The 144179-nt window shown below is 44.1% G+C and overlaps 2 protein-coding genes across 4 annotated transcripts; both read left to right on the forward strand.

The window, feature by feature from the left end:
• The first annotated feature begins 15126 nt into the window (after window positions 1-15126).
• STYK1 (serine/threonine/tyrosine kinase 1) lies at window positions 15127-92513 on the forward strand. 3 transcript variants are annotated; one of them, XM_073548318.1, is made up of 10 exons: window positions 15127-15371; window positions 53122-53220; window positions 59713-59841; window positions 65949-66188; window positions 68624-68805; window positions 70523-70606; window positions 72662-72870; window positions 78020-78060; window positions 78659-78755; window positions 88426-92513. In XM_073548318.1, the coding sequence occupies exons 2-10, from the start codon at window positions 53151-53153 to the stop codon at window positions 88628-88630; spliced, it is 1257 nt and encodes a 418-aa protein (XP_073404419.1). In that variant the 5' UTR covers window positions 15127-15371; window positions 53122-53150; the 3' UTR covers window positions 88631-92513. The 3 variants fall into 3 exon arrangements, with proteins under 3 accessions (XP_073404419.1, XP_073404420.1, XP_073404418.1); XM_073548317.1 differs by having other exon boundaries at window positions 15128-15371; window positions 65946-66188; XM_073548319.1 differs by lacking the exon at window positions 59713-59841 and having other exon boundaries at window positions 65946-66188.
• A 22630-nt stretch (window positions 92514-115143) lies between these two features.
• LOC141051378 (claudin-10-like) lies at window positions 115144-134705 on the forward strand. The gene is made up of 5 exons (XM_073548320.1): window positions 115144-115363; window positions 129799-129960; window positions 131571-131652; window positions 131732-131839; window positions 134404-134705. Exons 1-5 carry the CDS (start codon window positions 115144-115146, stop codon window positions 134528-134530), a joined length of 699 nt encoding a protein of 232 aa, XP_073404421.1. The 3' UTR covers window positions 134531-134705.
• Window positions 134706-144179: the final 9474 nt, after the last annotated feature.

Raw genomic sequence — 144179 nt, forward strand, 5'->3', positions numbered from 1 at the left:
TCCACGGAATACCGTCTGACATAGTATCTGATAGGGGTACGCAATTTGTGGCGAGGTTTTGGAAAGCTTTTTGCTCAAGGTTGGGGATCAAGTTGTCACATTCATCGGCGTTTCATCCACAGTCTAATGGACAAACTGAGCGCATGAACCAAAATCTTGAACAGTATTTACGATGCTTTGTGTCCGACAACCAGGAGGAGTGGTCTACTTTCCTTCCTCTGGCCGAATTCGCATTAAATAATCACCGCCAAGAGTCATCAGGAGAGTCTCCATTCTTTTGTGTGTACGGTCAACATCCTCAGTTTTGTACCTTACGTCAGGGTGACTCCGGGGGTGTCCCGGAGGAGGATCAGCTAGGAGCCCAATTGTCATCAGTCTGGAGGCGGGTGAAACAGCGTTTGTTGAGCATGAGTGCCAGGTACAAACGGGTGGCTGACAGTAGACGCGTGCCAGGTCCGGACCTGTGTGTGGGTGAATGGGTGTGGTTAGCTACGAAGAACATAAAACTCAAAATCCCTTCTTTAAAACTGGGTCCAAGGTTTATTGGGCCTTTTAGGATTTCTGCCATCATTAACCCAGTGGCTTATCGGTTGGAACTTCCCGCAGTGTACAAGATACACAACGTGTTTCACAGGGCTTTATTGAAAAAGGTGGTAGGCTCTGTGGACACAACGCCGATGCCACCTCCAGTCATGGTGGATGGCGAGTTAGAGTTCGAGGTCGCCAAGGTAGTGGACTCTCGAGTAGTACGCCGTACTCTTCAGTATTTGGTGCACTGGCGGGGGTATGGTCCAGAGGAGAGGTCTTGGGTTCCAGCCTCAGACATACATGCGGATCGGCTGGTCAGTTCTTTTCACCGTCGTCATCCGGACAAGCCGGGTCCTATGAGTCTTGAGGGCCCTGGGGTCCCTCGTAGAAGACGGGGTACTGTCATGTCGGACGCTGTTCACACCACAGCATCCGGCAGGCAGAGGTAGTTCCACCTCCAGCCACTATAGCCTCAGTGGCGCCGGCCTGATCTTCAGGCTCTCGGGGGTTAATCCTGCTGGAGACCAGGTTGGATGGTTAGTCACGCCCACGGTCTTTAAATAGTCATGCTGGCCTATGGGCGTCGCCGATTATAGCTTGTGTTTCATACCAAGTGGTTCCGGTCTGGAGTGGAGGTGTTCAAGAGAGAGAGATTCATATCTGGTGTCGTATGATCCGTCGTCATCCTTTCTCCTTCCCATATTTGTGTTTAGTTGTGCCCTGTTCACATTACTGTTTATTCCTGTGTGTGTGCGGCGCAGTGCAGTTTAAGTTCTCCCTGTCTGTCATTATTTGTGTGGGAGCTTTGGTGGTGACTTCTCACTGGGTGGAGGGTGGAGGGTTAAGTGCAGGGCTGAGCAGGAGATAAGGAAAGGTCGGAGGCTCAGGCATTTGCACCTTCAGCAAAAACCCTGGGTTGAGGGTCAGACAGGGTTTCCCCTAGTAAAGGGACACCACAGGGGCCCCGGGTCTTTCAGCCTTAGTTGAACTAAGCCCCCGTGACAAGGACAATGAGGGATGTGGGGGAGAGGACAATGATGGGTTGTGGGGAAGAGAACAATGATGGGATTTGAGGGAGAGGACAATGATGGAATGTCGAGGAGGTGACAATGGTGGGATGTGGAGGAGAGGACAATGATAATATGTGTGGGAAAGGACAATGATGGATGTGTGAGAGTGGACAATGATAGGATGTGGGGAAGAGGACAGTGATGGGATGTGAGGGAGAGGACAATGGTGGAATGTGGAGGAGAGGACAATGATGGGATGTGGAGAAGAGGACAATGATGGCATGTGGGGGAGAGAACAATGGTGGGATGTGTGGGAAAGGACAATGATGGATGTGTGAGAGTGGACAATCATGGGATTTGGGAGAGAGGACAATGAAGAATGTGGAGGGGACAATGAGGGGGTGGGGGAGAGGCAAATGAGGGATGTGGAGAGGAGGACAATGAAGGTGGTGGAGCCAACAATGGGGAAGTGGAGGAGAGGACAATGAAGGGAGTGTGGATTGGGATAGGAGTAAAGGGGACTTGTAATGAACTTATGAATGGAGGAGGACATTAGATATGGATGTAAAATTAATTGGAGGAGGGTGTTAAGTTCCTGATAGTGTTCTCCCATTTTGATTCTATCAAGGACTTAAACGGACTTATAATTTATTGGAGAGTGGAAATAGAGGGGGTAAGGTACATAGGACAATTTGTAATGAATTGAAAGGTGGGAGAAGACGCTATCAGAGACTTGTAGTGAATTGGGAAGAGGCAAAGAATATTCAGCACCTGATAATGTCTTCTCCCACCCCCCCAAATTCATTATGATGCTATCAAGTACTTATAATGAATGGGGGGGGCACAGGACAGGGACTAAGGCTATGTGTACATGTTCAGGATTTGCAGCAGAAAGTTCTGCTGCATATACTAAGGTTTTGGCAGAGAGAACACTGTGTAAGTAATTTTGCCACGTTTTTTACATCCTTTCGCTGTGTATTTTCCACACCTATTAGTATGGGTGGAATACGCTGCAAGAATTGACATTATGCAGATTTAAATCTGCAATGAAACGATAAGCAACATGTACATGAGACTTCAGGGATCTCACCAATTTTGCTTGTACTGTAAAACCGTGCATTTTTTCTGCAACAAAAACAGCTTATGCACATAGCCTTACAGTTTATTGGGCGGCGGAGATTATAGTTAATGGCACAATGCTGCTTATCACTTTATATTTTGATAGATGCGAAACTGTAAATTAATGTGCATGCAAAATGTAATTGCATATGAACACATGACCTTTACACAGAGAAAACCAAAAACAAAACACAAAACAAATATCCTGGAATAAAAAAGGAAAAAAAAAAATATATTGCAAAAATTGCATGAAGGTAGTAATAATAGTAATAATAAGGGTATTTAGTTAACATAATTTTGATCAAAATAATGTAGAAGCCATCCCGCCACGTCACGGCAACCCTTGTGGGACAGTCCTAACTCTTGTATTTAAAACCTTTCCACTTGTCAAGTGATGTAAATGTGAACAAGGACAGAGGGACTGAACCACCAGTAATAGTGTAGGCCAGACAGGATGGATTTTCCAACTCAGAAACAGGGCGGTCACACCCTTATATGCATTTTGCATGCACATTAATTTACTTTTTCTGCTCAGACCCAGTTTCTCATTTGTTTCATTGTGCATTCTGTGCATAAAAGGGTGTGATCGCCCTGTTTCTGAGTTGGAAAATCCATCCTGTCTGGCCTATACTATTACTGGTGGTTCAGTCCCTCTGTCCTTGTTCACATTTACGTCACTTGACAAGTGGAAAGGTTTTAAATACAAGAGTTAGGACTGTCCCACAAGGGTTGCCGTGACGTGGCGGGATGGCTTCTACATTATTTTGATCAAAATTATGTTAACTAAATACCCTTATTATTACTATTATTACTACCTTCATGCAATTTTTGCAATATATATTTTTTTTTCCTTTTTTATTCCAGGATATTTGTTTTGTGTTTTGTTTTTGGTTTTCTCTGTGTAAAGGTCATGTGTTCATATGCAATTACATTTTGCATGCACATTAATTTACTTTTTCTGCTCAGACCCAGTGTCTCATTTGTTGCATTGTGCATTCTGTGCATATAAGGGTGTGACCGCCCTGTTTCTGAGTTGGAAAATCCATCCTGTCTGGCCTACACTATAAGGCTGGAGTCAAACTAACCTGCGCAAAATACGGTCCGTAGTTTACTTGCGTAATACAGATGAATGACCGCTAAATAGTGCTCCGTAGGTCATCCGTAAGCAGGGTGAGGTCGCGTATTTTGCGCATGTGTGCATCCGTATGTAATCCGTGGGGCATCCGTATGCAATCCGTATGGCGAGATTTTCTCGCAGCCTTGCAAAATGGACATTTAACGTTTTTCAGGCCTGCAAACAATTTAAATCATTAGCCTGCACCCTATTTAGACACTCAGAAACAGGTGGATGCCTACATTCTGTAAATTTGTCACCTTGCTTTCACGAGGTGTGTTGGTGTTCTTTGTGCAGCATGGCAGAGGGTCTGCGATTCAATACAACTGAGCAGGTTCTCTTTACCTGGCTTTTGTCACGGCGCTTTGGGCAACCATATCCTGTGATAGTGGATCCGCGGAGGAGGAGACGCATGTGGGTCCATCCACTTTTGAGGCAACAACTCACAAGAGGGCATTTTCACCACCTCTATTCTTCTCTGCGGGAGCATCCAGAGAAATTTTACCAGTACTGTCGCATGAGCATTGCCACATTTGATCGACTCTTGGAGACAGTGCGCCCTGGGATAACCTTTCAGTTTACAAGGATGCGCAAAGCCATATCTGCAGAGGAGCGACTTCTACTCACAATACGGTATGTACTACACAACTACATTCTCTATATTCCTAATGTGTGTGCTAAATTATGTTTTTTGCCCTTCTTGGACAAAGTTGAATACCATCATCTTACTCCAAATATGAAGCACCTGACACAGCAGAATGTTACATCTAATATGTCCAGCATATCACTTAGTCATTGTGCCACTAAATATGTGTGTGTTCTTCTCTATCATTTCCTAACAAGTTTGGTCGGCATGTAAATGATTTTTTTTTACTTTAGCCATTCTAAACTTTACTATTTCTGTTGTTCTACAGCTTCCTGTCCACTGGCCTGTCTTATGCCGCCCTCCACCATGAGTTTCTCATAGGAAAATCAACCATTTCAGGCATAGTGAGGTCTACATGTGCACAAATCTGGACAAGACTCCATCAAGTGGTCATGCCCGAGCCCAGGATGGAAGACTGGTTAAGGATATCAAGGGACTTTGAGGAGGACTGCCAGTTTCCAAATTGTATTGGGGCCCTGGATGGCAAACATATCAGGGTGCGTAAGCCGCCGAACTGAGGCTCCCAATTCTTCAATTATAAACAATACTTTTCTGTTGTATTGTTGGCTCTGGTAGACCCTCAATACAAGTTTATAATTGTTGACATTGGGGCCTATGGAAGGACGGGAGACTCTAGAGTCTTCAATACTTCCATAATGGGTCGGCGGCTACACACCAACCAGTTGGATCTACCACCACCACGCCAGCTACCAGGCTCCCCCGAACAATCAGTCCCTTATGTCCTTGTGGCAGATGAGGCCTTTCAGTTATCGCGCAATGTCATGAGGTCATATCCCCGACGCAACCTTGACCACAGGCGCAGAATTTTTAACTTGCGCCTATCACGTGCTAGGCGACTGGTGGAGTGTTCCTTTGGGATTCTTTCTGCCAAATGGCGAGTATTCCAGTCTGCCATTCAGTTGAGTGAGCAAAATGTGAATGAAGTTGTGAAAGCCTGTGTTGTTCTGCATAACGTCACCAGGATACATGATTGCTCCTCCTCTGATGGTGTTGTGCATAGGCCGGACAATGTGCGCAGGGTGAGACCACCTATGAACCCTCAACGTAGACCGCTCTCTGGCCTCAAAGTGCGTGATATTTTCACTAATTACTTTATCTCACATGAGGGGGCAACTTCTTGGCAAGAGCATGCTGTGTCTATGTTATAATTTGTTGCTTTAAGTCTGTCAAAATATATATTACTCAAGCCTTTATGATTCTATGAGTGTTTCAGTACATTGGTTGGTGTCTGTTAGTATGTTGTGAGGGATTGTGAAAAATCACACAGAGACGTTAAGTAGAGTAGACAAATATTTAGTTTTGCCTTTTTTTTTTTTTTCGCTTAAAGGCAAACATAATTTTGCCATAACACAAATTTGGCAATGGCCAAAATGACCCTTTGTGCCTTCTTTAACTTGTTGTAAAATGAACATAACAGAACAAAACAGCCACAAACATTAGGCCAAAAAAACATTGCTGCATCACTAGATTAACCTAGATTTGCCAACAAAAGGTGAGCTCCATCACCAAAATAAAGGCAACGAGATAACACTCACATTTCCACATAATGTTAGCCAAACATAGAAAGATTCCACCTTGACAGGCAAGGCTACCTCACAGCTTTCACACAGATATTACCTGTCTGTACACCAGACAATATTTAAGCATGCTATACCGGAAAGGATGAAAATACAAAACTCACTTGTTAATACATAGAGAAAGCGGGTTATTCTGAATGCTTGTCGCCTAGAAATTTTGTCCTAGAGATTGGTAACAAAAAAGGTGACTACTTAACTAAGGCGAGCACGCCTTTCCTATGCGTTTGCAAGTGAGTAGTGTATTTTCATCCTTTCAGTTTACAGCATAGCGCATTTAAAGATTCTCTTTTCTACACACATGTAATATCTGTCTGAAAGGCGTGAGGTAGCGTTGCCTGTCATGATGGATTGTTTCATATGTTTGGAAAACATTGTTTAAAAATGTGAATGTTACATTATGTTATAAATGTTGGTGAAGGAGAACACCTGTTTTAACATTTAGATTAGGAGCACCAGTTACATCTGACTGGACATCTCCAACCATCAGAATCATAAATCCTCATATGTTGGGGAAGGGGAACGTGGATCAACAGCCTGTGGGTGCTGCTGGACATTATGGCCAACATCGCCCTGTGTGGGGCCATACTGGTGCCCATGATGCTGGAATTGTCCAGCCTCCTGGGACTGTTGGGGATACTGGCCAGAGTACTGATGATGGTGAGGGGCTTCTTGTTGGCTCTGGTAGGCCCGTGGCTCATACCCACCAAGATAGCCAGATTGTACCCAAACAGGTTGGGACCAGCCTCCAACACTGGGTGGGTACAAGTGGCCATATTGGTGGGGTTGGCTTGAGGAAGACATTTGGTGCTGCGGTATAGATGGTTGGGTAGGGGGAGGAAGGGTTTGAGGTGTTGGCCCACGTATTAGGGGCTGTTCAGACCCTGCTTGAGCAAGCATCTGTGTAGATGGTCTCATGCGCATTAAATTTCGTGGTGAGAGCTGCCACCTCTCCAGAAATTCAAAAACCTCATATGGGGTATTGGGGGGGGGTGCTTGCATCAAGCAGGATCTGAATACATCCCCTAATACGGAGCCTGACCTCACGGGTAAGGGCACGGAGATAAAGGGTGAGGCTACGTGCATAGGCCTCCTCACCATCATCTGTTGTTACTCTGGACAAATAATTTAGCACCCCTGTGTCCACATTGGTCCTACTCTCTTGAAGAGTGACCTGGCGCCTTCTTCTTGTTCGCCGTGATACTACAGCAGCCTGTGGGGAGGACCTGCTCTGGGCAGTTGGGCTGCTGCTCAAGTTGCCCGGCTCTTCCAGGATGGGTGAGGTGGCAGCAGCAGACCATCCTGGTGGTGTGTAGGGCAGCCATTGTGTGGTCTTGTGATGCCTCATCTTCAGCCATCCTTCTTGTAGGGGGAGAAGATGGGCCAGCCACCTCATCCCCTACAGGATCTATAATGGGCTCTGCCTCTGAGGCCGTTCCTCGATCCGTAAGGTTGGATTGAGTTCTGTTATGAAATAGAACAGAGGCAAAAATACATCAATATTTTTGTCCCTGTAAAGTATTTGTGTAATGTATTTGTGTAATGTGGTGTGAGCTATGTACTTACGGTCTTAGATCCAGAATTGGGGCGAGGAAGTTCAGCCGGTTATAGTAGATATATTTTCTCTTCACATGCCCAGCATCCCCACTCCTGGACCGCTGCTGGCGTTCCTGGCGGAACTGGTCCCGGATGCTTCGCCAGCGTTTCATCACATCTTCCACTGCAATGTGACAGGAAAGATTGTCAAAATCACATATTTGAGAGGTCACATTTTCTAACAGTAGTCTAGGCATGGGGCCTTCTGGGGTGTGCTTTCTACCCATGGTAGCATATGTAATTGGGCCGATACACAGGGTCTCATTAGCTAAACTGAAAATAATTTTATTGGCTAGGAGGATGAGGAGCTTGTGGCCTAACCCCTAGTTATGGCTGTGTGAAGCCACGTGTCACATCCAAATGTAACGGCCTCATGAGGCTAATAAAATTACATGCCCAGGAAGGGGGGTGCTGATTGTAGAATCATTTTGAAGCGTGCGCTAAGCTTAATGATGTTTTTATGGTTGCACTTACGAATTTTATGCTGCTCATCACGTGGTCTGTCACCAAAGTCATGGTACATCTGGCGACAGATGCGCCTCTATGACGCCTCCTTTCTTGTCCGGTTCGCATAATTTGCATCGCGTGGGTCCCATATTTCGGGACGCTCCTGCACCAGCACAATGAGCATCTCGACATTAATATATGTGGACGCCATGCTGCTGCTGTTCTCCGTGGAGGCGTACTTCCTGGATGTCTGGAGCGGTTTTTGAGCTCATTTGCATGTCTAGGCTTCCTGATGATGGATTGGCCCATTTCCTGTCACCAGCCAAAAGACCTGCGTATTGCTCGCAGGTCACACGTGTGTTCCGTGTGTAATCCGTATTTTTTGCGCACCCATTGACTTGCATTGGCATACTACGGGCGTAGTACGCTGACAATCGCAGCATGCTACGATTGGCACGGAGCGCAGGATACGGAAGAGAAAAATACGCCTGTTGCGAGTGACCCCGTTGAAAATCATTTGTCCGTGTGTAATGCGTGTTTTTTGCGCCTCTCACGCGCCCGTATTCCTTGCCAGTGTAACTCCGGCCTTACTGGTGGTTCAGTCCCTCCGTCCTTGTTCACATTTACGTCACTTGACAAGTGGAAAGGTTTTAAATACAAGAGTTAGGACTGTCCCACAAGGGTTGCCGTGACGTGGCGGGATGGCTTCTACATTATTTTGATCAAAATTATGTTAACTAAATACCCTTATTATTACTATTATTACTACCTTCATGCAATTTTTGCAATATATTTTTTTTTTTCTTTTTTTTTTTTTTTTACTTTTTTATTCCAGGATATTTGTTTTGTGTTTTTGTGTTTTGTTTTTGTTTTTTCATTTTGATAGATGCGTGGTTAATAGCATAATAAAAGTGGGGTACATATCTGTATTAGGGGGTGCAGTGTGAGTGAGACACATGTATGTATACAGTATATGTGCTTTGTTATTTTCAGGGCTGTGGTGATCATCATGATAAGACGATTCATGGCTGGGAGATGTCAATATGAAGGTCTGACCAGATGGAAAAGAAACAGCAGAAAACGACTCTAATCAGATGAGACATCAGCTGTAAGTTTCTGGATGTAAATATTATTCTGTATCTGCACTGTGTGACTTGGAGTGATAATGTTATTTGTAAAATCCCTTGGGCTGCATTCTCACATTTGTGTGATAAGTCCGTGCACTGCCAGATGGCTTTTATCAGACATCGCATGGACTTGTAGAGTTTTATAGATCCATTCACACATCCGTGAAAATCATGGCTCTGAGAATGAGATCCGTGAGGGTTAGAGAATGTTCTGTTTTGATCTGATTTTGAGGATCAGAATAGGACATGCTGAATGCATCTGTAAAAGCGGGAAGCACACTGACACTGCACATGGATACAGGAATTTAGCATTATTTTGTATAGCACAGTTCCTTAGTATATTGTGTGCTCACTTATTATGTATAGCACAGTCCCTTGGTATATTGTGTGCTCACTTACAGTATTATGTATAGCACATTCCCTTAGTATATTGTATGCTCACTTATTATGTATAGCACAGTCTCTTAGTATATAGTGTACTCACTTATTATGTATAATGCCATCCTTAGTTACATAGTTTCCTCTTTTATTATGTAAAACACTGTGCCTTATTACATATCCTCTTCTCTAGTTTTGTATTTGGCTGGCCTTTATTATAAAAAATCCGCTTATGTTATGAACAGTGCTGTCCCTTACATATTGTATTTTTGTTAACCCCTTCCTGACATGTGACGTACTATCCCGTCCACAGGGCCCGGGCCCCTATGACCGGGGATGGGATAGTACGTCATCGCGATCAGCGGCGCTCACGGGGGGAGCGCCGCTGATCGCAGCCGGGTGTCAGCTGATTATCACAGCTGACACCTGGCACTATGTGTCAGGGGCGGTCACGGACTGCCCCCGGCACGTTAACCTCTGGCACACTGTGATCAAACACGATCACAGTGTACCGGGGGTTTAGGGAAGCATCGACAGGGAGGGGGCTCCCTCCGTGCTTCCCTGAGACCCCCGCAGCAGCGGGATGTGCAGCGCTGCTGCGGGTGCCTCCTTCCCTGCAGGTCCCCGGATCCAATATGGCGGCGGGGACCTTCGGGGGCCTGCAGGGAGGCGTCTTTCTCAGTGCCTGCTGAGAGCTGTGCAACCTGTCAGATCAGCGATCTGACATATTACAGTGATGTCCCCCCCTGGGACAATGTAATAAAGTTAATAAAAAAAATTTAAAAAGTGTAAAAATAATTTATAAAAAATGGCTAAATAAATAAAAAAAAAAATATTCCCTAATAAATTCATTTTTTGGAAATAAAAAAAAAACAATAAAAGTAAACATATTTAGTATTGCTGCATCCGTAACGACCCGCCCTATAAAACTGTCCCATTAGTTAACCCCTTTAGCGAACCCCTTAAAAAATAAAAATAAAAAACAAAGCTTTATTATCATACCGCCGAACAATAAAAAAAGTGCAGTAATGCGCTATCAAAAAGACGGATATAAATAACCATGGTACCGATGAAAACGTCATCTTGTCCCACAAAAAACGAGCTACAATACAGTGTCATCAGTGAAAAAATAAAAAAGTTATAGCTCGCAGAATAAAGTGATGCAAAAATAATTATTTTTTACATAAAATTATTTTTATTGTAAAAAAGCGCCAAAACATATTAAAAAAAGACATAAATGAGGTATCGCTGTAATCGTACTGACCCGAAGAATAAAACCGCTTTATCAATTTTACCACACGTGGAATGGTGTAAATGCACCCCCCTAAAAGAAATTCATGAAATGCTGGTTTTTGTTCATTCTGCGTCCCAAAAATCGGAATAAAAAGTGAACAAGAAATGTCACGTACCCGAAAATGGTACCAATAAAAACAACAACTCGTCCCGCAAAAAATAAGACCTCACATGACTCGGTGGGTCAAAATATGGAAAAATGATAGCTCTCAAAATGTGGTGATGCAAAAACTATTTTTACAATAAAAAGCGTCTTTTAGCGTATGACAGCTGACAAACATAAAAACCCGCCATATATAGTAAATCAAACCCTCCGTTATCACCCCCTTAGTTAGAGAGAAAAAATAAAATAATAAAAAAAATGTATTTATTTCCATTTTCCCATTAGGGTTAGGGTTAGGTTTAAGGCTAGGGTTAGGGCTGAGATTAGGGTTAGGGGTGTGTTGGGTTTAGGGTTGGAGTTAGAATTGGGGAGTTTCCACTGTTTAGGCACATAAGGTGCTCTCCAAACGCAACATGGCGTCTGATCTCAATTCCAGCCAATTCTGCGTTGAAAAAGTCAAACAGTGCTCCTTCCCTTCCAAGCTCTGCCATGCGCCCAAACAGTATTTCACCCCCACATATGGGGTATCAGCGTACTCAGGGCAAATTGCAAAACAACTTTTGGGGTCCAATTTCTCCTGTTAACCTTAGGAAAATAAAAAATTGGGGGCAAAAATATCAAATATAATTTTTTTATTTTCACACCCGGGCGTTATAAACTTCTGTAAAGCACTTGGGGGTTCAAAGTGCTCAAAACACATCTAGGTAAGTTCCGAGGGGGGTCTAGTTTCCAAAATGGGGTCACTTGTGGGGAGTTTCAACAGTTTAGGTTTGGCTCTCCAAACGCGACATGACACCCGCAGACCATTCCATCAAAGTCTGAATTCCAAAACGTCACTACTTCCCTTCCAAGCCCACATATGGGGTATCAGTGTACTCTGGACAAATTGGACAACAACTTTTGTGGTCCAATTTCTCCTGTTACCTTTGGGAAAATAAAAAAATTGGGGACTAAAACATTTTATTTTTTTATTTTCACGCCGGGGCGTTATAAACTTCTGTGAAGCTCTTGGGGATTCCTAGTGCTCACCACACATCAATATAAGTTCCTTTGGGGGTCTAGTTTCCAAAATGGGGTCATTTGTGGGGAGTTTCCACTGTTTTGGTACATCAGGGGCTTTTCAAACGCCACATGGCTTCCAATCTCAATTCCAGCTATAAAAGTCAAATGGCGCTGCTTCCCTTCCGAGCTCTGCCATACGCCCAAATAGTGGTTCACCCCCACATATGGGGTATCAGCGTACTCAGGACAAGTTGCACAATAACTTTTGGGGTCATGTTACCCTTGGAAAAATAAAAATTGAGGATGAAAAGATCATTTTTGTGGAAAAAATATGATTTTTTAATTGTACGGCTGTACGTTATAAACCTGTGAAGCCCTTGGGGGTTCAAAGTTCTCACCACACATCTAGATAAGTTCCTTGGGGGGTCTAGTTTCCAAAATGGTGTCATTTCTGGGGGGTTTCCACTGTTTTGGCACATCAGGGGCTTTCCAAAAGCGACATGGCGTCCAATCTCAATTCCAGGCAAAAAAGTCAAATGGCGCTGCTTCCCTTTCGAGCACTGGAAAAAATATGATTTTTTAATTGTACGGCTGTACGTTATAAACTTCTGTGTAGCCCTTGTGGGTTCAAAGTGCTCACCACATATCTAGATAAGTTCCTTGGGGGGGTCTAGTTTCCAAAATGGGGTCACTAGTTGGGGGTTTCCACTGTTTAGGCACATCAGGGGCTCTCCAAATGTGACATGGCGTCCGATCTGAATTCCAGCCAATTTTGCATTGAAAAAGTCAAATGGCGCTCCTTCCCTTCTGAGCTCTGCCATGCGTCGAAACAGTGGTTCCCCCCACATATCAGGTATCAGCATACTCAGGACAAATTGCACAATAACTTTTGCAGTCCAATTTCTCCTGTTACCCTTGGTAAAATAAAAAAAATTGGACCTGAAGTAATTTTTTTGTGAAAAAAAGTTAAATGTTCATTTTTGTTAAACATTCAAAAAATTCCTGTGAAGCACCTGAAGGGTTAATAAACTTCTTGAATATTGTTTTGAGCTCCTTGAGGGGTGCAGTTTTTATAATGGTGTCTCTTTTGGGTATTTTCTATCATATAGACCACTGAAAGTGACTTCAAATGTGATGTAGTCCGTAAAAATAAAATGGTGTTGCAAAAATGAGAAATCGCTGGTCAACTTTTAACCCTTATAATTTTCTAACAAAAAAAAATTTTGGTTCCAAAATTGTGCTGATGTAAAGTAAACATATGTGAAATGTTACTTAAGTTTTTTGTGTGCCATATCTCTGTGATTTAAGGGCATAAAAATTCAAATTTGGAAAATTGCGAAATTTTCAAAATTTTCGCCAAATTTCCATTTTTTTCACAAATAAACGCAAGTTATATGAATGAAATTTTACCACTAACATGAAGTACAATATGTCACGAGAAAACAATGTCAGAATCACCGAGTTATCTCATAAAGGGACAGTGGTCAAAATTGTAAAAATTGGCCCGGTCATGAATGTGCAAAGCACCCTTGGGGGTAAAGGGGTTAATCACAGCGCCCTCTTTTATTACATAGTCCTCTCTTGTTAGATATAAAATGACTGCTGATGCAGCAGCCAGTGACCAGAAAACCAGTCCATCAGCTCCTCCATTAGAAAAGAAGCTTTCCCATGATCCATCATAAGATATAAATGTGTGTGGCTAAATCTATATATATACCTGTATCTTTGTCGCCATAAAAGGAGGGAGGCCTAGACACATTCTTTTCACAAGGGCCCCAGGTTGTCAGGGTCCACTGTCAGCTGTCCTGTTCAGGTCAGGAGAGCCACTGGCCAGTGCTCTGCGATGCTATCTGACTGCACCCTTAGAAAGGTACAGTATCTGTTCTCTGTACTGAAAGCACGGCTCATGAGAGAAAATTAATTTTATTCTTCCCATTACCTTTCAGTCATACAGGTTTGCCAGCACGGCTCTGCAGTGCATCAGTGCAGAGCCACCTGTCAGTCAAAGTGCTGGGGAGTGCTTACAGGCGCTGCACTGAGTGGTGTGCGCCATGACTGTAGCTGCGCTGGCATACCTGTATGACTGAAAGTCGGCAGCTCTCGGGACGAATAAAGTTCATTTTTTCCAGGGAGCCAGGCTTTCAATACGTTATCCGGGCATCTTTCTAACACTATTTACCTGCAGAATAAACCTGCTGGTAAATAGCGCTCTTTCGATGTGACAGGTTCCCTTTAACCTCTCTCGCGCATCACCCCTACTCTGGAACTCTCTACCACAACATATCAGACTCTCACCTACCATCGAAACCTTCAAAAAGAGCCTGAAGACCCACCTCTTCCGACAAGCCTATAACCTGCAGTAACCACTGATCGACCAAACCGCTGCATGACCAGCTCTGCCCTCGCCTACTGTATTCTCACCCATCCCTTGTAGATTGTGAGCCTTCGCGGGCAGGGTCCTCTCTCCTCCTGTACCAGTTATGACTTGTATTGTTTAACATTATTGTACTTGTGTTTATTATGTACACCCCTCCTTACATGTAAAGCGCCATGGAATAAATGGTGCTATAACAATAAATAATAATAATAAATAATAATAATAACCTTGACGTGAGTTCGTGTCTTATTCTCATCTGTTTTTGCGGATAATTCTCGACCATCTAATTCTATGGAGATTCAGATGAACTAACGATATCTGTTTTTTTTCCATCTGTTTTTATGTCATACATTTCTAGGAGTTAATGGAAAATAAAAGTTTACACCAATTATCTTCTCAGTTTTTAAAAATGGATGAGATAAAAATTAATTTCAAAACAGATGCAAAACAGAGGAAAATGGATGACATATATGTAAAAACAGAAAAGGATGGGTGAATGCCGCCTTACTCATCTGAATTCATAAATTTCTAAAAATAACAGTATTTGTAAACCTTTGGATATGCTACAATTGCTTTATATACATAGATTATTTTCAGACAACCTTGTTACATTCCATAACGTCACATGTATGGACAGCAGAGCGGAATATGGCGCTATGTGTTGTCCTATTTGTCAGTCATCCCGCTTTAGGTCGCTGGCAGGTGCTATGTGTTTCTTGTGCGTCCATCATACATGTTGCTACACTGCAGCTGCACCCTGTGTGCTCAGGAGATTGCCTGCCCTACTACACACTGAGCAGGGGTGGGGATTCATTCAGTACACATCAGAGCCAGAAAGACCCGTCAGACAGGTGTGAAGTCAGTGGAAATCTGATCACAGACGTGTATCCTGAGACCTTCCTGTCTGTCTGAAGAGTTCTACCAGTTGAGAGAGTCACAGAAGAAGACACACAGAAATCGTTTATGGGCAATCGCTCAGATGTAGGGGATATCCAGCTAAACATGTACACAAGGAAACGACAAAGGCTACAAAAAAGTAAGTGACTGGTCTGTATCGAGAAATATTATGTAGCTCAAAGAAGGTATAGCGTAGCTTAGAAACGAGCAGATACTGTACCCGCCATAGGTTTTATGGATCACAACAGTGAAACCTTCACAATACAGTTTATAAGTGGCCGCGACAATCTAAAAACTTTATTGTATAACTTATAGTCTGCTTTTATTGTATCAGCATTTGTCCTGATTTATAGTTTTTCTTATATTTTGAAACTCGTCGTTTTTAACTTTTTGTACCTTTTTGTAATTGTAGTTACTATTCTGTTTTCATCAGATATTTTGTATCAAATGATCGGAGAGAAGTGTAATTCTTGGGCTCGTTTTCAAAGATCAAGGAGTTGTCATAGGGTTGATAACTTGAAACCATTAGACAAAATAGTGAAATGTTCAAAGGAGCTTTAGAAGTTTTGTGTTATATAATCCATTATTTATGAAGGAAGTCAGATCAGTCTTTCATCTAGGGAGCAAGACACACAAGATAGAATAAAGAAAAATAAAATAAAAAAAATGATCTAGTCAATTGTAAAAAGTCTATAGAAACAGTTTTCATTCTGATTTTGTCCATAATGATAATTATAAATTTATTTATACCAGACCTAAAAAGAGAATCACGTGGCTCTGGCACCTTGTGTAATATGGATATCTATGCTAGTAAGAGATTTATTCATGTGCATCACCTTGAATGAATGTTTTATATGTGTCTAACCAACTCCTGTAAATACATGTGCGAAAAAATATATTTGATATGTAACGATGTAAGAACTTTAATTGTTATGATAATGCAGCTAATAATAGATGAGGTTTGTGTATAACTTTACATATTTAGCCCTATATTACAATATCTCAGCATGACGGTACATAATAACAGAATGATACAGAATCTGGTTATTTTTGGTTTAGTTCCTAGGTTTCATTATTATGTTTTAGCGGACTCTCATGAACTTGTAGATGGCGATGTTCATGCGATAATGAAGTGTATAATGAGCTGCTTCTTCTGTATCCCCTGTATATTGTAACCTGTGCGCCGTTGGCTTTATTAAATGGAATCTGTCAGGTCATTTTAGCCCTATCAGCTGCTGGCACCGCCAAAAGGGGCTTATCTACAGCATTCTGTAATGCTGTAGATAAGCACCCGATGTAACATGAAAGATAAGAAAAACAAGTTAGATTATACTCACCGGGGGCATTGGGTGTCGCGGTCCTGTCCGTCGCAGGCGTACTTTCTCTGCCCTGCAGGCGCCAGGAAAGGTCAGAGAGCTCCTGCTCCTGCGCAGTGCTGTACATTACTCTGCCCTCAACAGGGCAGATAAAGTACGCCTGCGCCAGAGCCGCGGCAGAAGTAAGAAGGAGGATGGCATCGTATGAAGATGGGAGGCGCCGGACCAGACTGCGACACCCATCGGACCGGACGCCAGGGTAAGTATAATCTAACTTGTTTTTCTTATCATTCAGGCTTCATCAGTGGCTTATTTACAGCATTACACAATGCTGTAGATAAGCCCCTGATGGCGGTGCCGGCAGCTGATAGGGCTAAAATGGGGTGACAGACTCCCTTTAAGCCACATTTAGTCTTTTGCGTCAAAGGCAATGTTTAATTTTCAAGGTGTTGTCTAGAATATAGAGCTTCTTTGCCTCATTGCAGGGATAAAACAGTTCATAAGGTGCTATGCAGGACTTGAGCTCATGGTTCTGAAAATATAAACATTTGTTGAATAGACGTAAGTCTGAAAACATAGGCAAATACAGGGTGGCCATGCAGGGTCATACTGAGCTAACCCGGGACCCACTACCAATTTGGACTTTAATGGTCCCTATAATGGGCTCCAAATCAGCTTTAAATGAAGTTGTGTTCTGCTGACTCTTTGACCCTGACTTCTCGAGATACTAGCATTATCTGTAGAGAAAAAAAGACATAGACCAAGCATCCAAAACTCATAGTGTACATTGATCTATTGTGGCTAAGTTATGTATGAAGACCACTTCCACATCAGGGCAAACCTCTTAGTGGGCCCCAAACCTTAAAAGTGTGGTGTCCAGCTCTGTGAGATGGAAGGGAGGTTGGAAGGGACGAAGAAGGCCTACAGCACTAGAGATGAGCAAATTTGTTTAGACTCGGTTCCGAATATGATCAAACTCGAATAGAGTCAATGGGAGTAGAAATTAACGAAATGCTGAATGTCATTAGAGTCAATGGAAATAGAAATTACCGGATATGTTCGGAACCGATCAAAAGACATACATTCTGCACAAATATTGTTTGAATATGGCTCGAATATGTCAAAATCAAATTCGGGACAAAATCCGAACAAATTCGCTCATCTCTACACAACACCCATGCTATAAGGCAAAACATCCATGGTCCTGGGTCATACTGGGTCACAATGGCCACTACATTGCACCAACACCTAGCGAAAGGAGCTTAAAAAAAACACGTTCTACATTGTCTCAGACTGAAAACTGAGAGTAAAATAGGTGGTATCTCCACACCCCTTGAAGTTTCTTGTTCTTTCCAGAACATTTGAGTCAAGTGAAAAATTAGTGTTGAGACCTAACAAGATCTGGAGAGCACAGTATTGAAGTATATAGCGCAAGCGATAAAATGTTTGCAGTTTCAAATTTTCTTGGCAGGACTAAAAAATAAAGTGAAAGTTGAAAAATATTTTACAAAAATATTAAATAAGAAAATCTTAATGTTTCAATGACCCTTCTTTTCACATTTAAAAAAAGTCAAATTAGGTATTGTCATGTCCATAAAAGCCCCATCTATCACAAAATAAAATTATTTGTATCATATTAATGATGAAAAAAATAAAAAATACCAGGCTGCTAGAATTGTTGTTTTTCAGTAACAGCACCTCCCCCCCAAAATAGCCAAAAAAAAAAAAAAGAATACAAACTGATAAAAATGTATGTACCCTAAAATGGTAGCAATTCAAAACTACAGGTACATGTAGCTCCATTGATGAAAAAATAAAAAGTGTGGATGTTGGAACATGGTGACAATTTGAGTCAGCCACTAATATAATAAGGAAACAGTATGTTTGGTATTGACGTAATTGTATGCTTCTGGAGAATCATGTTGGCAGATTATTTTTATTGGAAAATGAGCGTAAAACAAAAAAAAAAGCAATGTCAGACTTGTGTTTTTTTTCTTTATTTCATCCAACATGGAATTTTGTTTCCATTTTTTCAGTACATTAAATTGTAAAGCGAGAAATGTCATTAAAACTACACCTTGTTCTGAAAAAAAAAACAAGTCCTCACGTGGCTATGTCGACAGAAATGTTAAAAAATATGGCTCTTGAAAGAAATGTAGGCAAGAACAAATATGAACATTGACTGGGTTCTTCAGGGTATGTGCACACGTTGCGGATTTGCCGCTGCGGATCCGCTGCAGATTTCTTAGTGATTTACAGTACAATGTAAATCTATGGGAAATAAAAACCGCTGTGCACATGCTGCGGAAACGAAGCAGTTTATTTTCCGCAGTTTGTCAGTTCTTTGTGCGGATTCCGCAGCGTTTTTACACCCATTCCATTAAAGGAATCTACAGCTGTAAAAATACAGGCCAAATCCGCACAAAATCCGCAGGAAACCCGCAGATAAAGCGCGTGGATTTGGACCTGCGGATTCTGCCAAAAATAGCAGATTCCGCGCAGAAAATTCCGCACACGAATCCGCAACGTGTGCACATATCCTCAGAGGTTATACAGAATTCAAATTGTTGGCAGCACATCCCCTGTCTATGTGGGGCAATGTGCTACTGACAACAATGGATTGTTCAGGCCGGCATGGAGATCAAGCAGCCGATGAAAGAAAACTCGTTGGTTGGTCGGCCACATGTTTACAAGAGCTAATGATCGGGAAAGTGCTCTCATGAATACTCATTTGCCGCATATCTGCCCATGTAAATGGACCTTTGGCTTAGTTTCTATAAGGCTATGTGCACACGTATGCAGAAAATTTCTGCATGAAAACAGGACTTCTTCCCAAAAAATGCACGTTTTTTGCGCAAAAGACGCGTGTTTTTTATGCGCTTTTTTTCCGCACATCCCCAGACTCATAGAAAATAGCAAGAAATGATGAATTTACTGCAAAATTAATGAGCATGCTGCGTTTTTTTTCCACAATGCTGTATTTTCACGGAAAAAAAGGCATCAATATGCACAGAAATTGTGTAATTCATTCAAATGAATGGGAAGCTTCTTTTAAGCGTTTTTTAAGCATTTGGTAAAAAAGTGAAAAAAACGCAACGTGTGAACACAGCCTTAGAGTGCGGTCAGGGAGCGAGAGCCCCCTCCAATTATCCAATTATACACCTGCCATAAGGCTCACCTAAAACTGTGAAGTTATAATTACCTCCCCTCCCCGAAGTCTTGAACAAAAAGTGTTGTAAGCATTTAAGCCCATTCAGACCAATTTTCATCAGTGTTTTGGATCAGATTTTAATTAGCGCATTGGATCATATTTTCATCAGCTTCGGTCAGTGTGCCAAATTTTATTAGTGTTTCCTCAGTGGCATCAGTAATTTTATCATATGCAAAAAAAAAATTACAGAGCTTCTTCTGCCTATAGCAACATTAAGGCTGAGTTCACACGTGGCGTTTTTTTCACGGCGGTTTTAACCGCGCGATTTTGCCGCGAAAAATAAGCATCCCATGCATTCCTATGGGATTCCGCAATGCTGTACTAATGCTGCGGTTTTTACCGTGGCGGAATCGCTTCGCGGTAAAAACCGCAGCATGCTCATTAATTTGCGGAATCGCGGCGATCCCGCACCCATAGGAATGCATTGTTCCGCTTACTTTCCACATGTGGCTGTGCCCACCATGCGGAAAGTAAGCAGAACATTTGCGGATGGTACCCACGGTCCGGAGGAGAGGAGACTGTCCTCCGGGCTTTGGGTACCATATCCCTGCAAAAAATAGAATTTAAAAATAAAAAATATTGTTATTCTCACCCTCCGACGTCCCGCGCAGTCTTCCTGCTTCTCTTCACGCTCTCGTTCCCAGTAGTCCTTTGCGAAAATGCCCGCGATGGCGTCCGTTCTCGCGGGATCGCGAATTACCGCGAGACGTCGCGATCCCGCGAGAACTGACGTCATCGCGGGCATTTTCGCAAAGGATTACTGGGAACAGATGCGCGGGACGCCGGAGGGTGAGAATAACACTATTTTTTTTTTTTTTTTTTTTACATTCTATCTTTTACTATTGATGCCGCTTAGGCAGCCTCAGTAGTAAAAAGTTGGTCACACTTGTCAAACACTATGTTTGACGAGTGTGACCAACCTGTCAATCATTTCTCCAAGCGATGCTACAGATCGCTTGGAGAACGCTAGCATTTTGCAAGCTAAATACGCTTGCAAAATGCTAGTTTTTCCGCGGGAAAATCGCGGGAATTTAAAATGCGATTTTCCCGCGGACTGGAATTCCGGAATTCTCGCGGTAATTTCCGCGAGAGTTCCGGTACTTGTGCACTTAGCCTAAAACTTCACATGCAGCTTGCAGGTGGATGGCCTCCGTGTGATGTCCATGATATTCGTGGACACTCAGGACCTTATTCATCTTTTGCGATTTATTGCAATCACTTTAAGGTCTTGTGATATTTCCTGACATATTTTGATGCAAATTCTTCAAAATTTTGTATGCAGTTCATGAATTTTGTGAAACATCTAAAAATGCTATGTTTGTTCTTTTGCCAGTGTTTATGACTTTTTAGCACAAAAAGTCACAAATCTTTAAAAATTTACAAAAATAGTGCAAAATTGAAAACTCTTCCAGGTACTTTACACCAGGGAAAGACTGGAGTGAAAGAGACCTAAAAAAATGCAAAATTGAGTAAAAGTTGTGTTTCATGAATCTGTCTAAAAAATCGGGATAAGACTGCCCATACCTTAACAACCTGCCACCTTTTTCCCTCTGGCGCAAAAAAAAGCACTAAATTCAAACAAAAAACACAACTTTTATTGGAGAGTAACCAAATACAACAACTCTCTACTTTTATCATACCCATAGTTGGAGGGGTAAGGTCGCATCTCTCCATGTACACCATCGGAAAAGGTGGGGATATGTCACCAGACTTCCAGCACATGTTACCCAGTCTTGCTCTTTTTTCCGCCAACCGCTGCGACTTGCATCAATCATTGAAAACAAACAATAATAACATCAACTTCTTTAACTGTAACAACCACAAAAAAGGGAGGGAGGATTGGAAGCTCTCGCTCCCAGTGGTCCAAAGAGGTCGGGCAGCTTACCCCACCCCTTTTTTATATCCTCTGAAAGGGAAACCCTGGATCCGGAAGCGACCCCACCCGCTGACCCCACCCGCTGACATCTACCCTGAAGGTAAGGGGAAACACTATTAACCCCTCAGTTGTGCACCAAGGAAAAAAGGACGGGCAAATCATTCCAACAGCAACATTAGATGGCCAGTCAGGGGCCCCCCGCTAATAAAGCCGGGCTCCCACATTAAAGTTGTCGAGGAAAAAGAAGAAAAGACTTAGGCTATGTGCACACGATGGGGATTTGTTGCGTTTCTGCAGCGTTTTTTTCTACGTGGAAATGCACAAAAATGCAAAGGATTACTAAAGCAATGTTAATCAATGAGAATACAGAATTGTGCACATGATGCGGAAAATTCCATCCTTAATTGTAGCGTTTTATTTTCTGCAGCATGCCAATTCTTTTTGCAGATCCGCAGTGTTTTTCACCCTTCGACTTCCATTGAGGCAGTCAAAAGCGCAGATGTAAAAAGGTTTGTGGATTTGCTGCGGATTTAATGCAGATTTAATGCAGATCTGATGCAGATTTGGAGCCAAAAATGCAGCAGTTTTGTTAAAGGACATGATGTCAGAAGAAGGAGATGTTTGTGGGTGGAGAATCTAGAATAGTGCCCATCTTGGTTGAAGCATATCAACAATTAGGTTGGACTTGAAAATGACATCATTTTTTAAAAATAATGTATCTTTATATAGCTAACAAATCCGCAAACAAGTTCACATACAAATCCACATGTAAATCCGCACAAAAAAACGCATGAAATCCGCACAAAAAAACCCACAGAGAGATGCAGAAACCGCGCAGAAATTTCCACAAGTAAATCCGCAACGTGCGCACATAGCCTTAAGCTACTAAAAAAGGAGGACATATCTCCAGAAACGGGAAGAGATAATAATGATGAATCCGAGCCATAGACTTGTTTGGTAGATTTCTATCTGTGACTCAGATAAAAAATGGACATTTCTCTATATTTTGTTGTCTTCTTTATAAATGAATCAATTAATCATCAGAGGACCCTAAAATATTGACAAGGGGCATCAAAGGTGAATATATTTAGACCATCTATAAAACTGTGTATATGTGTGTGTGTGTATATATATATATATATATATATATATATATTATACTATGTTATTATTTACGTATAAATATATACATATATACATTTATGCGTAAATATACATTTTCTCATACAAGTATTTTTAATGATTGCTTCCTCCTCCAGAATGGCTATGTAGGTATTTTTTTTTACCAAATATAATCTGAGTCTTTGGCATGTGCACTAAATTCCTGCCGAAGAATCTTGCTAGTCCTGTCCTCAAATATTTGTCATGTGTTAATACGAACCAGCCATGTACCGTCATTGTCATTTACAGCTTTTACATGCATTATGAAATATATGCATGTGAAATATTTTTGTATTGAGGCATATGGATGTCATACAAGAGGGTCACCAAGATCAGAGAGCAGTCCCCTGAATCAGTGGACTCAGCTTTTTCATTTAATTGCTTGCTGTTTAAGGCAATGTTCCCACAATGAGTTTCTAGTGAGTTTTTTTACGCTATGCATTTTAGAAAAAAGGCAAGGGGGTAGAAATGGTGCCGAAACTCTGCAACATAAAAAAGTCACGAAAAGCTCATTGTGGGATTGTAGCCTAAGGCCGGGGTCACACTGGCGAGGAATACGGCCGAGTGAGAGGCGCTAAAAGCACGCATTAGACACGGACCAATGATTCTCTATGGGGTCCCTCGCACCAGCCGTATATTTTTCATCCGTCTTCTACGGTCCGTGCCACTTGCAGCATGCTGCGATTGTCAGTGTACTACGCCCGTAGTACGCCAATGCAAGTCTATGGGTGCGCAAAAAATACGGATTACACACGGACCACACATGTGACTTGCGAGAAATACGCACCAGGTGTCTTTTAGCAAAGCCGGCAATTCAGTGCGCTATACAGTAAACTCACACTGTCAGGTTTAATAAAGAAACGAATGAATAGATATATACACATAGAATACATACATATATATATTATATATATATATATGCATTCTATGTGTCTATATCTATTCTTTGGTTTCTGTTATAAACCCTGTCATAGGGCTCCATTATATGTCCATTTTGCAAGCCTGCGAGAAAATCTCGCCATACGGATGCCATACGGATTACATACGGATGCTGACATGCGCAAAATATGCGACCACACCTTGATTACGGATGACATACGGAGCACTGTTTAGAGGTCATTCATCCGTATTACGCATGTTAAATACTGACCGTATTTTGCGTCGGTTAGTGTGACCCCGGCCTAACAATACCTTTTCCCAGATGAAATGTTCAGACATATGTAGCTTTCTCCAAATTTTCTATGTCAACTAGACACTAATGTACTGTATAATAGAAACTCTTCTAGGCCATGTTCACATTTTCAATATTTGGTCAGTATTTTACATCAGTATTTGTAAACCAAAATCAGGAGTGGAACAATCAAAGGAAAAGTATAATAGAAACCTGTCACCACTTCTGTATTTGTCACCCTCTCCTGGTTTTGGCTTACAAATAGTGAGGTAAAATACTGACCAAATAGTGAATGTGGAACCAGTCAGCAAATTTTTACATACTGAAGTGATATAGCTGTATAGGTGCTTGTACCCTAACAAAAATTACACATTGTTTTTAGAAATTTTGCAAACAAGCCATATGCAAATCAAGATGGAAGTGCATTGCGGGCGTGTCAATAAACTCGGAAGAAGCTGTGCAAGATTCATGACACGCCCCCAGTGCACATTCAGCCTTATTTGCACCTCCCCCACAACTATGGGCACCTCACAGCCTCAGAGTTTTCACTGTTAGCGAAGTACGGTGACTTTTTTTTAATAAAATCATGGTATCATGTCTGAAATGCATCATGATGAAGAACATTTAAAAAGATGTCTGTATTATTGCTTTAAAAACAAAACTATAAATTACTCTTGAAGCAAAAAATAATAGTAAATAACCATATACACATATATATATATATAAAATGTATTAAGCACTAAGTGAATAACACACAATTACTAAAAAAATGTAAAAAAAAACATACTAATAAAAACCCAAAAAGGGAGTGTCATCAATGGTAAATCCCACTATGGCAGAATATAGTATATTATGAAAGTATAACCTATATCAATAAAGCAGTAAGGGTACAATAAAGAGGGACAATTTAAACAGACTTGATACAAAAATTTAACAATCCATGATTATAATTGATCTCAATAAACATGATAGAACAATTTTTTTAGTAAAGTTTCATGATTATAATATAAACAAATTAATTTATAATAACTACCCCAAAAGTGGTCAAACACATTAGTAGCAAACTTACAATAGACACGCCAAATAAAGAAGACCATTATAATACCCACCGCTCATAAGTGAAACATGTGATTCACATTGCCCAGTACCCCGATGCGCGTTTCACGTATATCTTCATCAGGGTAACATTTTCAAAATGCTCACTTTTCATATGTAGGTATATTCAGTAATATGTCAGTGAGTCTTTAAATATTTGCCACCTTAATTATTGGTCTCCAGCACGTGTTTAAGTAAATTATATATGTCAATCATGAATGAATATCTATATGTACTAATAGTCAAGTTGTAAAGTTTTCCAAAGAGAAGCAGGGTACGAGATGGAGCAGAAGTGGCAGACAACGTGACTTGACTTTGCAGTACACAACTTTTGCTATATAATTTATGCATTATCGATCTCTTCATAGAAGGGCAAATAGCTTCAACATTACATACAGTAACTGGTTCATCAGGTTTCTCAGTTAGAGTTAGCCATGTTGGATACACTACTTATGAAATAGCAGAACATTAACACCTAATTAAAATGTTCCATTAAATTTCTTTAAGTTGTCTTAAATACCAACTAGAATTTCTTCCTTCGTGATTTTGTCCATGAAAAAGCTTCAATTGTTTCACTGAAGTCGACAGATCTTGTTAAAGCTGATTCAACACACAGTTTACATTGAGTGTGCGAGAAACAGATAGCAAATGCTATTTCCCTGTGACCAAGCAAGACAGCGCAAACTGTAAAGATGGACAATGCAAATGTACTGCTCAATTTATTTTATTAATGTGAATTATTTATGTAAAATTAAAAAATGGCATTCTATATGGCCTTTTCAAAATAACACTGAAAAATTAGCAAATTTTGGTTGTTATTTCTTCTGTATATACGCCCCCTAGCTGCTCCTCCCTCGGCCATGGTCTAAGTGGCCTTATGGGAAATCCGATTCCACTGCAGGCTGATCATGACCATCCCTCCTGCGTCAATTTATCCACAGTATTTCTGGTGAGGAAACTCTGGTCCATCAGCCCTGCTAACCATCATGAGTAAATCTAGATTATGTCCAAAAATGACAATACTGGCACTTCAGAAAGGTAAGTTACAAAACTGAATTAGTAAAAATAGCTGGTTGGAAGAAGAGAACCAAAAGTTACTTAAAGTCAAAAGGATTTTATTACAATATACACAAAATTATTAAAAGTGGCTAATGGCATTAGAATACAGAAAGTACCCTGTAGAGGGAACCCCAGCACTATTCAAAGAATTAGTTTGCAATAGTATATACATAACCTACAGTGCTGTGCAAATTAATTGGGACAAAGCATTTTTTTAAGTAAAATCGTAAGTTGGTTACCAGTCAGTGATTCAAACAAGTTTTAACTGCTTTGAACAGGCACTCACACCTGTTCAAAGCAGTTAAAACTGGTTTGAATCACTGACTGGTAACCAACTTACGATTTTACTTAAAAAAATGCTTTGTCCCAATTAATTTGCACAGCACTGTATACCTAGGTACCTTGTAAAAGATCACCCACTATACATAATAATGCATAATAATGATAATAAATATAGCCCCCGGAAGAAGCTCAGGGCAAAACGCGCGTCGGGGTGAGGGGGAGCACCAGGACTATCCTCTTTTCTTGCGGCCCTACTTTGCACTAGGTAAGGTGACTTTTTACAATGTACTATTACAGTCACTAACACTTTGCTCTACTTTGATAGCCCCTTACCAGGCATAATTATCTTAATCTGCCGCTGCTCTCTACATCTCCTATACTTGGCACTACACAGCACCTTATAATGTGTTATTTATAGCCACTTGCATATAACATTATATTGGTATCTTCTACTATATTTATTATCATAGTGGGTGATCTTTTAAAAGGTACCTAGGTATAGGTTATGTATATACTATACCTAGGTACCTTGATTGTAAAAGGTAAACTAATTCTTTGGATAGTGCTGGGGTTCCCCCTACAGGGTACTTTCTGTGTTCTACTGTCATTAGCTACTTTTAATAATTTTGTGTATAATAAAAACTTTTTGATTTTAAGTAATTTTTGGTTCTCTTCTTCCGACGAGCTATTTTCACTGGTTCGGTTTTGTTGTTTATCTGCTAACCATCATGCTAGGTGAAGAGGCTCCCACTTAGTTTACAAATGTTGGCAAAACATAAGCAGCTCCTCCTGACATATGTGACTTGTCTTTAACACTACACCTCTTTTCCCTGCTAGCAGATAAGGAGACTCTATCTCCCAACTGCAATGCCTTGGTACACCTCTGCTGCTGGTCTTTAGCTCTAGGCTACACTTTAGCCTGCTACCTGGCTAGGAGCGAGCCTTTTACAGCAGGCTGATGCATTTGACCTTTTTGGTGCAGCCTCTGTTCCTCATGGCGCAGCAGCCACCTCTTCAACAAAGTCTAGCCTCAACTCACCCAAGTAGGAGAAGAGTGCAGCACACCATACAACCGGTGCCTGCTAAATGCAAAAATTGGGCCGCCAGCATTTTATTTTTGCTCTTCTCGTTGTCAAATGGTAATGTGCATATCGTGTCACTGCTTGTCATCAAAGGATAGTCCTCTACAGGCGAAATGTCTTCTGAGAGCTTGGAGCAGCAGTGCTACTTGATCCTTTACTTACATGATCATTGCCGCCAACATCATCTTTTCTTCCTCAACCGCAATGGTTCTTGGAGCTCTGTGGGCACTTTGGTCAATACCGGCGTGTTTCTACCCCTTAGAAGGTGCTGGATGTGGCATTTAGATGTATTTCTGGTATTTTCAGTACAGTGATGGGATCTGGATATATTATATACACGTGCAATGCATATTGATGGCCACTTACTCGCTTGTTACAGAGAGAATCAGGAAAATAAGGCATCCCTGTGTTCTCTATGTAATCTATTGTTTCATCTAACATATTTTGCTTTGTCAAAATGTAAAAAAACACCAAATAAAAAGAAAAAATACCATAAAGACATAAGTTAAGGAACTGCAAGGACTGTATCTTACTCTTTTGCTATGTTACAAAAAGGAATAAATAATATAAAGTAAAAGACTAGGAACCAAAAGTAATAGACTAAAAATAGTGGTATGTAGCTTAGAGTAAATGCCAGCTCATCTGTTGCTGTTCAGCATGTTGGACCAGACGTACAGTAGAAACAATCAAAGAAGGTAAAAATATGGTACTAGTGTCATCACCAGTGATATGGAACAGTGTGTCATCCGTGTGTCTGTTTTTACCATCAGAGTCATCAGTGTTTTTCACGGATGGATAAATAAATTACAAAACTTCTGCTATACTTTGCAACGTTAAATACGGACAGCACAAGGATGACAGCCGTGATCTGTACATGGTTTACACGGACCCCTAGACTTGAATTGGCACTTTTCATCCGAGATACCGGAAAAAAAACAGACATATCACCGTGACTTTTACATATACAAGTGGTCCGTAAAAAAAAATGGTCATGTGAATTGCACCATAGATTATAAAGGGTATGTGTTGTATCCGTGAAAAAGAAGGATAAAACTCGTACGTGCAACACAGGCGTCTGAATGAGGCTTTAATGGAAGTATTGCTGACAAGTCCAAGCTCCTCAGTCTACCATAATATATAATCTTGTGTATCGTTGGTAAATAGACAAAGCCCATTCAGATCTACTTGTATTATGTTCTCACTACACTTTGTGTGTGATCATGTGCGGAATAATTGAGCTCCGTTCATAGATTGTAATTAAAACTCAAAAAAGTAATGTTATGTTATACAGTACTTATTCACAAAGAGACAATGTGATTGTTGGATATTGCACAATTTATAGAGGATTATGCCAACATTAAGGAAATGATGTGCCTGAATTCCTGTAAAGGAAGATGATACTAGCACTGCTAGGCCCATGGTATTTAGATACAGGGCTAGGGCAGCAAACTGGATCCTTGCCATGGTGGAAAACTTCACACTTGACATGACCATGCTGGACTCTGCCGAAACGTGAAACTGCTGAAACTTTATTTTCTAATATTATCTAATATTGGCCACGATCAGCAAATGCTGCGGGTTTGACGCTGCATATTTAAGCAAGGTCAAACTCACAGAGGCCAGATGTTACAGCAGAGTGGATGGGATTTCAAGAAATCCACTATGCGTCCACAGCCACTCGCAGAGACGGACATGCGGCGCTTCTTTCCAGACCGCAGCATGTCAATTTCTCTTGCAGAGAAGCTAGTCTCCTGGCTTGTATATGCCTTCTTATAGGTCCAATACAACACTGTTTTCTCATAAGTAGAACATCTAGGACAAACATGAGAACTGATTTCTAGCAAGACTTTTTTTATAGACTACATTCCCACCATGAGTATTTTGTGAGTTTTTGATGTTCCACGTTTTCTGCACCTATTAGGTAAATGAGGTCACTTCCATTTTTTTCATTTTTTTTTTTTTTACTTGCATGCTCAATAACTAGCAATTTATTTGCTTTATTTTAACCAGAATATTGGTATCAAGCCTCATTCATTCTCATGTACACAAAAAATAGCCCAAATATCATCAGTGTTTAAGATCCGAGGTTCATCAGTGTTTGGTCAGTGTGTCAGCTTTTACCATCAGTGATTTTAATTTATGAAAAATAAACAAATCGCAAAGCTTCTCCTATCCATTGCAACAGACAGCACACAGGCAGCAAATTGAATGTGTGTTTTTCGAAAACAGAGAAAGTGATCAGCTCTGTAGATTGAAAATCGCGTTTTTTCATTGATGAAAACCAGGGATAGAACATGTACGTTAAAAACAGACTAACCCAAATCCTCAGTATTGAATGAGAAGACCATTGTGACATCACAGCATTTCACTTTACTTATGCCAGACTTATATTGTCACTAGTCCAGGAGACATAGACTATAGATGTGTTTTTCTTCGGTGGGTCAAGAGACATAGGCCATTGTTCACATGAGCCTAAACGTTGACTCTTGAATTGATTATTGTGATGCCAATCTTGGAGGACAGGAGCATAGGGTCATCCCACTGCTGCCACCAAGTGTGGTGACACGAGGGACAGTGGGTGCTGGCGTCCATTGGCCAGACTGTCTTTCTTAAGATGAGAGCACCCACTCACCCTCGTGTCTCTACAACAATGTATTTTAATCTAAGAGGGTCATGAAACAGTGAGAAGTGCTCGTTTTGGACAGCGGACCAGTCACATGTAAATACCAAGAAGATTTTTAATAGCGTTATGTACGATTTTCACAAACGTCATAGAGAGCCCAGCATGAACAACTCTAAGGAGAAGAGTATGGAATAGAAAGAGCAGGGGATTGGAGTTGAGCAGTAATTAAATGTAATAAAGATGGAACATTTAATTACTGTTTATTTAATCTTTAACCATTTTTCATAATGTTGCAGTGCTGAAGTAGAAACAAGTGCTGGATTATTGTTTTGTTTTTCTAGATTATTAATTTAGAGTTTAAAGGAAACCTGTCACCATGAAAATGCAGTCCTATCTACAGGCACTATGTTATAGAGCTGAGCAGATGGATATATACCTTATACACTCGAGTATAAGCTGACTCGAGTATAAGCCGAGACCCCCTAATTTTGCCACAAAAAACTTGGAAAACTTATTTACTCGAGTATAAGCCGAGGGTGGTGCTGCACAAGGGTTAATGACGGTCCAAAAAGATGCTCCATAGATAAATACCCCCCATAAAATGCTGCACTAGGGTTAATGGTGGCCCAAGAAGATGCTCCATAGATAAATATGGCCCATATATTGCTGAGGACGCGGAGGACAGAGCAGCGCACAGCGGTGGAACGGAGACAGGTGAATACTGCACTGCCCCCCCATCATACTTGCCCTCTCCTGGCACACGGTCTGTGCAGCCCCTGCTTCTTCCATGTCTCGGTGCCACAGATCTTCCAGGTTTCAGCCGTCACGTGATACCGCTCATTAAAGTCATGAATATGTGCATATTCATGACTTTAATGAACAGTACCATGTGACCACTGAACGCTGGAAGAGCTGGGGCGCCGAGTCCATGGATGAAGCAGGGTCTGCAGAGACCATGCGCCAGGAGGGGGTAAGTATAATCTCTGACACTCGCCCCAAAAAATGGGCTTAAAATCTCGGCTTATACTCGAGTATATATAGTAGTTTAGTAAGAAAAGAGTCAATATGACCTGTTTTTTAATCATTTAAAGGAGTTTTCCCACAAAGTATATTTTAATTAATAGATCTTGGAACAAAGAAAAGTTCCACAATTGATGTGTTAAAAAATGTTCCTGTGCTGAGATAATCTTATAAATGTGTCGCTGCTGTGTGCTGTGTAATGGCCGTGTATGACCATACAGGGACATGGTCTGATCACACAACACCTCCTGGGCAGGGGAGGACGCAAAAAAGTATACAGACATATCACGGGATCAGAGCTGATTCTTTCTGGGAAGAAAACATTTCACTGCCTGTTTTACCTCAAAGAAAGTATCAGCTGTGGTCCAGTGCTGTAATGTCTGTATGCTCTCCATTGCGTTCTCTGTTGCCCAGGAGCTGTGGAATGATCAGACCATGTTCCTGTATGGTCAGACACAGACATTACACAGTACACAGCAGGGGTACATTTATAAGATTATCTCAGCACAGGGACTTTATTTTTAAACACATCCAATTGGGGAACTTATTATTCAAAGATCTATGGATTAAAATGTTGATTAAAATTAACTTTGTTTGTGGGAAAGCCCCTTTAAACCTCTCTTCTTTTTGAGATTTTTGATCTGGTGGGTGATGCTATCAGTGGATTGTCCAATCAGTGACTGACAATCATCTGGACATACACGCTTACTGTATATATATATATATATATATATATATATATATATACATATATGTATTTAGCTGCCACGCTGGGTGAAGGATAAGTAAGTGCACAACAATGGGAAGAAGGAAGGGGGAGCCCAAACAGTAGGGAAGAGGAGAGTGGAGACCTCTAGGCAGCTTTAAAATCAAATCACTCTGTTAGCCCTAAATGTCCCTATACAGGTTGTACACCTATCGCTGACCAGGAACCTAATCCCTGCCTGACCCTAGCGATAGGCCCTATATAGGGAGGGGATGGGGTGTGCACTAGTCAGTCCCCAATAAAACTAAAGACAGAGAGGGTAGATGGATGGGTGGAAACACTTAACTTGAAAAGACCACCAAGATGTCACACCAGCAATCCTCCAAGGGTCCTCAGGGAAGACACTAACTGACTGTTAGAACTTCCAACAAGACTGAAGCAAGTATCAGCTAACATCCGCACCATGCTGCAGCAATTGAATGTATTTAAACCTTCAGCACAGGAGTGTGATTAGCAGCAGAAGGTGGAGGCAACTATTGGGTCCTAGAGGGAGAACGATATCACTCCATAGCAGAGCTACAAAAATCAACAAGGTGCTTGAGCTAAACCCAAATATTTTCTACAGCCAGATACAAGATGACTGTTTGTCACACCTAACAAACCCGTGACCGTGGCACTAAGCTATCAAACTACAAAGAGAGTTCATATAAAAGGAAAACCTTTCTTTTATACATCCTACAACTGATCAAGGCATATGTAAAACAATATGCTAGAAAACTAGCAGGAACGGTGAGCCGAGACAGTAAATGTCAGTAGTAGTATGAGGCATGAGCAGTATAAGTAGCTATAGGGCCTTTGTGCTGAGAAGGGAATAGCTCTGCACAAGCGCAGACAAAAGAGGTTTAGGCTATGGATGCAGACAAATAGGGCTGAGCTACACTGTGTCTATAACTCCCATTCTTTTCTATGGAGGTTACTTAAACAGAGTAACTCACTCATGCTCTTCTGTTTCTGTAGCTCAACTTCCTGTGGTCTGCAAAGTTTGATAACATGAGCAAAGACATAACTAATAAGTTTAAATAAGTATCCATGGAATCTACTGAGTTATTTGACCAGATCAGAGAAATAAAAGTTATAATTTGTGATAAAATTAATCAGAGCTCATTGACCAAGACACCCGCCAACAGCTTCATTGGGGGTGGTTGGTAGAAGAACTTTTCCTTTATTGGCTTCTATACATTTAAATATGAGAAATGTATCACAGAAGGATAAAATGTAAAACAGCAAATCTAATTTCCATTGGATTAGCATACATAGATAACTATGACATTGCAACTTGTTAGATTGATTGACCTTTATGGTTAATGCTTGTAACATGGTGTAAACTGATCGGCTCCTGGAGACGCTACCTACGTAGTGAATTAAACATAACAAGCGGTGGAAGGAGTTATTAGATTGTCTGTCCTTGTCTACACGGTGACTTCAACACATCCTGAATGGTTGGGACACATGAGCTGTTTATAAAGGTAACACGAGCCCGGCTTGTCATCAGGCCCGAGTCCACACCTATACAGTCTTCTTTATTTATGGCTCCAAATGAGATATCGCTTCATGTGGGCGAGGTCTTCTAACCGTAGTTATAATGTTACCGTACTTGTTACATTTTGTCTACTTTTAAAAAGTAGCTTTAGTTTTTAAGCCCTAAAGACATTGTCCAAAACTAGCAGTGAATTTCAAATATGTGTCTAACTATTTAATTTTGATAACCTAACCACGTTTGTAATGTACGTCAACTAAAAATTTCCTATTGTTCCTTCTCTACTGTAACTTCCTGTCTGTTTTATTCTCTTACTTCCGATGTAAGTTCCTTTGAGTCTCCCAGCGTGCACTGAGGATTGTCAGACAGGATGTCATCAGGGTTTTGGGGCTGCTGTCACTCCCACTACTTTACTTTAATCCTAAAGCGAAGGGTCATCAGGGGGCGGCGCTGCAGTCACTGATCACCGCTTATTTCACCATCACAGCTTCTATAACGTCACCACGCTTCTTCTGTCTCCATCGGCCCGTATCTTCTGTCCAAGTTGCCTCATTCACAGAAATGAGACGTCATCAAAGGGTGGTGATGGAAACAGGGAGAGTGACAGATGCATTGCCCCCTGATGATTATGAGTGGTTTCAATCACCATCGGGGCGGCGCTGTGGGGCGGTGCTGTGGGGCAGCGCAGCTGTCACTCTCCCTGTTTCTATCACCACCCTTTGATGACGTCTCATTTCAGTGAAAGATGCAGTGGACACAGAAAAACATTTAGACATATAATATAAATTTCACTGTTAGTTTCGGACAAACCTTTTAACCCCTCTCATCTGTAGCAAGTTTGTTTTTATACTTACAGTGCTGTGCAAATTAATTGGGACAAAGCATTTTTTTTAAGTAAAATTGTAAGTTGGTTACCGGTCAGTGATTCAAACCAGTTTGTGAGTGCCTGTTCAAAGCAGTTAGAACTGGTTTGAATCACAGACCGGTAACCAACTTACGATTTTACTTAAAAAAATGCTTTGTCCCAATTAATTTGCACAGCACTGTACTATATTGATATTTATTTTTCCCTCCTCTTTTTATAAGAGCTGTAACCTTTTTATTTTTACAACATAACTGTATGATTGTAAAAGTACTAAAGACACTGGAAAAAATCCAAATGGGAGAAAATGCTGAAAAAAATGCAATCTCTATTGTTTTTTTTTTGAGGGGGGGTTATTTTTATGGTGTTCATTATGTGTTAAAAATGGCCTGGAAGCAGGATTCTTTAAGTCAGTACAATGATGATGATCCCAAGCTTGATTATTTTTTTTCTTAGTTTGTTTATTTTTAATGGGGAAAGATGGGCAATTTAGATTTTTATATATATTGTTTTTTAAAAAGTAAAAACTTTTTTTTAAAATTGTTTTCTTTAAAGGGGTTGTCTAATACTCGGACAAGCCCTTCTGTATCCCTGTTTCCCCCCAGTAAAACAACAGGACTTATACTAACCTTCATTGCTGGTGATGTCTAGCAGTGTCGGCACCAGCTCTCCCATTGTAATAAGCCATAGTTTACCCTGAGTCCAGCCTAAATTTGTGGTTAAAGCGGCCTAAGCATGATTATACCCCAAATCTATTATGGTCTATGTCAATTTATACTCCAGGGTATAAATTGGCCTAGGCCATTTCATACCATTCCATGTCAGATTATACCCCCCATTGATATCAACAACGTTGAGTGATATACGTAAGAATTACTTAATTTTTCAGCCTTCTTATTTGGGGTTCAGGTTTGTCATGTATGTTATGTGAGAAGATACTCGTAAAGTTCTAAACACATTGTAAGACATCGCTTACTGCATGTGTTGGGGGACACTCGCTTGGCAACCGGATTAAGGCATACAGTAACGGTTTCTTGCTTAAACAATCTATTCTGGTTTATTTAGACTCCTAAACCACACCACGAACAGTTCATTACATCACATTTTATATGGCTTCCACTCAAAGTTACTAAACACACCGGACCTCTCACTTCGTCCAATTACCGTGGGTGACCATATGCCCACCAGTTAACCAATTTTCACAGAACACAACATGTACCAACAGTTTGTTCCAATGGCAGATGTGTCTGCCGTTCCATAACCCCCTTGTCTGGAGTTACCTTGTAGGGAAGGTGACCTGACGGATGGACGGACTTGTCAGAATAGAGAAAGGAAGGTTTGCACAGTTTAGACAGGTGTCAGTTACTACAGTGGGGAAACAGCTAAGAAAGTGTAGTGGACGTGCAGTACCTTGGGTTGACCATTAGAGGGCAGGGAGGAGTGTGAGCAAACGACTTGACATCAGCTTAGGGCTTAGGAAACCGTTGGTCATGGGGGTGGAGTTACAGGGAACCGGGAATGATATAAATTTGACAGGAGGGTTCCAGAAAGTTCCATTCCCCAGAGGGAGCTCCAATGACAGGAGGACTACGACAGTTTGTGCACTGTGAGGAAAACCGAACCAGGGGGACTGAGGAGAGAGAAAGTCAGGGGGGTGGTCCTGACTCCAGAGTACCGCAGTATAGACGAGGCACTGAGATAAAGCATACCGTATTGAGAGAGAGACGACTGATCAGTATAAGTGCTGTTGGTTTACGGGCCTAAGGCGGCCACAGTGACAGATCTGACAGGAGTGTCGAAGAGTGAAGAGGGGATGGTGCGTAAATGTACATCCCCAGTGTAAAGTACGGTGTGCGGGAAGCGGCCCTGGAAACGGGGGGCCTATAAGTGAAGTGAAGCAAAATGAATTGAAGTGCGGTGTACTTCGGAGGCCGTCAGGTGGATGGCAAGAGAATAAACTTGGACCTGTTGTACCCGAAACTTGCCTCATCGTGTGTCTGTACGTCACTACGCGGTATATCGAGGGACCACCCCCCAGCTCGGCCCACCGACCCTACACTTGGCGTAGTCGGCAGGATCGCCGCCGCTAATACGTCATCTTCTGTGGCAGGCCTGCCCTAAAGAATGGAGAAAGACTTGGACTACACTGCTTGGATTACAAACACCTGTGGATTACAAATTACCCACCTGTGGATTACAAACTGGGAGCGCTGTGGCGTATCTGTGTTACCAGCAGAAGATCCAGGGAGGTACCAGGACTGGTGCAAGATGGCGGTGCAGCTTCAGCGCAGAGGAGAGTTCCATGTTATGAATGAGTCACCGTAGGAGGCAAAAACAGAAATACTAGCTAAGTCCAGAAAACCAGAGAAGTTGGCAGCTATCGGATTACAGACCCCTGAACCTATCAACAACAACTAGCAGTAGCCGTGGGGGGTTCCTACGGTGCCCTAGACCCCTCGATCACAGCCGGAGAACTACATAGCCTAAAGACAGAAAGGGAAATCTAAACTGCCCCAGAGCAGACCCCAAAGCAATAGGCAGCCCCCAACATATAATGACGGTGAAGCAAGATGAAAAAACACACACACACAGATAGAAAGATAGGCTGAGCAAACGATGGGGCCCAAGCTAACTACATAGGACAGGATAGAAAAGCTGCTGTCTGTAATCCGCCAAAACCCTATCAAAACAAGAGCCAACAGCTGATAGGGAAAAAAGCCCTGAAGACGCTAGGCTTCAAAAAGACTATATCAGTACTCAGGTATTTTCTGAAGACAGAGGAAAAGGAATTCAGCACACCCCAGCAGGGAATGGCAGAAATCCAGAAAAACAAGGAAAAACAAAACCAAAACACAAATGCAAAAAGCAGAGCAGAAAACTTATCTTTTGAGGAGCAGGAATCAGACTGGTCTCCTAGAATCCCTCAGAGAGATCACCAGCAAGGCAGAATGGTGTCGGCTGCCTTATATCCAGTCAGCAATTCCCGTCACCCAGTCATCATCATCCTGCCCAGATGCTTGGTAATCAGCCTCACTACCTTCCTTCACCAGAAGAGGGAGTTCATCAGACCTCAATGGTGAAGGGGAAAATGAACTCACAACAGTACCTCCCCCTTGAGGAGGGGTCACCGAACCCTCATCCACGCCACCAGGGCGATCAGGGTGAGCCCGATGAAAGGCACGCACCAATCTTTTGGCATGAATATCAGAGGCAGAGACCCAGGAATTATCCTCCTGACCATAACCCTTCCACTTAACCAAATGCTGGAGTCTCCGTCTAGCCAGACGGGAATCCAGTATCTTCTCTACCTCATATTCCATGTTACCTTCAACCAATACAGGGTCCGGAGGTGCCACCACAGGAACTACTGGTTCAACAAACCTCTTCAACAAGGACTTATGAAACACATTATGGATTTTAAATGTGACAGGAAGAGCCAAACGAAAAGAGACCGGATTAATAATCTCCAAAATCTTGTAAGGTCCAATAAATCTAGGCTTAAACTTAGGAGAAGCCACCTTCATAGCGATATTTTTTGATGATAACCAAACCATATCACCAACCTTAAACTGGGGACCAATGGTCCTATGTCGGTTGGAAAACCGCTGGGCCTTTTCCTGGGAGAGAGATAACTTATCCACCACTTGGTCCCAGATCTGGTGCATTCTCTCCACCACAGTGTCAACACCTGGGCAGGCAGAAGGCTCCACCTGCCCTGAAGAAAATCGAGGATGAAACTCAAAGTTACAAAAAAAAGGTGACATCAAAGTGGCAGAACTAGCTCTATTATTTAAAGCAAATTCGACCAAGGGCAAAAATGAAACCCAATCATCCTGATCAGCGGAAATAAAACATCTCAAATACGACTCCAAGGTCTGGTTTGTTCTCTCCATCTGCCCATTGGTCTGAGGGTGAAAAGCAGAGGAGAAGGACAACTGAATTCCCAGCTTGGAACAGAAAGTCCTCCAAAATCTAGACACAAACTGAACTCCTCTGTCAGATACAATGTTCTCAGGAATCCCGTGCAAGCGAACCACCTGTTGCAAAAACAGGGGCACCAATTCAGAGGAAGATGGCAACTTAGGGAGAGGTACAAGATGAACCATCTTAGAGAACCTATCACAAATCACCCAAATAAGTCATTCTCTGAGAGACAGGCATATCAGAGATGAAATCCATTAAAATATGGGTCCATGGCCTCCTGGGGACCGGCAAAGGCATCAACAACCCACTAGAGCGAGAACAAGGTTTAGACCGGGAGCAAGTCCCACAGGACTGCACAAAATTCCTGACATCACGAGACAAGGCGGGCCACCAAAATGACCGACTCACCAGATCTCTAGTACCAAAAATGCCTGGATGACCAGCCAATGCAGAGCAATGAACTTCAGACATCACTCTCTTCTTCCACTGGTCAGGAACATACAACTTCCCACTGGGACAACGCTCAGGTTTGTCCTCCTGGAACTCTTCCAGAGCACGTCTCAAATCGGGCGAGATGGCAGAAAGAACTACCCCTTCGCCTAAGATGGTAGCAGGCTTGGTCACCACAGAAGAATCAGCAAAGAAGCTCCTAGAGAGAGCGTCAGCCTTGACATTTTTAGTGCCAGGAAGAAAAGAGACCACAAAATCAAAACGTGTAAAAAACAAGGACCACCTAGCCTGTCTAGGGTTCAAGCGTTTGGCCGACTCCAGGTAAATCAAATTCTTGTGGTCAGTGAGGACCACGACTTGATGTTTAGCTCCCTCCAACCAATGTCTCCACTCCTCAAATGCCCATTTCATGGCTAACAGTTCCCGATTCCCCACATCATAGTTACGTTCAGATGGAGAGAACTTTCGGGAAAAGAAAGCACAGGGATTCATTTTAGATGTTACAGGATCCTTTTGGGACAAAACAGCTCCTGCACCAATCTCAGAAGCGTCCACCTCTATCTGGAACAGGAGTGAGACATCAGGTTGCCGCAAAACCGGGGCAGAAGTGAATCTTTGCTTCAGCTCCTGAAAGGAAGAAACAGCCTCCGGAGACCAATTCAACACATCAGCACCCTTCTTAGTCAGATCAGTCAATGGCTTGGCAATACTAGAAAATTTTGCTATAAATTTCCGATAAAAATTAGCAAAACCCAAAAACTTCTGGAGGGCCTTCAAAGAAGTGGGCTGAACCCAATCATAAATGGCCTGTACCTTGGCCGGGTCCATTTCAATAGTTGACGGAGACAAAATAAATCCCAAAAAAGAAATCCTCTGTACCCCAAAAAGGCATTTCGATCCTTTGACATACAGGGAATTCTCCCTCAAGATCCGGAACACAGTCCGAACATGTTCCACATGAGAATCCCAATCCTTGGAGAAGATCAAAATATCATCCAGATAGATAATCAAAAATTTATCCACAAAGTCTCGGAAAATATCGTTCATGAAGCACTGGAAGACAGAAGGGGCATTAGTGAGCCCAAAAGGCATCACCAGGTACTCAAAATGTCCCTCCGGAGTATTAAACGCCGTCTTCCATTCATCCCCATGCTTAATGTGGATAAGATTATACGCCCCCCTGAGGTCAAGCTTGGTAAACCAGCAAGCACCTTTAACTCTGGAGAATAGATCCGAAATCAGGGGTAACGGATACTGATATTTAATAGTAATTTTGTTGAGGGCACGATAATCAATACAAGGCCTTAATGAACCATCCTTTTTGGCCACGAAAAAAAACCCAGCACCTAAGGGTGAAGAGGATGGTCTAACATGACCCTTCTCCTACGCCTCCTTAATATAGAATCGCATAGCCTCGTGCTCGGGTACAGATAAATTGAAGAGCCGACCCTTGGGAAATTTACACCCCGGGCTCAGTTCAATTGCACAGTCATAACTCCTATGAGGAGGCAAAGACGCAGACTCATTCTCACTAATTACATCATAAAAATCCGTCAAATAGTCAGGAACATCATGCGACTGAGGTGAGGTGGAAAAAAACGGAGCCTCACTAAGGGCACACTGACAACCCCAACTCACCACAGACACAGATTTCCAATCCAAAACTGGATTATGAATTTGCAACCAGGGAAACCCCAGAACAATGGTATCATGCAAATTATATGCAACACCAAAAATCTGCAATTTTCTTGATGGTCTGGGGCGACCCGCATTACCACCTGGGTCCAAAACTGAGGTTTATTTTTCGCCAAAGGAGTAGCATCAATCCCCCTCAAAGGGATAGGCGTCCGCAGAGGTGTCATTGGAAATCCATAACGTTTAGCAAAATCCAAGTCCATTAGGTTCAGGGCTGCTCCCGAATCCACAAAAGCCTTGGCAGAAAATGTGGACAGGGAGCAGATCAGAGTAATTGCCAGAAGAAACTTAGGTTGAACACCACCCACAGAAAATGTGTGTGCAAAACGTTTCTCTCGTTTAGGACAGACAGAAATAATATGCGAGGCATCTCTACAAAAAAACACAGCTTATTAAGCCTTCAGAACTACTGACGTTGCTCCCTGGACAAAACTCTATCACATTGCATAAGTTCAGACACTTGTTCAACAGGTGGCAACACCTCTCGTGCAGTCCTGCGTTCACGTAAACGCCGATCAACCTGAATGGCTGACATAGAATTGTCAAGACCAGAGGGAACAGGAAATCCCACCATAGTATCTTTTACGGCTTCTGACAATCCCTTCCGAAAGAGAGCTGACAAGGCATTATCATTCCAGGTAGTAAGGACCACCCACTTTCAGAATTTTTGACAGTACAATTCTGCAGAATCTCGACCCTGGCTCAATGCCAACAGGGTCTTTTCAGCCTGATCAATAGCATTAGGTACGTCATACAACAACCCCAAGGCTTGAAAAAATGCGTTCACATTAGTCAGAATAGGATCATCTGGTTTCAAAGAAAACGCCCAATCCTGGGGATCGCCACGCAGCAAAGAGATGACAATTTTAACCTGCTGCGCGGAGCTCCCTGACGAGTTAGGCTTCAAGGCAAAAAATAATTTACAATTATTTTTGAAATTCAAAAATTTATACCGATCCCCAAAAAACACATCAGGAGTAGGGATCTTTGGTTCAGCAGCATGTGAATGAGCAAGGTAGGCGGAAATTCCCCGCACTTCCGCAGCGAGCTGCTCCACATGATCAGACAATTGCTTTATCTCCATTGAGAGAAAAAAAAATTCCCCCTATGGCCTCAGAGATATAGAGGAAAAAATATACACACTTTTTTTTTTTTTTTTTTTTTACAATTCTTTCCTGCTATTGAGTACCCTAGGATCTGCGGTATGGCTGGTGATTCTGTTATGAATAAGTCACCGCAGGAGGCAAAAACAGAAATACTAGCTAAGTCCAGAAAACCAGAGAAGTTGGCAGCTATCGGATTACAGACCCCTGAACCTATCAACAACAACTAGCAATAGCCGTGGGGGGTTCCTACGGTGCCCTAGACCCCTCGATCACAGCCGGAGAACTACATAGCCTAAAGACAGAAAGGGAAATCTAAACTGCCCCAGAGCAGACCCCAAAGCAATAGGCAGCCCCCAACATATAATGACGGTGAAGCAAGATGAAAAAACACACACACACACAGATAGAAAGATAGGCTGAGCAAACGATGGGGCCCAAGCTAACTACATAGGACAGGATAGAAAAGCTGCTGTCTGTAATCCGCCAAAACCCTATCAAAACAAGAGCCAACAGCTGATAGGGAAAAAAGCCCTGAAGACGCTAGGCTTCAAAAAGACTATATCAGTACTCAGGTATTTTCTGAAGACAGAGCAAAAGGAATTCAGCACACCCCAGCAGGGAATGGCAGAAATCCAGAAAAACAAGGAAAAACAAAACCAAAACACAAATGCAAAAAGCAGAGCAGAAAACTTATCTTTTGAGGAGCAGGAATCAGACTGGTCTCCTAGAATCCCTCAGAGAGATCACCAGCAAGGCAGAAGGGCGTCAGCTGCCTTATATCCAGTCAGCAATTCTCGTCACCCAGTCATCATCATCCTGCCCAGATGCTTGGTAATCAGCCTCACTACCTTCCTTCACCAGAAGAGGGAGTTCATCAGACCTCAATGGTGAAGGGGGAAATGAACTCACAACAGTTCCAGGTGTTTGCTGTTGTTCCCAATGGACTGGGGCCCCCTCCTACGTATCCCTGGGGACAGCAACATGTACCAGGAGGCCGACGCTCCCACATACTGGACCCTGACATGTGGGTGGAAAGGCCTGCAGATGCCCCACCCAGCAGAGAGAGTGGCACAGAGGAAAAGTTTGGCTGCAGCTGTCTGGCGCCATTTGAGTGCTGCTCATCGGACGAGATGCGACGCTGTGGATGTCGGGGCATCGGGTGCCTGGAGTGGCGGTGGCGCCGGGAGGTCGAGTCACGCCAGGAAATGATCCTCTCAGGGCCACGGGCAGGCAGCTGGATGGTGAGTGAAGGAGCAGAGCCTGTGCGGAACCACCGAGAGCAACCACCTAAGTTACCAGCGGAGAGCCTTCCTGCAGAGCCCCTGAGCCTGGAGGCTAGCCCCGCCGGAAGGTGGGATGAAGAGCGGAGACTGTGGGAGGAGCCGTGTGATGAGGAGACGGGGGCCACGGCATCGGGGAAGGTGAGAGTTCCCCCGGCCCCGACAGTATCTCCGCAAGCGGCCTCTACCATTCGGCCGCATTGTGCGGCATCCTGTGTCCCCGAGAGCCTGGCCAAGGAGGGCCCTACCATAAACGCGGAACTGAGTAGGGCCTCCGCTCCTGGTCCTGAACCACTCCACCCGGTGGCACCACACTCGGTGTTGCCGGTGCGGAGTCTCACCGTAGGCGACACTGTTGCATCCCCTATGCCGCTAGCGACCGCATCTTCAAAGACGGCCGCTGCCCCGACTCCGGATGAAATTTCAGGTGCAGCCTACCCTGCGGCCGTGGCTGCTATGCCGGCACTGGCATCGACTGTGGCCTGTGTGACAGGCCCTGTGGCCCAATCTTCTAAGAGCTCGGCCGCTCCCATCTGCCAACCGGCCCCAGTGGCTGCTGGGCCACTAACATCATTGGCTGCCTCTGCCCCGCTCCCTTTTTCGGCGGAGTCCCGCCCACCAGACTCCCGAGCCTGTAGTGTGCCCTCTGTTTGGGTCACAGAGGTTATAAGGAAGAAGGCCTGGGAGCAGGAGATATGGAACCAGCTCCATGCAGGGGGAGAGGCTGGAATGGTGGCTAAGAGGTCTAAGGGACGGCTGGTGTATACCAACATCGCTCAAGGATACGGTTTTATTCGAGATGAGACTGGCCAGAAAGTTTACGTAATTGTGGCTTCCATTCGTCACGGCCGGGCTCTGAAAGAAGGAGACTATGTGTCGTACTACAAAGGGTACTGTCCCCGCGGCTACTACGCGGTAGCTGTGATTGCTGAGCCAGAAGAACACGAGCCCCCGTAAAGAGGACTGTTGCGGACACTCCCTACATCCCGGGAGCTCCACGTCTGTGTGGGCCCTTGCTGCCGGCCACTAGGAAGTGGTTTGAACTTTCGAAATTTCGCTGCACCGTTGTGCAAATCATAAGGACAGTTTGCGTCCGAGTTAAAAAAAAAAAAAAAAGAGAGTTTAATATAGAAGTTTGAGTTTTTCTTTTTGGTATTAAGCCTGGCAAAGCGGGGATGTCAAGAAGAGAGAGTGTCCATGTCCAAAGAAGGGGGGAGAAGAACATGTGATGTTTTTATTGTTGTATGTTGATTTTTGAAGCAATAGAAAAAAAATATAAAAATGGGGTATTTGTGATATTATAAAATTGTTTTGTTGTATAATATGCACAAGAAAAATGCAGCAGGTCCGGGTAAGGGAAGGTCTGTGTGACCAAAGGGAAGTGTGAGATCCGAAAGGGGTCTATGTGTGGAGAAGGTCTGGGAGACCGAGACGCCGACCATGACATGTAACTGAAGGAAAGTTAAAAGAGATGGAAGACGTGAGAAAGACAGCTGTCCTAGGTCAGGTCCCTGACACCACGGACACCCCTGAAGGAGAAAGATGGACGTCGGCAATGATCTGGTAGGTGTGAGGCCTCGATCATGACGTACCGGACAGTGAAAGGTGACAGAAGGGGAGAGTAGGGGAAGGTTCATGCCATAGAGAGAATATGGGTGTACCTAGCCAAATTTGAAAGACGTTGTCATATGGCGTGCGCGCTGGTGAGTAGCAGTAGGCTGCTCAGAGCATGGTGCTCCCAGTATGGTTCGGCCCCCACGGGTAGTGGGTTTGGCCCAACAACTGGTCCGACAACAGAGTGTAGGTGAAGCTTCAGAACGACGAAGGCAGGGATTACGATTGTCGAGGACGACAATAGACAAAGGAAGGAGGAGTGTAGGGAAGGTGACCTGACGGATGGACGGACTTGTCAGAATAGAGAAAGGAAGGTTTGCAGAGTTTAGACATGTGTCAGTTACTACAGTGGGGAGACAGCTAAGAAAGTGTAGTGGACATGCAGTACCTTAGGTTGACCATTAGAGGGCAGGGAGGAGTGTGAGCAAAGGACTTGACATCAGCTTAGGGCTTAGGAAACCGTTGGTCATGGGGGGCGGAGTTACAGGGAACCGGGAATGATATAAATTTGACAGGAGGGTTCCAGAAAGTTCCAGTCCCCAGAGGGAGCTCCAGTGACAGGAGGACTATGACAGTTTGTGCACTGTGAGGAAAACCGAACCAGGGGGACTGAGGAGAGAGAAAGTCAGGGGGGTGGTCCTGACTCCAGAGTACCGCAGTATAGATGAGGCACTGAGGTAAAGCATACCGTATTGAGAGAGAGACGACTGACCAGTTTAAGTACTGTTGGTTTATGGGCCTAAGGCGGCCACAGTGACAGATCTGACAGGAGCGTCGAAGAGTGAAGAGGGGGCGGTGCGTAAATGTACGTCCCCAGTGTAAAGTACGGTGTACGGGAAGCGGCCCTGGAAACGGGGGGGGCCGATAAGTGAAGCAAAGTGAATTGAAGTGTGGTGTACTTCGGAGGCTGTCAGGTGGACGGCAAGAGAATAAACTTGGACCTGTTGTACCCAAAACTTGCCTCATTGTGTGTCTATACGTCACTGTGCGGTATATATCGAGGGACCACCCCCCAGCTCAGCCCACTGACCCTGCAACCTTATGGGAGCTCCTGCTCAACACAGTGACTCTTTGTCAGTAGAGGTGAGCGAAACAGGTCGGCCAGATTCATAAGTCGCCGACTTAAGGTAAAGTCGGGTTTCGCCAACCGAAACCCGACCACAGTGTGAAGTCGGCCATGCGGTCGGCAAAACGAGCGCCAGAGTCGGATTTCCCGGAATGCTTGCACGTGACTTTTTTCAGCCACTGAGCAAGGACGTACAATGTGGGCAACGAGATTACATGTGCAGCATCTGGGGGGAGAGAGAGATTTTGTGCACTTTAAAAAAGCGGTCCGGCATGTAGGTGTGTTTACTGTCCTCCACTCCCTGCCGACTTTACTTCCCCATTGACTTGCATTGGGTTTCGTGTTTCAGTCGAACCTCCAACTTTTCACAATAGTTGGCCGATTTCATTCGACTCGACTTTTGAGAAAGTCGGGCTTCATGAAACCTGACTCGACCCTAAAAAAGGCAAAGTCGCTCATCTCTACTTGTCAGTCCTGGTTCCCTGGGAAGCTGCCAAACTGGGAACACCATCCCGGACAATGCCTTGCTCACCAGGCCACCTGACGGTTCCAGACCCGACCCGCAGACGGATGGTAGCTTCCTCAACGCAGTCTCATCACAGACTCTGCCAGTCCATGGTCTCACCCTGTGCTCTTCAGGAAGTCTGTCCCCTCCTGGGACCTTCCAACACATAGACCTTTCAGGACCTTAGGACAACGAACCTTGTGACCCAAACCCTGGTCACATTATGTACAGTCATGGACAAAAGTTTTGAGAATGACACAAATATTATATTTTCACATGATCTGCTGCCCTCTGTTTTTTATGTGTGTTTGTCAGATGTTTTTATCACATACAGAAATATAATTGCAATCATATTATGAGTAACAAAAGGTTATTTTGACTGTTAGAATGAGTTAATGCAGCAAGTCAATATTTGCAGTGTTGACCCTTCTTCTTCAGGACCTCTGCAATTCTCCCTGGCATGCTCTCAATCAACTTCTGGATCAAATCCTGACTGATAGCAGTCCATTCTTGCAAAATCAATGCTTTTATTTTGTCTGAATTTGAAGGTTTTTGTTTGTCCACCCGTCTCTTGATGATTGACCACAAGTTCTCAATGGGATTAAGATCTGGGGAGTTTCCAGGCTATGGTCCCAAAATCTCTATGTTTTGTTCCCTGAGCCATTTAGTTATCACCTTTGCTTTATGGCAAGGTGCTCCATCATGTTGAAAAAGGCATTGTTGATCGCCAAACTGCTCTTGGACGGTTGGGAGAAGTTGCTCTCGGAGGACATTCTGGTACCATTCTTTATTCATGGCTGTGTTTTTAGACTGAGAGAGAGCCCATTCCCTTGGCTGAGAAGCAACCCCACACATGAATGGTTTCAGGATGCTTGACAGTTGGCATGAGACAAGACTGGTGGTAGCGCTCACCTGGTCTTCTCCGAATAAGCCGTTTTCCAGATGTCCCAAACAATCGAAAAGGGGATTCATCAGAGAAAATGACTTTACTCCAGTCCTCAGCAGTCGACTCCCTGTACCTCTTGCAGAATATCAGTCTGTCCATGATGTTTTTTCTGGAGAGAAGTGGCTTCTTTGCTGCCCTCCTTGAGACCAGGCCTTGCTCCAAGAGACTCCGCCTCACAGTGCGTGCAGATGCACTCACACCTGCCTGCTGCCATTCCTGAGCAAGCTCTGCACTGCTGGTAGCCCGATCCCGCAGCTGAAACACTTTTAAGAGACGGTCCTGGCGCTTGCTGGTCTTTCTTGGGTGCCCTGGAGCCTTTTTGGCAACAAGGGAACCTCTCTCCTTGAAGTTCTTGATGATGCGATAGATTGTTGACTGAGGTGCAATCTTTCTAGCTGCGATACTCTTCCCTGTTAGGCCATTTTTGTTCAGTGCAATGATGACTGCATGTGTTTCTTTAGAGATAACCATGGTTAACAGAAGAGAAACAATGATGCCAAGCACCAGCCTCCTTTTAAAGTGTCCAGTGGTGTCATTCTTACTTAATCATGACAGATTGATCTCCAGCCCTGTCCTCATCAACACCCACACCTGTGTTAATGGAGCAATCACTGAAACGACGTTAGCTGGTCCTTTTAAGGCAGGGCTGCAATGATGTTGAAATGTGTTTTGGGGGATAAAGTTCATTTTCTAGGCAAATATTGACTTTGCAAGTAATTGCTGTTAAGCTGATCACTCTTTATAACATTCTGGAGTATATGCAAATTGCCATTAGAAAAAATGAAGCAGTAGACTTTGTAAAAATTAATATTTGTGTCATTCTCAAAACTTTTGGCCATGACTGTAGCTGTAACGACCCCCATAGGTGGGCGGTGTATGTGTGGTTAGCCAGTCCTGCCCAGCTCTCCGACTAACCCTGCAAGCCCTCCTTATAAACTACACAAACCCTTATGGAACTACAAGTCCCAGAGCAACAACATTTCGGGCTTACAGCACAGACTTCCTCTGTGACACATACCGGCCATTTACAATAATGCTTGTCACTGTCTCAACATCACATTTGCGCCTCCGTGCAGATCCTGAGGAGTCCATACAGCGCCCCCTAGCTGTAACAGGGGTCACTGCCTCACAACATAGACTTTTATTACTTGAACCAGAAAAACTTCAATCAGTAAAAATATTTGACTTCCACAAAGATATAATGAGGTAAAGAATCTGTCGCACTTCTCAGTAGTTTACACATTAAAAGCAGCTGTTTGTGTGAGTATAATAGAAAGAAATCTGCACACTTTGCAACCAATCACAGACAGGGTCAGAAAACCAGTGAAGTGATGAGATTAAGTCACAATTGTATTCTAAGGTAACAGCACTTATCTTACTGGACAACAGTGTAATCTCAGATGTAATGATTGTTGTCAATTACCATTCATATTCTATTGTAAGATCAATCGTCATCAAGTGATTAAAAACACAAATACCTTCCCACTACTGGTAAGTCAGTTTTAAGTTATTAAAAATGGGACATAAAATCTATCTAATTTAGAAGAACTCCTATAATAGAGGGGTGTATTGTAACCTGGAGGGGTACAGTTTGGCCTAGGCTATTTTGCACCCCCGTGTATAGTTTTGTCTAGGACAGTTTAGTCCATGGGGATTAATCTTGGCAGGGATTAATTTGGCCTGTTACACCTGTCATTACATGACATTGTTATATCTCACAATCCCTGCTGCCATTCTGCACTGGTTTCACTCTGTCTCATTTGGACAAATCGACATCTGGAGGAAGTAAGAGAGCAATCGCACCTATCACTTCCTCCAGATGTCAATTATGCTGTAGTAAAGGAGAGTGAAGTGCAAATTGGCCACAGGGATCACGTGGCATAACTATGTCAAGTGAGCTCTGGGAGAGCCAGTCCCGACACCAATAGAATAGCGCCAGCATCGGAGGTGAGTATAAATGTTATTATTTTACTGGGGTGAAACATACGGTTTCAGAAAGGTTTGTCCGAGTAGTGGAAAATCCCTTTAATTTTTAGTCCCCTTAGGAGACTTGAACCTGCTATTGTACTACATACTGTAATACTGCTGTATTGCAGTATATAGGTACAATTGTGGACTCCTGTGAAACTCAGCCTGTGTTTGAGATTTATAGGAGTACCTAAGATGAATGTGATGGAAGCATTCAGCAAACCCCAAGAAACCTTAGTAATCTATTGGTGTACAATGATTGCATTGTGGGGATGGATGGGAACCGATGCACAACCACTCCATTTAAATTTCACTGTCGGAGATTGACAATGGCATTTAAATGATTAACAGCAGTGATCAGAGCTAAGGCCCACCGCTGCTGTTAGACACAGATAATGACTGTTTAATATAGTCTTAAATGGAATCTGTCAGCAGGTGTTTGCTCTGTAATCTGAAGACATCAGGACATAGAGGCTGAAACAAAGAATTCAGCTATGTGTCACTTATTAATGTGCGTGCTGATGTTTACTAACTGTGAAGGATTTATCACTAAGAAATTAATATTGCTGGACTACAATAGTCCAGCAACGCCTCCACCTGTTATAAGCACCTCACTGTCTATGGACTTTGCATATACTGAGCCTGGTGTGGGAGGAGCTAGCTTGCTCAGCACTGCTTCATTCTAAATCTAACAGCTCTGCTTGTGTCAGAACCTCTGCACCGAGTAGTCTAAGTGATACATTGTTGGATTCAGCTTCTCTTTACCTACATTATGCTGCTCTCAGATGACGAAGCAAAAACCTACTGATAGATTTCCTTTAATCAACTGCATGTGTAAAGAGCTCAGCTCCTGAAGCCCAGCACACATGTGAACCCTAGCCCTGGCAAACAAGTAAGTGATTATGTGCTAAGGGGTTAAAGAGTATCTAAGAATATTAGTTTTCATTTTTATTTCATAAATCAATAGTACATAAAATATATTACAAAGTTGCTTATTGCAATATGTGTTTAGTGAAGACTTATTTTCCCATTACTGGCATTGAAGTCCGCGGTCGCTGCTCATAATGTTCAAAGGAGAGGAGAGGGAGGAGGACGATGGAGAAGTCAGAGGCAGACACAGACTTTCTGCTGCAGGTTCACCTAAAAAGACAATTAATACCCTGCAGATCAGTGGGTTTGAGACCCCCACGATGTCTCGAAAAGTCATCTGTTCACCATCTAAACTAGAAGACAAATTGAAAAAGATGTTGGTAGTGTGTGATGGCGTCAGATGGGTGCATAAATGCATGTATTTGTCATACTAAATGCAACCTTTGCTCACACTGTGTTTGCACATGGTGCTGTGTACACAAGGTGCCTGCCTCACTATAGCAGCCATGCTTTGTGTGAGAATTACAGTAGTCGCACAAAACTTGAGAATTTACAATTACAACATCCTGGAAGTATGGAATCTGCCTATATAGCCAGTTATATATCTACTTAGAACAAAGGTTGACTTATAAAATGTTTTGAATAAGTATGTTAACCCTTAAAAAAACTCAAAATAGCTTACTATAGGTAGAAAGAAAAAACCAGTCTCACTTTTAGGTAGAGCTCATATCTTGTTCATTTTAAAAATATTCAAAAATGGCATTACCAAATTCTAATTCCCCAACCGTTTGAATGATTATCACAACCATTTTTGGAGTACTATTTTAAGGCCGGGGTCACACTTGCAACTTCAATGCGAGAAACTCGCGGGAGTCTCTCATCTCAATACCTGTCACTGCCGCCGGCACCCGGGACCGGAGTATGTGGCTGCATGTATTTCTATGTAACTGATCACTCCGGTCCCGAATGTCGGCGGCAGTGCCGGGTATTGATGCGACTTTCTTGCATTGCAGTTGCAAGCGTGACCCTGAGCCTAAGAAGCATAGTCACGCGGTTATTATTCAGCAACCACTAAATTGTCAGAAATTGCATTAGTTAAAAGTTTCATCCAAAATTGTGAAAATAAAAATGTTTGCACTGTAATTTGTAACATTTAAAAATTTTGACAAATGGAAATCTCATAAGGAGTTATGTAAATTACAAATGTCTTGTAGTTAGAATATACGTCAAATTGATCAGTGAGATAGGCTACATCTTAAGCTAGGCACCTTTATCCTACACCAACTCTTATCTGGGATATCCTGTAAATCAAGCAAAGTGCGCAAAAATAGCAGCACAATAGCGATATTAAATGATCTTTAAAGAGTCCAGTCAAATATATCTACATATTTTTCTGCGCTGTATACATTAATAGATAGTATTTTATGTTGATGGCTACAATTTTAGGGGGAACTCAAGCATTTAATTCCCTGCACTGCCTCCACAGGATAAATTAAGTATTACGCAATTACAAATTAAACTAAAGGGAAGTTCGAGTAAAGCCAGCATAGCTATGTTCACTAGAGAAACAGACAGGTGCTCTTTGTAGCCTTTGACTGATCTGGCTAATAAATTAAGGTCTTAGACAACTTTACTCAGTAGGTTCATGCGAAATAGCTTTGTTGCAGAAATTTCTGCAGTGGTCCCTTTCATTGGGGTTATTTACTAGCTGAAAAATCCTGGATTTTCATGAACTTTGAATGGGCATTAAGGTTAGCCTCAAGTGCATGGAAATATAGTACATGGTAACAGATAAACGTAGTGTCACGGGTTTACTGCGACAGAGACCAGAAGACCGCAGTGTCTGAGTTCATGGACTCCTGCACTGATTAGAAGCACGTCTCCTTCATATTAAACTGTGCAGGTTTCTGTTAGTAGTGCAGGAGTAAATCTGTTCAGCTTAGAGTTACTGAAGCTTCCCTGCTTGAAGGATCTTAGCTGTTCAGTATTGACCACTCCCCTCTGCTACATATACTTGCCTCTGGCAATCTGGATTGCCAGTGTTAAGTCTTGTACTGCTGGGTGTGGAGTGAAGGAGTCAGTTGTTGGTAGAGGAATTTGAAGTATTGTTCTGTGACTGTTGCTTGGACTTTTTGGCTGTTTTCAAATCCTCTTCCTCTCCTATTTGGTTTACCTCCCTTTTCTCCCTGGTGTTGCCCTCTGTTGTCTGAGAGAGAATATTTGTATGTTTGGTATTTTTCCTTTATCCCTGTACATCCTTCCTTGTTTGTCTGGTTTGTGTATATTCATACACTATTACTCCTCATTACCTTGGGTAGGGGAGGGAGACAGATATGGGGCTGATTCAGGAGTTTAGCAAGGTGCATGGCCCTGGCATCTTCACCATCAGAATTAATCTGGGAGCAGGTATAGCTAGGGCACCCTTAGTCTTAGGGACAGGGAAGGATAACCTGTCCTGGGGAATCTGACAACATAGCCGTGACATGTAGAAGTCTCATATACTTGAAATAAGTCCTCTTCTAATAATATATATCTATTAAAAGTTATAATTAATCAGAAAATGATCTGTTTGAATCAGACTTTTATAATAAATGTTTTGTTATTAGTTATATAATAATATTTCTTTACATTTTCTTTATCATTATCTAAATTAAAAAATAAATTAGAAATCTTGCAATTTTCACAATGACCACTAGGCCTTTTACAAAATGCCTACTTCCTGTTCTTTACATTAGGCTTTCCAGCAGTCTCTTTATCATCACCTACAGGTTTATAAAAAAAAAAAAGTAGTACCTCTAATACTCTAATACAGTACATAACGCAGGATCCGCCATTCATAAAAGCTAATGTCACAGCTCACCTCCTCCCCCTGTCTTCCAATGACCTTTTTTCCAGATTAAAGCATACTGAGATAATGCTTCTATACGAACAAATAGGGTCTGAATCAATCTCTTGTTACCAATATCCATGTGGCTGACTGAAGTAAAGGTCTAATATTAGACTTAGGGGCCAGTTTGAATATTGCAAGATTTTTAATTTTTTTCTTTCTGTTTTTGTATACAGTAGATAGTGATTTAGAAAATTGAAAAGACATCATCTATTTTGTTTAATACATTGCTGGAATCCAGTGTATTAATTATCCTTCTGTTACTATCAACTTCATACTCCAAGATTATTGTGCATTTATATTTGGAATACACAACGGCATAACTATAGTAGGTGCAGTGGTTGCAGTCGCATCTGGGCCCTAGAGCCTAGAGAAGCCAATATGAGAAGACCAATATTGTTAAGACCCAAGATAGTTGATGGCCCTGTAAGAGATATTGCATTTGGTTCCATGAGCTTTAAGTTATACTACTGTGAATACATAATGAAGTAAATCTAATAACAGTCAAACAATGATGTCTGTATCATAATGATTCTTTAACTGGTGCTAAGTCTATGCATTATGCTTTCCTATACAGACTGTAAGAAGTAACCCAAATATTTAATCATGGACGACCAACGTGTCCGACTGCCTGCACGTACTCTCCTGGACTGCAGCAGCACTGACCGGCTCTGCGGTAAGTATAACCCGGGTCATTTAGCGAATATTGAGCTTACACTGCACTCTATCTGATTTTCATAAAAGCTCAGTATCACATCTATGTAGTGTTGACCATCTTGCCTCTTAGGCCGGGGTCACACTAGCGTCTAGCGATGAATATGGACGAGTGCTATGTGATAAAACGTCGCATAGCTCTCGGACCAGTATTCATGGGGCAGAGCTCCCATCAGCGGTTTTTTTCCAACGTACAAGGGAAATCGCAGCATGTGCGATTGTCACCGACACTCGGCCGAATCTCGGCTCACATGCACCCATATAAACATATGGGTGCGAGTGAGACAACGCACATCACTGGGATATCATACGAATGCTGTGTGATATACGCTGACCCCGGCAATCGAGGAGATGGCGAAATTAGTTTCTCTGCCTCCTCCACAGCTGTGCTCCGATCCTCTCTGTGCGAGAGGCGCAGAGCATAGTCACAAGACTCTCGGCTCCTGCTCGCAGCAGAGCAGGAGCCGAGGGTCATTTGCATATCGCATCTGATGCTCTCACACAAGGGTGACCCCAGCTTTATGGTAAATTTCCTGGCGGTAGAAAGAAGAGCAGAAGCGCAGAAACAGTAGCAGCAATTTTGTGGCTTACTCCCTTAGGCCGGGGTCACAATTGCGAGTTCAATGCGAGAAACTCATGCAAGTCTCTCGCATTGCATTCGCAAGTGTGACCCCAGCCTTATGGAGGTACTCTTACTGCTATAAAGATGTGTTATGGAATTTATCACCACGGAATTTTGGACTTACATATGTTGTATTTACTGCATAAAATGGTAATTAAAGGGAACCTATCATGTCGTCAAATACTGTTAAAGGGAATCTGTCACCTCGTTTTTACGATATGAGATGTGGCCACCGCCATCAGTGGCTTATATACAGCATTCTTTAATGCTGTAGTTAAGCCCCCGATGTAACCTGAAAGATAAGAAAAATGAGTTAGATTATACTCACCCCGAGGTCCGGTCCGATGGGTGTCACGGTCCGGCGCCTCCCATCTTCTAGTGATGACATCCTCCTTACTTCTGCCGTGGCTCCTGCGCAGGCGTGCTTTATCTGCCCTGTGGAGGGCAGAGCAGAGTACTGCAGTGCGCAGGCGCCGGGAAAGGTCAGAGAGGTCCTGCTCCTGCGCACTACAGTACTTTACTCTGCCCTCAACAGGGCAGAGTAAGTACGCCTGTGCAGGAGCCACGGCAGAAGTAAGGAAGAGGACGTCATCGCTAGAAGACATGGTTTACATACAGTAAACTACCTGGGGGATAAACAGTTTACAATCAGGAGATGCGACCGCCCCGGCTGTAAACTACTGCTGAATGAATGAGATGATGCCAGCGCTTGCTTCAGAGACAACCGCTGACGTCACCGAGACTGCTCTCCCTGCTGGCCTGATCCGCGCTGAACTCTGGAGCATGAGAGAATGAACTGGCTCAAGAGTTCTGCGCGGGTCAGGCTGTGAGGCAGCGCAGCATCAGTGACGTCACCGCTAGTCACTGATGCTGCCGCCGGCATCACATGCACTATTCTGCATGTGTTTACTGTATGTAAACCCTGTCTTCTATCCTGCTATCCTGTCAGCTCCTGCAATGATTTTACAGAAGCCAACAAATGAATTACCGACTATTCTTCTATGTATCTCTGTATGAAATATAAAGACATATATATCTAATATATAAAGCTCAAGTGTGTGTATGTATGTATGTATGTGTGTATGTCCGGGATTGGCATCCGCACCGTCGCAGCTACAGCCACAAAATTTGGCACAGTCACACGTCTGGACCCCGAGAGTGTCCTATGCTATGTTGTGAGGCGAAATTTTAACCCCGCGAGTTCCAATTCACCAAACAATTTTGCCCCTATCTACATAATGGGGAAAAAGTGTGTGTATATCAAGCCCCGCCCCTCATTATGATGTCATAATGGTTGACTATGGGATGGAGAATATGTATCATGGGTATATGGTCACTGGACTGTGGAATGGAGGATATGTATGACGGGTATATGGGCATGGGACTATGGGATGGAGGATGTGTGATGGGTATATGGGCACTGGACTATGGGATGGAGGATATGTATGACAGGTATATGGGCACGGGACTATGGGATGGCAGATATGTATGATGGGTATATGGGCATGGGACTATGGGATGGAGGATATGTATGATGGGTATATGGGCATGGTACTATGAGATGAAGGATGTGTGATGGGTATATGGGCACTCGACTATGGGATGGCGAATATGTATGATGGGTATATGGGCATGGGACTATGGGATGGAGGATGTGTGATGGGTATAAGGGCATAGGACTATGGGATGGAGGATGTGTGATTAGTATATGGGCACTCGACTATGGGATGGAGGATATGTATGATGGGTATATGGGCACAGGCCTATGGGATCGTGGATATGTATGATGGGTATATGGGCACGGGACTATAGGATGGAGGATAATTATAATTTGCTATAACTCACCAGTTACTATGCCCGGGCAGCGCCAGGCTCTTCAGCTAGTCTAATATATAAAGCTCAAAGTGTGTATGTATGTATGTATGTATGTATGTATGTATGTCCGGGTGTGTATGTCCGGGTGTGTGTGTATGTCCGGGATAGGCATCCGCACCGTCGCAGCTACAGTCACAAAATTTGGCACAGTCACACGTCTGGACCCCGAGAGCGTCCTAAGCTATGTTGTGAGGTGAAATTTTAACCCCGCGCGTTCCAATTCACCAAACAATTTTGCTCCTATCTACATAATGGGGAAAAAGTGTGTGCGCGTCAAGCCCCTCCCCTCATTATGATGTCATAATGCCCCTATCTACATAATGGGGAAACTGTGTGCGTATCAAGCCCCGCCCCTCATTATGATGTCACAATGGTTACCATGGCGACGCTGATGTCATCATAGGTTGCAAGCCCCGCCGCTCACGATGATGTCATAATGGTTAACTATGGGATGGGGGATGTGTGATGGGTATATGGGCACTGGACTATGGGATGGAGGATATGTATGACAGGTATATGGGCACGGGACGGCGGATATGTATGATGGGTATATGGGCACGGGACTATGGGATGGAGGATATGTATGATGGGTATATGGGCATGGGACTATGAGATGAAGGATGTGTGATAGGTATATGGGCACTCGACTATGGGATGGAGGATATGTATGATGGGTATATGGGCATGGGACTATGGGATGGAGGAAGTGTGATGGGTATATGGGCATGGGACTATGGGATGGAGGATGTGTGATGGGTATATGGGCACGGGCCTATGGGATCGTGGATATGTAACATGGGTATATGGGCACGGGACTATGGGATGGAGGATAATTATAATTTGCTATAACTAACCACAAGTTAGTTGCTATGCCCAGGCAGCGCCGGGCTCTTCAGCTAGTATATATATATATACCCATTCTATGTGTATATATCTATTCTGTTCTAACCTTTTCAATTCTATACTGTATACGGCAGATCATTTGCTGGCTTTTAATATATCTGTCTATCTAATATATATATATTAGCTATGAACCCTTTCTACGCCTGGGTGGCGGGCATTTTTATTGGTATATGGTCTCCCATCCTGGTATGTGCTGCACCCCTCATCCCTATCCTGGTATGTATGGTACCCTCACCCCCCAATCCTGGTATGCATGGTAGCCCCTTATCAATATACTGGTATTCATGGGGACCTCACTCTCCAATCCAGGTATGCATGGCACCACCCTCATCCCTATCGTGGTATGAATGGTACCCCTTCTCATCCCTATCGTGGTATGCACGGTGCCCTCACCCCCCAATCCTGGTATGCATGGTCCTCTCAAGCCCCAATCCTGGTATGCATGGTCCTCTCACCCCCCAATCCTGGTATGCATGGTCCCCTCACCCCCCTATCCTGGTATGCATGGTCCCCTAACCCCCCTATCCTGGTATGCATGGTCCTCTCACCCCCCAATCCTGGTATGCATGGTCTTCTCACCCCCCTATCCTGGTATGCATGGTCCCCTCACCCCCCTATCCTGGTATGCATGGTCCTCTCACCCCCCAATCCTGGTATGCATGGTCTTCTCACCCCCCTATCCTGGTATGCATGGTCCTCTCACCCCCTATCCTGGTATGCATGGTCCTCTCACCATCCAATCCTGGAATGCATGGTCCCCTCAACCCCCTATCCTGGTATGCATGGTCCTCTCACCCCCCAATCCTGGTATGCATGGTCCTCTCACCCCCCTATCCTGGTATACATGGTCCCCTCACCCCCCCTATCCTGGTATGCATGGTCCCCTCACCCCCCCTATCCTGGTATGCATGGTCCCCTCACCTCCCTATCCTGGTATGCATGGTCCACTCACCTCCCAATCCTGGAATGCATGGTCCTCTCACCCCCCAATCCTGGTATGCCTGGTCCTCTCACCCCCCTATCCTGGTATGCATGGTCCTCTCAAAGCGGAAAGTGAGGACTGTGCAGGCGCCCAGTCTGGCGCCACAACATGCCCACTGCAGACATGAATTGGCACCTGCGCAGTCCTCGCTTTCCGCCGACATGTTCTTGAAGACACACTGCAGTGTGTCTTCAAGAAAATTGCAGCAGTAAGCGCGGACTGCGCAGGCGCCGATTCATGTCTGCAGTGTGTCTTCAAGAAAATGGCGGCGGTAAGCGCGGACTGCACAGGCGCCGATTCATGTCTGCAGTGGGCATGTTGTGGTGCCGGACTCGGCGCCTGCGGAGTCCTCGCTTTCACTGCCACAACCCGCCCTCTCCTGACGTCACATGAAGGCGCAAGACCCCACGGCAACAGCAACACCATCTCGGTAAGGTGTTGCAGAGATCGCGGTATGCGTTCAGTGCTTACGCATACCGCGATCTCTTGGTGGTCTGCGTCACTCTGCGGGGGATGTGTCGCCCTGTCTGGAGCAAGACTGCGCAGTGCACAGGCGCGTCGCGCTTGCGCAGTCTATAGAGGCTTCAGACAGAGTGACACTTAGCCAGTTATATTATAGATATGTTTTGAAGAAAAATTTGGCTGTAAAATGATGTGTACAGTTGTGTATTACAATGCGATTTTTACATGAGCTTTTACATACAGAGAACTGCTGTATGTAAAAGCTCATGTTAAAATCTCACTACATACGGATTGTGTACACCTTCATGCGCCTTCATGTGACGTCAGGAAAGGGCGGGTTGTGGCAGTGAGGGCTTGTTTTTTGCGGGACGAGTTATTCTTTGGAATGACATCATTGGTTTTACCATGTTGTGTACTCAAAAATGGGGAAAAACTTTAACTGCGGTGAAATTGCAAATAAAGTGCAATCCCACACTTGTTTTTTGTTTTGGCTTTTTTACTAGGTTCACTAAATGCTAAAGCTGACCTGCCATTATGATTCTCCAGGTCATTGCCAGTTCATAGACACCAAACATGTCTAGGTTCTTTTTTATCTAAGTGTTGAAAAAAAACAAATTGCTCCATATTCTGATACCCGTAACGCCTCCGTTTTTCGTGATCTGGGGTCGGGGAGGGCTTTTTTTTGTGTGCTGAGCTAACGTTTTTAATGATACCATTTTTCTATCTTTTGATCTCCCGTTATTGCATTTTAATGTAATGTTGTAGTGACCCCAAAAAACCGCAATTCTGGCGTTTTGACTTTTTTTCTCACTACGCCATTTAACAATCAGGTTAATCCTTTTTTTATTGATAGATTGGGCAATTCTGAATGCGGTGATACCAAATATGTGCATATTTGATTTTTTTAATGTTTTATTTTGAATAGGGCGAAAGGGGGGTAATTTGAACTTTTATATTTTTCAATTTTTTTATATTTTTAAAAACTTTTTTTTTTTTTTTTACTATTGGCATGCTTCAATAGTCTTCATGGGAGACTAGAAGCTGCCATAACCTGATCAGCTCTGCTACATACAGGCGATGATCAGATCACCTGTATGTAGATGAATACCTCACTTGCTATGAGCGCCGACCATCGGGCGGTGCTCATAGCAATCCGACAATGACAACCATAGAGGTCCCCAGGAGACCTCTGCTTGTCATGCCCACCCATCGGTGACCCGCGATCACGTGACTGGGGTCACCGATGGGTGGATTTCCGGCACTGTTGCTGGAAACACATGTTAAAAGCCGCTGTCAGCGTTTAATGGATTCCACCCGTGGCTGTTACGGACTCATGTCAGCTGTTCAAAACAGCTGACATGTGCAGGGAAAGATGTGGGCTCACCGCCGGAGCCCACATCAAAGGGAGAGAGTCTGACATCAGCGTAAATTTACGCCCGATGTCGGAAAGGGGTTAAAGATGACACACAAGACAAATCTCTTAGGAATTTTTCCAGCAGCCAAGTGGCTAATCATATCTAAACTGTCAGCAAGTACTGATTGATATTAGGTACACGAGAATACACTTGTACAAAATGAATTCCATTTTCTTGTTCTTTTTTCTTTTACAGAGGTTCGGACGTATCAGTATGAGGTGATTGTGATCCCTGTTCTCCTCGTAGGAGTTACTCTAATACTAGTTGCCATTATTCTTTGGCTACGATTTCGAGGATTAAAATCGAGCAATAAAAGAGCAAAAGGTAAATTTAAACGGGTTGTCCGGGCTTTTCACATAATCTCAGTACATATCTGGGCTGCAGAATTATGAGAATAAGTAATTTACTTTCTGTCAATAGTTTGCACAGTTTTCTAGATATTCTGAACAGAACATCCAAGGGGGGGTGTGCTATGGCATTGAAATGAGAACTAGTCGTAACCTTCTACTCTACTCCAAACATGCCCTCTATAGCAACAACCCCACCCTCCATAGCTACAGGCCCTCCCCGTCCACATGAAGCAGCCCTCATCACACAGTAATGAATTCTTCCCCTCCAACAGCCTCACTGCAGAGAGCAGAGAGCTGCTCTTCCCCCAGACACACACTGAACAGTGATCTATGGAAAGTGAAAGTAGTGAGGAGGGAAAATCGTCCTGTATTCTGGGCCACTCCATGATTACAATACATAACTCATTATCAGTAATTCCTTCACTCACTGTCCCAGGCTGCTGGCAGCAGTGAGAACAGACTGTGTGATGGCCAGTGATGGGGGTCTGCAGCTTCTAATCTGCACAGGGGATGGCAGTCACTGATGTAATCTGTTCTGTGACAAAGCCTCTGCTGTGTGAATGAGACAGCTCTGTGTCACTGATGTCTTCACACAGCAGCAGATTTGGTGCATTGTATGTGCGACGCTCCACCAAACTCCCAGCAAGCTCCAGTTACCAGCACCACCCACTGCCCACTCATTGTCTGGCAGTAAACTGCACCAGCACTCATCTTTATCATCATTCCAGCATTGGAAAGAACACAGCAGTGATCCTGTATTTGTGAAAGCAGCACAATACATACATACACCCCCCAACACTTCACACTGTTACAGCTGCTGATTGGACAGGCTGCTCCCATCAGTATTTGTGTCATTAGAGACACAGTGTGCACACATACACTTCACACAACAGATTACATCAGTGACTGCCATCCCCTGTGCAGATTAGAAGCTGCAGACCCCCATCACTGGCCATCATACAGTGTGTTCTCACTGCTGCCAGCAGCCTGGGACAGTGAGGGAAGGAATTAGTGATGATGAGTTATGTATTGTAATCATGGAGTGGCCCAGAATACAGGACGACTTTCCCTCCTCACTACTTTCACTATCCATAGATCACTGTTCAGTGTGTGTCTGGGGGAGGAGCAGCACTCTGCTCTCTGCACTGAGGCTGCTGGAGGGGAAGAATTCATTACTGTGTGATGAGGACTGCTTCATGTGGACGGGGAGGGCCTGTAGCTATGGAGGGTGGGGTTGGACGTTCTGTTCAGAATATCTAGAAAACTGTGCAAACTAGTGACAGAAAGTAAATTATTGTCATAATTCTGCAGCCCAGATATGTACTGAGATTATGTGAAAATCCCGGACAACCCCTTTAAAGCTTAGAAAATAAAATAAATATGTAGCAAAAGAATGTCCAGAGATGTGTCATATCTTATTATCCCTGCAGTCTAATGTTCAAGCGCTGTGCCCCTGTCATTTTTTTTCACCTTCATGAATGAATTTTGATCTCGGAATTTAACTCTTTGGGAACTTGTACCAATAATGACGTTTGTTGGCAGGTAGAATTGACATATTTTGTTGTCTGGCACTTTTTTTGAATGGTGAGCTCCTTTTTTGGCTGATGGTTTGATACACTGGCGGACACAGCCAGCAGAGGGCCCCTGTGCAAAGAATTATATATGGGCCCTTTGTATTCCTAAAGCTCACCATAATGCACAATTCCACCTGCTTTGGAATTGGTAGTGTCCACCTTACCGCTGGGGCCCCTGAGATTGCACTAATACTGTCCGACCCTGGTTGGATATACTATATTACTCTGATCATAACACTATTGACTAAGACTTTATAGGTTCAACAGAACCTGACCATCCAATCTACATCTTCTGAATCATGGATCATTTACTCATTGGAAATCTAATTAGTTTTCTAAGGAAGATTTTTTTAAAGGGCCCTTACTGCTTAAAGAAAGTAAAAGCAGTGATACTCATCCACTCACCCTCATCAATTCCCAACAGTTCCTGTTCCAAAGCTTACCTGTCCCCAGCGTTGGACTGGAGCACTTTGGGTCCACCAGAGAAAATCATTCTTGGGGCCCACTATGTAGCTACATAGAAATAAATACAAGACCAATTGTGTGGTAAAACACGCTAATATCAGGGTACAATATAAGGTAGTACACATCTTAATTATGTAGCAGTGGATGGGGTAGCCCCCCTCATAGAATATAAAGTAGCCCCCTAATAGAATATAAAGTATTCCCCTTATAGGGTACAATGTAGCCCACTCATAGTATATAAAGTAGGCTCCTCATATAGTATAATGCAGCCCCCTCATAGAATATAATGTAGCCCCCTCATAGTATATAATGTAACCCACATCATAGAATAAAATGCAGCCCCCCATAGAATATAATGCAGCAAGCCTTATAGAGTAAAATGCAGCCCCCCCATAGGGTATAATGTAGCCCCCTTAGAGTATAATGCAACCCCCTCATAAGGTATAATGCAGCCCCCCCATAGAATATAATGTAGCCCCCTCATAGGGTATAATGCATTCCCTTTCATATAAGTTAAACCTAGACACAACTAAACACCGGAAAATCAATGGTATGGTATCAAGAAAATTCATAAATATCCAAATAATAAATATCACTGGTGCTCTGTAAGAGAGTGTGGGAACTACACAATAGAAGGAAAACTAAAAGAATTTCCCATGTAATGGAAGAAATTAATAAAAAATTGAATAAATTGATATTTAAACAAAATTTATTAAATCAAAAATTGGCAAAATGGTAGAAACATACCAGAGATTGTGCCCGTATTTGGAAATATATATGATATTAAAATTACATTTGTACAGAAAACATATATAAAAACTTAAATATACATATATTTAGTAATCCAGGTGGTGGACCAAAAAAAAGGGGGGTAGGGGAAGAGAATATCAAAAAAATAAAAAACAAACACATGAGCGACATATAAAACAATGTAAAGGCCATATATAAAAGATAAGAAATCCCACTTAATTTCATTAACCCCACTTAATTTTCACGCCTCCTGACGAAGAAGCGAAACGTGCGTTGGGGCGGCGGGGACGCCGCATACAAACTCTCCATCCATGTAAGTGCTTTCTACAGTTGTCTTATTATGAGCCTTATATTTTGGGAACATTCCATCCCTATATCTTGCACTAGTCACTTTAAGCTCTAAGTACATAATATTATATTAGCACTTTTGGCATTGGACAGTATTAAGTTGGTATGGTCTTCCCTGCTTGGAATGTAGTTTACCTTGGACACTTTTACTGTGAATGTATTTTTAATTCTGTTTAATAGATTGTATTTTATTTTTCACTTTATACTATTGTTTTATGTTGTGATCATTAGTTATTTAGTTTATGTGCCTTTGTTAATTAAATGTGGGTATGTCATAGAATAATAAAATAAATTAAATGTAGACCAAAATGGCAAAATGAAACTGCTTGTGACTAAATAAAGACAAGAAAAATATATACCTCAAATAATGTATATCTCATAAAATATATATTATATATCTCACATCAATCAAATTGGGGTAAATACCACCAGAGGTGATTAAATAAAGTGCAAGAGTGCAAATACAATATAGAAAAAATACATGTAATGCACAGTATATGAAATTATGGCAATAAAGAGGTGAAAATAACATTGCCCATAAAGTGCATGAGGTGCACGTGAAATAATGAATGAAAGAAAGGGGGGTAAAAAATGGGGGCCAATACCTATGAGGTCCACCTGGTCCAAATGCCAAGCACGCCCCGACGCGCGTTTCGGATAGAAAATCCTTTGAAATTGAAGTACAGATATCACCTGTGCGCTGTGTGAATATCGTCCTGTGGAGCATTACGTTTTTTGTGTAGTGCAGCCAATATCATACAATGGAAATGACTTGCGATGCACAGAAAACCTAGGAGTGCAACAAACGCTGGTTGGGATTGCAACCAATTAGTTTTATTAAATTTATATTCACATATTACTCAAGAAGTATTTGTCACCAAACAAACTGTTACGCCACTCTCACCGCGCACCTCCGAAGCAGGTGCACGCCGCCCGACATCATCACTTCCGGCCTCGCTGCTGGCACTGAGGTCTCGTAGGGTGCGTGCGCATGCCGCACGCTCCTGACTCTGCGGCTGTACACCCGGCTCCAGGTCCCATCGGGCGCGCTTGCTCACAAACCAACAGCTCTGACTGCGGCCACACTATATTTGACGTCTGTATGGTCCTGGAGGACCTTACCTGGAAGTCCCGGCGCGCATCCCCTATATCAGGTTGCCTCTTCCTGTAGGCGGCTCCTGATTATCCTTTTGACTTCCTTGCTAGGCCTGCTTGGTCCCTTCATGGTCGTTCTCTGTGCTCAGGTCCACTACTTTGTACTCTGTCGTACTTCCTAGGATGCGCTCTGCTCTACCTTGTACTCTGGCATGCTTGCTAGGATGCGCTCTCTGCTCTACCTTGTACTCTGGCTTGCTTCCTAGTAAGCACTCTGCACTACCTTGTACTCTGGCTTGCTTCCTAGTAAGCACTCTGCACTACCTTGTACTCTGGCTTGCTTCCTAGTAAGCTCTCTGCACTACCTTGTACTCTGGCGTGCTTGCTAGTACGCACTGCTCTACTTGTACTCTGGCATGCTTTCTAGTACGTGCTCTGCTCTAGCTTGTACTCTGGCGTGCTTCCTAGTACGTGCTCTGCTCTAGCTTGTACTCTGGCGTGCTTCTTAGTAAGCACTGTCTAGTACTCTGGTGTACTTCCTGTTACGCACTCTGCATTGCCTTGTACTCTGCGTGCCCCCGTGCACATGCTCTATGCACTCCTATACCCAGCGTGCCCCGTGTGCACGCGCAGCACAAACCTGTACCCTGCGAGCCCCCGTGTACACTCTTTACACACTCCTGTACCCTGTGTACCCCGTCTTCATCCTGCTAGACATGCTCTCTCATGCCTCCTTCGAGCTGGCCACCTGGTTCCAGCAGTCGTGGTACTTTATTCCCCTGGGTCTGCCCCTGACACTCCCTGTATAGGGGGTGGTCCTCACTAGGTCAGCTCGCCTAGGGTGGATTGGTATCACGACCCAGAGGGTCCACTCCAGGAGTTGTTATACAACCCCTTTGACACTAACTTTATGTTAAATGGTTCCCAAAAATAAGTTACTGTAATCAGAGTATCGCACTGATGGGAGCCCTAGTGGTGATTACAGAACCCAGCAAGGAAAATCCGTGGTAATATTAAACTCCTCTACAGTACCACAACAGAGAAAGAAACACATGGCACACTTTGGAATCAATGCGCTGTCTTTGTAATGCAGGGTTGTCTCATGTCTTCCTAAGATTGAGAGAGCTGTTTTTTGTAACCACTCTTTGCACAAGTTAACATATGACTGCCCCAATGAATGATCCCCCTATAAACTCAGAATGCTCTAAAATGGTATTGAGGGTATTGGTAGATGCATTTCTTTTGTTATCCAGAGCTGTTATCTGATTAAATTTAATACTGTAGGAACACAGACATAAATAACAAATTAAAACACCTTTTTAATTTTTAGGAAAATGTGTTAAAAAGGGCCTTTAAAGGGAAACCTGTCAGGTCTTTTTTCTATATGATCTAAGAGCAGTAGGATGTAGGGGCAGAGACACTGATTCCAGTGATGTATCACTTAGCTTATGGAGTGCATCAGTTGTTTTACAATCACTGTTTTCTCTGCTGTACATCTAGCGGAGCTCTGAATGCTGAGCTCTGTCTAACCCCGCCCACACCACTGATTGACATCTCTCTTTGTACACTGTGCATTGCTAGAAAGCTGTTTGGAAGCTGGAGACACCTAGTCCTGTAGTGATAATCTCCTGTTGATAAAACAGGAGATTGATTTTATTGAAACAGCAACATGAAGCCTAGTAAGTGACACATAGCTGGAATCAGGGTTTCAGCTCCTACAAAATGCTGCTCTTGGATTATACAACAAAATCCTGCTGTGACAGTTCCCTATAGTGAGTCACCTCACTTTATATACATGACAATAATTGTATTCTTACAGTCTATGGTGTTATCATGTTGTTTTCAGCAGAGCATTACTTCCAGGAGAGCCACAGGAAAGTGAATTCAGGGATCAATTTAGAAGAGCTATCACTGGACTCTGTCCTGAGAACACGCAATCCCAGCCTTTTAACTCTAGAGATCCCATATGAGCGGATTAGTGAACCCTTCCAGTTGATGGGTGAAGGAAGGTTTGGTCCAATCTATAGAACGGTTTTAAGAGATACTGATGGAAGGAAAGACAGGGATATTGTTGTCAAGCAACTGAAAGGTATGTATTTATACAATGAATGTATACTGTATGTATATATGGCAGGGGGAGAAGGGAGCAGCTGGGTCAGAAGTTGAGGAGGGAATGATAAATGCAGCGACATGAGACGTTCTGTTTCTATATAGAGCAGAAGAAAGGAGAATAATTAATTGGGTAGAAATGCAAAATGAACAATTGTAATTACACAATAGTATATAATATGATGATTGCAATATATTAAGAGGACAAAAACTTTAATGGGAGTGCTACTTTAAGAATGAGATCCAGTAGGTTAGATGCCAGCTACACCATATTACTGATAAATCACACTGAGTCTGGCACGCACCTTTTCTATCTCTCTTCTACCCTTTCAAATGAATCCAGTGTTAGGTTTTCTCTTCCTATCTTTTTTTGGTAAGCATTAAGGTCTGATGTTGTCAATATCTTAAATCACTTTAAAATGGCTGCTTTATTCCCTGCCTCAGCTTTTATACAGGTTATGATCGTCTCGCTTCACTGGCTGCGCTATACCATGTGATAAGATAGCTGCAAGACATTATGAGGAAACCTATGGGGTCATGCCTGAGGTCAATTGAGCCTTTTATGGCTGATGCAATTTTTCTATAATGTGTAAAAAGGTGGCTGGCATTTTTTTAGGGATTTCACACAACACAAATCGTAAATTGTTCAAGTTTGCACAGACCTGCAAATTTCATACAGTTGGACACAAATTCAAAGCCAATCAATTTACTCATTTCTGCTGTCTATACACATGGCTTGCTCCAACTGTTATGATAATATATTAATAAATTCTTCAATAACAGATAATAATTTTTTAAATTAATATTTCTGTCATTTTACAACTATAATGTGACATTTATGTAAAGAAATGAAAGGTAAATAACTTCTTGAAAATAAAAATAATCTCTATTTTCTATAGTACATGCCATATTTTTTTATACTTTAAGACACACCAGATCATAAGTCACACCTAGGTTTTAGAGGAGGAAATTAGGAAAAAAATTGAAGCAAAAAAATGTGGTCAATTCTGTACTTAATATCCCCTATCCTGGTATATGATCCCCTCATCCCCATCCTGATAGACATGGCCCCCTCAACCCTATCCTGGTATGCATGGTCCCCCTTATCCCTACCCTTATATGCATGGCCCCCTCATTCCTTACCTGGTATGCATGGTCCCCATTATCCCTACCCTTATATGCATGGTCCCCCTCATCCCTACCCTGGTATGCATGGCTCCATCCTTATACTGGTATGATTGGCCTCCACTCCCATTCTGGTATGCATGGCCCCATCAGAAAACATAAAAAAACCCATTACACTTACCTTCCCAGCGCTCCCTCGCAGCATCTTTCTCTAATGCCAGCAGCTGCTTTATGCTTGTAAGCAGCGCATGACAGGGGCCGGAAAACTCACAGCTCCTCAAGCCGGGACTGTGTTTATGCAGATCAGTGAGTATTCATTGCTCTTCAGTAGCACGGAGTGTCAGCCGCTGGCTTACTGCAGCTGCTGGCGGTCACGTGTGTCGCTGCTAAAGAGAAATGAATATTCACCGAATTCCACTCCCATGGGCGTGGAATGTGGTGAATATTCATTCCCTTTAGTAGCTGCACATGTGACCACTAGCAGCTGCAGGAAGCCGGCGACTGACACTGCGTGCTACTGAAGAGCAATGAATACTCACTGCTCTGCATGCACACAGTCCCTGCCATGCACTACTTACAAGCATAAAAAAGCTGCTGGCATCGGAACAAGATACTGCGAGTGCTGGGAAGGTAAGTGTAATGGTTTGTTTTTTTAATGTTTTCTGATGGGGTCAGGCATATGGGGATGGGGCCCAATCATACCAGGATTAGGATGGGGCCATGCATATCAGGACTGGAATGGGGCCCAATCATACCAGGATGCTAAAGAGAAATGAATATTCATTGCCCTTCACGCCCATGGGCATGGAATGCAGTGAATATTCATTTCTCTTTAGCAGCGGGCACAGGAGGTAGCCGCAGCAGCCGACTCCTGCCTCGGTGACCTGCTGCTCCGCCAATACCGCTCCCCCACCTCCCCATCACAGCCAGAGCTGGTACATCTGGACTATAAGATGCACCTCCAATTTTCCTCCACATTTTTGGAGTGCATCTTATAGTCCAAAAAAATATGTTATGTATTTTACCCTTTGTGTCATCACCACTTTATCCTTACAGATTGTAAACTTTTGGGTGCAGGACCCTAACTCATCTTGATGAATTGTTAATTAATTATTCTTTAATATCAGATATTATTTGATCATGTACTATCTGAATTGTAAATTGCAGCGGAATATATTTGCACAATATTGATAAGAATTCTAATTATTATATTATTATATGATATTAATATAATATAATGTTTATAATCTAGCTCATAACACTATTTTAACAATTATATATTTTCTGAAGGAACTGCCGAGCCCTGTGATGTCCGCACTTTCCTGCAGAGGGCAGCATTTCAAGCATGGTTGGGAACACACTCTAATTTGGTGGAGATTTTTGGGTGCTGCACTGAAACAAAGCCATTTTGCACGGTGTCAGAGTGCGTAGAGCCGGGGTCACTCTTAAAGTTTCTCTGGGACTGTCGCAGAGTAAGTACAAGCAAAGTTTGCACAGAACTTCCTATTACCAATGGCATTTACATTTAACACATCTCTGTGTGTAGTGCTTCAATATGTATGTTCTGAGCATACTTTTCGAATCTATTTAATGTTCTTCACTGTTGAATTGAAAGCAGATCTCTTGCCAGATTTCACAATACAAAATGCGTACATTATTAAAGGGAATCTGTCACCAGGTTTTTGCTACCTCATCTGAGAGCAGCATAATGTAGGAAAAGAGACCCTGATTCCAGTGATGTATCACATAGTTTACAGGGTGCAGCAGTTGTAACACAATCAGAGTTTTTAGGTGCAGCATGTAGCAGAGCTGAGAAAGTTAGCCCTGCCCAAACCAGGCTCCCTATGTATATTGTCTATTGACACTGAGCTGCTCATCACACAAGTGGTCGATCCAGGGCTCACGTGCTACTGTAGTCCAGCATTGATTATCTTCTAGTGATAAAACCTTCATTGTAAGTAAACAGCACAAAACCTAATAAGTGACACATTGCTGATATCTGTGTTTCAGCCCCTTATCTAATGCTGTCTTCAGATTACATAGCAAAAACCTACTGACTGATTTCAATTAAATAAATCTCTCAGGCCTGATGGTTAACTAACTTTGGAAATGTATTTCAAAAGAATGACTAAATATTCCTTTCTGAAAGTTGCAATCTGTGCCCATCTAGCCTGACATTGACATCTGATTGACATCTCCCCAGTGGCCCTCCTCCCTGCTGCTGCTAACATCTCTCACTGCTCAGCACAAGTTGCAGCTGTCACTCAGTCTAGGTGGGTTAAGACTGAAGACACTAGGAATCAAGTGCTCTCTTTTTATAGCTGGACTTTTAACTTGCTCACTATAACATCAGGATCATACAGTAATTCTTAAATAGATTTACATGATAAGTACACCAGGCTCATCAGTTTTCAGAGATCCATTTAATATTGTATGACCGTTTGTATTGAGAAAACTAGTGATAAATCTGCTTTCATTTAATAGATCTCTAGATGTACAGTAAGTCTGATTTTAAATAACTTTTGTGGAATATAAAATCTGACTGAAATATCTGTGGAGACACCCAAGCCTCCTCTTCTTTTCACGTCTATATTACTCAATTCTGCAATAAAGAAAGTAATCTATTGCTGTTTATTCAGGTGCCACGTTTGCCAACTTGTGTTGGTTTTCTAGGTTTGCTCCATTTTTTATACACCATAAAGACATGTGGCAATGAAGACAAAGTTAATATGGAACCAGCGGAGTCAAAGTAAATATAGTTCTTGTTTTACACAAGAATAAAGCTTTTATTATAATCAAGGATCCTTGCACCGCACCCCATGTCGTGCTGCAAAGCCTGTGTGTTGCGTGTGGTCACTGTATGTGATCAGATATAATACAAGATACCATACGGTTTTTTTTCCATCTTTCACAGCAGGTTTATTACATCAATTTAAAAAAGTCAATTCTATTAGTATTTACCCCCTGATCAGTCAGAGGACAGCATCGGCCCCTATTTCCCCTGCAGCAAATCCCTTGCAGAAGTCTTCAGTGTGCAAAGAAAGATCAACAGAATAACCGGATGCACAAGGAAGCTCGTCACTCGTGGAAAATACCCTTCTATACGCAGATCACTATGTTATACTTGTATACTTCTCTTCTAGTGCGGCGTCTTCTATTAATTACATAAATGTATCATTTAATTACCAGGATTTTGTGCCAATGGATGGAATAATTTACGACATCACCGAGTGCCAAATTTACACAATAGCCCTACAGATCCTGACAGCTCTGGTATGTTTGGGATGTTCTGAAATGTTTTTCATTTAATGTGTCTGTATGACGTATTGTAAATTATCCACCATCAAATGAGGCTTTGTTCACACTGGCATTATGGCTGTCATTTATAGGGTCAATAACTAAGTGTCACCTAACTCTAAACTTGAAGACTTTCATATAAAATTGTATTTCTCTCTATAGCAAATTATTATGAGCTTCCAATTAGCGCTTGGTGCCACCATCTCCATATGGCTAATTTAAATGGCTCTCCAGGACATCAACTATCCACATGCCCGATCCATATGGAGAGTCGCTGGCTCATATTCAGCCTGTATGAGTCTGGGTGGAGAACAAAGAGCATCTTCTACCTTGACAGACCCAACTTATCCATGTATGACATGGTTAAATGTCACATTATTTCTCTATGGTTTCGTAAAGACTCCATATCCATTAACTGAATGTTAGCTGAACCTGCAGATTTCACTTGGAACAATTGAACATCTTATGGTGGTCTCCAGACTTTTTCACGACAAATGGTATTTAGAGAGAAAAGGATCGGGTAGTTAGAATTTAATCGGCCAAGCTTTTTGATTTTCAGGAGAGATTAGACTCATAAGGGCGACTGATTTCTTCTCTTGATTGAAAAAAAGGTTGAGCCGAGTGCTCATTTGTACTAGGGAATTTGGTGAGCTTGTGGCGGTCACAAAGAAAGCCATCTCATGATGCCCAGCTTCAAGCGGCTTTTATACTGTAAGATAATCGTAAACGAGCATTTATCATTATCTTGCCGTGTAATCAGGCTCTCGATCACCCGATGTATGAGCAAATGCTCGCTCAATGGGTGAAATGATCTTTTATGAATCCTAAAAGATCATCTGTTCTCGGTGCTTTGTTCTGTGTAAACAGGACTGGCAATGCCGAGAACAATGGCAAAATGGCAGCTGGTGCACTTAGTGATCTAGTATGGATCGTTCAGTGCACATGTGTTACATGTCACACTAAACGACTTACCAGCGATCCCGACACCGATATCAAGGTGTCAGGGTCGCTAGTAAGACGCTATGTGATCGCTGGTGAGCTGTCACACAGACAGCTTCACCAGCGATCAGCACAGCGATGCCGAGCGCCCGGCATCGCTGGCCATCCCTGTAAAAAATGGAATCAAAATAAAAAATATTGTTATTCTCACCTTCCGACATCCCGTTCAGCCATCCTGCCTCTCTCCACGCTCCGGTCCCCGTGATCCTTTGCGAGAATGGCAGCGAGATGTCACGGTCTCGAGGGATAACAAAGTCTCACGGTCATTTGTGCAAAGGATCACTGGGATCGGAGCGTGGAGAGAGGCAGGATGGCTGAACTGGATGTCGGAAGGTGAGAATAACTATATTTCTATTTTTTTTATTATTTTTTACACCTGATCGCTGGTCTCCCACCTGTCACACACAGCGATTCGTGCTGGCCAGCAGGAGACCAGCGACCAAAGAAATGTCCAGAGGTTTCTTCCAGCGATCAGCGATACCGGCAGGGGGGCCGCTCGCTGATCGCTGTCACACACAGCAATCTCGCTGGTGAGATCGCTGTTACGTCACAAAAGTTGTGACTCAGCAGTGATCTCGCTACCGAGATCGCTTAGTGTGACGGGGCCTTTAGTTTGCCTGTGTAAACAGTCATTCAGACGACGACCACCGATCAGTAAAAGTTTACTGATTAGCGGGCGTGTCGTGCCACCAGCCTGTCTGTGTAAATGGACCCTGAGTGTCTGACTGCATACAAAAGCTTATCTTTCACTATAATTAACATGACACTGAAAATCACAGCACAGACAATATATGTAATAGGAATATTTGCAATTACTGTAAATATGGCTACCAAGGTTATTGGTTATTCAGTCTTCAAAGTGATTCCAAGATTTAATTTATAGTTCCTGGTGACTAGAAGGACCCTAATGATGACCAATCGCAGTGTGATCATTGCTTTATTTAAAAAGGTTTAGTAATTTCCCCTATATGATAGAAGACAAAGTTTATGAACCCTCTGTAGAGATTTAATTGCTGTTGCCTTCTGACACAGGAATTCCTACATGAGCGGAAACTAGTGCATGGAGACATCGCAGCCCGAAATGTTCTCATCCAGCGCGATTTCATCGTAAAGCTGACTGGACTGGGTGGAGCGTGTGATATGTACACAAGAGGGAACTTTCCTGCTCGTCGTCCTGCGCCATTGAAATGGATGTCTCCCGAACGTCTCCTTCACTTGTCTATCACAGAGAAATCTGATGTGTAAGTTCACCTTTAATATCTGTTATGCTATACATGCCATCTAAAGAAAAAAAAAACTTTTAAAAAATGAAGTTGGCCTCTTTATCAACAAATTACTGTAAGTCTAGCTTCCAAAACTCTTTGCGATCATATCGCATTGTCAGGGAAGCTGTAGGCGCCCAAAGAATGACATATCAGTCATTTTAGTTACTACATGACCATGTAATATGTCTGCCATAGCAAGAACTTTATTTTCTCAGTGTGAGGCTGGAAGGACTCCAAGGGTGAACCCACAGGACCGCGACAACGAACCTACCCCCGGGCGAGCGGGCCAGGTGTACCACCCCCTATACAGGGAGCGTTTGGGGCAGGCCCGGAGGAGACTATCGCCGCGGAAGCTGATACCTTGGGGACAACTGGAGGAGTAGACCGTCAGTCACCAGGGTGGAATGCAGACAGGACCGTCCGAAGGACACAGGAAGAACAGCTGCAGGACTAAATGGAGAGGATGACCGGGGCACAGGAGCAGGCAGGGACAGACAGGAGAGGCACACACGGGAGGAGGCAGGAACGGACTGGACCGGCGGGCTCTGGAAGAAAATGCAAAGGCGGTGAGAGTTCAGCTAGTGAAGAAAGGCGGTATGCGAAGGCAAGGCTGGGTGCTAGGCAGGGTTTAGGTGGACCCGAGAGTCTGTCATGGAATACCATAGACGATCAGGCAGCGATCCAGAGGAGAGGCTGCCTTTTATAGGGACATGAGTTCCGGGTCGGACCAGCAGGGTCATGGGGGCGGAGAGAGGACCGGCTAGCCAGTGCTGAGACCCGGGGTGTGAGCTGCGCGTGCGCCCCGGGCAGAGCAGTCAGGCTGACTGCGGCGCAAGAGGCTGGCGTGCCGGCGGGCACGCGCCCGCTGCAGGGGCGCGCCGGAACGGCGGGCGCGGCCAGAGGCCACGGGCAGCGTGGAGCCAGAGGAGGACGCGGCAGGAGCCAAGCGCGCGGTGGAGGCGGCGAGCGTAGGACCAGCGGGAGCGGGAGCGATAAGCATGACAGTACCCCCCTCTTACGCCCCCTCCTCTTAAGGTCGGAAAGAAACTTAGCTAAAATTTGAGGAGCTTGAATGTTCTCCCGGGGCTCCCAAGATCTTTCCTCTGGACCAAAACCCTTCCAGTCAATTAAGAAAAGGGTTTTACCTCTGGACCTTTTCATGGCAAGAATTTCCTTAACCTCAGAAATATCCTGTGCGGAAACGGGCACGGGGGCACGGCCAGCAGAAGCGTGGAACTGATTGAGTACGACCGGTTTCAAGAGGGACACATGGAACGAGTTAGGAATCCGTAGCGAAGCGGGGAGTCTTAACTTATAGGCACATCATTGATACGGGCTAAAATCTCAAAAGGACCGATGTACCGGGGACCCAGTTTATAAGAGGGAATTTTGAGATGGACAAATTTTGAGGATAGCCAAACTTTATCCCCAGGATGGTACAACGGAGAATCTAGGCGTCTTTTGTCAGCATGTCTCTTGAATCTGTCACGTGCTCGTTCAAGTGCGGTTTTGTTCTCCTGCCAGACCCTGGAGAACTCCTCGGTCAGAAGATCGGCCGCCGGCACACCCGAGGCAAGGAGTACCGGCAGAGGTACACCAGGATGTTGCCCGTAGACAATAAAGAAGGGTGATTTGGTGGAGTATTCGCTGGGATGGTTGTTGTAAGCGAACTCAGCCCAAGAGAGCAAGCTGGACCAATCGTTCTGGTGGGTGTTGGAAAAATGTCGGAGATACGTCACGAGAGTTTGGTTCGTATGCTCCGTTTGACCATTAGATTGAGGATGGTAAGCGGAGGAAAAGTCCAGCGTTACTTCCATCATCTTGCATAGGGCCCTCCAGAATCGCGAGGTAAACTGAACCCCTCTGTCCGAGACAATGTGCTTGGGGAAGCCATGGATCCGGAAGATATGAGATATGAAAATTCTCACCAGTTCGAGAGTGGAAGGTTATCCTGGTAGAGGGGTGAAGTGGGCCATCTTGGAGAAGCGGTCCACGACCACAAAAATGACGGTGTGGCCCGAGGACTGAGGCAGATCCGTAATAAAATCCATCGCAATGTGTTGCCACGGGGCCGAGGGAACCGGAAGTGGGTGCAAGAGACCGGAGGGTCGCTGCCGGAGAACCTTGTTCTTGGCACAAGACGGGCAAGAGGCGATGAAACTTCGGACATTTTGAGGCAGGGAGGGCCACCAATAAAAGCGAGAGACGAGGGAGAGAGGCACACACGGGAGGAGGCAGGAACGGACTGGACCGGCGGGCTCTGGAAGAAAATGCAAAGGCGGTGAGAGTTCAGCTAGTGAAGAAAGGCGGTATGCGAAGGCAAGGCTGGGTGCTAGGCAGGGTTTAGGTGGACCCGAGAGTTTGTCATGGAATACCATAGACGATCAGGCAGCGATCCAGAGGAGAGGCTGCCTTTTATAGGGACATGAGTTCCGGGTCGGACCAGCAGGGTCATGGGGGCAGAGAGAGGACCGGCTAGCTAGTGCTGAGACCCGGGGTGTGAGCTGCGCGTGCGCCCCGGGCAGAGCAGTCAGGCTGACTGCGGGGCAAGAGGCTGGAGTGCCGGCGGGCGCGTGCCCGCTGCAGGGGCACGCTGGAACGGCGGGCGCGCCCGGAGGCCATGGGCAGCGTGGAGCCAGAGGAGGATGCGGCAGGAGCCGAGCGCGCGGTGGAGGCGGCGAGCATGGGACCAGCGGGAGCGGAAGCGGTAAGCATGACACTCAGTCACTCTCCAGTCTAGCCAAGACAGTCAGGGTCCTGATTGGGGGTATTCGTTCACTACAACCTTTCTTACAGTGTAAAAGCACCTTTAGAATGCAAGGATACATTTTTATCTTTAAGAAGACTGATGATCAGTAACCAAAACTGGACTTAAAGACATACTAAAAACACAGAAAAATGTAAGCAATTTATTGGAATCCTCAAGCACTAAATTAGACCTTTAAATGACTCACCCAAAAATGTTCTAAAAACCATATACATAAATAAATATAAACTTTATTAATTTCAATTATGTACACAAACATTAGAAAAAATATTTAAAACACCCCATAAACTCAAATGAAAGGAAAAGACAGTGTGGTCAATGATATATAACAACATGGCAAAAAGTATGATAAATAACAAATAAAATAAATTAATCAAAAAAGGAAGGGAGGTTACAGGGCCTGCACAAACATATCATCAAAACCCAGAGCTTCTAAAAAAGTGTATTAGTGCATTAACACCAGTACTCAGCAATACACAGCATCATCAATGCACCAATTGATGGACCACACTGCCCGGTACCCCGACGCGCGTTTTGGGTATAGGTTTACGTGACGAAGGCCTGATTGGTAGATACTCATTCACGAAAATCTTTCTTTCAGTGTAAATGCACCTTTAGAATGCAAGGATACAATTTTACCAGGAAGAAGATTGATGATCTTCTCTGTTGATATTATTGTGTAGAGTTTACAGCATGACTAATATGAATAACAGTTACCTCTTCCTTGTGTGCTCAGCTGCCATAGAAATTATCATAATAAATTAGTAAATCCGTGGCTATCTTCACCACAAACATCCTGGAGGCATTTGGACTGATTTTACCCACAACTATTTTACCCACAACTAAATTGTTCACATATGTTATCAGGTTAGACAAGAAGCAGAACATACTGGTCCTGAACCAGCAGTGCAGGTCCTGTGACACGAGAGGAGCCAGCAAACAATCTAATGAACGTGTTTTGAGTCCTGGACTTGGTGAGGTGCCACTCCACCTCCTGTCAGATCAAATGTGTAGCGACCCTGGTGACCGGGGTCAACCGAAGGTGGGGTGATATGGTTTTATAAGTTTTAAGTGCAGAGGATGGACGCTTAAATCAAAGTATCTGGACTGTTGTCCTTCAGGGTAGATGGATCGGGGGGGAGGGGGTGTAATGATGCACCTTTCCGGAGTGTGGTGGTGGTGCAGAAGAGTAATTGTGTGAGATGTATTCATTGCAAGGCTCTATTCTTAAGGGGAGAAGCAATGCTGGGGCTGCCTGCCTGTAAGACACTTTTTCGGGGGTATGGATGTTAAAATTATCTTGTCGCTTGTCTTTTGGGGAAGAGTGTTATGATGTTACCTCATGGGGGATTTACATGACAGGATCCAGGCTGTTAAACAACAGCCAATTGGCTATATACAAGCTGATCTGCGGTTGTTTAATGTCGATCACTCAACTAGTCACACAGAATCATCAGTAATAACATTTTTCTGTACCCATAAAACATCCCGTTATAGGAAACACATCACCTGTTTACAGAGGATGATGTGCTGCCGAGAGAGAGGATTGTTAAGCAAGCTTGAAAATCATCGCATCCGACAAACAAGTGCTTTGCATGTTTGTTGGGTGTTTGCTGGCCTGCTTAGACGGACCGATAGTTGGCCAATCAAAACAGCTCCAACCACAAATATTGGCTCCTTTCAATAAGCCATACCGCAACATAACATAACTGCAAATTTTCAATGGAGAAATTTGTTGCATCATCATATGTTACATGCGGATCTTTCAGAGATTTGCAGCAGATTTTACGGATAAATTAAAAAGCAAAATCCATGAAGAATATCCATTGGCTCAACTGATATGTGAATTTAAGCTGCACTGCAGACTAATATGCAGATCTTTTTTCCGCAGTGTGTGGATAAGATTTGATAACATTTCATTCACTTTAAGGGAGCAGACAGATGGTCATGTTTCTCGTGCGAGCATGGCATGGCAGGGCATGGACTGGCCCAGCACCTCTCCTGACCTGAGCCTGACAGCGTGATGTATTTCTATGCAGCTGTCACACTCAGGTCAGGAGAGCCATGGTCAGTCCAAGGATGCAATCCTCGCACGAAAAATATGGCCGCCTGTCTGCGCCCTAAAACACTGCAGATTTGCTCACAACAAATCCAGATGGAAAGTCCACCACATACTGTATCTGACACAGGTGAAAATAGCCCAATAGATGTTTGCTCTAGTAATCGGCTAAACAAATAGTTTTTGCCGCCATTCGTGATTATTTTGTTTACTTTCATATTTTTATATTCACGTTTTCATCTAAAACTCCACACAGACTGCCGCGCTCTGCGATAATAATGTCTTTTAATTTCTTTCAGATGGTCCTTTGGAATTCTGCTTTATGAGATGATCACTTTGGGTAAGGATTGCTCTTCTGCTTAGGTCAATTTTACACAGCTGACAATCACGCGCCGAGAACGGACTGCGATATCCTGGACTAGCTGCAAGTCTTCTAATGTGTAACTGTTCGCGGACTGTAAAATTTAGGCTTGTGAGACTGGTCCTACTCCATTTCCTACAAGTTCTTAAAAAATCTGATATCACACATCTGTTTTATTCTTAGTATACAAAAAAAATAAAAAATTTCATCAGTGTGATCTGATTTTCATCTGTTTTTAATTGGTTTGCCCATTTTTACCGAACTCCCCCAATTAGGCAGCGTTGAGCCAGCTGTCAATCAGCATGGCAGCAATTGTCCTGCCCTGTCAGCAGGAAGAGAAACTGCTGCTCTGTTTACAGGTAGAAGCTGAATCTCTGGCAGGAGCGGTCAATGACCGGCGCTCGGTACAGGCAGGTAGTTGCCTTGGTTAATAACTACAAGCCTTTTTTTAAAAAAATTCAGATATTCCCTTGAAATACAGACATGTGAATGAGGTCTAAGTCTAAACCGTATTTTTTAATTATTTATGTATAAAATCTATATTGCTTAGTCTAAACAGTCATTTTCTCTGTTCTAGGTGCTCCTCCTTACCCCGAAGTTCCTCCCTCTAGTATCCTGCAGCACCTACAACGTGGCAACATAATGAAAAGACCGCCCAACTGCAAGCAGCATTTGTAAGTAACAATATGGTATACTTATCTGTCGCCTTCATCTTCAGGACCCAAATACGGTACAAATGCATTGAGCTAACTTCACACTTGTGTTGATGCTTAATGGAAATTTCCACTACTGTAAAAGTTAAAGCGTACATTTTTTAATATTTTTTGTCCAGCATGGAATTTTTTTTTTTAAATCACTTTATTACGGGATTGGCCTTCATTCCTGTAAAAAAAAAAAAAAATGACCATAAGTGGCTTCCAAAGCCACTACTTTTCCACAGTCTACTGGCCTGCCATTAGCTGATTTGATATCAGTGTATTCTGATTTGGAGTACAGATGCATCCTTGCCAGCCAGTGCACTAGCCAGGGAACATTGAGGAGACAATCAGGGACTAGGCACGTAATGCCCTATGTGAGTCCTTCCCCTTGTCACTGTCAGGTGCGTAGTCCCTAATTGTCTCCTCAATGTATCCTGGTAAGTGCACTGGCCAGCAAGAATGCTAGCCTCACTACTGCAGATGGTAAGACACGGGGAAGGGACAAACATGGGACAGACAAAGAAAAAGGGACAAAATACTCAGATACAAGCTCTGCTGCCAAGCTCTACAGCAGCATAGAAACAGCACCAGGAATCTGAACTCCAACAGCAGCAGAAACACCACCGATACAACAGAGCTCCTCACTCCAGGTTGGTCTGCATGGAATAACTCTATTACTGATGATCAGCTGGTGGGTCATGTGACTGTTTAACGAATGGTGGGAGTAGTCACCCACCAACATCAGCCTACCAACCTAAATCGTGACACATGCCTTAACATACATCCAGTATGGGGGTCATGTGACCCCTACAGCCAACCAGTGGCTACTGTTGGGCTACATCCTTTACACGCCATCTGTTTCCTGTGGTCATGTGCACCTCACTCTGGCTGATACTAAGAGACCGGTGGAGAACAGAACACAGAGGACAGAGGAGCTGCTTCTGTACATTAGGTCACTATCTGTTTTTTGCTATGTTTTACATCACACTAGACTAGACCCATTAGGTCTCCATTTTACAGTAGTGGAAGCCTCCGATGAAGTTGTTTTGATCCATCATAAGGCAGAGCAACAAAACTGAAAGCATGTCGAAGTCATTGCACATCGGACACCTACGGAGCCTGAAAGATTGCAGTGACTTATTGGGAGGGTCACTGGGTTCTGTTGTGCTGTCCATCATTTTGATGGGGTGATAACATCACACGCTGCATCTGACGCAGATGTGAACAGAGTCTTAACTTGTTACATATCCGGATTCATACAACCCTGCATACAGTGGGGGAAAAAGTAGTTAGTCAGCCACCAATTGTGCAAGTTCTCCCACTTAAAAAGATGAGAGAGGCCTGTAATTGACATCATAGGTAGACCACAACTATGAGAGTTGAAATTGTGCAGGGCTACAATTTTGTTTCTGGTCTTGCTCTGTGGTGCACAATCTGCTCTCTGGGACACATCACAGCCAATCTGCACCCTGCTCTGCTAACGTGGAATGCTGCCACCTAGTGGCCTGAACTCCTGCACTTTTTCTATACTAGGAGTAGGCTGCTGTTGTGTAAGTATCATGTGTATGTATTATGGATGGAGTCATTGTAGGAATGGCAGTATTGTGTGTGTATTCCCGTATGTACTGTGATACTGTGCATGTGTTTAAGAAGTGTGCATACTCTATGTGCATGCCTGTAGGTTGTGAATGTGCATTCATGATGTGTCTGTGACTCCTTATAACAAGTGCGCATGTATGTATCGTGTGACTTGTATACATATTTGCAGTAAGTGTGTGATTTTGTGAACATGTATGTATGTACAAGTGCTTCTCAATAAATTAACAGACATAAACACTGGAAATAGATCTCTGTGTCTGTAAAGACTATATAATATATAAGTTTCACTCTTTGTATTGAAGAACTGAAATAAATTAACTTTTTGTTGATATTCTAAGTTTTTAAGAAGCACTTGTATATAGCATCTCATTTGTGTATATGTATTTAGTGTGTGATTTATTGAGCGCATGCATGGAGTGTATCACTTGTGCACATGTATGTACAGTTGTAAAAGTGACGTGCACAAGATGTAGTGTGTGACTTGTGAATGTGTGTACTAAGTGTGTGACTTGTGCACAAGATGTAGTGTGTGACTTGTGCAAATGCATGTAATAAGTGTGTGGCTTGTGCACATGTATGCAGTAAGTTTTCAGTTTGAGCACATGCATGTAGTAAATACTTAGCTTGTGCGCATATGTCTAGTAAGTAGACGGCATGTGCACATACCTGTAGTAAGTGCACGGTGAAAGTATGTGGCTTGTACACATGCACATAGTAAGAGCGTAGCTTGTGCACATGCATGTAGTAAATGCGCGGTTTGTACACATGTATGTTGTAAGTACGTGGCTTTTGCACATACATGTGATAAGTACATAACTTTAGAACATGCATGTAGTAAGTGCGTGGCTTGTGAACATGCATGTGATAAGTGCGCTGTGCGCGATATGTGCACATGAATGTATTAAGTAGGTGGCTTGTGCACATGCATATATACTGCTCAAAAAAATAAAGGGAACACTAAAATACCACATCCTATGTTATAGTGTTCCCTTTATATTTTTTTGAGCAGTATAGTAAGTGTGCAGCTTGTACACATGTGTTGTAAGTAATAATAATAATAGTAAATTTTATTTCTATAGCGCCAACATATTCCGCAGCACTTTACATTTCAGAGGGGATTTGTACAGACAATAGACATTACAGCATAACAATAATCACATAGATCATAACAGATACCAAGAGGAATGAGGGCCCTGCTCGCAAGCTTACAATCTATGAGGGAAAAAGGGAGACACGAAAGGTGGGTGGTAACAATTGCCCTGATTGTTTGGACCAGCCATAATGTTAAGTGTGTAACAGTACAGACACAGAGGGCTAATAGATGCATAAAGCATGTGGGAACATGATACGGGGAACCTGGTTATGGTATAACTTTTGGCTGTGCCACACATGGATAGTGTGGGGGTTAATGTGTTGAGGCGGTAGGCCAGTCTGAATAAATGAGTTTTCAGGGCACGCTTAAAATTGTAGGGATTGGGGACTACTCGTATTGAAGTGCATTCCAAAGAATTGGCGCAGCACGTGTATAGTCTTGGAGACGGGAGTAGGAGGTTCTGATTATCGAGGATGCTAACCTCAGGTCATCAGCAGAATGGAGGGCGCGGGTAGGGTGGTAGACTGAAACAAGGGAGGAGATGTAGGGTGGTGCTGAGCCATGGAGTGCTATGTGGGTGAGGGCAATATGTTTGTACTGGATTCTGGAGTGGATGGGTAGCCAGTGTAAGGACTGGCACAAGGTAGAGGCATCGGTGTAACGATTGGCGAGGAGTATGATACTGGCTGCAGCATTCAAGACAGATTGGAGGGGGGAAAGTTTGGTAAGAGGGAGACTGATTAGAAGAGAGTTACAGTAGTCCAGACGAGAAGGAATGAGAAAAACAGTAAGAATTTTGCAGAGTCAAAGGTAAGACAAGGTCGAATTCTAGAAATGTTTTTGAGATGCAGATAACAAGAGCGAGCCAGTGATTGGATGTGGGGGGTGAATGAAAGCTCGGAGTCAAGTATGACCCCAAGACAGCGGGCATGTTGCTGGGGAGTAATAGTGGAACCACACATGGAAATGGCAGTGTCAGGTATAGGTGCAATAGTTGAGGGAGGAAACACAAGGAGTTCAGTCTTTGACAGGTTCAGTTTCAGATATAGTGAGGACATGATGTTAGACACAGCGTTTAGACAATCGCTGGTGTTTTCTAGAAAGGCTGGCGTGATGTCATGAGAAGAAGCCTATAATTGGGTGTCATCAGCATAGAGATGGTACTGGAAACCAAATCTACTGATTGTTTTACCAATAGGGGCAGTGTACAAGGAGAAGAGGAGGGGGCCTAGAACCGATCCTTGAGGAACCCCAACAGTAAGGGGAAGATGAGAGGAGGAGGAGCCAGCAAAAGATACAGTAAAGGAGTGGTCAGAGAGATAGGAGGAAAACCAGGAGAGAACGGTGTCCTTGATGCCGATGGAGTGGAGCATAGTGAGGAGGAGCTGATGATCCACCATGTCGAATGCTGCAGAGAGATCCAAGAGAATTAGCATGGAGTAGTGACCGTTAGATTTAGCTGTTAGTAGCTCATTAGAGACTTTAGTGAGTGTAGTTTCAGTAGCGTATAGAGAGCGGAAACCGGATTGGAGAGGGTCAAGAAGAGAGTTATCAGAGAGATAGCGGATCAAACGGGAGTGGACCAGGCGTTCCAGGAGTTTAGAGATAAAGGGAAGATTAGAGACAGGTCTATAGTTAGCGGCACAGTTTTGGTCGAGGGATGGTTTTTTAAGTAGTGGATGTATGATGGCATGCTTAAATAAGGAGGGAAAGAGAGGTTAACTATTTTAGTTAGGTGAGGGGTGACAGCAGGGGAAAGGGACTGGAGCAGATGTGACGGAAATGGGTCACTGGTGCAAGTGGTTGGGCGAGAAGATGCAAGGAGCCTGCTTACTCCTTCTTCTGTGACTGGTTCAAACTCAGAGAGTGAGCTAGATGCAGTGGGGGAGGGAGGACAGTGCATGGTATGAGATGATTGGGAGATAAATTCCTGTCGGATATGATCAATTTTTTCTTTGAAGTAATTGGCCAGATCGTCAGCTCGAAGCTCTTTGGTTGGGGCCTGCATTCTTGGGTTGAGTAGAGAATGAAAAGTGTCAAAGAGACATTTCAGGTTATTGGACAGTGAGGTGATGAGGGTGTTGAAATAGGTTTGTTTGGAGAGGAGAAGGGCAGTGTTGTATGTTCTAAGCATGAATTTATAATGGATGAAATCTTCGTGCAGATTGGATTTTCTCCATAGACGTTCAGCACACCTGGAGCACCGCTGCAGGAAATGTGTTTGCAGGGTGTTCCAGGGTTGTCGCTGTCTTTGTCGTGTTGTTCTATGTATAGGAGGTGCAAAATCATCCAGGGCAGTTTGAAGTGTTCCATTGTAATGCTTCAGTGCAGAATCAGGACACGAGAGGGAGGAGATAGGGGCCAATGAAGACTGCAAGTTCATCATAAGTTTCTGGGTGTTTATGGCCTGTATGTTTCTATAAGTATGGACAGTGGGGGTGACCTAAGCAGCCTGGCAGTTCTTGAAAGAGAATGAAAGAAGACTGTGGTCAGAGAGCGGGAGAGGGGAGTTTGTGAAATCATCCACTGCACAAAGCCGAGAGAAGACCAAATCGAGGGAGTTTCCGTCTTCATGCGTTGGAGAATTAGTAAACTGCAAAAGGCCAAACGAGGAGGTTAGAGATAAAAGGAGAGTAGCATATGGGGAGAGGGGAAGAGCAATGGGGATGTTGAAATCACCCATGATGAGGGTAGGGATGTCACAGGAGAGAAAATGTGGAAGCCAAGTGGCAAAATGATCCAGGAACTGATGGGAGGGACCGGGGGGACAATACACTACTGCCACTCACATGGAGAAGGGGGTGTAGAGTCTTACAGCATGGACCTCAAAAGAAAGGAAGACTAGTGAGGATACTTGAGGGATAACCTGAAAGGTACATTTTGGTGATAGAAGCAGACCAACGCCTCCACCTGCTCTTTTGTCTGATCTTGGGGTATGAGAGAAGTGTAATCCCCCATATGAAAGAGCAGCAGCAGCGGTAGTGTTTGACTGCTGGATCCAGGTTTCAGTAAGAGCCAGGAGGTTAAGAGAATTAGAAAGGAAGAAGTCATGGATGAAGGAGAGTTTATTACACACTGAGCGAGAATTCCAAAGGGCACAATTAAGAGAGACAGATGGCATGCAGGGAATATTAATAAGATTAGAGGGGTTTCTGAGTGTAGCAGTTGAGGGGTTTGACTTTCTATAACATGGGGGACCAGGGTTGGGAGCAATGTCTCCTCCGACTAGGAGAAGGAGGATAGAAAGAGTGATTTGTGGGAGCGTCTCTTATGTTGAATGGTGGGACTGAATGGATCTGTGCAATTTAACAATGTGAAAAGAGTGTGAGTGCTATACATAGGAGAGGAAAGGAGTGAGGGGCCGATATGGATGGAGTGTGGAGAGTTAATGCCAGGGTGGTGGATGTGTGTGAATGCAGCGGCCAAGATATAAATTACACAAATGCATATGGTATATTGTTATGAATGAGTCACAGTAGGAGGCAAAAACAGAAATACTAGCTAAGTCCAGAAAACCAGAGAAGTTGGCAGCTATCGGATTGCAGACCCCTGAACCTATCAACAACAACTAGCAGTAGCCGTGGGGGGTTCCTACGGTGCCCTAGACCCCTCGATCACAGCCGGAGAACTAAATACCCTAAAGACAGAAAGGGAAATCTAAACTGCCCCAGAGCAGACCCCAAAGCAATAGGCAGCCCCCCACATATAATGACGGTGAAGCAAGATGAAAAAACACTCACACAGATAGAAAGATTGGCTGAGCAAATGATGGGGCCCAAGCTAACTAAATAGGAAAGGATAGAAAAGCTGCTGTCTGCAATCCGCCAAAAACCTATCAAAACAAGAGCCAACAGACTGATAGGGAAAAAAGCCCTGAAGACGCTAGGCTTCAAAAAGACTATATCAGTATTCAGGTATTTTCTGAAGACAGAGCAAAAAGGAATTCAGCTCACCCCAGCAGGGAATGGCAAAAATCCAGAAAAACAAGTCAAAACAAAACCAAAACACAAATGCAAAAAACAGAGCAGAAAACTTAGCTTTTGAGGAGCAGGAATCAGACTGGTCTCCTAGAATCCCTCAGAGAGATCACCAGCAAGGCAGAAGGGCGTCGACTGCCTTATATCCAGTCAGCAATTCCAGTCACCCAGTCATCATCATCCTGCACAGGTGCTTGGTAATCAGCCTCACTACCTTCCTTCACAAGAAGAGGGAGTTCATCAGACCTCAATGGTGAAGGGGAAAATGAACTCACAACAGTATATATTTGTTGTACTCCAAATGTACAGGGAGTAGATGTATATAAATGTCTTACCTGTCTCCTGCCCTGTCTATCTGCCATGTTATAACTGCCAGTACTTTGATAAACTGTACTTTGATAAACTGTGCATAAATGCCCCCTGCATAAATGCTCCCCCAAGGTAGGTCTGAATATATAGGAATCTAAGGCTTAGATTTTTTTTTTTCGTATGTGGCTTGTGCACATATATTATGTAGTAAGTAGATGGCTTGTGCACTTGTATGTAGCAAGTGTACGGTGTGTACACATGTATGTTGTTAGTATGCGGCTTGAGCACATGCATGTAGTAAGTGCATGGCTTGTGCATATGTCTGTAGTAAGTATGCGGCTTGTGCATATGCATGTACTGTAGTAAGTGCATGGTTTGCAAGTATCTGGCTTGAGCACATGTATGTAGTAAGTTTGCGGCTTGTGCACATGAATGTAGTAATTGTACGGCTTGTACACATGAATGTTGCAAGCATGTGGCTTGTGCACATTAATGTAGTAAGTGCACGGCTTGTACATATGCATGTAATAAGTGTATGGCTTGTGCACATGTCTGTAGTATACAGAGAGGACACCCTGGGCATATGGTCTGAGACTTCCACTACCCAGGGAAATAATAGAGGTCTCACTCTCTACCAAATCACTTACCTTGAGACCCCATGACCAAGTTAAAGAACCACTCCTCCTCTCATCAAAGTTTTTATCCTCTTAATATATTGCAATGATCATATTATATAGCACTGTGTACTTACAATTGCTCATTTTTCCTTTCTACCCAGCTAATTCTTCTCTTTTTACTGCTTTATGGAGAAACAGAAAGTATCTTGTCCCTGCATTTATCATTCCTGTCTTCAACTCCTGACCCAGCTGCTCCCTTCTCCCCCTGTCAGGGACTTTTGCAGCGACTCATGACTTGTGAAGAGAAAATTTCCCTCCTGTTTCTAGATAGAGCTTAGAAGGATTCAGCTCGTCAGTATTAATCATGTGATGTCATAAACCTAATGGAAAAGAAAGAATTTGCTGGGTAGAAAGGCAAAATGAGCAATTGTAAGTGCACAGTGCTATGTAATAGGATGACTGCATTATATATAAGAGGAGAAAATCTGTGATGAGAGGAGGAGGAGGAGGAGGAGTAGTACTTCTTTAATTAAACCCATTAGTAGTTTACAAAGTGACATTTTACTGGGCTGCCACATCAGTTTATGGTTCCTTGTCAACCCCCACTGCTCAAACACTCTGTGACTGAGACACATCTGCATCTAAATTTTATTTTTTCCTTTTATTTCTCTGCGCCTGCACTGAGTGTAATTACCCATAACCCTTTAAATACATCACAGTCCTTTAAAGGCTACTCCCATTTTTCCTTGACACCTTGCTAGGGTATCACCCTGTGGTGGCAGTGGGGCGAACTTTGCAATTCTATAGCACAAATCATTTGTAAGTGAATTTGGCTTTAATAAAGCTTTCTTCATGTCCTGTTCCTTTCTCTATGACTCCTCTGAAGCTGAGCTGGCATCCAGCATAAAGCTGCGTAATGTGAACGGGCCGCTTCCCTTACTGTCGCCCTGCGGGGAGATAGATGTTTTGCATTCGAAATATGTATTACAGCAGAGAAAAGGAAATCCCTGTCACTGGCAGCAGCCGACTGTGATTAATGGGATAAATAATCATTTTACTTTTCAGTAAGTCAGTTCCACATTACAAAGTCGCCAATGAGAACACGTAACGCTGACAGCACAATGTACATAAATAGCTGTCCGCCGAACGCTTTTCACTACGGCATAGCTTCCCTGGGTACAAAACCATCGACTAAATATGTTTATAGCTACATAGCCTGACATCAGAGATCAACAGATCATTGGTGATGGCATTTCTGACGTGGGCACAGAGCTACAGATCCAGATTTACAGGATGTACCCCAATATGGCAGACAGACAGGGAGGCGGGGGTCTGTGGTTACAGCTGATGCGGTCGATGTCCCGTTGAATTTGCAACATATTGAGGATCTATATATCTATCTATCTATCATATATATATCTATGTATCATCTGTCTAATTATCCATCTAGCTATTATCTATATACAGTATCTATACCACAATAAATCCCCACTAAGCAAATTAAAGCAGAAAGGGAAATCAAAAGAGTACAGATTTTATTAGCAAATTACATAAAGATAAAATCACAGCAGAGTATCACCGCTAATGCAGGAAAACACAGGGAACCAAAGAAAAAGTATCACAAAGCATATTAATAGTAAAATGTAATATTATAGAACGCACCACCATTTAAACAAATTAATGACAGCTGGTACCGCACAAGAGCGGTTCAAACCACTATTCAAATTTACCTGGTATAAGGAAATTAGTCTCTAGTGAGAGAATAGAGGACAGGCATACTAAGGTGCAAATGGCTAGTGCTACATAAAGTGCGTGTGGTGCATGAGTAAAGAAATCAATAAGGTGCAATGTTGAGTAATTATTTACATTTTTGGTACAGTGCCAAGATCCCCTGGCCTGCCGCCCCTACTATGCGCATTATGCCGCAGCTTCGTCAGGAGGTCCACTTTTTTCATCTATCTATGTATCTATCTATCTAATTAGAGATGTTGATATTTCATATACTGTATTACTAGGAACAGACAAATACTACAATGAATCTCTCTTTACAGATACAATATTATGAAGGTTTGCTGGACCTGGAAAGCATCAGACCGGATTTCTGTTCCAGAACTGCGAAGAAAACTTCAATCTGGCAAGAAATCTTCTAATGACAGGACAGTGGTGCAAATCCCTGAGCTGGTAGTACCAGATCTGTACGAGGGGGTGGCAGGGACAGAAGTTGTGAAATTGGAGTCTGATTACACTGTCCTCTAAAAGCAAAGCCGTAGAAAATTGATTAGTGACTTTAATATTTATTTATGAAGACCAAGGAAGACGTCTATTTACATGAAGGATTTGTCTCAAAAAAGGTCAAACTGTAAGAGACAAGTATAGAAGAACAGTGATCCGAGCATGGGAATGTTACATTAACATTTTCTTTAACTTGCCAATGGTCCAACTGACAGTGAAGGAGTCAGAAAACACCGTCTTGTGCATCAATACTAGTTGATGGCCACTGTCCGATGGCTTCACTGTCACATTTCTCATTGAATTTCTATGCATAGTTTACATTTTGTGTTTTTTTTTTCTTAATCAAACATTCTGAATTGACTTCCGAAACAAATCATTTATATATACTATATTATACTGCCTGCTAAAAGGTTTTTCTCAAGTTCTCTCTTGAGCAGCTCAGAGCTATCCAGTCTCCTTACATCCTGGTTTCTAGCAGAGCAGGCTCTCCTCCTTGAGTGGCAGTTCTGGTAAGAAGCAGAGCTGTAGCATTAGTAGAACTATAAAGCTCAGCACACGTTCTGCTGTAACACATTCAGCTCTAAGTGGTTTGTTCTGAAGCCTACACTGTTATCACAATATTTAAACATAGAAATAACAGGGCAAGTGAGCAAGCACACAGCCATGACAGCCAAGGGCTGTGATTAGGAGACCTGTTGCCAGGGTTTGATTTTGCAAAAGTTATAACAGCAGCTTGTCAGGAGCTGAGAAGGAGTGGGAGGGAGAGCAGCTAACTGCTGAATATAAACCAATGGGCGGATATTTTAGGAGATAACTTCTCTCCTGGAATGTATCTACTGTGCACTTTTTTTTGGCCAGAGACTGGGCAGGCCCTAGTGGCCAAACTCCATGGAAATGAATTGTATGCTATAATAAATAAAAGCTCTCATTGCGGGAGAATGAAAGCAGATGAAAAGAGCAAGTCAATTGCCAGCATGTTTATGTTCATGTTGTCAAACTAGTTAAAGCAATGTAGCAATTTTAGAATACCCTTTTAATATAATTAAAGAGGTTGTCTATAAAAAAAATAAGGAGTTAAATTTGCAACTTACTAATAATCTTCACATCTAAAAGGTTACGAGATCTTTAGCTCCACTTCCAACAGATCTTTTTCTGGTTTGTCTCAGACACAGGACACAATATCTTGTGTTAGCAAATAGCCTGACCTGTGTAGAAAGGATGCTTGCTGACAGCTCACTTCATTAGATGAGACAGCCCCATTTTTCCATCTCAAGCAATTTATACGCAGAGAAAGGAGCTGGCTTAGGCTGCTTTCATATATCCGTTTTTTTACATCAGTCGCAATCCGGTAATTTTTGAAAAAAAACGGATCCAGCAAAGGGATCCGCTTTTTTCTCATAGACTTGTATTAACGATGGATGGCCTCGCGTTTCATCCATCGTTCGCCGGATCCGTCGGAAATTTTGTGTCCAGCGGCTGGAGACGACAGACAAAGTAACATTTTTTTGCCTCTGTCAAAAAGTCGTACAGCGATGGATCCGGCATCGTCGCGAGCCAACGGATTGTGACTAACGCAAAAAAACAGATATGTGAAGGGGGCCATAGATTGGTCATGTACAGACAGAGGAAATGGTATCCAACTGAGCACAGACCTGCCGGGAACCAGGATTGGAGCCTGTGGTTGATAAATAAGGCCACTTTCACATGTGAAGTATATTAGTAATTTGCGTAACTAACGTTTTAGAAGAAAGAAAATCCCTTTAGGAAGACTGTTTGGGAAAAATATGATAATACCCCTTTTACCTAGAGTGAAGTTACGCAGCCCATGCCCAAATTTATGCAAAACTTTAAAGAGATCCACTGAGTTTTCACACATATGAGCCCCTTCCGGATGGCTGCATGTTCTGCAGGGGCCGTCCTAAGCTACCTCTGCTTGTCATCTGAATGACTAATCAAGCTTCCTGTATGAAGACCTTTGTGCATTTTAGAAGTGGGGTGAGCACTTTTCGTCAGTGCAAAAGCAGCTTTTTTCAGCTCTTTTAGCTTTTTCCCCAGAGGGTCTTTTTAATATTTGCATGTATATCTTATATCTCTTTTTTTGTTTTTTGTTTTTTTTTAACCATGAATACTTTGGTTTCAAAATGTCAAAACTGTAGAATTTATTGTACAATGAATTGTCCCTTTCAATGTTAAATGACCCCTGCACTGCTATTAATGAAGCGTAAGATATTTCTTACCCTCTTTTCTGCATTTGTTTGGTTAAAAGGCTCTACATTATTTATTTAAGGACAGGAATTTACATAATCAAATTAGGTCAGAAATTTGCATCTTCCTCGGAGTTACATTGAGCCTGCAGAGCGTTAGATGGTTACAGTCAGCCCTCCCTTTCTCATTTATTACTGTGAATAAATACTTATAGTCTTGTTCCTAAGAATATCTGGAGTATATCACTAAAATAAAGGTACCTGTTATTTGTAGGTGAGCTAATTTGCTAAATTTGTTCATATCTTAAAATACTATTGAACAGCTTTTTGTAATTTTCCTATAGAATTATTCTTTGTAACTTAAAGTGAACCGATCAGCACATTTGTATGTTTAGAATTACTAGTATAGCTATACAGGTTTTTGTTCCTCAATCTAAATTATATCGTTTTTTTGTAGAGATCTCATGAGAAATCTAGCATGGAAGCCATATGCACATACAGCTCAGAGAGTACTAGGGGTGTGTCAAAGTACTTGCACTGATTCTTCCAAGTGCACTGACACACCCCCTGAGCGCTTCCAGCCTGATTTGCATATGACTCCTAGGAATATATTTTTTTTTTTTATAAGGAGACAACTGCCTATAAAGCCATACTATTTCCATTTGTTAAAACTGTGCCGACAGGTTCTCTTAAAGTAACTTTCAATTCATTCCAAAGCTATCGTATATGAATCCAAAGTTACCACTTGTATGGCTCCTCTACCCCCGACATATGCAGTAAACTTCTATACTCCCCCTAGTGGTGGCTGCAGGCGGCCAACTTTTTTTTATCTGTATAACTTGACGGGAGAGTTGAAACTCTACATTGTAAAAAAACTCTGTTTCAGATAAAAAATTGAATGTATTAAATGAATCAATGTTTTAAGTAGATAAATTCTATAATAAATTTTCAAATGTGGACATGCCCTTTAATTATTCCTGGGTATCCAGTGTCGTTATTTTTACATTTATGGGTGGATTTACAAACAGAATTTTTGGACTTTTTGCAATTTTTTTTATTACCAGATGTTACTTTGTTACTTTACAGTCTAAAGTTTGTTTTGGACATTCTTTGAGTGTTTGTTTTCTTTTTTTTGACTCCCACAAAGCCACATATTCCAGGTATAACATTTTTTTTTCTTTTTCCATCACATTTTACTCATAGGTTTTTCTATAGGAATTAAAGAATGGAAAAAAATGCGTGTTTAAAGTATATTAAAAAAAACCTTTACCACTAAAAATACTTGAAAGAAAATAATAAAACAAAAACGCTGGTAAAAATGGATATAAAAAATGATAAAAATCTATGTGCGAGGAAAGGCTTAGGATCATTTTGCAAAAATAATTTTATGACTTAACATATAATTCTCAGGTTAATGCACATGTTAAATAATCATGTGCAGAAGAAACTTGCACCTTCTTATGTATGAAAATATGTAATATATTTAATAAAATATTTTTGTTTAATAAGGTTTACTGTTGTTAGTTTTTATTTATCATATTTTTATTTTAAGTTTTAATTTGCAATGAAAGTATCATTTGGACAATGTATGGATGAATATTTTCCTTAAAGTCAGCCTTTCAGCAGGATTGTACACAGTAACCTACAGACAGTGTCAGGTTGGCACCATTCTACTGATTAAAATGATACCTTGTTTAATTAAATACGTCTTGTGGTTGTTGTTTAATCTTTATTTCCAGTTTTGAGCTAATGATCTGCTGGTGGGGGGCCTATGGGGGGTGTTCTGATGACAGGTCACTGATCCCTCAGTGACCTGTCGCTTATTTTACAAACTGAATATACGGTAATATGTATTGCAGCATGATCATATCTACTGTATATGCATTCAGTTATTTTATTTAGAGATATACATTTATTCTAAAATAGTGGTGCACATGTTTCTGATATATGATTCCTCTGATTGTTACACTTCCGATTTTGGAATGCAAATAAGTGATATAAAATACTGGAAGTGGCATAAATACCGTATATGTGATAAGATATTGATTGGTAGGAGTTTGACTGCTGGGACACGGTCGATTGGTAGAATGTGGAACTTTTATCCCCATTAGAAGTGAGCGGCATCTACGAATCGGCCACTGATCCATTAATTCCCTCAGTGGCTGCATGCTGCACTTGACTTTTTCTGGAAGGCCCAAAGAGGATGAATGGAGCTGTGGTCAGCAAAAGTGCGCTATCAAGCATAAAAGTTTCCTGTTCTTCTGATTGGTGCGTTTTCCAATGGTCCGACGATCAATAAGTTAACAGCTGCCTATCCTGTGAATAGTTAATAACTTGTTTTCACCAAAAAACACCTTTAAAGGAGAGGCTGGTGCCCAGCAGACCCTCCCCGGTGTGAGCTGAGACAGGCATAGCAGTAGGTTGGAGAGAGGTGGGGGTTATCATCTAGAGAGAGGTGGACCCAGATTGGGGAATTTATAAGGACAGAGAGGGATCCAGAATTATCCTCCTCTCATGGGACATTGACAGCACCCCTGTATCCGACCAGAAATCACCTCAGGTTGGCTCCATTACCCAACTCCTTGAGAACTTGAGGGCTAAGGCTCCAGGTACGTCTGATGTCCCTACACCTGGGAAGGCCCTGGGGTGTACCACAGTCGCAGCGGCTGGCCAGGTCGTGCTAGATCTGGTCTGGGACCGGGATTCCTGTCCCGGCGGGGAAACACCAGAACCCCTGACGGTGATGCCACGATACAAAACCAGTCTGGATCGGTCCCGGGAGGAGCGGGAGGATGATGAGAACTGGGCTAGTTGCCAAGCTACCATCCGGCAAATGGCAGCTTAACACCGGGAGAGGGAGCAGCGCCGGCTAGCGGTACTAGGTCCAGATTTGGACCGGAAGGAACAGGTCAGAGCCGGTCACTTTGGTCCCAGAGAGGCGGCAGGTTGGGGCCACGTCCTGAATGTGAATCATGAGAGGGGTTCGGCTTCATCCATGACCCTAGCCGAATCGCCGATCTGTTTTTCAACCAGAGAGATGTGGAACCTCACTTGAGAAAAGGGCACCCTGCCAGGAACCTGAGCCCGGGAGATCATGTGACCTTCACCAGACACGAAGGTCTGAGAGGCTGGTACGCTATGAACATTAGGCGAGTCCCGGAGTATCTCATATCTCAACTTGGATAGTGAGCCGGGACTCAGGAGTGAGGAGTCCCCGAAGCAGGCTACAGCTGTCTGCCGTACAAGTAGAGTTCTTGGGAACGAAGCCCTAGACACTGCTAAACAAAGGCTCACAGCACTCGCTGCAAAGGTTCGAAAAGGTGTAATCAGTCAGGAGGTACTCCAGTGTAACTCAGTACTGGGAGTACTTCACATTTAAAGGCGCTATAAGAGGACACGTTCAGAAAGGTACATGTTGGCGGAGCGTTGGAAGGGAGCATTCCATCTGACCTGGAGGTTGATTGAGCCTCTGACCCGGAGGACACAGTACGGAGGCAGGCACCTGTGTGTACTACAGACTGTGAGTAAAGCTTTGGAACTACAAGCCCTGGTGTCCTCCATTGATTCTTGCGTCCACACACCCAGCACTGCTACATCTGGGTACCCAGTTCCACACCACTTGTGCCTCTCCTCTAACTCCACATCTACACTGCCCTGGGGCTACAGCTTTACCTGTGGGAAGCTTCTCCATCTTGGCTGCAACATACCACCAGCCCCAGGGGATCTGCAAGCAGCGTCAGCTTAACATCTCACTTGCCGAACACCACAGGTGGCGTCACGAACTATTCTATTAACTACATTCCACCATTCAAACTCCCCCTATTAACTGGGCGCCCAGGGCCACGGACCGGGTCACCGCTGCTGTGACACATCCTGCCGACACCGGCCCGGTACCGAGTACCCGACAGCACTGGGAGGGCGACCCAACTTGGCATCACGAACAGGATGACGAGACCCGATGCCATCGGTTCTGTGTGCCTAAGATTTGTTGGACTTGTAACTTTTGAGAATGTGCAGAAGACCCAATTTAATAGACTGTAAAATGAACATTAAAAATGGCCGCTGGAGTGGAGAAGGGCGTGACGATATGGGAGGTCCTAGGAAAAGACCGCGAACTGTCTTGGGCCTCCCCTGCCTGAATTACTATGTGACAGCAACAAGGCCCTCCCCCCGAGGGGTTCGTATACTGGCTTAGTATGGAGGCGCTGGAAGAAGACGCCGCCGCAAGAAGGAGGGGCAGAAGCCAGTGGTGGGAAAAGAGCCGAGACAGGAAGAAGAACGCCAGAGTGCCATTTTGGAGAGAGACGGGAGGAGGCCTGCCGAGCGCAGGGAGGTCATGCCGGATCTCCTTGGCGCCATGGCTGAAGGCTCCAACCCAGTGTCCGAGATGAATCGCCAGCATCTGGAGGAAGAAATAGCCCAGCTGACGCGCAGCCTGCAACTGAGGCAGGAAGCGCTATGGACCTTGAACCTGCAGCGCGCCCAGGAGGGGCCTACACCAGTGGTAACCGCCGCTGCTGCACCGGAGCTTCCCCAGGCAGATTCCGTGGAGCCTGCCGCCGCCATCACACCACCGGCAGCATCCGGAGCCCCCTTGCTGCTGCCACAGGAAGAATTGTATGAGGCCCCGGGAGCCGAAGTGGAGGAAGAGGACCTGACGCAGCTGTGCAGGTCCTGCTAGAGACCCCTGCGGACCCGGAGCCGCCATTAGTTCCACCGCTGTCCCCGGTGTCCCACCGGGCAGCGCCCACCGTCACTACGCCTGCACCAGAGCAGAGACCACACAGCTAAGTCTCTCACACCTGGCTGGCTCAAGGCGCAGGCTGCAGGCATTATTGGAGATGGCAGCAGCGTCATATCTGCCTGAGCGATGTTCCTGTCACGATCCATTTTTGGATCTGTGTCAGATTCTGGATTCTTTTATATAAACTTTTTTCCTTTCATGCCATTGGGGGTTAATATTAGTTTTTGCCCCCAGTGGCCAATGGTGTTACTACAAGTTTAGTTAGTCTGCTGGTGGGTTTCCCCCCCGGTGGCCGCTGGTGTTGCTACATGTTTAGTTAGTCTGCTGGTGAAGACCAGTCCCACTTTCCTACAGTGCCTTGCGAAAGTATTTGGCTCCCTGGAACTTTTCAACCTTTTCCCACATATCATGCTTCAAACATAAAGATACCAAATGTAAATTTTTGGTGAAGAATCAACAACAAGTGGGACACAATTTTGAAGTTGAACGAAATTTATTGGTTATTTAAAATTTTTGTGGAAATACAAAAACTGAAAATTGGGGCGTGCAATATTATTCGGCCCCCTTAACTTAATACTTTGATGCGCCACCTTTTGCTGGGATTGCAGCTGCAAGTCGCTTGGGGTATGTCTCTATCAGTTTTGTACATCGAGAGACTGAAATTCTTGCCCATTCTTCCTTGGCAAACAGCTCGAGCTCAGTGAGGTTTGATGGAGATCGTTTGTGAACAGCAGTTTTCAGCTCTTTCAACAGATTCTCGATTGGATTCAGGTATGGACTTTGACTTGGCCATTCTAACACCTGGATACGTTTATTTGTGAACCATTCCATTGTAGATTTTGCTTTATCTTTGGGATCATTGTCTTGTTGGAAGACAAATCTCCGTCCCAGTCTCAGGTCCTTTGCAGACTCCAACAGGTTTTCTTCAAGAATGGTCCTGTATTTGGCTCCATCCATCTTCCCATCAATTTTAACCATCTTCCCTGTCCCTGCTGAAGAAAAGCAGGCCCAAACCATGATGCTGCCACCACCATGATTGGCAGTGGGGATGGTGTGTTCAGGGTGATGAGCTGTGTTGCCTTTATGCCTATCAGCGTTTGGCATTGTTGCCAAAATGTTCGATTTTGGCTTAATCTGACCAGAGCACCTTCTTCCACATGTTTGGTGTGTCTCCCAGGTGACTTGTTGCAAACTTTAAACAAAACCTTTTATGGATATCTTTGAGAAATGGCTTTCTTCTTGCCACTCTTCCATAAAGGCCAGATTTGTGCAGTGTATGACTGCTTGTTTTCCTATGGACAGACTGTCCCACCTCAGCTGTAGATCTCTGCAGTTCATCCAGAGTGATCATGGACCTCTTGGCTGCATCTCTGATCAGTCTTCTCCTTGTTTGAGATGAAAGTTTAGCGGGACGGCCAGGTCTTGGTAGATTTGCAGTGGTATTATACTCCTTCCATTTCAATATGGTCGCTTGCACAGTGCTCCTTGGGATGTTTAAAGTTTTGGAAATCATTTTGTACCCAAATCCGGCATTAAACTTTTCCACAACAGTATCACGGACCTGCCTGTTGTGTTCCTTGGTCTTTATGATGCTCTCTGTGCATCAAACAGAACCCTGAGACTATCACAGAGCAGGTGCATTTTTACGGAGACTTGGTTCCATACATCTTCCCATCAATTTTAACCATCTTCCCTGTCCCTGCTGAAGAAAAGCAGGCCCAAACCATGATGCTGCCACCACCATGATTATGGTGGATTATATTTATCATCATTAGTCATTTAGGACAACATAGGATCATTCAGAGATCCACAATGAACTTCTGGAGTGAGTTTGCTGCACTGAAAGTGAAGGGGCCGAATAATATTGAACGACCCACTTTTCAGTTTTTGAATTTCCACAAAAATTTAAAGTAACTAATAAATTTCGTTCGACTTCACAATTTTGTCCCACTTCTTGTTGATTCTTCACCAAAAATTTACATTTGGTATCTTTGTGTTTGAAGCATGATATGTGGGAAAAGGTTGAAAAGTTCCAGGGGGCCGAATACTTTCGCAAGTCACTGTATATAAGGTCACCTGGTACACCAGGTGACTATTGGTAATACAGGTCATTTGTAAGCCAACCGTTCAAAAGAGAGAAGCTATCTTGAGTAGTGGCGTTTGCAGCTGATCTGGAGCAGTGGTTATTCTGCTGGAAGTTGTGTTCGGGTACCTTACTATGTTGTCTGGTGTATGACTGCAGAGCAAGCAAAGTGTTGTTTGTTTTTCCCTGTCTGTTATTTTCCTTGGTGTCTTATTAGTACAGCGGTGGGACCAGTGTCCGCACTTGCCAGTTCCCTAGTAAGGGATAGGTGCAGGGCAAGTGAGGGACCTAGGTATCATGGTCGGCGACAGGTTGAAAGAACCTGTACAGGGAAGGTGAGGAGAGTTCAGGGCTCTTTCTTAGGGGAGTGCAGGAGGTGTCCATTTCCCCGTTCCCTATTGCAGGGCCCACCATTGTAATCATTTCCCCGTTGTTCCCTTGTTTGTCTTTGTTGGTTTTGTGACCGACCGATCGTCGGGTCGGGTCACATTGTGACAGTTCCCTGTTTGTTGTGGCCTCCAACCAGGCTGTCACCTGACATAGCTCCCAAGAATCAGTGCCGGGGCTTGGCAGGAAGCATGTGAGTAAGCCCCATCCTGGGAGGAATCCATCAGCCCGGCTGAGTACAGCTGCGGTCAGCTGGCCTCTGCCTGCGATGGGGGAGGAGCTTACACATGCCGAGACTGCTGGTACTAGTGACGTCATGGCGGCTCTCAATGGCGATGCTCCTGTCAGGCAGCCCGCCCCTTCTCCTGATGTCAGTCGGATGTCCCTGGATGACCAGCAAATGGGAGGTAGAATTTTCCCTGGGTTACTGGCCCAAATGGAAAACCCTCATACAACTTCTCCATATACAACTTCCACATCTTTAATGTCGGTTCCTGTCAGCGTTTTGCAGCTGTCCCGGGCAGGAGGTATATTGGTTAGTTGGCTGTTCACTGAGGGTTCATCTGCCCAGCTGCAGCACATACCCAGCGTTCGGACCTCAGGCAGCTGAGACATCAGTAAGAAGACTCGGAGAGAGAAACGGACACTTGGATACAGGATTTTCGGCTGGAGGGATCCCAGCTCCTTCGCAGCCCAGTGAGTACTATTCTGTGTCGTGTTTGTTTGCGACTAATTTTATGTCTTTAGGAGCAGTGGGTTGTCAGGGGGTAGGCTCATCAGCATCAGGTCAAGTGATTGAGAGTTGGCCAGATTTGATTAGTGATGGAGTTTTGGACGGGGCAGGGCAACTCCGGGTTACTTAGCCATGTGTGTCAGTCCTCAAGCTATGGGTTCTCAAGTCGAGTTTCTGACCCAGTATTAGTGTCAGTGCAGACCAAAAAGGAGAAGGAGTGTAGAATTCATCTTGACGGTAAGGCGCATGGGGAAGTTTACGTTTGTTCTGAAGGTCCCATGGAAGCCCATCTTAAAAAAGAAGTAAAGGAAAAAATTTGGAAAGATGAGTATTTCAAAATTTTTTCCCTTTTACTGCTGGAAAAATAAAAGTTAAAAGGAGGATAGCAAGAAGGAGGATGAGGAGAAATGGAGATAGTACTTGATTCTTCAAACATTTGTAACTGGCTTCAGGCGTTTGCCATTTTGGCTAGTGTTATATGTGAAAAAGTCCTGGGGAACTGCTCTCCTCTATATTGCTATATGGACTCCATTGGTGAGGCCTATATGATTTATAGGGGACAAGCGTGGCTCCGTGATGAGCAGTTCCATCAACGGAAAACTATTTGTCCCACCATACAGTGGGATCAAAAGGACATTGGCATTTGGTTACGGGTGATGGCTCCTACCAGGGTCGTAACTACCACGGTCCTAGCAGTTTCCACTGCGATCGGGCCCAGGGGGAGTCAGGGGCCTGGCAGGCATATCTCCCAACCGCCCTGATTCTCGCGGGACAGTCCCGTTTTTGAACCCCCCACCCGAGTCCCGCCCGGGAGTCTATTTTTCCCACACTGCAATGAGCTGCCATGCCCCCCCATGCACCCCATCCTCGCCCTCCCTCAGAGACCCACCTGACAGCCTGCAATGACGTTGCAAGGCTGTTTTCTCTAATGTGCGCACAAGACCTGTGTTGAGGTCACAGGAGGGGAGGAGTCAGGGATCACATGATCAGGGGCCTCGGTGTCTGCAGGACTCTGCTGTGCTGGTTGTCATGGTGCTGGATGAGGTAAAGTTAATGTGTGGGGTTAGGAGGGGTTTACAGTGTGGATGTAGCACAGCTGTGTGTGTACAATTTTGGATGGAATGGAGCTGTGTGCGCTGGAGGGGTACGGAGCGGAGCCGTGTGTGTACAAGGTGCATGGAGCCGAGCCGTGTGTATAGGAGGTGAATGGAGCGCAGCCGTGTGTGTACGAGGTGTACGGAGCGGAGCCATGTGTGTACGAGTTGAATGGAACGGAGCCACGTGTGTATGAGGTGTACGGAGTGGAGTCGGATGTGTACGAGGTGTACGGAGCGGAGCCACGTGTGCACAAGGTGTACGGAGCGGAGCCGCGTGTGTACGAGGTGTACAGAGCGGAGTTGTGCGTGTATTTTGGCATGGGGGCCCCATTTGAAAGTTCGCACCTGGGCCCTTAACTTTGTAGTTACGCCAATAGGAGAGTATGTTTCAACTGTGATAATATGGGGGTAGTGAGTGCAAGTAATAGTATTACTGTATCTTCACCTCTGGTGATTCACGTACTTTGTCAGTTAGTGTTGACGTGTCTCTCAATAAACAGTTGTGTTATAGCATCTTACATGCCAGGTGTGCAGAATTCGATTGCTGATTCACTCTCTCATTTTCAGTAGGAGTGCTTTCGGCTTTTGGCGCTGGAGGTGTAGGACAAGGGGTTGGATTGCCCTTCAGACCTTTGAAGCATGGTCTCTGAGCTGGGAATCTTTGATTAGGTCTTCCTTGGCAACAGGCACGAGGGCTGCTTATCAGCCAGTATGGTTCTTATGGGAGAATTGTTTGGCCCCTTTTGGTCATAGGTTATATAACGATGATCAGGTAGGTGTGCTGTTGATGTGGCTAGGTCAAGGACAATACAATGGATCGCCATCGGGAACGGTTTCCCGGGTGATCACTGCTCTAGATTTTGGCTTCAAGTTGCGTGGTCAGAGGGATTTCACAAAATGTTTCTTAATATGACAGGCATTGAAGGGTTTCATAAAGGTAGTGGTCGCAAGGATATTAGGAGCCAAGTTTCGATTGGGGTCCTTGAATGGTTAGGCTGGGTATTCTGAGCTATTTGTAGTTCGGAGTTTGAGGTCTTTCTTTTTTATTTGCCTTTTTCGCTTGCTTTTTTGGGTGCCTTAGGAGTGGGGGAGATTGTGTCTCCTAGCAAGATAGTGATTGGAGGAGTTTTGGCAGCGGATGTTGTTGCCACAACGTGGGGGATAGAATTCTGGATTTGAAAATAGATCAGGAGAGAATGGGTAAACTAGTAATTTTGGGAGTGGTTCTGGAACCTGCTTTGTGTCCTTTATGTTGGTTGCATCTTTTTAATGCTTTTGGGCCTAAGTTCTTTTTTAGAACAAGCTGTTCATGATGTTTTGGATCTGTCACTCATCCATTTCCTGAATTGCTTTTAAATATCTGCCCTAGTAATTCTTTTTGTTGTGAAACCATTCTTAGGGCAATTGAGTGGGTGGTGGGGCATTTTGGGGTCACCTTATCGCCTGGTAAAACTGAGGAACTGACTACAAGTCTAGTTATTTGGGAATTGTTATCGACTCACTGAAATGGGAATTTCGAATGCCAGAAGAGAAAGTTGTACCTTTGAGGGAGGAGGTAGTCAGGTCACATCAGTTCACAAAAATTGACGTTGAGGCCGGGAAGTACAGTAGCTTCTTGGAAAGCTCAACTTGCCGCATCATCCCTTCAGGTAGTTTTTTCTGAAGGTTGGCAAATGCTACTGCTGGGGTGTGGGCTCCCCAACATTATGTACGGTTGTCTGCCGAACACAAAGCGAATATGATAGTGTGGTGTAGATTTTTAGAGCAATAATAACAGGCGATCATTGCTAAGAGATGAAGTGGTGGATAATTGTCAGCTTGATTTGAACACAGATGCTGCTGGCAGTTTCAATTTCAGGGTCTACTTTAAGGGTCAGTGGTGTACAAGTAGGTGGTCGGAGGAGTGGTTTAGATCGGGCCTGGTAAAAAATATTGCTTTGTTTGAAAATTTTCCCGTATTGGTGGCAGTTCATTTATGGAGACAGAGGCTTCAGAATAGGAGGGTATGTTTCAACTGTGATAATATGGGGGTAGTGAGTGCATTATATATTTTTACTGTATCTTCACCTCTGGTGATTCACGTACTTTGTCAGTTAGTGTTGACGTGACTCTCAATAAACGGTTATGTTATAGCATCTTACATGCCAGGTGTGCTGAATTCGATTGCTGATTCACTCTCTCATTTTCAGTAGGAGTGCTTTCGGCTTTTGGCGCTGGAGGTGTAGGACAAGGGGTTGGATTGCCTTTCAGACCTTTGAAGCATGGTCACTGAGCTGGGAATTTTGATTAGGGCTTCCTTGGCAACAGGCACGAGGGCTGCTTATCAGCCAGTATGGTGCTTATGGGAGAATTGTTTGGCCCCTTTTGGTCATAGGTTATATAACGATGATCAGGTAGGTGTGCTGTTGATGTGGCTAGGTCAAGGAGAATACAATGGATGGCCATTGGGAAAGGTTTCCCGGGTGATCACTGCTCTAGATTTTGCCTTCAAGTTGCGTGGTCAGAGGGATTTCACAAAATGTTTCTTAATAAGACAGGCATTGAAGGGTTTTCATAAAGGTAGTGGTCGCAAGGATATTAGGCGCCAAGTTTCGATTGGGGTCCTTGAATGGTTAGGCTGGGTATTCTGAGCTATTTGTAGTTCGGAGTTTGAGGTCTTTCTTTTTTATTTGTCTTTTTCGCTTGCTTTTTTGGGTGCCTTAGGAGTGGGGGAGATTGTGTCTCCTAGCAAGATAGTGATTGGAGGAGTTTTGGCAGCGGATGTTGTTGCCACAACGTGGGGGATAGAATTCTGGATTAGAAAATAGATCAGGAAAGAATGGGTAAACTAGTAATTTTGGGAGTGGTTCTGGAACCTGCTTTGTGTCCTTTATGTTGTTTGCATCTTTTTAATGCTTTTGGGCCTAATCGGGTGGACCTTTGTTGTGTCATGAAGACGGTCCCTGCTTGTCTAAATGCCAGTTTACTGCAGTGTTTCGGAAGTGTTTGAGGATTTGGGGCTTAGATTCATCCCATTTTGAGGTACACTCGTTTCATATCAGGATGGCAAAAGAGGCAGCGGTGTGTGGTCTTAGTGTTGAAACGGTACAGTGCATAGGGCGATGGGAGTCCAATCGTTATCGGGATTACATTAGGTGTCAGGGATTAGTCGATGGGTTGCCTTATTAGGTATTGGACATGGTTTGACTTAAGTGTTCATTTAATATTGTTAAAGCTTGATTGTGATTCATTTGTGTCTCTTTACAGCTTTCCATCCTGTGGATATGGATACTGGGCCGTTCATAAGTCCATTGGGGAGCACTGCGGGCTGAGGTGAGGAAAGAGGCTCGACAGCTTGGTTTTTCCAGGAACACGGCGGTGATCAGGTGGCTTAGGCTGGTTTCACATTTGCGTTTTTTAGCGCTGGAAAAAAACGCATATGTGCGCATGCGTTTTTTCCCCTATATTTAACATGGGTGCGCATACCTGCGCGCTTGTAAGCGCATGTATGCGATTTTCATGCGCTGCGTTTTTTTGGGGTATGCGTTTGTATTTTCCAGACGCAGCATGTTGCATTTTTTGGCCCTGCAAAAAAGCGCATGCGCACATATGCGCACGTTTTGCGCTAAAAATGGCCATTATAGCCTATGGATGCGCATATGTGCGCACTGGCATGCTCATGTATGCGTTTTTTTGCATATGCGTTTTTTTTTTTAACCATGGAATTTAGGGGTTTGGGTTAGAGTTAGGGTTAGTTAAGGGGGTTTAGGGTTAGGGTTAGGGTCAGGGTCAGGGTTAGGGTTGGGGTTTGGGTCAGGGTTAGGGTTAAGTATGGTTTGGTTAAGGGTTAGGGTCAGGGTTAGGGTCAGGATTAGGGTTAAGTATGGTTTTGTTAAGGGTTAGGGTCAGGGTTAGGGTTAGGGTTAGGGTCAGGGTTAGGGTTAGGGTCAGGGTTAGGGTTAAGTATGGTTTTGTTAAGGATTAGGGTCAGGGTTAGGGTCAGGATTAGGGTTAAGTATGGTTTGGTTAAGGGTTAGGGTCAGGGTTAGGGTTAGGGTTAGGGTCAGGGTTAGGGTCAGGGTTAGGGTCAGGATTAGGGTTAGGGTCAGGGTTAGGGTTAAGTATGGTTTTGTTAAGGGTTAGGGTCAGGGTTAGGGTCAGGATTAGGGTTAAGTATGGTTTTGTTAAGGGTTAGGGTCAGGGTTAGGGTCAGGGTTAGGGTCAGGATTAGGGTTAAGTATGGTTTGGTTAAGGGTTAGGGTCAGGGTTAGGGTTAGGGTTAGGGTCAGGGTTAGGGTTAAGTATGGTTTTGTTAAGGGTTAGGGTCAGGGTTAGGGTCAGGGTTAGGGTTAGGGTTAGGGTTAGGGTTAGGGTCAGGGTTAGGGTCAGGGTTAGGGTTAGGGTTAGGGTTAGTTAGGGTTTAGGGTTTGGGTTAGGGTTAAGTATGATTTGGTTAAGGGTTAGGGTTAGGGTTAGGGTCAGGGTTAGGGTTAGGGTTAGGGTCAGGGTTAGGGTTAGTAAAGTCATGGTTTGGGTAGTGTGAGGGGCCACCTAAAAATGTTGGAAAAAAACGCAAACGCGGTAAAAACGCACTAAAAACGCATACAAACGCATAAAAACGCTGCGTTTTTTTCATGCATGCTCATAAAAATGCTTGAAAAAAACGCAGCAGTTGTATGCTTTTGTATGCGTTTTTTCAATGCTTTTTTTGCGGGAAAAACGCGCTGCAAAAAAAAGCAAGTGTGAAACTAGCCTTAGCTTTAGAGTTATGAGTTGGAGCAGGGTTTTGCAAGAAGTGCATCATAGCGCTCTCCTGGATAGGGCACTGGATATTTTGGTGTTTCATGTGGGGGTAATGACCTCGGAACTCGCCCTTTTAGAGATTTCATTAAGGATTAGTGATGAGCGAGTATACTCGTTACTCGGGTGATCTCCGAGTATATGGATGTGCTCGGAGATTTAGTTTCTGTCGCCGCAGCTGCATGATTTGTGGCTGCTACAGCCTGAATACATGTGGGGATTTCCTAACAAACAGGCAATCCCTACATGTATTCAGGCTGTCTAGCAGCCGCAAATCATGCAGCTATGGCGACAAAACTAAATCTTCGAGCACATCCAAATACTCGGAGTTCACCCGAGCATGCTCGGGAAATCTCGAGTAACAAGTATATTCGCTCATCACTATTAAGGATATTAAACATGATATTTTTTGCCTTTGGATGCCCTTTTCTGTGATGGTTACAGTTTGGCCTGAAATCGTTCTGCGGAAGTGTTGGCAGAAAGATCAGTCAGTCGAGAAGGTTAATAAGGCACAGATAAAAGTGAATAATGCAGAGTCTAATTTTGTTAGCCGGAATGGGGTCATTGCTGTCCCCATTTTGATTTTGAAAATGGGAGGGATAATTTTTGGCTGGCGGACGGTGTGCATTTGAATGCGGTAGGCACTGGGTTTGTGAGAGGGGATTGTAAGGGCCATAGCATTACGATGTAGGGGGTCTCGGGCATTTGAGGTGTTCGAAGTGTGGCGGTTGGCGCATCCTTGAAGTTGGTTCTATATTGGTTTTATGATATGGATTCCTCAATTGGATAAAGATGTTTTTTGGTCTGGCAATGTTGGGGGGGACTTACAGCAATGGAATGTCGGGTGCCTGGAAGTTTAAATGTCCAATGTAACCCATTTGGTTATGGTGCTCCCGAGCCAGTGGGGTAACAACTGTAAGTAATTATGGCTTATGATTTCTGTTTTTGACAATCTCCAGATTTTGGAGCTTCAAGGATCCTACCATTATTATATCAAACTTGAATTTTATTATCTATTTGTTTAAATAAAAGCTACTGTGGCTAAAATTATCCAAACTACATTGTCATTGTTTTATTGCTAAATTTTAGTCGAGGACAATAAGGGCTGATAATGCAGTTACTTCACCGGAGGATCGACAATACCAGTGTCAAGGAGATGCTAGAGCCCAGGCAACACCTCCCCTGGCATGGGTAGAGATCAGCAATGGGTTTGAGAGGAGTAGGGGGTTACCATCTAGTGAGGGGCTGACCCAGATTGGGGAATTTATAGGGACATGAAGGAGGGATACAGCATTTTCCTGCTCTCATGGGGTCAGTGACAGTCCTGCCCACCTTCCCTTAGGTTCTGTTAGGCGTCAGGTTCCTGTCACTGCACAGCGGGAATCCCAAGCCTTACTTCTGGTAGTCTCCCATTCCTCTCCAGCCGCAAAGGAGGTTGCTCAGCAAACTCGTCGGTCCCAGCTCTCTGCCCAGACCAGCTCCGTGGGTTTGCTTGCTGCTGCCACCTCTGGCACAGCTATGGCAATGCATGCTGCTCAGCAGCGAGATTCTCCATGGACAAAGTCCCCATGTCAGGCCACTGAGCATGCCTGTGGAGTGATCTCCCATTGGAGATCAAGGGTCACGTGCTCAGGTGCTGTTCGTGTTCGGATTGGCCCATCCGAGAAGCCAGGAAGGTCCCGGACGCTCACGGTAATAAAAGGTTTGCATGGCCGCTCGGCCATGCGCTAGGATAGCCTGTATTTTCAGACTATAAGGAGTGAGTGGTGTATGCACGTAAGAATGTCTCTGGTGACTGACTCATTATGAAACCCCTACCCTTGGTACGCATGTGTTGTGCAGTCTAGCCTGCTAGCGCCCAGGCTTAGGCGTAGGTAGGTCAGAGTTTGTCAGGCAGTAGTCATCATCAGTGACTCGGCACGCCTCAGTGCCCCGTGCGCCACACTCCATAGTCAGCATCTATAGCGGCGCTCGTGGCAGCGACACGGCGTGCTCAGTGGGCCTAGAAGGACTCTAACCCTGTGTCCTTGGGGTAGAGTTCTGTGGCCGCTTGCTGTGCGCTCTTTGGCTGGTCTCTGTGAGTTAAACAGGCTCCGGCATCCACGTTCAGCGGCTGTGCGGCTCTGTGAATTAACAGAGTCCGCACCTGTTCACATTGGGTGACATAACCCACGTGTGACTGTTTTTACGCTGCTCTATTCTTCCGCCATTACCTAGCAGCAGTGTACCACCTCTGCACGGTGGACCCCAGGCTGCGAATGCACCTACTATTATTTTACAATTTGGTGCATTCCGCCAGTCCTAACATTATCCTAGCGCCAGGGTCTGGCGAGTAATGGCAGACGAACAGCGACTGCTGCAGTACATCCGGCAGCTGCAGGGCAGGTTGGCGGCTCTCGAGCGTCCAGCCTCAGCTGCAGATGTTACTGCGGTCGCTGTTCAGGCAGCCACAGAGGCTGTCTCCAGTGTGACCACTGCCATCTCTGCCCCGACTTTGTCCCGCCTCCCACTGCCTGAGAAGTTCTCGGGTGATGGTGCCTCTTGTAGGAGTTTCGTGAGCCAATGCTCGAAACAGTTGGAGCTGCTGGCAGCACGATTCCCCTCCGAGCGGGCCAAAGTGGGATTTATTATTTCCCTCTTGTCAGGCAGGGCTTTGGAGTGGGCCACACCGCTGTGGGAGCGTGGTGATCATGTGAACCTCTCGGTTCTTGGACACTCTGAAGCATGTCTTCCTGGGACCGCGAGTCACCCATGACACCACGCTCCGGCTGCTGGCATTGTCACAGGGTTCGTCCATGGTCAGCCACTTTGCCATCCAGTTCCGGACGCTGGTCTTGGAGTTAGAGTGGCCAGATAAGGTCCTCATTCTGGCTGTCACGTGCCCCGTCCTGTGTGACATGGTCAGCGGGCCGGTAACTAATACAACAGGACACGGCACGTGTAATTTTCCAGTGTGACGCGGCCGGCAGGCCAGTAACTAGTACAACAAGTCACAGGGGATAGGGAAACATTTACAACTGTGGGCCCTGCGATAGGGAACGGGGGACGTGGAGACCTCCTGCACTCCCCTGAGTCAGTGTCCCTAACACTCCGGACATTCCCTATACAGGCTCCTCACCTGTCGCCGATCAGGATACCTGTCACCCTAGCACACCCTACACCTATTCCTTACTAGGGAGCTGGGTGGTGCAGGCACTGGCCCCACCGCTGCACTAACACCAACATGAGGAAAAGTGACAAACAGGGAAACACTTAGCTTTGCTCTAATGCACTTGCTCCAGACAACAGAGTCCAACACCTGAGTGCATCTTCCTCCCACCGTGTCCAACACCTGGGTGCACTGTCCAGCAATGGAGTCCAGCACCTGAGTGCAGCTGTCCAGCAAAAGAGTCCTGCAACTGAGTGCAGCTCTACACTATAGCTGCCACTCCACCAAGCTTTACACAAACTCCTCGCTGACACCATAGAGTCCAGCACCTGAGTGCAGCTTCCAGCAAAAGAGTCCAGCAACTGAGTGCAGCTCTCAGCAAAAGAGTCCAGCAACTGAGTGCAGCTCTACACCATAGCTGCCACTCCACCAAGCTTTGCAAGACTTCTCCACTGACACCATAGCTGCCACTCCACCATGCTTTACACAAACTCCTCGCTGCCACCATAGCTGCCACTCCAGGACTCTGACGGAGCTGTCCTGGACTCTCCTCAGCTCCTTCCTTCACCCAGCATGGTTGGAAAAGACCAGCAATATCACCAACGTGAGTCAGTACAACTGACACACCTTTATTGAGTAAACACACCTGTTAGTGATTCCCGTGCAATTACACTAACCACCACCGGGGGAAAACTATCTCTAAAACACCAGTGCAATGACCATACTGGCCACCGGGGAAAACAGAACAAAAGACACCACCGTGTAATAATCCTAATGGCCATCGGGGGCAAACCCAACTCCGAGCACACAGCTCAAGGAAAAAAAAAAGGTTACTTTGCATTATATCAGTCATGATCCAGCATGGATCATGACACTGGCATTCTGGAGAGGTTTGGCTGGCCATGTGAAGGACGCTCTGGCCACCAGGGAGATTCCTGCTACACTGGAGGAGCTTATCACCTTCTCCATCGTATAGACCTTCGCTTTGCCGAGCGAAGGTTGGAGCCGTTCCAGTGTAGGCAGAGGTTTAGGTTGGCACCCAGTTTTGCTAAACCTCTGGAATCTCCCGATTGGGCGTCCGAGCGTCAGGGGGCTTCCCGCGAGGGATCCAGGCCCCCGGCCCACTCGAGCCCCTGTGATCTGTCATGGTTGCCGGCAGTCCGGTCACTTTGCCAACCAGTGCTCACAGCGGCTGGGAAGACGCTCGCCCCTAGTGGCCGTAGGAGGCGGCTCACTAGAATCCGCGGCGCTTTCTTCCAAGTTGTCCTTTAAGGGGACACTTGGGTTGGTTCTTCCACTCTGGTGGTGGAGGTTTGCATGGATTCCAGAGCGGAGGGCAATTTTATGTCATTTGCCTTCGCTCAACGGCACGCGATACCACTGCTAATGATGTCCAAGCCAGTCACCGTCAGAGTAGTGAATGGCGCAACTCTGCCCTCGCAGATTACCCACCAAACTGCTCCACTGTTACTCTCGGTGTCTCCATCTCATCAGGAGACGATATCCTTCCTCATCATGCCCGAGGGTATCGACCAGGTCCTTCTAGGGGTCCCCTGGTTGCGGTATCACTCTCCCCATATAGAGTGGTCCTAGGGGAGAATTCTTGGTTGGAGTAAGTCATGTGAGGGTAGATGTCTGAGGGAATGCGTCCAGGTTGCCTCCACCGAGGTCCCCGTAGATCTTTCCTTGCTTCCCAAACACTATCGACAGTATGCGGACGTGTTCTCCAAAAAGGCGGCAGAGACACTTCCACCGCATCGCCCCTATGACTGTCCTATTGACCTCTTGCCTGGTGCTGAGCCTTCCCGGGGTCGAATCTATCCCCTCTCTCTCCCGGAGACAGAGGCCATGTCTCAATACATCAGGGAGAATCTGGCAAGAGGATTCATTAGGAAGTCAGTGTCACCAGCGGGGGCGGGATTCTTCTTCGTCCAGAAGAAGAGTGGGGAACTACGTCCTTGCATCGATTACAGGGGTCTTAACGCCTTCACCGTTAAGAATAAGTATCTTATACCCCTGATATCGGAGCTGTTTGATAGGCTACGGAGAGCGAGATTGTTTACCAAACTTTATCTGCGGGGGGCTTACAACCTGATTCGCATCCGTGATGGGGACGAATGGAAGACGGCATTTAACACCAGAGACCGGCACTATGAATATTTGGTGATGCCCTTCGGGCTCTGTAATGCCCCAGCCGTCTTCCAAGACTTTGTGAATGATATCTTCCGGGATATGCTTACCACCTCGATAGTAGTCTATCTGGATGATATTCTCATCTACTCTCCAGATATTGACTCCCACCGGAGAGATGTTTGCAAAGTTTTTGACCTCCTGCAGGCAAACTCCCTCTATGCCAAGTTGGAGAAGTGTGTGTTTGAGCAGGATTCCTTGCCTTTCTTTGGCTATATCATCTCTGCCCAGGGTTTGGCCATGGATCCTGCCAAGCTACAGGCGGTGATGGATTGGCAGGAACCCCATTCTCTCAAAGCGGTGCAGCGCTTTATGGGGTTCATAAATTACTATCGCCAATTCATTCCCCACTTCTCAACTTTGGTAGCGACCTTGGTAGCCCTCACCAAGAAGGGTGCAAACCCCAAGTTGTGGTCAGAACCTGTCTCCAAGGCCTTCTCCTCTATTAAATCCCATTTCGCTAGCGCTCCCATTCTACATCGCCCCGATGTGGATAAACCCTTCATTCTGGAGGTGGATGTTTCTTCCATCGGTGCTGGAGCGGTCCTGTTCCAGAAGGACTCGCAAGGTCGGAAGCACCCATGCTGCTTCTTCTCCAAGACCTTCACACTGGCGGAGAGGAATTATTCCATCGGGGACAGGGAGTTGCTAGCAATGAAGTTGGCCTTTTCAGAGTGGAGACACCTCCTGGAGGGGGCTCGCCACCCTTTCCAGGTGTTCACCGACCACAAGAATTTGGTCTATTTACAAACAGCCCAGCAGCTGAATTCTCGTCAGGCCAGATGGTCCTTGTTCTTCTCCCGATTCCACTTCACCCTGCATTTTCTCTCCGGGGAGAAGAACGTCCAGGCCGATGCTCTCTCCTGCTCCGTGGTGTCATCGGAGGAGGAGGAGGAGCCTCGGCTGATAGTCCCATCTGAGTGCCTGAGGACCGTGGCTCTGGTCCCCCTCGAGTTTATACCTCCGGGCAAGACTTTTGTCCCTGCCCATCAGCGACCGGAGGTCCTCTCTTGGACTCATTCGTCCAGGCTGGGTGGACTTTTTGGGACCAAATGGACCTCTGAGCTTTTGGCGAGGACGTGGCCGCATATGGCCCGTGACGTCAGGGACTATATACGGGCGTGCATCTCTTGCGCCCAGAATTGGCCCTCTCGGCAGCGGCCCGCTGGGTTACTCTATCCTCTGCCGGTTGCTGACAGGCCCTGGGAGATGGTCGGTATGGACTTTGTGGTGGGTCTGCCCAAGTCCAGTGGCAGCACCATCATTTGGGTGGTCACCGATCATTTCTCCAAGATGGTGCATCTGGTACCACTCCCTCGGCTACCTTCCGCACGGGGCCAGGCAGCGTTGTTTATTAAACATGTTTTCCGCCTGCACGGCATGCCGGATAAGATTGTCAGCGACCGGGGTGCTCAGTTTGCGTCTCGGTTCTGGAGAGAGCTCTGTTCTCTGCTCAGCATAGAGCTAAATCTCTCCTCGGCCTATCATCCCAAGACGAACGGGTTGGTTGAAAGAGCCAACCAGACCCTGGTGACATATCTGCGACATTTTGTCTCGGCCAGGCAGGATGATTGGGCACCCTTGCTGCCGTGGGCGGAATTCGCCTTGAACAACGCTGTGGCCGACTCCACCTGTCAGATCCCATTCCTCTTAAATTACGGCCAGCATCCGCGCGTCCCCGTGCCCATGCCCGTGTCGTCCACCGACTGTAGGGTGGCAGACTGGGCGGTGGAGGCATGTGACATTTGGGATCGCATGCAGGATGCTATCCGGGCCTCCAAGGAGAGAATGAGGTCCTCCGCTGACACTCGCCGGCGCCCGGCTCTGACCTTCGCCCCTGGCGACTTAGTGTGGCTCTCCGCTCGAAACATCAGGCTGCGAGTGGAATCTGCTAAGTTCGCACCGCGCTATATTTGCCCTTTCAAGGCCCTTGAGCAGATCAACCCTGTGGTCTACCGCCTGGCTCTTCCACAACATTTGGCTATCTCGGACACTTTTTATGTGTCTCTCCTTAACTCGGTGCACATGTCTCGGTTTTCGGAGCCATCTGCCGGGACATCAGACCTGTCGTCAGACGAGTTTGAGGTCAATGCCATCGTGGGATGCAAGATGGGGCAAAAAATTTTACTTGGTGGATTGGAAGAGTCATGGTCCAGAGGCGTGGACCTGGGAGCCGGTGGAAAACATCCACGCTCCTCTTCTCATTGCGGAATTTGAGCGGAGCGAGGCTCAGAGAGGAGGGGGCCCAAGGAGGGGGGGTAATGTTAGGTGTCGGGTTCCTGTCGCTGCACAGCGGGAATCCCGAGCCTTAATTCCGGCGGTCTCCCATTCCTCTACAGCCGTAGCAACACCTGAGCACGTGTTCGGATTGGCCCATCCGAGAAGCCAGGAAGGTCCCGGACGCTCACGGCTATAAAAGGTTGGCATGGCCGCTCGGCCATGCTCTAGGATAGCCTGTATTTTCAGACTATAAGGAGTGAGTGGTGTATGCACGTATGAATGTCTCTGGTGACTGACTCATTATGAAACCCCTAACCTTGGTATGCATGTGTTGTGCAGCCTAGCCTGCTAGCGCCCAGGCTTAGGCGTAGGTAGGTCAGAGTTTGAGTCAGGCATTAGCCATCATCAGTGACTCGGCACGCCTCAGTGCCCCATGCTCCACACTCCATAGTCAGCGTCTATAGCGGCGCTTGTGGCAGTGACGCCACGCGCTCAGTGGGCCTAGAAGGACTCTAACCCTGTGTCCTTGGGGTAGAGTTCTGTGGCCACTTGCTGTGCGCTCTTTGGCCGGGCTCTGTGAGTTAAACAGGCTCTGGCATCCACGTTCAGCGGCTGTGCGGCTCTGTGAATTAACAGAGTCCGCTCCTGTTCACATTGGGTGACATAACCCAGGTGTTACTGTTTTTACGCCGCTCTATTCTTCCACCATTACCTAGCAGCAGTGTACCACCTCTGCACGGTGGACCCCGGGCTGCGAACGCACCTACTATTAATTTATAATTTGGTGCGTTCCGCCAGTCCTAACACTAACATTGGGGATTGTTTGTAATCTGGGAAAATTTCGGGTAATGGTGGCGATTGATGGTTGGGGGTCCTCGAAGTTGGTTCTAAATTGATCTGTGGGATCTATTAGGCTATGGATTACTCAATTAGTAAAATATGGTTCTTGATCTGGTGATTTGGGGTGGGGGACTTACCGCAATGGAATGTTGAGTCCCTGAAAGTTTAAATGTCCAATGGAACCCTTTGGGTTATGGTGCTCCCGAGCCAGTGGGGTAATGTCTGGTTGTAATTTTATGGTTTTCGCTTCTGTTTTTGGTAATCACCAAATTTTGGAGCTTTAAGGACCCTACAATTGTTATATCAAACTTGAATTTTATCATCTGTTAGTTTAAATAAATGCTGCAGTGGCCAAAATTATCCAAACTAGAGAGTCATGGCTTTATTGGTAAATTGCAGTTTTTTCATCTGAGGATCAACAATACTAGTGTCATGTAAACTACTATGTTTTACAGTCGACACTCCACTATAACAGGGATAACAGCTAACATGTATTTGCATATAACTGTAAAGTGGGCCCGTAGAGTCAGTTCCTTCGGTGGGCCACAGACACCCCAGTCTGACCCTGGATGGATTTATTTCTTGCAGAAGTTCCTGTTTTTTTTCTTGTTCCTATGATTTCAACAGCCTAAAATTTAGGGCTCGCCCACAAAAGCATTTAACTCAGAAGAGTGATATGAGATGTTTTATCAAAAAACATCAATGTTATACTATATTTTTTCATGCCAATTCGGCATGAGAAAAATAAATCTTGCATGCTACAAGTGGATCTGAAAACTGGATGACCCCCACCCATACAAATCTATGGGTGCATGTAAGACTCAAACAAAGGCAAATGGAGAAATTTTGTTTTCCTATGTGAAAGAATCAGAACTCATTAAACTGACACTTAGCTCAAACCGGGAGGGTTTGAATATATGATCTTGAGACCCCGGCCTTAGGCCACGTTCACACGATCAGTATCTCATGCTGAATACTGCTGAGAAAAAATACGGAGATCTTCACTGCCTCATTGAATAACATTGGTCTGAGTGCAATCCCTTTTTTTTTATCATATTGCACTTATCCGATTTATACAGTAGTGTGAGCGAGTCCTTAGTTTAGTAAAAGTGCTCATTTAATATTCTGACAGGTTTGGATTACAAATCTTCCAAGTTGCTAATTAACTCGTTAGTGTGCCAGTTCTGGGTTATTGGTCGACCGGAATCCATAAAAATAATTTATATGCCAAAACATGTAGAGGGGCTTAACTCACTCTAGATGTAAGGTATGGAAAAGTATCAAACATGAAATTTCCAACTGCAAAAGAAAATATGACAGTATGGCAAAGTCTTAAAATATTTATACTCAATACTAAAAATGTTATTAACCCATAAAAATAACTAAATGAAACATAAATACTTATGGTTTAAAGGAACATTAAATATAAAAATGTACACAAAAATTATTCCTTCTTTATGGCAATCTAGTGGTGTTCCTGAGAACATATTTCAATTATAAAGTGTTTCTGTAACTTCCATAGCAAAGTTTATGCCATAAGGGATAACTATCAAATCTCCATTGACTGATGTACTTTTCATCAACATTTTTTAACTCAACCTTGCAACAACAAAAAAACATATCAAGTTTAATAGATTTGATTCTTTTAGTGATGTGGTTGAATAGATATGTGACTGACAAATCAAATCTCCAGCATAAATTTCATTAATTGTGCCTTTTAGTCCAAGACCCGTCATTTCACACGTCACATGCGAGATTTATGAGTACTTGTTAAAACAAGAAAGGTGTGAGCTGCATTAAGCACAAGCATCAGTTGCACATAGGAATGAAGTAGCACGAATACTTTACTTAGGAGATGGAATGAACCTGAATTAATTAGGGAGGGACTGATAGGGAACAGGGTTGGATTTTCCTGACCATAAAACTCATGGGACACCATTTCCAGAAGTTTCGATGACATTGTCTTGGTTTTGTCTTGCTGTGTGGTTTCGAACTGTGTGCAGTCATCTTTATTTCTTTATTACTTATTGATACGAGAATTTTATACCTTTGATTTCCGTTTTCTTTGGTTACATCTTTCTCTACCATTGAAACCTTTTACCTAGTCAGAAGATGCCTCACATGGCTTCTGAGATTATTGCCTTTGTTCTGGCCGTGTCTGGCTGGGTTTTGGTCAGTTCCACGCTACCCACCGATTACTGGAAGGTGTCTAGTATTGATGGCACAGTTATCACCACTGCAACTTTCTGGTCAAACCTTTGGAAGACATGCGTTACTGACTCAACTGGGGTGTCCAACTGCAAGGACTTTCCTTCTATGTTGGCCTTAGAAGGTAAGGAAAAAGCCGGAGTCAAGAAGTTTAAATATTATAGTTTAATAAATGTACATTTTACTGGGGTTGTTTAATCACAATACTTTGTCTCATGGTTTTCTTGAATGACTTAATGCCTGTAGTGTTATCATATTTGCTCATTGACGTCATTAGTATTGGTTATTGATTTTAATGATCTTTTGCTGTATGTTGTGTCCTATTTCTAATAAAATAATGGTATTCTGGATACCAGTGGTGGTTTGAGTGATGGTTCTGGCATGTATCTATGACCATGGAGACGTGTCCAGCCACAAAATGCCTCTGTAAATTTTTGTCTTTATTATTTGGTAAATAAATCCATATTGGATGATTACAGAGGAACAGGCTGGTCCCATAGTTTTCTAGCAGTGTTTTAATGGCTTTGTGTGTAACATTATGAAACACTAATAGAACAGTGTGCTTTAGCAAATCTAGAAAGAGTAACTTGTCTCTACCCTTCATTAATTTCAATAGCTGAAAATGAGGGCTATCATTGCCCTTCAAGAGATCCTGTCATGACCCCAAACACTATTACTCTGCAGATATAGTGTTAATCTGAGAATCTGAAGGCTAATAGTGTTCTAAAGCTGCCCAGCCAATCAACTGGCAATGCAACTACCTTGAGGAAATTAGCTTTATTCCTCCCGGGAACCACCGGCTTTCAATCATAGGGGCGTACTGGCATCAATATACCGTGACCGGGGTCTATATGCACACCCTTGGAAATTGACTGGCAGTCGGTGCCTGTAGCTGTGCCGGAGGCACCTATATGACTGAAAGCTGGAGGCTGTCAGGAGGAATAAAGTTCACTTTGTCCCGGTAGCATGGCAATCAGTGTGAGGACGGTCAGCTTTAAAACACTATTAACCTGCAGATTAACCCTATATCTGCAGGTTAATAGTGTTTTGGGACATGACAGGTTCCCTCCCTTTAATAGTTGTAACGAATAAGCTTTGCGCTATATAAGCTATGAATAAGAGATAAATAACCCAAAGCGCTTAAGCTGAATGATCTTAATTTTTAATCATGTGTACTCCAAAATTTTGTTTTTATATTTTCCAGTGAAAGATATGTTTTAACTTTTCTTTTTCTTTTTTTTTTTTTTTTTTTGCTGTTGCTGAAGATTGCCCTTACAGAACTTTCCAAGTGACGATGTTTAAGTGGTTTAAAAAATAATTTCAATATATGTATAGTACGCCCCATTTCAACAGATAGTTTAAATCAGTGATCATATTGACAGATTTTACACCGTGAACGCATTGCTTGCATAGTAACCTTTAACAGTGGCTGAGTGTGCTCAGAAAAACTCATAACCCCTGAAATTTCGCTTTAAATCAAATTTATAGCATTTAGTAAGACATAAAAGATGAAGCCACTTTACATCAGGTTCTTATTAGGTAATGTTCAGCCAGTCAGCCTCTTTTTTGTCCTAGTAGACAAAGACCTGGCATCAGAAAAATGTTTGAGGTCTAAATGTCATCTGCAGGGATCAGGAGTATAATTATCATCTGATTCCTCCAATGTCCTTGCTCTGTGTCTAATTCTGGGTCCCCATGCAAAATCTGTGGCAGGCCCCAGTCCTACAAGGTGAAGTTTCTACTAGTTACAGAATACAGGACTAATGAGAGCATGTGGGAACATACTGAATATGCAACTTCTGCTACTTAGAAAGATTTCTTTGATATGATTATCACAAGGGCACACTGATGCTCGAGTGAGTAACGAGCAGTAACGAGCAGGCTCGCTCATCAATACTTGCAAGCATTGACAGCCAAGATGAGCAATGTGCCAACGTGCTGTTCTTGTACGTGGACCGCATGGAGGATACATACACTGGTGGAGTGACGGCACATAGGTGCAGTCACAGAAGAAACGCAATGATTGTACACCTACTGAAGCCCTTTAGTTCTGCCCCACAACGAAACCCTTTTCATTGCCCCCATGGAGTATTATTCACCTCAAAATGACCCCCACAGACACAATTTGATTCTCCTACTATACCCACCAAACACACAGTATGACGACCACTCAACACACGCAAAAGAATATAGTGCGGCTAAGGTGTCCCCAACATAGGACAATGCTGCTTAAAGACTGAATGTGAAACTAGAGGCAGATACCATTAAAATTGAGATGCCAAGCAGGGCTGGTCAGAACTAGGTTCCCCTTACTCACAGGTCCCAGAGCAGCCAGCCAAGTAGTGTGCCAAAACTAGTGGCACGCCACTGTCTGTGATGTGTTTGTTTTTTTATTACGCAGTTTGCCTGTTAATATTTATCCTGCATAAGCAGATCTCTTTATCGAATTGATTTCTATGGTTGAGTAATCAATGGCATCTCCAGAGATCATGCACGGATCGTTGTTTTGACCTTGTCTTTGTAATTCTGTCATATGTGATCTTGCCCTAATGGACAGCATTTACTAACTGACTGTTAGGCTGACTTCCCACCATCAGATGAGTATGCCCTGGGAAATAGGAGGACAGGACTCACTTTGAGGTACACCAGAAAGCCTAAGTTGCGAACTGGAAGAGAGGGGTAGCCATGGGGACATCAACTGTGTGAAGATGTAGAAAAAGAAAAACTTGGGACAAATTCAGTAATATTATTCAGGGATAGGATGTTTAAACACGCCCGTATTAGTGGAAAAGTCTTAGTTACTCACCGGTTAACGGTATTTTTCGGAGTCCATGACAGCACCACCTGAGTTGGTCCCACCTGAGAGAGGGGATCCGCCCTTTAGGAACAGGAAACCTACAAATACAAAAAGGGTGGCACCTCTCCCACGCATCAGTTGGATTACAGAGCACAAGAGGACTTCCAAGGTTAATGCATGATTTATGTACAGTATTCTTTACAATTATAACTTTTATCACCAGTGAGCATATACAAGAAAAAAGACGTGCACACCCCAATTAAACTATAAGGGAGGGAATATACGGGTGCTGTCATGGACTCCGAAAAATACCGTTAACCGGTGAGTAACTAAGACTTTATTCGGTCGTCCATGACAGCACCACCTGAGAGATTTACAGAGAGTAATATCAGCTTTAGGGAGGGACTATAGCCTGCAGCACCCTTATACCAAAAGAGAGGTCTGTGGAAGCACCCAGGTCTAGCCTATAATGACTATAAAAGGTGCTCGGAGAGGACCAAGTGGCCGCCTTACATATCTGGTCGATGGAGACTTCTGATCTTTCGGCCCATGAGGTTGCCATTGCCCTGGTGGAATGCGCCCTCAGCTTTCCGGGTGGCGACCTGCCCTTTGATGTGTATGCTATTGCAATCGCCTCTCTAATCAATCTGGCTAGTGCATTTTTTGATGCTCTACAACCTTTTCTGGGGCCTTGATGAGAGATAAATAGGGCATTATCTTTCTTCCAGGGATCGGTGACTGACAGATATTCTATGAGGCCTCTCCTGAGATCCAGGGTGTGTAGTTTCCTTTCTTTTTCGTTAGTTGGATTAGGGAGGAAGGATGGCAGAACTATCTCCTGTGTCCTATGGAAACTAGAAACTACCTTTGGCAAGTACGCTGGATCAGGTCTAAGTATTACCCTATCCTCTTTAAACTGTAAATAAGGAGGACACCTAGATAAGGCCTGAATATCGCTTATTCTGCGAGCTGATGTTAGAGCTACCAGGAAGGCTACCTTGAGGGACAGGTTTTTTAGGGAAGCCGACGAGATAGGTTCGAATGGAGTCTCTGTCATAGCAGTGAGGACTAGGTTCAAGTCCCACAGCATAAACCTATCCTTCAATATTGGCCTGGATCTACCTGCTGCCTTAATGAATCTGCTTATCCAATAATTACCAGCAATGTTACAGCTAAACAGAGCCCCCAAGGCTGACACTTGTACTTTAAGGGTACTGGTAGAGAGTCCCATGTCTAGACCTTTTTGTAGGAACTCTAATATCTGCATTATAGGTGCTGAATCCCCAGCGATTACTTCTGAGTTTTGAAGGAATTTTTTCCAAATTCTAACGTAAATTTTTGTGGTAATGATTTTTCTACTCTTAAGTAGGGTGTTAATTAGGTCTGCGGAGAAACCCTTCTCTTCTAATAATGACCGTTCAAACTCCACGCCGTCAGATGAAGGCCAGCCACCTGAGGATGGAAGACTGGGCCCTGGGACAGGAGATCCGGGATGTCCGGCAGAACCCAAGGATCGGACACCGACATGGTCCTGAGGCATGAGAACCATGCTCTCCTGGGCCAAAATGGAGCGATGACTATAACCCTCGCTCTGTCTTTCCTGATTTTCCTCATCACCAGGGGTAGAAGAGATAGGGGAGGGAAGGCGTAGGCTAGTTTGAAGTCCCAGTTTATCAGGAAGGCATCTACCGCCAGAGGATTTTCTCTGGGATTCAGGGAGCAGAATTGTTTCAATTGCGTGTTGTCTCTGGTGGCGAATAGGTCTACCTCTGGATATCCCCACTTTTGAACAATCAGATTGAATATGGAGGTGTTTAAAGACCATTCCCCTTGCTTTAGCCGATTGCGGCTTAAAAAGTCTGCCGTGATGTTGTCTTTTCCTTTTATATGCAATGCTGTTAAAGATAGGAAGTATTGTTCTGCTAGCTGGAACAACCGCTCTGCTACAAACATCAGGGGTCTGGAACGGGTCCCGCCTTGGTGATTGATGTATGCCACGGTGACCCGATTGTCGGAGAACACTCGCACGTGATGGCCCTGTAGGTACACAAGGAGCTTTTTAGCCGCCTGTTCTACCGCTGTCAATTCTTTTAGGTTAGATGACATTCTTAACTGATGATGTTGCCATTGGTCCTGGACTAAAATTTCACCCATATGAGCTCCCCAACCGTAAGGACTAGCATCCGTGGTGACTATGCGGGTTACGTTATACTCCCAGGGCACCCCTTTTGATAAGTTATCTTTGTCTAACCACCACTCTAGGGACTCCCTTGTGTTACGGGATAAGGTTAGCTGACCCTCCAAGTAACCTCCAAGGACTTTTTGATGTAATAAGACCTCGCTCTGTAGTTTCCTTGCCTGAAACTGGGCCCACTGGACTGCCGGGATACAGGCTGAAAGAGAGCCTAGAAGGGACATGGCTTTTCTGAGGGACATGGTGGGGTTATTGGAGGCGTTCAGGATCTGATAATGGAGGCGAACAAGCTTGTCCGGAGGCAGACGGCATTCCTGTTTTTCAGAATCCAGGGTTAGGCCCAAAAATTGTTGGACTTTCATTGGCTGCAACCGGGACTTTTTGACGTTCAGCAACCATCCTAACCGTTCTAGGGCAGACATTGCCTTTTGTAGCTGTTGTAAACAATGGTTCGCCGTTTTACCTACAATAAGAAAATCGTCCAGGTAGGGAATCACCAGAATGTTCGATTCACGTAGATGGGCCATGACCTCCGCTATCACCTTAGTAAACACTCGGGGAGTGACTGCCACTCCAAAAGGGAGGGCCGCATATTGGAAATGTCGAATTGACCCATCCAACTGAACCGCCACTCTGAGGAACCACTGATGGCCTGCATGGATGGGTATATGGTAGTATGCGTCTTTTAGATCTAACACCACCATGAAGCAGTTTTGGAACAGCAATTTTATTGCAGACTTAATCGTTTCCATTTTAAAGGGACGTATGACCAAAAACTTGTTGAGGGCCTTAAGGTTAATTATTGTCCTAAAGGAGCTGTCCGGTTTGCGGACCAGGAACAGAGGGGAGTAGAATCCCTTCCCCCATTCTTCCTCTGGAACCTCTATCAGGACTTTCTTAGCGCACAGGTTATGAACCTCGGCTTCCAGGGCAGCTTGTTCTGCAGCAGACGACCTGAGTGGGGTGATTTTAAATTGATCAAGGGGAACCCTAGAAAACTCTAGTCGTAGTCCCACGGCTATTATCCCCAATATCCAGCTGCTATTGGAGATCAGAGACCAGGATGGGTAGAAGGCAGCTAGTCTCCCTCCTACTGGGGCAACTAGTCATTGGGGCGGCTTTTTCGTATCCCGAGCTGGACCTTCCTGGCGCCCTCCCCCAAACATGAATCCTGTACCTTTCCTTTTTTTGTCATCCCATCTGCCCTGATCTCTGGACGGCCTTCTCCGGAAAAACCCTTTCCTGGCAAAGGGACGTCTGTAAGAGGGGTTCGGGAGACTGGGAAATTTCTTTTTGTCATCTCCAGCTTTCTCCAACAATTCGTCCAAGACGGGGCCAAATAGGTACTCCCCCTCGCAGGGAATGGAACAGAGACGGGACCGGGCTTCAATATCTCCTGGCCAGCATTTTAACCAGAGCGCTCTTCGCGCTGCATTAGACAGACAGCGGCTTTAGCCGCCATTCTTGCAGAGTCTGCAGAAGCATCGGCTAAAAACGCCGCGGCATTTTGAATGATGGGCAAATTTTCCCGAATAGATGATCTTGAAGCTCTATCTCTTAGTTCGGAATCTAGCTGATCTAGCCAGACCATCATAGATCTGGCTGTACAGGTGGCAGCTACCGCTGGTCTTAACGCGCCTGCTGACATCTCCCATGTCCCTTTAAGGAAAGAATCCGCTTTTTTATCTAACGGATCTTTCAGGGAGGCCATATCGTCAAACGGTATGGCGGATTTTTTAGATGCTTTGGCTACTGCTGCATCTAGTTTCGGGGCTTTATCCCATCTGTTTACTACCGGGTTATCAAAGGGGTATCTCCGCTTAAAGGCTGGTGGCATGGAGCCCCTTTTCTCCGGTCTCTTCCATTCTCTATCAATTAGGCTCTGAACCTTTTCGTTCAATGGAAAAGCTTTACGTTTTTTGGGGTCCAACCCCCCTGAACATTATGTCCTGTGCTGAGAGTTCCCGTTTTTTTTCCCGCTACCCCCATGGTGGACCGTATAGCTTTCACTAATCTGTCCATCTGGTCTAAGGGGAAGCAGAACCGGCTAGAGTCTTCATCCGAGGAAGACGACGAGGAGGCCGAGGAGTCCGAGGAATTGTCCCCCTTCCCAGGGGCGACTGAGGCCTCCGAGCCTGAACCACTAGCCTCTCTTCTCCTAGAAGGTTCTCTTTGAGGTAAAGCTTTCATTTCTGCCCTGATCATGTCTCTCAGGTTTGAAGTGAAGTCAGGTGTCTCTTCCGCTACCTGCATAAACGGGGGAGAGTATAAGGGCCTGACAATCTACCCCTGGACTCCCTGTCCTTAATAACTCCTACCGTCTGCCGTATGCATGGCTGGCATAACTTTTTAGGGTGGCCATCTGGTAGGGGGGAACTACAGAGGGCACATTCCCTGTGTTTCTGTTTTCCCGTAACCTTCTTCCCCTGAAAAAGAACATAAGGGAACACTGCATCAGGGTACATTCACGGAGATCTCTTACCCATGCAGATGAGGCAGGTACCGGATCACGGAGGGAGGCAGGGGGGTCCTTTCTGGAGGAACTTTCGCGGCTCTGGTCGCTAGTTCGTCTCTGTTTCTTCTGCTGGCTACTCGTATTGGCCTGTTTCTGCGGCCGCTCCTGCGCCTCGTCCTGCTGGACTAAGGGGGCTTCCGACGTATCCATTGCTGGGGCCTTCAGAAGCACCCCAGCGGTGTCCCCATCTGCCTTATATGGCCTCCTGTCCGGGTCAGCAGGCAACCTGCCATAGCACCACCCACCCGGCTTTGCGTTCCCTCCCTCATGCTCCGGCCCCCCTTGCGCCGGGTCGCCGCGCGACCCCCGGACCGGCATGCACCCGCGGCGCGCGCCGGAGGTCGGCCGGCACCCGACTTCCGGTATCGGCGCTATCGCTCCGCCCCTTCCGCCGCGTCACTTCCGCCGCTCACAGAGCCCTGCGGGAGCGCGCGCGAAGGAGCCGCGCAGCCCTGCCCGGAGTGCCAGCCCCCCCGCGCCCGCCGCCATGAGCCCGGCCAGGGGACAGCACCGACCGGAAGGACCGGGCCTGGGGAAGCGCACCGGGGCATACATACCAGGTGCTGGCTTTGGAGACGGCATCCACCGGACCCCTGCTCCACCTGCTTCGTCCACTGCCGTGGTGACCTACCCGGCCCCACCGTGGCGCTTCCAGGGACCCCGCACTGACCGAGGTAGGAGACCCCCTCGCTACCTGGGTCGGTCAGCTGGCCTGGGTATTCAATGAAGATTCCATGACGGACGATCTGTAGAGAGTCCTGTCCTCTAGGAACAGGAAACCAACTGATGCGTGGGAGAGGTGCCACCCTTTTTGTATCTGTAGGTTTCCTGTTCCTAAAGGGCGGATCCCCTCTCTCAGGTGGGACCAACTCAGGTGGTGCTGTCATGGACGACCGAATAAAACTCTTTTTACAAAACCAGAAAAAATTAGAGGAGATTCTCATACCAGAAGTAACATCCTAGTTGTATTATTAAAGGGAACCTGTCACCAGAAAAAATGCTATTAATCTGCAGGTATGGGATTAATTTGCAGGATAATAGCATTATTAACCTGCCTGGTGCCGGCACTTAGTTAAGCACTGAGAGAAGAAAATGAGTTTTATTCCCTCCAGCAGCATTCAGGTTTCAGTCACGGGGGCAGCGCAGAGTTGATTCTGTCACCATTCTGAGTGTAGAGAGCGGCGGCTGTAACCGGACCCCCCGACCCTGACTGACACTCGCTCTCCATTGGGGCCAGCTGTCAGTCAGTGCTGAGGGAGCGGCTACCGGCGCCGCTCTGTATTCTCAGAGGCTCAGAGGGATGACTAAACCCGCACCACCCCAGTAACTGAAGCTGAATGCTGCCAGAGAGAATACAGTTCATTTTCTCCCTGCATTGTTCGGGTACATGCGGCCGCCGCACAGCTTAGTGACACCATTGACCTGCATATTAACCCCATATCTACAGGTTAATAGTTTTTCTTTCTGGTGACAGGTCCGCTTTGAAAAGGATGTTTCTCTGCCAAATGTAACCACTTCCAGACAGAGCTTCAGCAAAGAGTGGCCAAGGGAGGAGGGGGCTCTTTCCAATGAGCTAGGTAATTTATGATCTCAGGATGTTAAAATGTTTGATAAAGTGATAACTTCTTGATTGTTGGGGATCCGCTTGATTGGACCCATAGCGGTCCCTAGGAGGGGGCTCCCAGTGTCCTCCCCTACTACAGCGTAATACGTATCAGCTGTGCTTTGTTCGTATAATAAGTGGTGATTTACAATAAAATACAGAAATAGGAACATAGTGTAGACCAAAAGCCAAATTTTACTTTTCCTACTTTTAGATGTCTATGTGACCTCAAAGATATATATATCTTTGTACCGTGTTAGCCAGTAGATAGAAGAATATTTAGAATTGAGAGTCCTCAGTGGTTGATACCTTTTAATGGCTAACTGAAAAGATGGTAACAAATTGCAAGCTTTCCAGACTACTCAGGTCTCTTCATCAGGCTAGACTAATACAAAATCTGAAGAATCACATATTTATACAGAAGACAGCACAGAAATAACGCAATAGATAAGACAAGTGATGTGAAGCGGAATAGTCATTATGGGAGAGAGATAAGCATAAATATGTGAGATAACTAATCCCAACCACATTCTGCATAGACTTGCATGGCCTTGCTCAATACAAGTGAATTGAGGGAGGGCGCGCACATCCAGTCAGAATCTGACTTGAAGTATTGCATATTACATACTTGCGTTCATATGACCTCCTGGTCTCACCACTGACATTGGAAAAGCCTGATAGTGCATGCTGTGAGGATTCACATATCTGCAGTCATGTAGAGTGACTGCAGACTTCCTTGTCAAACCTGGACAACCTCATTAAATATGGAATGTTATGCTGGTCATGGGGAATGACTCAACATCAGCAGTTGATGAACCATTTGCCCATCCATAGGCTGCAAAACCCTTGTTATTCAAGCGTGTGGCTAATGGTCAATTTTATTTTATTTTTCATGGGAAGACTAAAGTATCAGCATTCTTCATCTGTGCATCTTAATAATTGGACCAATCATCAAATCTGGTTGAGTTTGGAACAAATTTTTCATTACAACAATTTTGAAATTTGGATAAAGCAAATAAATTGTAATTAGTCTATACAGAATTTTTAGGATCAAGCAACGACATGATTAAACATTAGATATTATTTGGAATTATTAATTGAAGGGATCTTGCAAATACTCTGCAAAATGCAATTTCTGTAAGTTATGGTCGTGTTCTAGAGAGTGAGACCTAAAAGTTAATGAGCCATTATAAGAGCTTGTTAATGGCTAACTCCTAAATACATTCCTGTTTGTTTTATCTGACTACTGTTTGAACCTCTACATGAATACTGGAGCCATAATATCTCTAAGGCTAAAAGTTAAAAAGAAAAAAAGAAAAATTGCTTTAACGTTTCTTATATAAACTAAACGTTTAACCCTTTCACGACATGCACCATACCAGTACGGCACATGTCGTGTCTCCCCATTTGATGTGGTCTCCAGTGGTGAGCCCACATCTTTCCAAGCACATGTCAGCTGTTTTGAACAGCTGACATGTGCCCAGAACAGCCATGGGTGGAATCGCGATCCACTCGCAGCTATTAACCCGTTAAACTCTGACAGCGGCATTTAACATGCGCTTCCGACAATCCCACTAGATATCCGCCCATCGGTGACCCCGTCAAGTGATTGCGGGTCACCGATGGGTTGGCATAACAACCATTGATCTTCTGCAGACCTCTATGGCTGTCAATGTCGTATTGCTATGAGCGCCGCCAGTTGGTCAGCGCTCATAGCAAGTGAGGTATTCTGCTACATACAGGTGATCTGATCAGCGCCTGTATGTAGCAGAGCCAATCGGGTTATGGCAGTTTCTAATCTCCCATGAAGACTATTGAAGCATGTCAAAAGTAAAAAAAAAAATGTTTTTAAAAATTAAAAAAAAAAAATAGTTTAAATCACTCCCCTTTCGCTCCATTCAAAATAAAAAAAAAAAATAAAACATACCCATATTTGGTATTGCCACGTTCAGAAGCGCCCGATCTATCAATAAAAAAAAAAATTAACCCGATCTCTAAATGGCATAACAAAAAAAAAATTCAAAGCGCCAGAATTAAGTTTTTTTGGTGGACGCAATTTTGCATTAAAATGCAATAACGGGCGATCAAAAGATCGTATCTGCACCAAAATGGTATTATTATAAATGTCAGCTTGGCACGCAAAAAATAATCACAAAAAATGGAGACGCTACGGAAAACGGCGCAATTTTTTTTTAACAAACTTTGGATTTTTTTTCACCACTAAAATAAAAAAGAACCTAGACATTTTTGGTGTCTATGAACTATGAATTGCGAGAAGGGAGTGTTATGTGCATGGAGGAACTCATCACTGAAATGGTTATGGGTGAGACCTCTCCATGATATGTGATATATATGCAAATTCTGAGGCTATGAAAAAAGTGATGAAGTACATGCTATATGAGCAATGAATATGTTTACATAGAGTTAAGAATCTCAGATTGCACGTTATGCCACTTTTACTTTACAGGTTGTCACTATTATAACTTGTATACTTGTCTATGATCATTACGAGCAATAACGGTAGATTTGGATTTTCAATTACCATATTGATTTCTGGACACTAGACAGACCATAGACAGTTTACAACATCACAGAACTTACAGAGGAGTGTTGTTGTCAGTCCCAAACTATTTCAAAAGGAAAAAGCTATATAAAGGAGAGATTCAGTTTAATTGTCTTTGAATAGGAGATTTGTATGAAGACATTTAGACTAGAAAATCCGACTAAAGTTTGGGTATCTTAATGTCCGCATCTCTATAGTCCTTTTTGATAAGTTTTGAAATAAAGTAGATTAGTTTTATCTTTCTAGTTTATACATGACTGGTCCGCTGCTATACGTGTCTATGAACTCTTAATCACCTGGAGAATCGTAATGGAAGGTCAGTTTTTGCATTTGGTGAACAGACCAAATCCAAAAAACGTTGTGGAATTGCACCTTTTTTTTGCAATTTCACTGCACTTGGAATTTTTTTCCAATTTTTGAGTACATGATATGGTAAAACCAATGGTGTCGTTCAAAAGTACAACTTGTCCCGCAAAAAACAAGCCCTCACATGGCGATATTGACGGAAAAATAAATAAGTTATGGCTCTGGGAATAAGGGGAGCAAAAAACAGAAACGCAAAAACGAAAAAGAGCTCCGTCTCAAAGGGGTTAAATTACATATAAGTAAAAAATGTGTAACTCTCCTATGGCACGTGTAGCTGGCTCTGGTGAAACCCTGATTTGTCCTGCTGTGTTTAGCTGACTTTGCCCGTGTCTGTGCACTCCTCTCCTACCCGTCCCGACTCTGTGTCCCCCTGTGTGTTTGCATTCCCCGGGTTCTCAACTCTGCTTTGGCTCTGACCTGATTCTGTCTCTTCCTTCTGGTACTTCTTCTATGGACCGGTACTGACCTTTTGGCGATCCTCTGACTCTGTTTGTGATTCCCCTTGGTACTGCGCTACTCTCTGGTATTGACCCAGCTTGTCTGACTATTCTCCTGCCAACCTGGTGGTAGCCTTGCTGAAGTTCTGCTAGTCTGCGCTGAGCAGGATTTCAGCCCCAACTATTTGTTTGTACATGTAGCTGTATAGCTGTAGGTTCCTAGGTCCTTCAGAGCATGTTACTCGAAAAAAGTGGCCACTTGAATAACAGAGAGTGGGACCACATGGCCTTTCACTAGCCTTTATCCCCTTTGGGTCACTCCCCTCCTGCCCTCTGGGCTGAACCTAATCCCTGTCCCCTTATCTCTAACAGCTAAAAACTCCAAAACTTAAGATGGGTCATAACTCCTTAATAGACAGTCATAGGGAGGCGGTTTTGGTACCATCAGATCCAGCTGGCCCCTGCTACGCATTAAGACTAAACACATCTTTGTTTTCTGGTTCCTAATAGCCATTCTACATATCACCCCACCCCGTGGTGCTAGAATGGATTGAAACTCTGGAAGGCATTCGATGCGGTCCAGAGATCTCGAAAATGTAACTGGTGTATGACCAGGACGTACGATAAGTTCATATTCTCCTTATGATGTACAATACAAAATAATATTGTGGTACCGTCTTAGCCAGAAAAATAGATATACATACTTATGTCCCCCCCCAAAAAAAAAAAAAATTGAGAAAAGTATTCAAGCAGTGATACCTTTATTGGCTAACCAGAGAAATTATATTTGCAAGCAAGCTTTCAGGGCTCAAAAGGCCCCCTTCAGCAGGCTAGACTATAAGTGAATACAAGTGATTACAAGTGAAAAATCTCAGTAATTCACTTGTAATCTAGCCTGATGAAGGGGCCTTTTGAGCCCTGAAAGCTTGCTTGCAAATATAATTTCTCTGGTTAGCCAATAAAGGTATCACTGCTTGAATACTTTTCTCAATTTTTTTTGGGGGGGGACATAAGTATTTACATCTATATTCTCCTTATGAAATCATAGATGTTGGAACAAAGAAGATAGACTACATGGCACGCACATGGCAAGCAAGCCTTTAGTTCTGAGCTTAGTTGGCTCAAGGTGTGAGATTTGACACTCACAGCTTTTTGAGGCTTGACCCCCCTGCTGAGCTAGGTGTTCTCACACAGCTGCACGCTGAAAGGGGTTTTATAATCCCATGCCAGATAGGATACAAATGATTGACATGAAATTATATCTCCCATATTCTTCGCACTGAGAAATCAGCATTTGAAATTGATATGCAAATGAGGCTGAAGAGCTTTTTGTAGATCTGAAGTCTCTGTCATACAAGCTCTATACCACGCCCAGTGTCGCCTCCTCCAGCCTTACTGACAGAGGCCTATGTTGTGTGACTTCAGGCAAAAGTGCCATCAGTAAAGTAAGAGGAGGTGATGCTGGGTGGGGAATAGAGCTGGAGTGACAGAGGCTTCAGATCTACAGACTCATTTTCACATCCATGCAAATGTTGACTTCTCAGTAATTGAGGAATGTTCTAGCCATGTAAATATATTGCTGGACTTGTCTATGAAAGAGCTACATGCACATATAAACAATTTTCAGTGTGAAATCCTGTCGACAGATCCCCTTTAAGGAATTGCTTCACTATAACCACTTTTTTATGCTCCACTTGTATTTGCCAGAGAATAGAGAAATAGACGTCATGAAACACTACGTTTCCCAATGCCTATAAGGGAAAATCTGGCCCATTGCATCATCAATTGACAAAATCAATTGCAATCCAATAGGTTTCTCAGGCAGAATTTTTTTACAGCTGTGTGCTACGTCACCTCCAATTTAATGAGGGTCATCATATAAGGAAATGGGCAAATGTTATATTTGTCTTTGAAAAGTGTTTGATCTGTAAATGTCCTCCATGCATAACAGTAGCTTGCATATTTTCTGCACTTCACTCAAATTCAACTAACCAGTAAAAAGCTGATATAAACTGTGTAATAAGCCAGCATACAATATGCTTCGTAGCACATGTATAATGTTTCCCAACAATCTTTGATTTCAGGGTACATCCAAGCTTGCCGGGGTTTGCTAATAGCTGCTGTTAGTCTGGGATTTTTTGGCTCCATATTTGCACTTGTTGGAATGAAGTGCACCAAAATTGGAGGCTCAGAGGACACAAAAGCAAAACTCACCACTTTCTCTGGCTTGTTGTTTATCTTGAGTGGTAAGTGTGATTGTACCCAAATCCTGTTATCAATTTAAACATGTTACACAGATTCCAAATTTAAGGATGACTTTATGCTGTAGAATGCACATATAGTTCATTATGGGACAGGATATGGAAGAAACACATGCACATCCAGGATGGTATACAAGATCTGGATACTCAGACTGTCACCCCAGTTTTCTAGAGTAAATTTGGCACAGCAAAAAGATTTAAAAAAAAAATTGGGGGGTGTGCTTGCGTCAATTACAATCTGAATGGATCCTCACACACGTAGCCACACCTCACAGGGAAGAGAACGTAGATAATGGGCAAGGCTGCGTGAGTACTCCTCCCCATCATCAGTGGCAACTCTGTTACGGGAATTTTGTGCCCCTGTATCCACATTGGTCGTGGTATCAGTGGCAGGAATATGGCGCCTTCGTGTACGTCGCCTGGATGGCACAGCAGGCTGAGGGGAGCCCTCTAGGCAAACAGTTGGGCTGCTGCTGTTGACTTGTACATCAATGATGTCGGGTGGTGATGCAGCTGACGGTCCTTGTTTGGTGGGTTTATTTTGAGGTATGATATTGTTGTAAGGGTCAGTAAGGGTCAGCCTACGTGGAGCGGGGGGCACCATAACAATGTAGGGTGAAAAAGCTCCGCTGTTAGACAGGGATATCATTAAATAGGGACTTTTAGTTATTTTTCCTCCTTATATGTCCCATTAAGTAATTTTGTATCCAGCTACTATTTTCACCTATCTTTTTTGCTTGTGGTGGTTTGTGGCGCGGGGTATCTATTATTGTTGATTGTGAATCTAATGAACCCTGCCATCTGTTGTTCCTAGTTTTGGTATTCTATAGATAGGATTCAACAGGGTGTCTAGGGAAAGCCGCAGTGGAGCGGGGGCACCATTTGTGTTCCAAGAGGGTGCCAACCTCCGCTGTCAGGCAGGGGTGAGTTATAGGGCCCTATAGGGATAAATAGGTTGTTATCCCCTACCTGGCGTTGGAATTTACTCTATACATCCATTGCTGGATTCAAAAGTATGATCAGCATTTTTTGTGCCTGTTTTTCTTAAAAGTTTTTTCAAAATTTTTTTTAACAAATGATCAATAAAGTATCTTTAAATGATTAGTTTTTTTGTATATGAGCCAAAAGGAGACCACCTAAGCAGAGGTGCCGAAGTGATGGGGAATTTGAATAGTAAACAATATTTATTTCTTTATTCTCTAATGACCCCTTTGTTGGGAATAAGTTTGTAAACGTCACTTTAACTTTTTCTGTTTCTGTCTTGTAGTCTGCATTGCGGTAGAACAGAGCTGTAGTTCTCATTTTGCAGATTTCAGGGCTGAACTATGATTGCAGCTCTGGTCTACAATGCAGACTGTAAATCAAGTCGTTTAGGATTTTTTTTTGTTACGACCACCCTAAAAGTGATCTTCTTTAAATTATAATATGACTAAATAGAGGTTTAAAAGTTGCACCTAAGATGCTTTATTTACAATGACAATATTTTTCCAGTTTTGCAGCTGGTGTATTCAGTGAACAGAGCGTTATTCTGCCTTGGCTGATTAGTAGAGAGGTAAAATAGACAAAAATTGACCTACTTTTCACGTCTGTTGTAGGTCTTTGTGCCATGTCTGGAGTGTCCCTCTATGCACACAAAATAACATCTGAATTCTTTGATCCAACATACGTGGAGCAAAAGTAAGTAAAGAAATAATATAATTGATAAAAAAGGCAGGTGCAAGGAGGTAGATATGTCTGAATTACTCTTCTATGACAGGTACGAGCTGGGAGCAGCGCTGTTTATCGGATGGGCAGGATCATCTCTTTCCGTCATTGGAGGTGCTATTCTCTGTCTCTCTTTGAATGATACTATCAAAAAAGAGAGGTATGAAAAACAATGCCATGTAATCTGAATTTCCATATGATTCTTATACACTGTTACTGCATGTCAAGAAGCAATCAATAAATTCAACAATCAAGGTTTATTTTTTCATTAAAGGGAACCTGTCACCAGGTTTGGCCGATATGAGATACAGCCAACACCTCTCAGGGCTGATATATGGCATTCTATAATGCTGAATATCTGCCCCCGACCCGACCTGGAAAAGAAGAAAAATAACTTTTATTATACTCACTTCCTGTCCGAGGGGTGTCGCTCTCTTTGGTCCGACGCCTCCCATCTTCTTGCGATGCTGCCCTCCTGCTTGCTCCTTGTGAATGACGTGACCCTGCATCATCTACAGTCTCCCCGGCATCACGCTCCTGGCATGCGTACGTCTCTGCCCTGTTGAGGGCAGAGAAAAGTACTGCAGTGCGCAGGTGGCGGGGTTCTTTGACCTTTCCCAATGCCTGCGCAGGAGCACGGTGCCGAGGAGACTTTATGGAAGATGCAGAGACACGTCTTACACACGAAGCAAGCAGGAGGTTGGCATCGCAAAATGATGGGATGCTCTGGACCAAGACTTTTCTTCTCTTACAGGTTGGGTTGGGGGCAGATATACAGCATTATAGAATGCTGCATATCAGCCCTGAAAGCTGATGGCCGTATCTCATATCAGCCAAACCTGGTGACAGGTTCCCTTTAAGGCTGGGGTCAGACGAGTATATGAAAAATCGTCCGAATTTCATCTAGACAACTCGGATGATTTTCATCCATATTGGGATCCACGTTGCATCTCTTTGTCCGGTTTTTACATCCATGTGACAACCATGTGGTATTATGTGACACTAGATTATGGCCCGATGCTATCGCATCGGGAGGATGCGATAGCATCACACCTCTTGCCATGTTAACCCTCAACACACACACTCCTCAACACACACTCCTCTCACCTTTCACTATCTCCACTCACTCTTTCACTCCACATACGACCCCTTCTCTCACTCCGTCTCTCATACTCACGCCGTCATCGCCGCTGCTCCACGATCCCCGACATCTTCTTCCGCCGGCGCCATCCTGGATCCAGACGTTGTCCACGCCGGCGACATGTTCTTGCGGCGACGCCATCTTGAGTATCGTGAAATCCCGCGATAGTCAAGATAGCGTCGCCGGAAGAACATGTCGCCGGCGTGGATGACGTCGGGATCCAAAATGGCGTTGACGAAATCTCGCGAGTTTTCGCCGACGCCATTTTGGATCCAGACGTTCTCCAGGCCGCCGACATGTTCTTGCGGCGACGCCATCTTGGATTTCGTGAAATCCCGCGAGATTCAAGATGGCGTCGCCGCAAGAACATGTCGCCGGCATGGACGACATCGGGATCCAAAATGGCGTCGGCGTAATCTCGCGAGATTTCGCCGACGCCATCTTTTTGGATCCCGAGTCGTCCACGCCAGCGACATGTTCTTGCGGCGACGCCATCTTGAATCTCGCGGGATTTCACGAAATCCAAGATGGCGTCGCCGCAAGAACATGTCGGCGGCCTGGAGAACGTCTGGATCCAGGATCGCGGCGGCGGAGGAAGATGTCGGGGCAGCGACGATGACGGTGTGAGTATGAGAAACGGAGTGAGCGAAAGGAACGTATGTGGAGTGAAAGAGTGAGTGGACGTGAGTGGAGTAGAAAGGTGAGAGGAGTGTGTGTTGAGGCGGTGTGGTGTGTTGAGGGTTAACATGTGCGTGTGTGTGGTGACGTCACCGGTTACAACTGGACGGAAGTTGTTACAACCGGAAGCTGCTTAGGGCATTTATTATTATAGATTATACATCCCCATTTTAAAGTGTATACAATCAAATTCAGTTTTCTAGGATAATAATGGCAATGCACATGTAAAAATCGGATGCAATATGGTCGTTCCTTATAGGATCAGATTTTTTTTTGCGCACCCATAGTCTTGAATAGGAAGGAAGTAGTTTGTTGTATGGAAACAGCACACAGCAAAACAACAAATAGTAAATAGCAAAAACCTGCTGACAGATTCCCAGCCAAAAATGTATGAGGTGTCTAAACATGCCTGTGACAGCTGGTGTCGGGGAGGGAAGGATGATCAGGAATTTTGAAGTTCAATATGATTTTTTTTTTTTTTTACCATCTCCTTATGCAAAGCACATGCATGCTCATCCGACCAGCAATAATGAATTAGGTAATGTTTTTTCTTTTGGCAAAAAATTGGAATCTCATTGTACAACTACAAGGAGTCTTATAACTCACCCCCCACCTTCTCTAAACTTCTCACGCTTTAGTTTCTGAAGCCACAAGGAGATGTACAGAGCAACCAATGTCATCCATAATACTATTCACATAGCTCCTTCTACCATCTGATAACCCAGAGCTCTGCTGTACTGCCTCAGGTCTCCATGACTGTCGATAAAGATGGGAAAGGCTGAGCTGCTCCGCCTCATTCTTACTGACTTGGTATATCTCATTGCTACCAACTGCTGGTCAAATCTTCATAAATTTTGCTTAGCTTTCATTTCCATTAATTTTAAGACATTTTTGTCTTTTTTCAGACTGAATTATCCTTACAGTGGAGCAAAGTCAATGAGATCTGCCCACACAAGCCACCAAGATCAGAACAACAACCGCAATGGACAGAGAGGAATACCAAAACATTTTGACAAGAATGCCTATGTGTGACTGATACCACGTGTAGGATAATAGCCCTGCGTCTATCAGATATAAAGTTTGACATGCACTTTCCTGGCTTTTCACAAAAGAAAAGAAGATTTTTTTTTAATAAAATCTGAAACCCCTTGTACAGTGATGGGATATTACACCGATACCTGATAAGAAGCGACGCTACCTGAAAACTACAAATCATACAATATATATGTAAGATCTAAAATTTTCACTGATATACAGAAGACAAAATCATACGTGGCATCAGGAGTAAGGAGAAAGAAATACATATACAGCGTAACAATATGCAAAGATTATTCTGAGACTCAGATTACATGTTTTCAATGTGAACATTAAGATTAATTTTTATTAATTAAATCTGGTTTATAAAAAGACTATAATAGGATAGATATGGAAGACATTGGTGAAATTCTGCATCTAACATAACCAGCACTTGTGTATAATGGTGGGTCTCCACAACGACTTTGGCCATGGCATATGATCAGCGTTGGCCAAAGATTACTGCCACATCACACCGTAATGAAAGTTACCTGAAATCTTGAGACTCATGAAAGTGGGTCATTGATCACATACATTTTCATCATGGTGTGATGTAGTCTGTTAACCTGTTAAATGGCAATGCTAACAGTTAGCGCCCATCAGGACCTTGGGGTACCCGGAATCAGACCGGACAGTTCTATGGGGGAGGTCACGGGCCGTGATCTGTTTCCGTGGCCCTGGCCGTGTCATAAAATAGAGGATAGTTATGTGGTGTTTAATTGTGACGCCACCCGTGGTGTTCGGCAATGGGTGGCCAACGCTGCGGCTTTGGTCCACTGGGGCTGATGACGCAGCAAGGATGGTTCAGCTCCCCACGGGTAGAGCGGGGCCCCAGGGCAAATATATTTGATTGTTCAGATGGTGGTGAACGTTGGGGTGCAGAGAATAAGTGAAGGACACAGAGAGGTGCAGTTTTCTTTACCTTTTACTTGAAAGTAGATGCAATCTGGGGTACCACATACAGATGATGGATTGAGTCCGGCTCGCCTGGAGGCATTCAGGGGATCCACGCTGCCAGGTGGGGTTGGGGACCTTCCTTCTGCTCTCTCTTTTCGGGTCCTTGCTGCTTGTAGCTAAGCTGCGGCCCTCTCCTGCGTGATGGTTTCTAACCTGTATGGCAGACAGCGTGAGCCTATATCACGGGCACTGTCCTTTTCACTGTCAGCCCCGGGCTCTTGGTCTGCCGCCATGCCTTCAGGTGTTCGGTGTGGCCAGGGAGCTTGCAGTCCCCTGCACTCCAGATTCGGCTGTCAGGGTGTACAGCTCCTGCCCAGCCAAGGACTCTGGCGTCCCTTTTTATCAGCGTTCCACTCTGGGGTCAGCTATATGCAATTTTAATTCCCCAGAGCCCTCGTCTCTGCTCCTGTCCCTTCCTTCTCCACAGACCAACTACCAACTCTCCTCTCTCACTGTCCTGTCAGGAGCGCCAGCTGGCTCTCGTTTCCATGACAACTCTCCTGTTTACTCTCTCAGCTGACTTCTTTCTTACTCACTAACCTCACCTGCTGACCAGAATTTGTAAGGATGATCCCCTTTCTGGCCTGGAGCAGGAATTGACATGTACACTGTGTTACCTGGCATGGGGACCCCCCCTGCCTCCAGGCATGACATCACCCCTTAGAGGAAGGCAATGTCACCATGGCAACTGGATTCTGGGTGCCACAACATCATGTCGGCATGGGGGTATGGAATTCTATGTGCCCAGCAATACTTCTGTGATGTGATCTCAAGGAACCAATGGGTTGGAATTAGTGATGAATGAACGTGCTCGGATAAGGTGTTATCCGAGCATGCTCGAGTGCTAAAAGAGTGTCTTTGCCGTGCTCGAAAAATATGTTTGAGCCCCCGCAGCTGCATGTCTCTCGGCTGATTGACAGTCGCAACACATGCAAGGATTGCCTAACAAACAGGGAATCCATGCATGTGCTGCGGCTCCCGAACAGCCGCGAGGACTCGAACGTAGTTTTTGGAGCACGCCTCGCACACGAGCATGCTCGGATAATACCTTATATCCAAGCACTATCGCTCATCACTAGTTCCTATGAGGACCCGGGGTCTGTTGAAGACCTCTGTGCCTGTCATCATGGAGCTCCTTTGAAGCCCACTCATTTAAGGCTGGGGCTACACGGTGACAAGTCTCGCACAACAGCAATTCTTAGATACAAGGAGGGAGAGGGGAGGCAGCGAGGTTCTCTGCCACCTACTTACATCTGCAATGGAGTGATGTAGCACAAATTGGAAGAAAAGATTCAGAATCATGGCATCATAGGGATTTTTAAATAATTTTTTTTTAGAAAGTGACAGGTCCTCATAAATAATGAAAGCAGGGATGCAAGTATTTGTCAAGTGGAGATGAGATGGCAATTGACACAATATTAATTGAATACAGTAATATAGGAGGTGCAAAGTGGCTGGATTAGGAGGGAGTGGGGGCCAAATATTGGCCACTGTAATGAAATTGAATATATTTTTTGCTTTATACTTTTGGTTATCTATGTAATATTTTTATATCTGCAATTCCTTTTCTCTACCTGTACATTTTTTTCATCGTGTGGTATTAAACGGAGGATATGTTCATATCATGCACAACCTCTTTTTTGCCTAATAGAATTGTGTTAATGATTCACATACTGTCCATATTAGTATTATGATATCTACAGTACTTTTGTATTCCGTTTATATAGATCAACTCTCCATTAAAGCTCTTATATGAGATTAATATCTTTATGATGGTCTAGATATAACTAGTCTACATTTCAGGAAAGAAAAAGTAACGCTGAGAAAAACAAGTCCAGCAACAACAGCATCAGTCATCTGATCTAAATTCTTTCAATGGTTATGAGACTTGTTAGTAAATTCTGCAGTAATGTAATTGTAGTAGCTGCTTGCACATTGCAAAAAACTGTCAGACCAGCAGTCAACTGTATAGCAATAGGCTTCCAATTTTTAAGAATTAGGCTACTTTCACACTTCAGGTTTTCTGCATCAGGCGCGATGCGGCGAAATGTGTAAAACCCGGATCCGGCGCCTGTTGCCACTGGGTCTGTTTTTTTTCCCCATAGAGTTTCATTATCGCCGCATTGCGCCGGATGCCTATGCGGCGCGTCCGGTTTTTGCCGAATCCGGTCAAAATTGCTGCTCCGGCGTCTGGGAAAAACGTTGCATGCAACGTTTTTTCCAAATGCCGGACCAGTTTTTCGCACTGCGCATGCCCGGAAGACCTTCTCTGCCAGGAATATATCTGGCAGAAAGAAGGATCCGGTGTCAGCGTTTGTGGCCGGATCCGGTAGTCCGGTTTTTCGCTGCATCATGCCAGATAAAGAAAACGGAAATGTGAAAGTAGCCTTATGTAAACACCAAACTAATGCATATAACATTGTATCCTATGTACCCAAAGCATGATGCGATGGAGGGGATGCATTCTGATTAGCAGAATAACAGAAGACACAATTAGGGGGCAGACTTGGCACATTTCCCATCTAATTCCAATAGTTTTATACTACACCCTAGTCCCTAATGTACTGAAATGAAAAATAGATTTTCACATTATTGATATTCACAAGTTAATCAGTATGGTGTTCTAGCTGCTGAAGTTTGTGAATGTCATGGTGCCTATACTGGAAATCTTTCCATTCTATGCTTATACAGTGGGATTTACAGTAACAAATAAATTGGAATGAATAATTGCAAAATAGCTAAATGTTATTTCCAAACTTTTTTATACATTACAAGTACATGTGTCCAAATCCAGATCCAGCGGAACAGCTCCAGATTTGGGGAGCTGTCCCGCTGTCCTGGGAGGTCAGTGGCATGTCTCGTTTTCAACTGTATCTATGATTTTAGGGCCATCTGTGCCATTTGAAGCAGAGTGGAGATCTGCTCCACTCAGAATGGGAAAGGGGTTATACAAGCATTTTTCGTCAGTCTAGTGAAGGGGCATCATTCTTGATTGGAAGGGGGCATTGGCATTATATTGCGTGAGCGTGTGGAGGTATTATAGGGAGTTCATCATTGGTGAGAGTGGGGGTTTTGTATAAGCATCTAATTGTGGTATCATGGTACATGAGGGTCCTCATCAAACTGTGTGGGAACTCTAAGGGGCTTCACTATGGGAACCATTTCTCTCTTGGCACAAAAGAGTTGAGAAATAAACAAGTTATATACAGGGATGAGTGAACCCGACCTATAAAATTCGGGACTCGTAGTGGACACCTAGTGACCACAGACTTTTTCACGGAAGTCCGGTTTACTGTTTGGGTTCTTAATAAAGTTTCATGAAAGGCTGCAGCGCTAACATACAACAAGCTTTTAACTGTGGGCACTTCCGGAGGAGCATAACAACCATGACAAGTATTGGCAAGGGTGTGACTGGCTGGTGCCATTCTGCTCAGATTAGTGTAGGGACAGGAGGCAGCAGGAAAGAGGGACACTATTAGACTGTGTGCGCACTCTTCAAAAAAGCCTCTGTGTATGTACTCTACATGCGTCTCAGTAGGAGTACTGTGCTTTTAACCCCTGAGGGTGGTTTGCATGTTAATGACCAGGCCAATTTTTACAATGTCCCTTTATGAGGTAATAACTCTGGAACGCTTCCATGGATCCCAGTGATTCTGAGTGTTTTCTCATGACATATTGTACTTCATGATAGTGGTAAAATTTCTTTTTTGGCTTGCATTTGTGAAAAAAACAGAAATTTGGTGAAAATTTTCCAATTTTTCAACTTTGAATTTTCATGCCCTTAAATCACACAGATATGTCACATAAAATACTTAAGTAACATTTCCCACCTGTCTACTTTACATCAGCACAATTTTGGAACCAAAATTTTTCTTTTGTTAGGAAGATATAAGGGTTAAAATTTAAACAGCGATTTCTCATTTTCACAACTCATTTTTTTTTAGGGACCACATCACATTTGAAGTCACTTTGAGGGGTCTATATGATAGAAAATACCCAGAAAATACCCAAAAGTGACACCATTCTAAAAACTGCACCTCTTAAGGTGCTCAAAACCACATTCAAGGAGTTTATTAACCCTTCACGTGCTTCACAGGAATTTTTGGAATGTTTAAAAAACTTTTTCACAAAAAATTTACTTCAATTTTTTTCTTTTCCCAAGGGTAACAGGAAAAATTGGACGCCAAAAGTTGTTGTGCAATTTGTCCTGAGTATGCTGATACTCCATATGTGGGGGTAAAACCACTGCTTGGATGCATGGCAGAGCTCAGAAGGGAAGGAGCTCCGTTTTACTTTTTCAACACAAAAGTGTCTGGAATTAAGATCGGATGCCATGTCGCATTTGGAGAGCCCCTGATGTGCCTAAACAGTGGAAACCCCCCACAAGTGACCCCATTTTGGAAACTAGACTAACTACGGAACTTTTCTAGATGTGTGGTGAGCACTTTGAACCCCCAAGTGCTTCACAGAAGTTTATAACATAGAGCCGTAAAAATAAAAGGACTACGCAGTCCAGACATATGAATATCTACTTATGACTAATACTGGTGCCTAAGGTTCTTTGTAACTGGAATAGAGGTGGTATATTTAGACACTTATTTTGTTAAAGCACCTTCTATAATATATAGTCAGTTGCTGATTTATTTGAACCTTCAGCCATTTCTAGGTGTTCATCGTTCAGTGAGTCCCTCATGGGTTCTATGATGAGGTTTCACGCTGTGTATCAATTCTCACAAAAAAATATTTTTCTGTTATGACTTGTTATCATAGACATTGTTAGTATTTTACTAAATAAATTTTGTATTGAATCAAAAAATCTTTTATGGTGATCTCATTTCTATATAGTTTTATCTATTTAATAGAATATGTGCTCACATTTTGGTTGTATGTTATACACATGATTGTGTTATGAAGCTACAGCTTCAATTTTAGAGGATTAGCTTGTTGGTGCAATAACAGAAGAAATTGGACCGCAAAAGTTATTGTGCAATTTGTCCTGAGAACGCCAATAACCCATACATGGGGGTAAACCACTGTTTGGGCGCATGACAGAGCTGTTATGGTTTGCAGGTGCCATGACCCATTGGGAGAGCCCATGAGGTGCAAAAACAGCAGAACCCCCATAAGTGACCCCATTTTATGAACTACACCTCTCGATGAATTCATCTAGGGGTGCTGTGATCATATTGACACCATGGGTATGTCACAGAATTTTATACCATTGGGCAGTGAGGACAAAATAATTTTGACCACCAAAATTTAGTTTTAGCCAAAGATTTTACATTTTCACACAAGTGGGTAAAAATGGCAACAAACCTTGTGCCACAATTTCTACAGAACGTGGCAATACCCCATATGTGGCTGTACAGTGCTACTTAGCCATGCGGAGAACGCAGCGTTAGTAACCGGGGTGACGTAATAGAGGTTCCATCTAGTCACTTGGCTCCGTTCCCAGCTGGGCTGAGCTGCGGTGACTTCAGTGAGATCCCTGCTAGCACCATGAGCGCTCACTGTGCTAGCAGGGATCTCATTGCAGCTCAGCTGGGAATGGAGCCCAGTGACTGGATGTAACCTCTATGACGTCACCCCCGGTCACTGATGCTACATTCCCAGGAGCTCATTCACCAGTGGTTTTCAGTCTGGACAGTCGCATCTTGGGACCGTTCAGGTTGAAAACTAATTATGCCCCAGACATGGATTACTGTGTGGGACAGAACGACGGATAGGTATAGTATATTGTTTTTATTTTATTTTTGTTTTATTACAGGAGATCGAGGGCTTCAGAGGAATTAGGCGAGGTTGTAAGTATTGTTTAATTAATATTAAAGGAGTCTGTCATTTAAAAAAAAAAAAAAAAAGACTTTATTCTGGCTGTCTTTATTTACAATACAACTATAGGATTATCTTATAGGATAATCTTATGGATGTTTCTCCATTACTAACCCATGGGCTTGATGTCACCTGACAATACAAGGGTGACATTAACCCCACAAATATAAAACCCACTGGCCACCGCTACAGGGCAAGTGGGAAGAGCTGGGCAAAGTACCAGAATTGGAGCATCTAATAGATGTGCCTTTTCTGGGCAGCTGCGGGCTGCTATTTTTAGGTTGGTGGGTCAATATCCATGGCCCCTTACCAGCCTGAGAATACCAGCCCCCAGCTGTGAGCTTTAGCAAGGCTGGTTGTCAAAAATGGGGGGACCCCACACCATTTTTTTAAAATCATTTATTTAATTAAAAAAAGCTTGGGAACCCCTCTATTTTTGATAATCAGCCTTGTTGAAGCTGACAGCTAAGGGTTGCAGCCCCCAGCTGTGAGTTTTGTCTGGCTGGTTATCAAAAATAGGGGGGAACCCATGCCATTTTTTTTATTACCGTATTTATTTACAGTGCAGGAGCGGCAGATGAATACTCCCATCCAACGCTTCTGCTGTCACAGTTATTAGCAACAGCAGGGGTAGGCTGATGGGAGTAATAGTCTCACCAGCCGCCGCCTGCTGTCTCTTCTTACTTAAATGTAACTCATCATTCTCCCCTGCTCGCGCCGATCATCGGCAGAGCAGGGGAGAATGATGAAAGACGTTTTCAGGACCCGGGAAACAGCTCTTACTGTAATGTTTCTTCCCTTCCTTGTGGCACTGATGTGGCACATGCATGCCACATGTGTTCCACAAGTATTACATACATGGACACTGACATCTCCTGTATCGGAAATATCAGGACGTATGAAAGAAGCCTATAAAGTGTCTTTATGTTTGGCTGCTATCACACACTAAAAGACGCTTTTTTTTTTGCAAAAAATAGTTTTTGTATCACCATATTTTAAACAATTTTTTTTTCCACATTTTGGCCCACAGAGTCATGTGAGGGCTTTTATTTGCTGGACGAGTTGACGTTTTTATTGGTACCATTTTCGGGCACATGACATTTTTTTTGCCTCTTTCTAATCCGATTTTTGGGAGGCAGAATGAACAAAAACCAGCAATTCATTAATTTCTCTCTTTTTTTTGGGGGGGGATACTGCCGGCTGACGTACTATTCCATCAGCTGGCAGTAAGGGGTTAAGAAACAGTATATAGTCTACATTATGACGTCCGAGACACTACATACATGTGCATCCGATGTCAGTAGCAAAAGCAATTGTTCAAAAGTGTTATGCAGACGACTTCCATTTGTAATCCGTGTCAGATGCTTCTCGAATAAGATTCCAGGAATAGTCAGCCAGCATTGACGTACTCCACTTTCCCTGTTATCTTTTCTCCATCAGCACAATGTCTTGGTGAAATCTCTCACCATGTTCATCGCTAATGGCACCAAGATTGGCTGGAAAAAAAGTCCAAGTGAGAATGTAGAAAATGCATTTTTAGTGACATATTGCATTTCATCAAATGATATGCTGTGAGGATGTTGTCCACGAGTTGTTCAAAGTTTGGTGCCCTGCTGTTACCAAGGAAGTTCAAGGTCACATCTGTAAAGGCTCTCCATGCCACTTGTTCAGCACCTTGCAAAAGACCATCAAAGCTACTGTCATTCATTAGTATATCTCAGATCTGTGGGCCAATAAAAATACCTTTTTTAATCTTTGCATCACTTATTCTTGGAAACTTCTGTCGCAAGTAAGAAAAGGTTTCTGACTCTTTATTCATTGCTTTGAAAAAATTCTTCAAAAGCCCAAGTTTAATATGCAAAGGAGGGAGAAATATCTTTGCTGGATCAACGAGAGGATTATGTTTAACATTCTTCTGTCCAGCAACCAGGTTTTCGCGGTGTGGCAAGTCCTTTCTGAAATAGTGCATTTCTTGTGCACAACCGTCCCACTCACAAATAAAACAATACTTGGTATATCCAAACTGCAGTACAAGAAGAAGTGCAACAACTTTTAGATCACCACATGTTCCAGTTATAATTTCTATAATTAATGTGAGTCAACAGTAACTCCATATTCTCATACGGTTCTTTCATGTGTACGGCATTTCCAATAGGTATAGAAGGATAGATATTTCTTTTGTGTAGTAAAACAGCCTTCAGACTTAAAACTGACGAATCAATGAACAGTCACCATTCCTTCGCATCATGTTCGCATCAAAGAGCACCAAACAACCCCAAGACGTCGTCGCAAAAGGTTAAACTGTTGACATGGTTGGAAAATTGATTGTCTTCTTGATGACTGCAAAAAACAAACTCTTGTTCCTAGTAATAGATTCTGTTCTTGTAGCCTTGATCCCAATAATTCTGCCTGCCGCTTTGACAATTTCAAATCTCTGACCAAGTCCCTTAGATCAGCTTGACTGAACAGATGTGGATTAGATGTAGAATGCTCAAAGTCTGGGTCTGCAGCAGTTTCATTTTCCACTGACATTATTAGTTCATCTTCGTTGTCCTCCATTGTCCATACTTTGGGCGGCTTTGGAACACGAAGACTTTCATCATGTGGCACTGGTCTTATGGCTGAAGGAAGGTTAGGATATTCTATTGATTTCGAGTTCTTTGCAGAATATCCTGTGACATTTTTAAGGCAGAAGTAGCAATCTGTTACATGATCTCTCTGCTCTCTCCATATCATTGGGACAGCGAACGGCATTGAAGGTCGTCGTGATCCAATCAGCCATGCTCTAAGTATGTTAGTATTGTGTTTTCATTCCTCTCCT

The sequence above is a fragment of the Dendrobates tinctorius genome, unplaced genomic scaffold (assembly GCF_039654945.1).
Source record: "Dendrobates tinctorius isolate UK_male_01 unplaced genomic scaffold, ASM3965494v1 ptg000156l, whole genome shotgun sequence".
NCBI lineage: Eukaryota > Metazoa > Chordata > Amphibia > Anura > Dendrobatidae > Dendrobates > Dendrobates tinctorius.

Bases quoted from the DNA above. Each gene is read 5' to 3' on its own strand.
- STYK1 (XM_073548317.1), top strand. From the start codon at position 53,151: ATGGACGACCAACGTGTCCGACTGCCTGCACGTACTCTCCTGGACTGC. The intron at 53,221-59,712 runs GTAAGTATAACC...TTTCTTTTACAG, and splicing joins CAGCACTGACCGGCTCTGCG to AGGTTCGGACGTATCAGTAT. The intron at 66,189-68,623 runs GTATGTATTTAT...TATTTTCTGAAG, and splicing joins TGTTGTCAAGCAACTGAAAG to GAACTGCCGAGCCCTGTGAT.
- LOC141051378 (XM_073548320.1), top strand. From the start codon at position 115,144: ATGCCTCACATGGCTTCTGAGATTATTGCCTTTGTTCTGGCCGTGTCT. The intron at 115,364-129,798 runs GTAAGGAAAAAG...CTTTGATTTCAG, and splicing joins TTCTATGTTGGCCTTAGAAG to GGTACATCCAAGCTTGCCGG. The intron at 129,961-131,570 runs GTAAGTGTGATT...CGTCTGTTGTAG, and splicing joins CTTGTTGTTTATCTTGAGTG to GTCTTTGTGCCATGTCTGGA.